The sequence below is a fragment of the Delphinus delphis genome, chromosome 19, assembly GCF_949987515.2.
Source record: "Delphinus delphis chromosome 19, mDelDel1.2, whole genome shotgun sequence".
Taxonomy (NCBI): domain Eukaryota; kingdom Metazoa; phylum Chordata; class Mammalia; order Artiodactyla; family Delphinidae; genus Delphinus; species Delphinus delphis.
Genome location: NC_082701.1, coordinates 298,807 through 433,475, shown reverse-complemented (window position 1 = coordinate 433,475; position 134,669 = coordinate 298,807).

Genomic DNA, 134,669 nt, shown 5'->3' with positions numbered 1-134,669 from the left:
GGGTTAGGGTTAGGGGACGGGGACGGTTTAGGGTCCAGGTGAGGGTACGGCAACGCTTTAGGGGGAGCGTGCGTGTGAGGGCGTGGGTTAGTGTTAGCGTACGGGTTAGGATTAGGGGACGGGTGAGGGTCAGGCTTCGGGGAAGGGTTAGGGTTAGGGTTCGGGCTAGGGTTAGGGTTAGGGGACGGGGAAGGCTTAGGGTCCAGGTGAGGGTACGGCAACGCTTTAGGGGGAGCGTGCGTGTGAGGGCGTGGGTTAGTGTTAGCGTACGGGTTAGGATTAGGGCACGGGTGAGGGTCAGGCTTCGGGGAAGGGTTAGGGTTAGGGTTCGGGCTAGGGTTAGGGTTAGGGGACGGGGACGGTTTAGGGTCCAGGTGAGGGTACGGCAACGCTTTAGGGGGAGCGTGCGTGTGAGGGCGCGGGTTAGTGTTAGCGTACGGGTTAGGATTAGGGGACGGGTGAGGGTCAGGCTTCGGGTAAGGGTTAGGGTTAGGGTTCGGGCTAGGGTTAGGGTTAGGGGACGGGGACGGTTTAGGGTCCAGGTGAGGGTACGGCAACGCTTTAGGGGGAGCGTGCGTGTGAGGGCGCGGGTTAGTGTTAGCGTACGGGTTAGGATTAGGGCACGGGTGAGGGTCAGCTTCGGGGAAGGGTTAGTGTTAGGGGTTGGGCTAGGGTTAGGGTTAGGGGACGGGGACGGTTTAGGGTCCAGGTGAGGGTACGGCAACGCTTTAGGGGGAGCGTGCGTGTGAGGGCGCGGGTTAGTGTTAGCGTACGGGTTAGGATTAGGGCACGGGTGAGGGTCAGCCTTCGGGGAAGGGTTAGGGTTAGGTTTCGGGCTAGGGTTAGGGTTAGGGGACGGGGACGGTTTAGGGTCCAGGTGAGGGTACGGCAACGCTTTAGGGGGAGCGTGCGTGTGAGGGCGCGGGTTAGTGTTAGCGTACGGGTTAGGATTAGGGCACGGGTGAGGGTCAGGCTTCGGGGAAGGGTTAGGGTTTGGCTTCGGGCTAGGGTTAGGGTTAGGGGACGGGGACGGTTTAGGGTCCAGGTGAGGGTACGGCAACGCTTTACGGGGAGCGTGCATGTGATTGCGTGGGTTAGTGTTAGCGTACGGGTTAGGATTAGGGCACGGCTGAGGGTCAGGCTTCGGGGAAGGGTTAGGGTTAGGGTTCGGGCTAGGGTTAGGGTTAGGGGACGGGGACAGTTTAGGGTCCAGGTGAGGGTACGGCAACGCTTTAGGGGGAGCATGCGTGTGAGGGCGCGGGTTAGTGTTAGCGTACGGGTTAGGATTAGGGCACGGGTGAGGGTCAGGCTTCGGGGAAGGGTTAGGGTTAGGGTTCGGGCTAGGGTTAGGGTTAGGGGACGGGGACGGTTTAGGGTCCAGGTGAGGGTACGGCAACGCTTTAGGGGGAGCGTGCGTGTGAGGGCGCGGGTTAGTGTTAGCGTACGGGTTAGGATTAGGGCACGGGTGAGGGTCAGGCTTCGGGGAAGGGTTAGGGTTAGGGTTCGGGCTAGGGTTAGGGTTAGGGGACGGGGACGGTTTAGGGTCCAGGTGAGGGTACGGCAACGCTTTAGGGGGAGCGTGCGTAGAGGGCGCGGGTTAGTGTTAGCGTACGGGTTAGGATTAGGGCACGGTTGAGGGTCAGCTTCGGGGAAGGGTTAGGGTTAGGGTTCGGGCTAGGGTTAGGGTTAGGGGACGGGGACGGTTTAGGGTCCAGGTGAGGGTACGACAACGCTTTAGGGGGAGCGTGCGTGTGAGGGCGCGGGTTAGTGTTAGCGTAAGGGTTAGGATTAGGGCACGGGTGAGGGTCAGGCTTCGGGGAAGGGTTAGGGTTAGGGTTCGGGCTAGGGTTAGGGTTAGGGGACGGGGACGATTTAGGGTCCAGGTGAGGGTACGGCAACGCTTTAGGGGGAGCGTGCCTGTGAGGGCGCGGGTTAGTGTTAGCGTACGGGTTAGGATTAGGGCACGGGTGAGGGTCAGGCTTCGGGGAAGGGTTAGGGTTTGGGTTCGGGCTAGGGTTAGGGTTAGGGGACGGGGACGGTTTAGGGTCCAGGTGAGGGTACGGCAACGCTTTACGGGGAGCGTGCATGTGAGTGCGCGGGTTAGTGTTAGCGTACGGGTTAGGATTAGGGCACGGCTGAGGGTCAGGCTTCGGGGAAGGGTTAGGGTTAGGGTTCGGGCTAGGGTTAGGGTTAGGGGACGGGGACAGTATAGGGTCCAGGTGAGGGTACGGCAACGCTTTAGGGGGAGCATGCGTGTGAGGGCGCGGGTTAGTGTTAGCGTACGGGTTAGGATTAGGGCACGGGTGAGGGTCAGGCTTCGGGGAAGGGTTAGGGTTAGGGTTCGGGCTAGGGTTAGGGTTAGGGGACGGGGACGGTTTAGGGTCCAGGTGAGGGTACGGCAACGCTTTAGGGGGAGCGTGCGTGTGAGGGCCCGGGTTAGTGTTAGCGTACGGGTTAGGATTAGGGGACGGGTGAGGGTCAGGCTTCGGGGAAGGGTTAGGGTTAGGGTTCGGGCTAGGGTTAGGGTTAGGGGACTGGAACGGTTTAGGGTCCAGGTGAGGGTACGGCAACGCTTTAGGGGGAGCGTGCGTGTGAGGGCGCGGGTTAGTGTTAGCGTACGGGTTAGGATTAGGGGACGGGTGAGGGTCAGGCTTCGGGGAAGGGTTAGGGTTAGGGTTCGGGCTAGGGTTAGGGTTAGGGGACGGGGACGGTTTAGGGTCCAGGTGAGGGTACGGCAACGCTTTAGGGGGAGCGTGCGTGTGAGGGTGCGGGTTAGTGTTAGCGTACGGGTTAGGATTAGGGCACGGGTGAGGGTCAGGCTTCGGGGAAGTGTTAGGGTTAGGGTTCGGGCTAGGGTTAGGGTTAGGGGACGGGGACGGTTTAGGGTCCAGGTGAGGGTACAGCAACGCTTTAGGGGTTTCGTGCGTGTGAGGGCGCGGGTTAGTGTTAGCGTACGGGTTAGGATTAGGGGACGGGTGAGGGTCAGGCTTCGGGGAAGGGTTAGGGTTAGGGTTCGGGCTAGGGTTAGGGTTAGGGGACGGGGACGGTTTAGGGTCCAGGTGAGGGTACGGCAACGCTTTAGGGGGAGCGTGCGTGTGAGGGTGCGGGTTAGTGTTAGCGTACGGTTTAGGATTAGGGCACGGGTGAGGGTCAGGCTTCGGGGAAGTGTTCGGGATAGGGTTCGGGCTAGGGTTAGGGTTAGGGGATGGGGACGGTTTAGGGTCCAGGTGAGGGTACGGCAACGCTTTAGGGGGAGCGTGCGTGTGAGGGCGCGGGTTAGTGTTAGCGTACGGGTTAGGATTAGGGCACGGGTGAGGGTCAGGCTTCGGGGAAGGGTTAGGGTTAGGGTTCGGGCTAGGGTTAGGGTTAGGGGATGGGGACGGTTTAGGGTCCAGGTGAGGGTACGGCAACGCTTTAGGGGGAGCGTGCGTGTGAGGGCGCGGGATAGTGTTAGCGTACGGGTTAGGATTAGGGGACGGGTGAGGGTCAGGCTTCGGGGAAGGGTTAGGGTTAGGGTTCGGGCTAGGGTTAGGGTTAGGGTTCGGGGACAATTTAGGGTCCAGGTGAGGGTACGGCAACGCTTTAGGGGGAGCGTGCGTGTGAGGGCGCGGGTTAGTGTTAGCGTACGGGTTAGGATTAGGGCACGGGTGAGGGTCAGGCTTCGGGGAAGGGTTAGGGTTTGGGTTCAGACTATGGTTAGGGTTAGGGGACGGGGACGGTTTAGGGTCCAGGTGAGGGTACGGCAATGCTTTAGCGGGAGCGTGCGTGTGAGGGCACGGGTTAGTGTTAGCGTACGGGTTAGGATTAGGGGACGGGTGAGGGTCAGGCTTCGGGGAAGTGTTAGGGTGAGGGTTCGGGCTAGGGTTAGGGTAGGGGACGGGGACGGTTTAGGGTCCAGGTGAGGGTACGGCAACGCTTTAGGGGGAGCGTGCGTGTGAGGGTGCGGGTTAGTGTTAGCGTACGGGTTAGGATTAGGGCACGGGTGAGGGTCAGGCTTCGGGGAAGGGTTAGGGTTAGGGTTCGGGCTAGGGTTAGGGTTAGGGGACGGGGACGGTTTTGGGTCCAGGTGAGAGTACGGCAATGCTTTAGGGGGAGCGTGCGTGTGAGGGCGCGGGTTAGTGTTAGCGTACGGGTTAGGATTAGGGGACGGGTGAGGGTCAGGCTTCGGGGAAGGGTTAGGGTTAGGGTTCGGGCTAGGGTTAGGGTTAGGGGACGGGGACGGTTTAGGGTCCAGGTGAGGGTACGGCAACGCTTTAGGGGGAGCGTGCGTGTGAGGGAGTGGGTTAGTGTTGGCGTACGGGTTAGGATTAGGGGACGGGTGAGGGTCAGGCTTCGGGGAAGGGTTAGGGTTAGGGTTCGAGCTAGGGTTAGGGTTAGGGGACGGGAACGGTTTAGGGTCCAGGTGAGGGTACGGCAACGCTTTAGGGGGAGCGTGCGTGTGAGGGCGCGGGTTAGTGTTAGCGTACGGGTTAGGATTAGGGGACGGGTGAGGGTCAGGCTTCGGGGAAGTGTTAGGGTTAGGGTTCGGGCTAGGGTTAGGGTTAGGGGACGGGGACGGTTTAGTGTCCAGGTGAGGGTACGGCAACGCTTTAGGGGGAGCGTGCGTGTGAGGGCGCGGGTTAGTGTTAGCGTACGGGTTAGGATTAGGGGACGGGTGAGGGTCAGGCTTCGGGGAAGGGTTAGGGTTAGGGTTCGGGCTAGGGTTAGGGTTAAGGGACGGGGACGGTTTAGGGTCTAGGTGAGGGTACGGTAACGCTTCAGGGGGAGCGTGCGTGTGAGGGTGCGGGTTAGTGTTAGCGTACGGGTTAGGATTAGGGGACGGGTGAGGGTCAGGCTTCGGGGAAGGGTTCGTGTTAGGGTTCGGGCTAGGGTTAGGGTTAGGGGACGGGGACGGTTTAGGGTCCAGGTGAGGGTACGGCAACGCTTTAGGGGGAGCGTGCGTGTGAGGGCGCGGGTTAGTGTTAGCGTACGGGTTAGGATTAGGGGACGGGTGAGGGTCAGGCTTCGGGGAAGGGTTAGGGTTAGGGTTCGGGCTAGGGTTAGGGTTAGGGGATGGGGACGGTTTAGGGTCCAGGTGAGGGTACGGCAACGCTTTAGGAGGAGCGTGCCTGTGAGGGCGCGGGTTAGTGTTAGCGTACGGGTTAGGATTAGGGCACGGGTGAGGGTCAGGCTTCGGGGAAGGGTTAGGGTTAGGGTTCGGGCTAGGGTTAGGGTTAGGGGATGGGGACGGTTTAGGGCCCAGGTGAGGGTACGGCAACGCTTTAGGGGGAGCGTGCGTGTGAGGGCGCGGGTTAGTGTTAGCGTACGGGTTAGGATTAGGGGACGGGTGAGGGTCAGGCTTCGGGGAAGGGTTAGGGTTAGGGTTCGGGCTAGGGTTAGGGTTAGGGGACGGGGACGGTTTAGGGTCCAGGTGAGGGTACGGCAACGCTTTAGGGGGAGCGTGCGTGTGAGGGCGCGGGTTAGTGTTAGCGTACGGGTTAGGATTAGGGGACGGGTGAGGGTCAGGCTTCGGGGAAGGTTGAGGGTTAGGGTTCGGGCTAGGGTTAGGGTTAGGGGACGGGAACGGTTTAGGGTCCAGGTGAGGGTACGGCAACGCTTTAGGGGGAGCGTGCGTGTGAGGGCGCGGGTTAGTGTTAGCGTACGGGTTAGGATTAGGGGACGGGTGAGGGTCAGGATTCGGGGAAGGGCTAGGGTTAGGGTTCGGGCTAGGGTTAGGGTTAGGGGACGGGGACGATTTAGGGTCCAGGTGAGGGTACGGCAACGCTTTAGGGGGAGCGTGCGTGTGAGGGTGCGGGTTAGTGTTAGCGTACGGTTTAGGATTAGGGGACGGGTGAGGGTCAGGCTTCGGGGAAGTGTTCGGGATAGGGTTCGGGCTAGGGTTAGGGTTAGGGGATGGGGACGGTTTAGGGTCAAGGTGAGGGTACGGCAACGCTTTAGGGGGAGCGTGCCTGTGAGGGCGCGGGTTAGTGTTAGCGTACGGGTTAGGATTAGGGGACGGGTGAGGGTCAGGCTTCAGGGAAGGGTTAGGGTTAGGGTTCGGGCTAGGGTTAGGGTTAGGGACGGGGACAATTTAGGGTCCAGGTGAGGGTACGGCAACGATTTAGGGGGAGCGTGCGTGTGAGGGCGCGGGTTAGTGTTAGCGTACGGGTTAGGATTAGGGCACGGGTGAGGGTCAGGCTTCGGGGAAGGGTTAGGGTTTGGGTTCGGACTAGGGTTAGGGTTAGGGGACGGGGACGGTTTAGGGTCCAGGTGAGGGTACGGCAACGCTTTAGGGGGAGCGTGCGTGTGAGGGCACGGGTTAGTGTTAGCGTACGGGTTAGGATTAGGGGACGGGTGAGGGTCAGGCTTCGGGGAAGGGTTAGGGTTAGGGTTCGGGCTAGGGTTAGGGTTAGGGGACGGGGACGGTTTAGGGTCCAGGTGAGGGTACGGCAACGCTTTAGGGGGAGCGTGCGTGTGAGGGCGTGGGTTAGTGTTAGCGTACGGGTTAGGATTAGGGGACGGGTGAGGGTCAGGCTTCGGGGAAGGGTTAGGGTTAGGGTTCGAGCTAGGGTTAGGGTTAGGGGACGGGAACGGTTTAGGGTCCAGGTGAGGGTACGGCAACGCTTTAGGGGGAGGGTGCGTGTGAGGGCGCGGGTTAGTGTTAGCGTACGGGTTAGGATTAGGGGACGGGTGAGGGTCAGGCTTCGGGGAAGGGTTAGGGTTAGGGTTTGGGCTAGGGTTAGGGTTAGGGGACGGGGACGGTTTAGTGTCCAGGTGAGGGTACGGCAACGCTTTAGGGGGAGCGTGCGTGTGAGGGCGCGGGTTAGTGTTAGCGTACGGGTTAGGATTAGGGGACGGGTGAGGGTCAGGCTTCGGGGAAGGGTTAGGGTTAGGGTTCGGGCTAGGGTTAGGGTTAGGGGACGGGGACGGTTTAGGGTCTAGGTGAGGGTACGGTAACGCTTCAGGGGGAGCGTGCGTGTGAGGGTGCGGGTTAGTGTTAGCGTACGGGTTAGGATTAGGGGACGGGTGAGGGTCAGGCTTCGGGGAAGGGTTAGGGTTAGGGTTCGGGCTAGGGTTAGGGTTAGGGGATGGGGAAGGTTTAGGGTCCAGGTGAGGGTACGGCAACGCTTTAGGGGGAGCGTGCGTAGAGGGCGCGGGTTAGTGTTAGCGTACGGGTTAGGATTAGGGCACGGTTGAGGGTAAGCTTCGGGGAAGGGTTAGGGTTAGGGTTCGGGCTAGGGTTAGGGTTAGGGGACGGGGACGGTTTAGGGTCCAGGTGAGGGTACGACAACGCTTTAGGGGGAGCGTGCGTGTGAGGGCGCGGGTTAGTGTTAGCGTAAGGGTTAGGATTAGGGCACGGGTGAGGGTCAGGCTTCGGGGAAGGGTTAGGGTTAGGGTTCGGGCTAGGGTTAGGGTTAGGGGACGGGGACGATTTAGGGTCCAGGTGAGGGTACGGCAACGCTTTAGGGGGAGCGTGCCTGTGAGGGCGCGGGTTAGTGTTAGCGTACGGGTTACGATTAGGGCACGGGTGAGGGTCAGGCTTCGGGGAAGGGTTAGGGTTTGGGTTCGGGCTAGGGTTAGGGTTAGGGGACGGGGACGGTTTAGGGTCCAGGTGAGGGTACGGCAACGCTTTACGGGGAGCGTGCGTGTGAGGGCGCGTGTTAGTGTTAGCGTACGGGTTAGGATTAGGGCACGGGTGAGGGTCAGGCTTCGGGGAAGGGTTAGGGTTAGGGTTCGGGCTAGGGTTAGGGTTAGGGGACGGGAACGGTTTAGGGTCCAGGTGAGGGTACGGCAACGCTTTAGGGGGAGCGTGCGTGTGAGGGCGCGGGTTAGTGTTAGCGTACGGGTTAGGATTAGGGGACGGGTGAGGGTCAGGCTTCGGGGAAGGGTTAGGGTTAGGGTTCGGGCTAGGGTTAGGGTTAGGGGACGGGGACGGTTTAGGGTCCAGGTGAGGGTACGGCAACGCTTTAGGGGGAGCGTGCGTGTGAGGGTGCGGGTTAGTGTTAGCGAACGGGTTAGGATTAGGGCACGGGTGAGGGTCAGGCTTCGGGGAAGTGTTAGGGTTAGAGTTCGGGCTCGGGTTAGGGTTAGGGGACGGGGACGGTTTAGGGTCCAGGTGAGGGTACGGCAACGCTTTAGGGGGAGCGTGCGTGTGAGGGCGCGGGTTAGTGTTAGCGTACGGGTTAGGATTAGGGGACGGGTGAGGGTCAGGCTTCGGGGAAGGGTTAGGGTTAGGGTTCGGGCTAGGGTTAGGGTTAGGGGACGGGAACGGTTTAGGGTCCAGGTGAGGGTACGGCAACGCTTTAGGGGGAGCGTGTGTGTGAGGGCGCGGGTTAGTGTTAGCGTACGGGTTAGGATTAGGGGACGGGTGAGGGTCAGGCTTCGGGGAAGGGTTAGGGTTAGGGTTCGGGCTAGGGTTAGGGTTAGGGGACGGGGACGGTTTAGGGTCCAGGTGAGGGTACGGCAACGCTTTAGGGGGAGCGTGCGAGTGAGGGTGCGGGTTAGTGTTAGCGTACGGTTTAGGATTAGTGCACGGGTGAGGGTCAGGCTTCGGGGAAGTGTTCGGGATAGGGTTCGGGCTAGGGTTAGGGTTAGGGGACGGTGACGGTTTAGGGTCCAGGTGAGGGTACGGCAACGCTTTAGGGGGAGCGTGCGTGTGAGGGTGCGGGTTAGTGTTAGCGTACGGGTTAGGATTAGGGCACGGGTGAGTGTCAGGCTTCGGGGAAGGGTTAGGGTTAGGGTTCGGGCTTGGGTTAGGGTTAGGGGATGGGGACGGTTTAGGGTCCAGGTGAGGGTACGGCAACGCTTTAGGGGGAGCGTGCGTGTGAGGGCGCGGGTTAGTGTTAGCGTACGGGTTAGGATTAGGGGACGGGTGAGGGTCAGGCTTCGGGGAAGGGTTAGGGTTAGGGTTCGGGCTAGGGTTAGGGTTAGGGGACGGGGACGATTTAGGGTCCAGGTGAGGGTACGGCAACGCTTTAGGGGGAGCGTGCGTGTGAGGGCGCGGGTTAGTGTTAGCGTACGGGTTAGGATTAGGGCACAGGTGAGGGTCAGGCTTCGGGGAAGGGTTAGGGTTTGGGTTCGGACTAGGGTTAGGGTTAGGGGACGGGGACGGTTTAGGGTCCAGGTGAGGGTACGGCAACGCTTTAGGGGGAGCGTGCGTGTGAGGGCACGGGTTAGTGTTAGCGTACGGGTTAGGATTAGGGGACGGCTGAGTGTCAGGCTTCGGGGAAGGGTTAGGGTTAGGGTTCGGGCTAGGGTTAGGGTTAGGGGACGGGGACGGTTTAGGGTCCAGGTGAGGGTACGGCAACGCTTTACGGGGAGCGTGTGTGTGAGGGCGCGGGTTAGTGTTACCGTACGGGTTAGGATTAGGGGACGGGTGAGGGTCAGGCTTCGGGGAAGCTTTAGGGTTAGGTTTCGGGCTAGGGTTAGGGTTAGGGGACGGGGACGGTTTAGGGTCAAGGTGAGGGTACGGCAACGCTTTAGGGGGAGCGTGCGTGTGAGGGTGCGGGTTAGTGTTAGCGTAGGGGTTAGGATTAGGGCACGGGTGAGGGTCAGGATTAAGGGAAGGGTTAGGGTTAGGGTTCGTGCTAGGGTTAGGGTTAGGGGACGGGGACGGTTTAGGGTCCAGGTGAGGGTACGGCAACGCTTTAGGGGGAGCGTGTGTGTGAGGGCGCGGGTTAGTGTTAGCGTACGGGTTAGGATTAGGGGACGGGTGAGGGTCAGGCTTCGGGGAAGGGTTAGGGTTAGGGTTCGGGCTAGGGTTGGGGTTAGGGGACGGGGACGGTTTAGGGTCCAGGTGAGGGTACGGCAACGCTTTAGGGGGAGCGTGCGTGTGAGAGTGCGGGTTAGTGTTAGCGTACGGGTTAGGATTAGGGCACGGGTGAGGGTCAGGCTTCGGGGAAGGGTTAGGGTTAGGGTTCGGGCTAGGGTTAGGGTTAGGGGACGGGGACGGTTTAGGGTCCAGGTGAGGGTACGGCAACGCTTTAGGGGGAGCGTGCGTGTGAGGGCGCGGGTTAGTGTTAGCGTACGGGTTAGGATTAGGGGACGGGTGAGGGTCAGGCTTCGGGGAAGGGTTAGGGTTAGGGTTCGGGCTAGGGTTAGGGTTAGGGGACGGGGACGGTTTAGGGTCTAGGTGAGGGTACGGTAACGCTTCAGGGGGAGCGTGCGTGTGAGGGTGCGGGTTAGTGTTAGCGTACGGGTTAGGATTAGGGGACGGGTGAGGGTCAGGCTTCGGGGAAGGGTTAGGGTTAGGGTTCGGGCTAGGGTTAGGGTTAGGGGACGGGGACGGTTTAGGGTCCAGGTGAGGGTACGGCAACGCTTTAGGGGGAGGGTGCGTAGAGGGCGCGGGTTAGTGTTAGCGTACGGGTTAGGATTAGGGCACGGTTGAGGGTCAGCTTCGGGGAAGGGTTAGGGTTAGTGTTCGGGCTAGGGTTAGGGTTAGGGGACGGGGACGGTTTAGGGTCCAGGTGAGGGTACGACAACGCTTTAGGGGGAGCGTGCGTGTGAGGGCGCGGGTTAGTGTTAGCGTAAGGGTTAGGATTAGGGCACGGGTGAGGGTCAGGCTTCGGGGAAGGGTTAGGGTTAGGGTTCGGGCTAGGGTTAGGGTTAGGGGACGGGGACGATTTAGGTCCAGGTGAGGGTACGGCAACGCTTTAGGGGGAGCGTGCCTGTGAGGGCGCGGGTTAGTGTTAGCGTACGGGTTAGGATTAGGGCACGGGTGAGGGTCAGGCTTCGGGGAAGGGTTAGGGTTTGGGTTCGGGCTAGGGTTAGGGTTAGGGGACGGGGACGGTTTAGGGTCCAGGTGAGGGTACGGCAACGCTTTACGGGGAGCGTGCGTGTGAGGGCGCGGGTTAGTGTTAGCGTACGGGTTAGGATTAGGGCACGGGTGAGGGTCAGGCTTCGGGGAAGGGTTAGGGTTAGGGTTCGGGCTAGGGTTAGGGTTAGGGGACGGGGACAGTTTAGGGTCCAGGTGAGGGTACGGCAACGCTTTAGGGGGAGCGTGCGTGTGAGGGCGCGGGTTAGTGTTAGCGTACGGGTTAGGATTAGGGCACGGGTGAGGGTCAGGCTTCGGGGAAGGGTTAGGGTTAGGGTTCGGGCTAGGGTTAGGGTTAGGGGACGGGGACGGTTTAGGGTCCAGGTGAGGGTACGGCAACGCTTTAGGGGGAGCGTGCGTGTGAGGGCGCCGGGTTCGTGTTAGCGTACGGGTTAGGATTAGGGGACGGGTGAGGGTCAGGCTTCGGGGAAGGGTTAGGGTTAGGGTTCGGGCTAGGGTTAGGGTTAGGGGACGGGAACGGTTTAGGGTCCAGGTTAGGGTACGGCAACGCTTTAGGGGGAGCGTGCGTGTGAGGGCGCGGGTTAGTGTTAGCGTACGGGTTAGGATTAGGGCACGGGTGAGGGTCAGGCTTCGGGGAAGGGTTAGGGTTAGGGTTCGGGCTAGGGTTAGGGTTAGGGGACGGGGACGGTTTAGGGTCCAGGTGAGGGTACGGCAACGCTTTAGGGGGAGCGTGCGTGTGAGGGTGCGGGTTAGTGTTAGCGTACGGGTTAGGATTAGGGCACGGGTGAGGGTCAGGCTTCGGGGATGTGTTAGGGTTAGGGTTCGGGCTAGGGTTAGGGTTAGGGGACGGGGACGGTTTAGGGTCCAGGTGAGGGTATGGCAACGCTTTAGGGGGAGCGTGCGTGTGAGGGCGCGGGTTAGTGTTAGCGTACGGGTTAGGATTAGGGGACAGGTGAGGGTCAGGCTTCGGGGAAGGGTTAGGGTTAGGGTTCGGGCTAGGGTTAGGGTTAGGGGACGGGAACGGTTTAGGGTCCAGGTGAGGGTATGGCAACGCTTTAGGGGGAGCGTGTGTGTGAGGGCGCGGGTTAGTGTTAGCGTACGGGTTAGGATTAGGGGACGGGTGAGGGTCAGGCTTCGGGGAAGGGTTAGGGTTAGGGTTCGGGCTAGGGTTAGGGTTAGGGGACGGGGACGGTTTAGGGTCCAGGTGAGGGTACGGCAACGCTTTAGGGGGAGCGTGCGTGTGAGGGTGCGGGTTAGTGTTAGCGTACGGTTTAGGATTAGTGCACGGGTGAGGGTCAGTCTTCGGGGAAGTGTTCGGGATAGGGTTCGGGCTAGGGTTAGGGTTAGGGGACGGGGACGGTTTAGGGTGCAGGTGAGGGTACGGCAACGCTTTAGGGGGAGCGTGCGTGTGAGGGCGCGGGTTAGTGTTAGCGTACGGGTTAGGATTAGGGCACGGGTGAGGGTCAGGCTTCGGGGAAGGGTTAGGGTTAGGGTTCGGGCTAGGGTTAGGGTTAGGGGATGGGGACGGTTTAGGGTCCAGGTGAGGGTACGGCAACGCTTTAGGGGGAGCGTGCCTGTGAGGGCGCGGGTTAGTGTTAGCGTACGGGTTAGGATTAGGGCACAGGTGAGTGTCAGGCTTCGGGGAAGGGTTAGGGTTAGGGTTCGGGCTAGGGTTAGGGTTAGGGGACGGTGACGGTTTAGGGTCCAGGTGAGGGTACGGCAACGCTTTAGGGGGAGCGTGCGTGTGAGGGTGCGGGTTAGTGTTAGCGTACGGGTTAGGATTAGGGCACGGGTGAGGGTCAGGCTTCGGGGAAGGGTTAGGGTTAGTGTTCGGGCTAGGGTTAGGGTTAGGGGATGGGGACGGTTTAGGGTCCAGGTGAGGGTACGGCAACGCTTTAGGGGGAGGGTGCGTGTGAGGGCGCGGGTTAGTGTTAGCGTACGGGTTAGGATTAGGGGACGGGTGAGGTTCAGGCTTCGGGGAAGGGTTAGGGTTAGGGTTCGGGATAGGGTTAGGGTTAGGGGACGGGGACGGTTTAGGGTCCAGGTGAGGGTACGGCAACGCTTTAGGGGGAGCGTGTGTGTGAGGGCGCGGGTTAGTGTTACCGTACGGGTTAGGATTAGGGCACGGGTGAGGGTCAGGCTTCGGGGAAGGTTTAGGGTTAGGGTTCGGGCTAGGGTTAGGGTTAGGGGACGGGGACGGTTTAGGGTCAAGGTGAGGGTACGGCAACGCTTTAGGGGGAGCGTGTGTGTGAGGGTGCGGGTTAGTGTTAGCGTAGGGGTTAGGATTAGTGCACGGGTGAGGGTCAGGATTCGGGGAAGGGTTAGGGTTAGGGTTCGGGCTAGGGTTAGGGTTAGGGGACGGGGACGGTTTAGGGTCCAGGTGAGGGTACGGCAACGCTTTAGGGGGAGCGTGCGTGTGAGGGCGCGGGTTAGTGTTAGCGTACGGGTTAGGATTAGGGGACGGGTGAGGGTCAGGCTTCGGGGAAGGGTTAGGGTTAGGGTTCGGGCTAGGGTTAGGGTTAGGGGACGGGAACGGTTTAGGGTCCAGGTGAGGGTATGGCAACGCTTTAGGGGGAGCGTGCGTGTGAGGGCGCGGGTTAGTGTTAGCGTACGGGTTAGGATTAGGGGACGGGTGAGGGTCAGGCTTCGGGGAAGGGTTAGGGTTAGGGTTCGGGCTAGGGTTAGGGTTAGGGGACAGGGACGGTTTAGTGTCCAGGTGAGGGTACGGCAACGCTTTAGGGGGAGCGTGCGTGTGAGGGCGCGGGTTAGTGTTAGCGTACGGGTTAGGATTAGGGGACGGGTGAGGGTCAGGCTTCGGGGAACTGTTAGGGTTAGGGTTTGGGCTAGGGTTAGGGTTAGGGGACGGGGACGGTTTAGGGTCTAGGTGAGGGTACGGCAACGCTTCAGGGGGAGCGTGCGTGTGAGGGTGCGGGTTAGTGTTAGCGTACGTGTTAGGATTAGGGGACGGGTGAGGGTCAGGCTTCGGGGAAGTGTTCGGGTTAGGGTTCGGGCTAGGGTTAGGGTTAGGGGACGGGGACGGTTTAGGGTCCAGGTGAGGGTACGGCAACGCTTTAGGGGGAGCGTGCGTGTGAGGGCGCGGGTTAGTGTTAGCGTACGTGTTAGGATTAGGGGACGGGTGAGGGTCAGGCTTCGGGGAAGGGTTAGGGTTAGGGTTCGGGCTAGGGTTAGGGTTAGGGGATGGGGACGGTTTAGGGTCCAGGTGAGGGTATGGCAACGCTTTAGGAGGAGCGTGCCTGTGAGGGCGCGGGTTAGTGTTAGCGTACGGGTTAGGATTAGGGCACGGGTGAGGGTCAGGCTTCGGGGAAGGGTTAGGGTTAGGGTTCGGGCTAGGGTTAGGGTTAGGGGATGGGGACGGTTTAGGGTCCAGGTGAGGGTACGGCAACGCTTTAGGAGGAGCGTGCGTGTGAGGGCGCGGGTTAGTGTTAGCGTACGGGTTAGGATTAGGGGACGGGTGAGGGTCAGGCTTCGGGGAAGGGTTAGGGTTAGGGTTCGGGCTAGGGTTAGGGTTAGGGGACGGGGACGGTTTAGGGTCCAGGTGAGGGTACGGCAACGCTTTAGGGGGAGCGTGTGTGTGAGGGTGCGGGTTAGTGTTAGCGTACGGTTTAGGATTAGTGCACGGGTGAGGGTCAGGCTTCGGGGAAGTGTTCGGGATAGGGTTCGGGCTAGGGTTAGGGTTAGGGGACGGTGACGGTTTAGGGTCCAGGTGAGGGTACGGCAACGCTTTAGGGGGAGCGTGCGTGTGAGGGCGCGGGTTAGTGTTAGCGTACGGGTTAGGATTAGGGGACGGGTGAGGGTCAGGCTTTGGGGAAGGGTTAGGGTTAGGGTTCGGGCTAGGGTTAGGGTTAGGGGATGGGGACGGTTTAGGGTCCAGGTGAGGGTACGGCAACGCTTTAGGAGGAGCGTGCCTGTGAGGGCGCGGGTTAGTGTTAGCGTACGGGTTAGGATTAGGGCACGGGTGAGGGTCAGGCTTCGGGGAAGGGTTAGGGTTAGGGTTCGGGCTAGGGTTAGGGTTAGGGGATGGGGACGGTTTAGGGCCCAGGTGAGGGTACGGCAACGCTTTAGGGGGAGCGTGCGTGTGAGGGCGCGGGTTAGTGTTAGCGTACGGGTTAGGATTAGGGGACGGGTGAGGGTCAGGCTTCGGGGAAGGGTTAGGGTTAGGGTTCGGGCTAGGGTTAGGGTTAGGGGACGGGGACGGTTTAGGGTCCAGGTGAGGGTACGGCAACGCTTTAGGGGGAGCGTGCGTGTGAGGGCGCGGGTTAGTGTTAGCGTACGGGTTAGGATTAGGGGACGGGTGAGGGTCAGGCTTCGGGGAAGGTTGAGGGTTAGGGTTCGGGCTAGGGTTAGGGTTAGGGGACGGGAACGGTTTAGGGTCCAGGTGAGGGTACGGCAACGCTTTAGGGGGAGCGTGCGTGTGAGGGCGCGGGTTAGTGTTAGCGTACGGGTTAGGATTAGGGGACGGGTGAGGGTCAGGCTTCGGGGAAGGGCTAGGGTTAGGGTTCGGGCTAGGGTTAGGGTTAGGGGACGGGGACGATTTAGGGTCCAGGTGAGGGTACGGCAACGCTTTAGGGGGAGCGTGCGTGTGAGGGTGCGGGTTAGTGTTAGCGTACGGTTTAGGATTAGGGGACGGGTGAGGGTCAGGCTTCGGGGAAGTGTTCGGGATAGGGTTCGGGCTAGGGTTAGGGTTAGGGGATGGGGACGGTTTAGGGTCAAGGTGAGGGTACGGCAACGCTTTAGGGGGAGCGTGCGTGTGAGGGCGCGGGTTAGTGTTAGCGTACGGGTTAGGATTAGGGGACGGGTGAGGGTCAGGCTTCGGGGAAGGGTTAGGGTTAGGGTTCGGGCTAGGGTTAGGGTTAGGGACGGGGACAATTTAGGGTCCAGGTGAGGGTACGGCAACGATTTAGGGGGAGCGTGCGTGTGAGGGCGCGGGTTAGTGTTAGCGTACGGGTTAGGATTAGGGCACGGGTGAGGGTCAGGCTTCGGGGAAGGGTTAGGGTTTGGGTTCGGACTAGGGTTAGGGTTAGGGGACGGGGACGGTTTAGGGTCCAGGTGAGGGTACGGCAACGCTTTAGGGGGAGCGTGCGTGTGAGGGCACGGGTTAGTGTTAGCGTACGGGTTAGGATTAGGGGACGGGTGAGGGTCAGGCTTCGGGGAAGGGTTAGGGTTAGGGTTCGGGCTAGGGTTAGGGTTAGGGGACGGGGACGGTTTAGGGTCCAGGTGAGGGTACGGCAACGCTTTAGGGGGAGCGTGCGTGTGAGGGCGTGGGTTAGTGTTAGCGTACGGGTTAGGATTAGGGGACGGGTGAGGGTCAGGCTTCGGGGAAGGGTTAGGGTTAGGGTTCGAGCTAGGGTTAGGGTTAGGGGACGGGAACGGTTTAGGGTCCAGGTGAGGGTACGGCAACGCTTTAGGGGGAGGGTGCGTGTGAGGGCGCGGGTTAGTGTTAGCGTACGGGTTAGGATTAGGGGACGGGTGAGGGTCAGGCTTCGGGGAAGGGTTAGGGTTAGGGTTTGGGCTAGGGTTAGGGTTAGGGGACGGGGACGGTTTAGTGTCCAGGTGAGGGTACGGCAACGCTTTAGGGGGAGCGTGCGTGTGAGGGCGCGGGTTAGTGTTAGCGTACGGGTTAGGATTAGGGGACGGGTGAGGGTCAGGCTTCGGGGAAGGGTTAGGGTTAGGGTTCGGGCTAGGGTTAGGGTTAGGGGACGGGGACGGTTTAGGGTCTAGGTGAGGGTACGGTAACGCTTCAGGGGGAGCGTGCGTGTGAGGGCGTGAGTTAGTGTTAGCGTGCGGGTTAGGATTAGGGGACGGGTGAGGGTCAGGCTTCGGGGAAGGGTTAGGGTTAGGGTTCGAGCTAGGGTTAGGGTTAGGGGACGGGAACGGTTTAGGGTCCAGGTGAGGGTATGGCAACGCTTTAAGGGGAGCGTGCGTGTGAGGGCGCGGGTTAGTGTTAGCGTACGGGTTAGGATTAGGGGACGGGTGAGGGTCAGGCTTCGGGGAAGGGTTAGGGTTAGGGTTCGGGCTAGGGTTAGGGTTAGGGGACGGGGACGGTTTAGGGTCCAGGTGAGGGTACGGCAACGCTTCAGGGGGAGCGTGCGTGTGAGGGTGCGGGTTAGTGTTAGCGTACGGTTTAGGATTAGTGCACGGGTGAGGGTCAGGCTTCGGGGAAGTGTTCGGGATAGGGTTCGGGCTAGGGTTAGGGTTAGGGGACGGTGACGGTTTAGGGTCCAGGTGAGGGTACGGCAACGCTTTAGGGGGAGCGTGCGTGTGAGGGTGCGGGTTAGTGTTAGCGTACGGGTTAGGATTAGGGCACGGGTGAGGGTCAGGCTTCGGGGAAGGGTTAGGGTTAGGGTTCGGGCTTGGGTTAGGGTTAGGGGATGGGGACGGTTTAGGGTCCAGGTGAGGGTACGGCAACGCTTTAGGGGGAGCGTGCGTGTGAGGGCGCGGGTTAGTGTTAGCGTACGGGTTAGGATTAGGGGACGGGTGAGGGTCAGGCTTCGGGGAAGGGTTAGGGTTAGGGTTCGGGCTAGGGTTAGGGTTAGGGGATGGGGACGATTTAGGGTCCAGGTGAGGGTACGGCAACGCTTTAGGGGGAGCGTGCGTGTGAGGGCGCGGGTTAGTGTTAGCGTACGGGTTAGGATTAGGGCACAGGTGAGGGTCAGGCTTCGGGGAAGGGTTAGGGTTTGGGTTCGGACTAGGGTTAGGGTTAGGGGACGGGGACGGTTTAGGGTCCAGGTGAGGGTACGGCAACGCTTTAGGGGGAGCGTGCGTGTGAGGGCACGGGTTAGTGTTAGCGTACGGGTTAGCATTAGGGGACGGGTGAGTGTCAGGCTTCGGGGAAGGGTTAGGGTTAGGGTTCGGGCTAGGGTTAGGGTTAGGGGACGGGGATGGTTTAGGGTCCAGGTGAGGGTATGGCAACGCTTTAGGGGGAGCGTGCGTGTGAGGGCGCGGGTTAGTGTTAGCGTACGGGTTAGGATTAGGGGACGGGTGAGGGTCAGGCTTCGGGGAAGGGTTAGGGTTAGGGTTCGGGCTAGGGTTAGGGTTAGGGGACGGGAACGGTTTAGGGTCCAGGTGAGGGTATGGCAACGCTTTAGGGGGAGCGTGCGAGTGAGGGCGCGGGTTAGTGTTAGCGTACGGGTTAGGATTAGGGGACGGGTGAGGGTCAGGCTTCGGGGAAGGGTTAGGGTTAGGGTTCGGGCTAGGGTTAGGGTTAGGGGACGGGGACGGTTTAGGGTCCAGGTGAGGGTACGGCAACGCTTTAGGGGGAGCGTGCGTGTGAGGGTGCGGGTTAGTGTTAGCGTACGGTTTAGGATTAGTGCACGGGTGAGGGTCAGGCTTCGGGGAAGTGTTCGGGATAGGGTTCGGGCTAGGGTTAGGGTTAGGGGACGTGGACGGTTTAGGGTGCAGGTGAGGGTACGGCAACGCTTTAGGGGGAGCGTGCGTGTGAGGGCGCGGGTTAGTGTTAGCGTACGGGTTAGGATTAGGGCACGGGTGAGGGTCAGGCTTCGGGGAAGGGTTAGGGTTAGGGTTCGGGCTAGGGTTAGGGTTAGGGGATGGGGACGGTTTAGGGTCCAGGTGAGGGTACGGCAACGCTTTAGGGGGAGCGTGCCTGTGAGGGCGCGGGTTAGTGTTAGCGTACGGGTTAGGATTAGGGCACGGGTGAGTGTCAGGCTTCGGGGAAGGGTTAGGGTTAGGGTTCGGGCTAGGGTTGGGGTTAGGGGACGGGGACGGTTTAGGGTCCAGGTGAGGGTACGGCAACGCTTTAGGGGGAGCGTGCATGTGAGGGTGCGGGTTAGTGTTAGCGTACGGGTTAGGATTAGGGCACGGGTGAGGGTCAGGCTTCGGGGAAGGGTTAGGGTTAGGGTTCGGGCTAGGGTTAGGGTTAGGGGATGGGGACGGTTTAGGGTCCAGATGAGGGTACGGCAACGCTTTAGGGGGAGGGTGCGTGTGAGGGCGCGGGTTAGTGTTAGCGTACGGGTTAGGATTAGGGGACGGGTGAGGGTCAGGCTTCGGGGAAGGGTTAGGGTTAGGGTTTGGGCTAGGGTTAGGGTTAGGGGACGGGGACGGTTTAGGGTCCAGGTGAGGGTACGGCAACGCTTTAGGGGGAGCGTGTGTGTGAGGGCGCGGGTTAGTGTTACCGTACGGGTTAGGATTAGGGCACGGGTGAGGGTCAGGCTTCGGGGAAGGTTTAGGGTTAGGGTTCGGGCTAGGGTTAGGGTTAGTGGACGGGGACGGTTTAGGGTCAAGGTGAGGGTACGGCAACGCTTTAGGGCGAGCGTGTGTGTGAGGGTGCGGGTTAGTGTTAGCGTAGGGGTTAGGATTAGGGCACGGGTGAGGGTCAGGATTCGGGGAAGGGTTAGGGTTAGGGTTCGGGCTAGGGTTAGGGTTAGGGGACGGGGACGGTTTAGGGTCCAGGTGAGGGTACGGCAACGCTTTAGGGGGAGCGTGCGTGTGAGGGCGCGGGTTAGTGTTAGCGTACGGGTTAGGATTAGGGGACGGGTGAGTGTCAGGCTTCGGGGAAGGGTTAGGGTTAGGGTTCGGGCTAGGGTTGGGGTTAGGGGACGGGGACGGTTTAGGGTCCAGGTGAGGGTACGGCAACGCTTTAGGGGGAGCGTGCGTGTGAGAGTGCGGGTTAGTGTTAGCGTACGGGTTAGGATTAGGGCACGGGTGAGGGTCAGGCTTCGGGGAAGGGTTAGGGTTAGGGTTCGGGCTAGGGTTAGGGTTAGGGGACGGGGACGGTTTAGGGTCCAGGTGAGGGTACGGCAACGCTTTAGGGGGAGCGTGCGTGTGAGGGCGCGGGTTAGTGTTAGCGTACGGGTTAGGATTAGGGGACGGGTGAGGGTCAGGCTTCGGGGAAGGGTTAGGGTTAGGGTTCGGGCTAGGGTTAGGGTTAGGGGATGGGGACGGTTTAGGGTCCAGGTGAGGGTACGGCAACGCTTTAGGGGGAGCGTGCCTGTGAGGGCGCGGGTTAGTGTTAGCGTACGGGTTAGGATTAGGGCACGGGTGAGTGTCAGGCTTCGGGGAAGGGTTAGGGTTAGGGTTCGGGCTAGGGTTAGGGTTAGGGGACGGTGACGGTTTAGGGTCCAGGTGAGGGTACGGCAACGCTTTAGGGGGAGCGTGCGTGTGAGGGTGCGGGTTAGTGTTAGCGTACGGGTTAGGATTAGGGCACGGGTGAGGGTCAGGCTTCGGGGAAGGGTTAGGGTTAGTGTTCGGGCTAGGGTTAGGGTTAGGGGATGGGGACGGTTTAGGGTCCAGGTGAGGGTACGGCAACGCTTTAGGGGGAGGGTGCGTGTGAGGGCGCGGGTTAGTGTTAGCGTACGGGTTAGGATTAGGGGACGGGTGAGGTTCAGGCTTCGGGGAAGGGTTAGGGTTAGGGTTCGGGATAGGGTTAGGGTTAGGGGACGGGGACGGTTTAGGGTCCAGGTGAGGGTACGGCAACGCTTTAGGGGGAGCGTGTGTGTGAGGGCGCGGGTTAGTGTTACCGTACGGGTTAGGATTAGGGCACGGGTGAGGGTCAGGCTTCGGGGAAGGTTTAGGGTTAGGGTTCGGGCTAGGGTTAGGGTTAGGGGACGGGGACGGTTTAGGGTCAAGGTGAGGGTACGGCAACGCTTTAGGGGGAGCGTGTGTGTGAGGGTGCGGGTTAGTGTTAGCGTAGGGGTTAGGATTAGGGCACGGGTGAGGGTCAGGATTCGGGGAAGGGTTAGGGTTAGGGTTCGGGCTAGGGTTAGGGTTAGGGGACGGGGACGGTTTAGGGTCCAGGTGAGGGTACGGCAACGCTTTAGGGGGAGCGTGCGTGTGAGGGCGCGGGTTAGTGTTAGCGTACGGGTTAGGATTAGGGGACGGGTGAGTGTCAGGCTTCGGGGAAGGGTTAGGGTTAGGGTTCGGGCTAGGGTTGGGGTTAGGGGACGGGGACGGTTTAGGGTCCAGGTGAGGGTACGGCAATGCTTTAGGGGGAGCGTGCGTGTGAGAGTGCGGGTTAGTGTTAGCGTACGGGTTAGGATTAGGGCACGGGTGAGGGTCAGGCTTCGGGGAAGGGTTAGGGTTAGGGTTCGGGCTAGGGTTAGGGTTAGGGGACGGGGACGGTTTAGGGTCCAGGTGAGGGTACGGCAACGCTTTAGGGGGAGCGTGCGTGTGAGGGCGCGGGTTAGTGTTAGCGTACGGGTTAGGATTAGGGGACGGGTGAGGGTCAGGCTTCGGGGAAGGGTTAGGGTTAGGGTTCGGGCTAGGGTTAGGGTTAGGGGACGGGAACGGTTTAGGGTCCAGGTGAGGGTATGGCAACGCTTTAGGGGGAGCGTGCGTGTGAGGGCGCGGGTTAGTGTTAGCGTACGGGTTAGGATTAGGGGACGGGTGAGGGTCAGGCTTCGGGGAAGGGTTAGGGTTAGGGTTCGGCCTAGGGTTAGGGTTAGGGGACAGGGACGGTTTAGTGTCCAGGTGAGGGTACGGCAACGCTTCAGGGGGAGCGTGCGTGTGAGGGTGCGGGTTAGTGTTAGCGAACGTGTTAGGATTAGGGGACGGGTGAGGGTCAGGCTTCGGGGAAGTGTTCGCGTTAGGGTTCGGGCTAGGGTTAGGGTTAGGGGACGGGGACGGTTTAGGGTCCAGGTGAGGGTACGGCAACGCTTTAGGGGGAGCGTGCGTGTGAGGGCGCGGGTTAGTGTTAGCGTACGTGTTAGGATTAGGGGACGGGTGAGGGTCAGGCTTCGGGGAAGGGTTAGGGTTAGGGTTCGGGCTAGGGTTACGGTTAGGGGATGGGGACGGTTTAGGGTCCAGGTGAGGGTATGGCAACGCTTTAGGAGGAGCGTGCCTGTGAGGGCGCGGGTTAGTGTTAGCGTACGGGTTAGGATTAGGGCACGGGTGAGGGTCAGGCTTCGGGGAAGGGTTAGGGTTAGGGTTCGGGCTAGGGTTAGGGTTAGGGGATGGGGACGGTTTAGGGTCCAGGTGAGGGTACGGCAACGCTTTAGGAGGAGCGTGCGTGTGAGGGCGCGGGTTAGTGTTAGCGTACGGGTTAGGATTAGGGGACGGGTGAGGGTCAGGCTTCGGGGAAGGGTTAGGGTTAGGGTTCGGGCTAGGGTTAGGGTTAGGGGACGGGGACGGTTTAGGGTCCAGGTGAGGGTACGGCAACGCTTTAGGGGGAGCGTGCGTGTGAGGGTGCGGGTTAGTGTTAGCGTACGGTTTAGGATTAGTGCACGGGTGAGGGTCAGGCTTCGGGGAAGTGTTCGGGATAGGGTTCGGGCTAGGGTTAGGGTTAGGGGACGGTGACGGTTTAGGGTCCAGGTGAGGGTACGGCAACGCTTTAGGGGGAGCGTGCGTGTGAGGGTGCGGGTTAGTGTTAGCGTACGGGTTAGGATTAGGGCACGGGTGAGGGTCAGGCTTCGGGGAAGGGTTAGGGTTAGGGTTCGGGCTTGGGTTAGGGTTAGGGGATGGGGACGGTTTAGGGTCCAGGTGAGGGTACGGCAACGCTTTAGGGGGAGCGTGCGTGTGAGGGCGCGGGTTAGTGTTAGCGTACGGGTTAGGATTAGGGGACGGGTGAGGGTCAGGCTTCGGGGAATGGTTAGGGTTAGGGTTCGGGCTAGGGTTAGGGTTAGGGGACGGGGACGATTTAGGGTCCAGGTGAGGGTACGGCAACGCTTTAGGGGGAGCGTGCGTGTGAGGGCGCGGGTTAGTGTTAGCGTACGGGTTAGGATTAGGGCACAGGTGAGGGTCAGGCTTCGGGGAAGGGTTAGGGTTTGGGTTCGGACTAGGGTTAGGGTTAGGGGACGGGGACGGTTTAGGGTCCAGGTGAGGGTACGGCAACGCTTTAGGGGGAGCGTGCGTGTGAGGGCACGGGTTAGTGTTAGCGTACGGGTTAGGATTAGGGGACGGGTGAGTGTCAGGCTTCGGGGAAGGGTTAGGGTTAGGGTTCGGGCTAGTGTTAGGGTTAGGGGACGGGGACGGTTTAGGGTCCAGGTGAGGGTACGGCAACGCTTTAGGGGGAGCGTGCGTGTGAGAGTGCGGGTTAGTGTTAGCGTACGGGTTAGGATTAGGGCACGGGTGAGGGTCAGGCTTCGGGGAAGGGTTAGGGTTAGGGTTCGGGCTAGGGTTAGGGTTAGGGGACGGGGACGGTTTAGGGTCCAGGTGAGGGTACGGCAACGCTTTAGGGGGAGCGTGCGTGTGAGGGCGCGGGTTAGTGTTAGCGTACGGGTTAGGATTAGGGGACGGGTGAGGGTCAGGCTTCGGGGAAGGGTTAGGGTTAGGGTTCGGGCTAGGGTTAGGGTTAGGGGATGGGGACGGTTTAGGGTCCAGGTGAGGGTACGGCAACGCTTTAGGGGGAGCGTGCGTGTGAGGGCGTGAGTTAGTGTTAGCGTGCGGGTTAGGATTAGGGGACGGGTGAGGGTCAGGCTTCGGGGAAGGGTTAGGGTTAGGGTTCGAGCTAGGGTTAGGGTTAGGGGACGGGAACGGTTTAGGGTCCAGGTGAGGGTATGGCAACGCTTTAAGGGGAGCGTGCGTGTGAGGGCGCGGGTTAGTGTTAGCGTACGGGTTAGGATTAGGGGACGGGTGAGGGTCAGGCTTCGGGGAAGGGTTAGGGTTAGGGTTCGGGCTAGGGTTAGGGTTAGGGGACGGGGACGGTTTAGTGTCCAGGTGAGGGTACGGCAACGCTTTAGGGGGAGCGTGCGTGTGAGGGCGCGGGTTAGTGTTAGCGTACGGGTTAGGATTAGGGGACGGGTGAGGGTCAGGCTTCGGGGAAGGGTTAGGGTTAGGGTTCGGGCTAGGGTTAGGGTTAGGGGACGGGGACGGTTTAGGGTCCAGGTGAGGGTACGGCAACGCTTTAGGGGGAGCGTGCGTGTGAGGGTGCGGGTTAGTGTTAGCGTACGGGTTAGGATTAGGGCACGGGTGAGGGTCAGGCTTCGGGGAAGGGTTAGGGTTAGGGTTCGGGCTTGGGTTAGGGTTAGGGGATGGGGACGGTTTAGGGTCCAGGTGAGGGTACGGCAACGCTTTAGGGGGAGCGTGCGTGTGAGGGCGCGGGTTAGTGTTAGCGTACGGGTTAGGATTAGGGGACGGGTGAGGGTCAGGCTTCGGGGAAGGGTTAGGGTTAGGGTTCGGGCTAGGGTTAGGGTTAGGGGATGGGGACGATTTAGGGTCCAGGTGAGGGTACGGCAACGCTTTAGGGGGAGCGTGCGTGTGAGGGCGCGGGTTAGTGTTAGCGTACGGGTTAGGATTAGGGCACAGGTGAGGGTCAGGCTTCGGGGAAGGGTTAGGGTTTGGGTTCGGACTAGGGTTAGGGTTAGGGGACGGGGACGGTTTAGGGTCCAGGTGAGGGTACGGCAACGCTTTAGGGGGAGCGTGCGTGTGAGGGCACGGGTTAGTGTTAGCGTACGGGTTAGGATTAGGGGACGGGTGAGTGTCAGGCTTCGGGGAAGGGTTAGGGTTAGGGTTCGGGCTAGGGTTAGGGTTAGGGGACGGGGACGGTTTAGGGTCCAGGTGAGGGTATGGCAACGCTTTAGGGGGAGCGTGCGTGTGAGGGCGCGGGTTAGTGTTAGCGTACGGGTTAGGATTAGGGGACGGGTGAGGGTCAGGCTTCGGGGAAGGGTTAGGGTTAGGGTTCGGGCTAGGGTTAGGGTTAGGGGACGGGAACGGTTTAGGGTCCAGGTGAGGGTATGGCAACGCTTTAGGGGGAGCGTGCGTGTGAGGGCGCGGGTTAGTGTTAGCGTACGGGTTAGGATTAGGGGACGGGTGAGGGTCAGGCTTCGGGGAAGGGTTAGGGTTAGGGTTCGGGCTAGGGTTAGGGTTAGGGGACGGGGACGGTTTAGGGTCCAGGTGAGGGTACGGCAACGCTTTAGGGGGAGCGTGCGTGTGAGGGTGCGGGTTAGTGTTAGCGTACGGTTTAGGATTAGTGCACGGGTGAGGGTCAGGCTTCGGGGAAGTGTTCGGGATAGGGTTCGGGCTAGGGTTAGGGTTAGGGGACGTGGACGGTTTAGGGTGCAGGTGAGGGTACGGCAACGCTTTAGGGGGAGCGTGCGTGTGAGGGCGCGGGTTAGTGTTAGCGTACGGGTTAGGATTAGGGCACGGGTGAGGGTCAGGCTTCGGGGAAGGGTTAGGGTTAGGGTTCGGGCTAGGGTTAGGGTTAGGGAATGGGGACGGTTTAGGGTCCAGGTGAGGGTACGGCAACGCTTTAGGGGGAGCGTGCCTGTGAGGGCGCGGGTTAGTGTTAGCGTACGGGTTAGGATTAGGGCACGGGTGAGTGTCAGGCTTCGGGGAAGGGTTAGGGTTAGGGTTCGGGCTAGGGTTGGGGTTAGGGGACGGGGACGGTTTAGGGTCCAGGTGAGGGTACGGCAACGCTTTAGGGGGAGCGTGCATGTGAGGGTGCGGGTTAGTGTTAGCGTACGGGTTAGGATTAGGGCACGGGTGAGGGTCAGGCTTCGGGGAAGGGTTAGGGTTAGGGTTCGGGCTAGGGTTAGGGTTAGGGGATGGGGACGGTTTAGGGTCCAGGTGAGGGTACGGCAACGCTTTAGGGGGAGGGTGCGTGTGAGGGCGCGGGTTAGTGTTAGCGTACGGGTTAGGATTAGGGGACGGGTGAGGGTCAGGCTTCGGGGAAGGGTTAGGGTTAGGGTTTGGGCTAGGGTTAGGGTTAGGGGACGGGGACGGTTTAGGGTCCAGGTGAGGGTACGGCAACGCTTTAGGGGGAGCGTGTGTGTGAGGGCGCGGGTTAGTGTTACCGTACGGGTTAGGATTAGGGCACGGGTGAGGGTCAGGCTTCGGGGAAGGTTTAGGGTTAGGGTTCGGGCTAGGGTTAGGGTTAGGGGACGGGGACGGTTTAGGGTCAAGGTGAGGGTACGGCAACGCTTTAGGGGGAGCGTGTGTGTGAGGGTGCGGGTAAGTGTTAGCGTAGGGGTTAGGATTAGGGCACGGGTGAGGGTCAGGATTCGGGGAAGGGTTAGGGTTAGGGTTCGGGCTAGGGTTAGGGTTAGGGGACGGGGACGGTTTAGGGTCCAGGTGACGGTACGGCAACGCTTTAGGGGGAGCGTGCGTGTGAGGGCGTGGGTTAGTGTTAGCGTACGGGTTAGGATTAGGGGACGGGTGAGTGTCAGGCTTCGGGGAAGGGTTAGGGTTAGGGTTCGGGCTAGGGTTGGGGTTAGGGGACGGGGACGGTTTAGGGTCCAGGTGAGGGTACGGCAACGCTTTAGGGGGAGCGTGCGTGTGAGAGTGCGGGTTAGTGTTAGCGTACGGGTTAGGATTAGGGCACGGGTGAGGGTCAGGCTTCGGGGAAGGGTTAGGGTTCGGGCTAGGGTTAGGGTTAGGGGACGGGGACGGTTTAGGGTCCAGGTGAGGGTACGGCAACGCTTTAGGGGGAGCGTGCGTGTGAGGGCGCGGGTTAGTGTTAGCGTACGGGTTAGGATTAGGGGACGGGTGAGGGTCAGGCTTCGGGGAAGGGTTAGGGTTAGGGTTCGGGCTAGGGTTAGGGTTAGGGGATGGGGACGGTTTAGGGTCCAGGTGAGGGTACGGCAACGCTTTAGGGGGAGCGTGCGTGTGAGGGCGTGAGTTAGTGTTAGCGTGCGGGTTAGGATTAGGGGACGGGTGAGGGTCAGGCTTCGGCGAAGGGTTAGGGTTAGGGTTCGAGCTAGGGTTAGGGTTAGGGGACGGGAACGGTTTAGGGTCCAGGTGAGGGTATGGCAACGCTTTAGGGGGAGCGTGCGTGTGAGGGCGCGGGTTAGTGTTAGCGTACGGGTTAGGATTAGGGGACGGGTGAGGGTCAGGCTTCGGGGAAGGGTTAGGGTTAGGGTTCGGGCTAGGGTTAGGGTTAGGGGACGGGGACGGTTTAGTGTCCAGGTGAGGGTACGGCAACGCTTTAGGGGGAGCGTGCGTGTGAGGGCGCGGGTTAGTGTTAGCGTACGGGTTAGGATTAGGGGACGGGTGAGGGTCAGGCTTCGGGGAAGTGTTAGGGTTAGGGTTTGGGCTAGGGTTAGGGTTAGGGGACGGGGACGGTTTAGGGTCCAGGTGAGGGTACGGCAACGCTTCAGGGGGAGCGTGCGTGTGAGGGCGCGGGTTAGTGTTAGCGTACGTGTTAGGATTAGGGGACGGGTGAGGGTCAGGCTTCGGGGAAGTGTTCGGGTTAGGGTTCGGGCTAGGGTTAGGGTTAGGGGACGGGGACGGTTTAGGGTCCAGGTGAGGGTACGGCAACGCTTTAGGGGGAGCGTGCGTGTGAGGGCGCGGGTTAGTGTTAGCGTACGTGTTAGGATTAGGGGACGGGTGAGGGTCAGGCTTCGGGGAAGGGTTAGGGTTAGGGTTCGGGCTAGGGTTAGGGTTAGGGGATGGGGACGGTTTAGGGTCCAGGTGAGGGTATGGCAACGCTTTAGGAGGAGCGTGCCTGTGAGGGCGCGGGTTAGTGTTAGCGTACGGGTTAGGATTGGGGCACGGGTGAGGGTCAGGCTTCGGGGAAGGGTTAGGGTTAGGGTTCGGGCTAGGGTTAGGGTTAGGGGATGGGGACGGTTCAGGGTCCAGGTGAGGGTACGGCAACGCTTTAGGAGGAGCGTGCCTGTGAGGGCGCGGGTTAGTGTTAGCGTACGGGTTAGGATTAGGGGACGGGTGAGGGTCAGGCTTCGGGGAAGGGTTAGGGTTAGGGTTCGGGCTAGGGTTAGGGTTAGGGGACGGGGACGGTTTAGGGTCCAGGTGAGGGTACGGCAACGCTTTAGGGGGAGCGTGCGTGTGAGGGTGCGGGTTAGTGTTAGCGTACGGTTTAGGATTAGTGCACGGGTGAGGGTCAGGCTTCGGGGAAGTGTTCGGGATAGGGTTCGGGCTAGGGTTAGGGTTAGGGGACGGTGACGGTTTAGGGTCCAGGTGAGGGTACGGCAACGCTTTAGGGGGAGCGTGCGTGTGAGGGTGCGGGTTAGTGTTAGCGTACGGGTTAGGATTAGGGGACGGGTGAGGGTCAGGCTTCGGGGAAGGGTTAGGGTTAGGGTTCGGGCTTGGGTTAGGGTTAGGGGATGGGGACGGTTTAGGGTCCAGGTGAGGGTACGGCAACGCTTTAGGGGGAGCGTGCGTGTGAGGGCGCGGGTTAGTGTTAGCGTACGGGTTAGGATTAGGGGACGGGTGAGGGTCAGGCTTCGGGGAAGGGTTAGGGTTAGGGTTCGGGCTAGGGTTAGGGTTAGGGGACGGGGACGATTTAGGGTCCAGGTGAGGGTACGGCAACGCTTTAGGGGGAGCGTGCGTGTGAGGGCGCGGGTTATTATTAGCGTACGGGTTAGGATTAGGGCACAGGTGAGGGTCAGGCTTCGGGGAAGGGTTAGGGTTTGGGTTCGGACTAGGGTTAGGGTTAGGGGACGGGGACGGTTTAGGGTCCAGGTGAGGGTACGGCAACGCTTTAGGGGGAGCGTGCGTGTGAGGGCGCGGGTTAGTGTTAGCGTACGGGTTAGGATTAGGGGACGGGTGAGGGTCAGGCTTCGGGGAAGGGTTAGGGTTAGGGTTCGGGCTAGGGTTAGGGTTAGGGGACGGGGACGGTTTAGGGTCCAGGTGAGGGTACGGCAACGCTTTAGGGGGAGCGTGTGTGTGAGGGCGCGGGTTAGTGTTACCGTACGGGTTAGGATTAGGGGACGGGTGAGGGTCAGGCTTCGGGGAAGGTTTAGGGTTAGGGTTCGGGCTAGGGTTAGGGTTAGGGGACGGGGACGGTTTAGGGACAAGGTGAGGGTACGGCAACGCTTTAGGGGGAGCGTGCGTGTGAGGGTGCGGGTTAGTGTTAGCGTAGGGGTTAGGATTAGGGCACGGGTGAGGGTCAGGATTCGGGGAAGAGTTAGGGTTAGGGTTCGGGCTAGGGTTAGGGTTAGGGGACGGGGACGGTTTAGGGTCCAGGTGAGGGTACGGCAACGCTTTAGGGGGAGGGTGCGTGTGAGGGCGTGGGTTAGTGTTAGCGTACGGGTTAGGATTAGGGGACGGGTGAGGGTCAGGCTTCGGGGAATGGTTAGGGTTAGGGTTCGGGCTAGGGTTGGGGTTAGGGGACGGGGACGGTTTAGGGTCCAGGTGAGGGTACGGCAACGCTTTAGGGGGAGCGTGCGTGTGAGAGTGCGGGTTAGTGTTAGCGTACGGGTTAGGATTAGGGCACGGGTGAGTGTCAGGCTTCGGGGAAGGGTTAGGGTTAGGGTTCGGGCTAGGGTTAGGGTTAGGGGACGGGGACGGTTTAGGGTCCAGGTGAGGGTACGGCAACGCTTTAGGGGGAGCGTGCGTGTGAGGGCGCGGGTTAGTGTTAGCGTACGGGTTAGGATTAGGGGACGGGTGAGGGTCAGGCTTCGGGTAAGGGTTAGGGTTAGGGTTCGGGCTAGGGTTAGGGTTAGGGGACGGGGACGGTTTAGGGTCTAGGTGAGGGTACGGTAACGCTTCAGGGGGAGCGTGCGTGTGAGGGTGCGGGTTAGTGTTAGCGTACGGGTTAGGATTAGGGGACGGGTGAGGGTCAGGCTTCGGGGAAGGGTTAGGGTTAGGGTTCGGGCTAGGGTTAGGGTTAGGGGACGGGGACGGTTTAGGGTCCAGGTGAGGGTACGGCAACGCTTTAGGGGGAGGGTGCGTAGAGGGCGCGGGTTAGTGTTAGCGTACGGGTTAGGATTAGGGCACGGTTGAGGGTCAGCTTCGGGGAAGGGTTAGGGTTAGTGTTCGGGCTAGGGTTAGGGTTAGGGGACGGGGACGGTTTAGGGTCCAGGTGAGGGTACGACAACGCTTTAGGGGGAGCGTGCGTGTGAGGGCGCGGGTTAGTGTTAGCGTAAGGGTTAGGATTAGGGCACGGGTGAGGGTCAGGCTTCGGGGAAGGGTTAGGGTTAGGGTTCGGGCTAGGGTTAGGGTTAGGGGACGGGGACGATTTAGGGTCCAGGTGAGGGTACGGCAACGCTTTAGGGGGAGCGTGCCTGTGAGGGCGCGGGTTAGTGTTAGCGTACGGGTTAGGATTAGGGCACGGGTGAGGGTCAGGCTTCGGGGAAGGGTTAGGGTTTCGGTTCGGGCTAGGGTTAGGGTTAGGGGACGGGGACGGTTTAGGGTCCAGGTGAGGGTACGGCAACGCTTTACGGGGAGCGTGCGTGTGAGGGCGCGGGTTAGTGTTAGCGTACGGGTTAGGATTAGGGCACGGGTGAGGGTCAGGCTTCGGGGAAGGGTTAGGGTTAGGGTTCGGGCTAGGGTTAGGGTTAGGGGACGGGGACAGTTTAGGGTCCAGGTGAGGGTACGGCAACGCTTTAGGTGGAGCGTGCGTGTGAGGGCGCGGGTTAGTGTTAGCGTACGGGTTAGGATTAGGGCACGGGTGAGGGTCAGGCTTCGGGGAAGGGTTAGGGTTAGGGTTCGGGCTAGGGTTAGGGTTAGGGGACGGGGACGGTTTAGGGTCCAGGTGAGGGTACGGCAACGCTTTAGGGGGAGGGTGCGTGTGAGGGCGCCGGGTTAGTGTTAGCGTACGGGTTAGGATTAGGGGACGGGTGAGGGTCAGGCTTCGGGGAAGGGTTAGGGTTAGGGTTCGGGCTAGGGTTAGGGTTAGGGGACGGGAACGGTTTAGGGTCCAGGTGAGGGTACGGCAACGCTTTAGGGGGAGCGTGCGTGTGAGGGCGCGGGTTAGTGTTAGCGTACGGGTTAGGATTAGGGCACGGGTGAGGGTCAGGCTTCGGGGAAGGGTTAGGGTTAGGGTTCGGGCTAGGGTTAGGGTTAGGGGACGGGAACGGTTTAGGGTCCAGGTGAGGGTATGGCAACGCTTTAGGGGGAGCGTGCGTGTGAGGGCGCGGGTTAGTGTTAGCGTACGGGTTAGGATTAGGGGACGGGTGAGGGTCAGGCTTCGGGGAAGGGTTAGGGTTAGGGTTCGGGCTAGGGTTAGGGTTAGGGGACGGGGACGGTTTAGGGTCCAGGTGAGGGTACGGCAACGCTTTAGGGGGAGCGTGCGTGTGAGGGTGCGGGTTAGTGTTAGCGTACGGTTTAGGATTAGTGCACGGGTGAGGGTCAGGCTTCGGGGAAGTGTTCGGGATAGGGTTCGGGCTAGGGTTAGGGTTAGGGGACGTGGACGGTTTAGGGTGCAGGTGAGGGTACGGCAACGCTTTAGGGGGAGCGTGCGTGTGAGGGCGCGGGTTAGTGTTAGCGTACGGGTTAGGATTAGGGCACGGGTGAGGGTCAGGCTTCGGGGAAGGGTTAGGGTTAGGGTTCGGGCTAGGGTTAGGGTTAGGGAATGGGGACGGTTTAGGGTCCAGGTGAGGGTACGGCAACGCTTTAGGGGGAGCGTGCCTGTGAGGGCGCGGGTTAGTGTTAGCGTACGGGTTAGGATTAGGGCACGGGTGAGTGTCAGGCTTCGGGGAAGGGTTAGGGTTAGGGTTCGGGCTAGGGTTGGGGTTAGGGGACGGGGACGGTTTAGGGTCCAGGTGAGGGTACGGCAACGCTTTAGGGGGAGCGTGCATGTGAGGGTGCGGGTTAGTGTTAGCGTACGGGTTAGGATTAGGGCACGGGTGAGGGTCAGGCTTCGGGGAAGGGTTAGGGTTAGGGTTCGGGCTAGGGTTAGGGTTAGGGGATGGGGACGGTTTAGGGTCCAGGTGAGGGTACGGCAACGCTTTAGGGGGAGGGTGCGTGTGAGGGCGCGGGTTAGTGTTAGCGTACGGGTTAGGATTAGGGGACGGGTGAGGGTCAGGCTTCGGGGAAGGGTTAGGGTTAGGGTTTGGGCTAGGGTTAGGGTTAGGGGACGGGGACGGTTTAGGGTCCAGGTGAGGGTACGGCAACGCTTTAGGGGGAGCGTGTGTGTGAGGGCGCGGGTTAGTGTTACCGTACGGGTTAGGATTAGGGCACGGGTGAGGGTCAGGCTTCGGGGAAGGTTTAGGGTTAGGGTTCGGGCTAGGGTTAGGGTTAGGGGACGGGGACGGTTTAGGGTCAAGGTGAGGGTACGGCAACGCTTTAGGGGGAGCGTGTGTGTGAGGGTGCGGGTAAGTGTTAGCGTAGGGGTTAGGATTAGGGCACGGGTGAGGGTCAGGATTCGGGGAAGGGTTAGGGTTAGGGTTCGGGCTAGGGTTAGGGTTAGGGGACGGGGACGGTTTAGGGTCCAGGTGAGGGTACGGCAACGCTTTAGGGGGAGCGTGCGTGTGAGGGCGTGGGTTAGTGTTAGCGTACGGGTTAGGATTAGGGGACGGGTGAGTGTCAGGCTTCGGGGAAGGGTTAGGGTTAGGGTTCGGGCTAGGGTTGGGGTTAGGGGACGGGGACGGTTTAGGGTCCAGGTGAGGGTACGGCAACGCTTTAGGGGGAGCGTGCGTGTGAGAGTGCGGGTTAGTGTTAGCGTACGGGTTAGGATTAGGGCACGGGTGAGGGTCAGGCTTCGGGGAAGGGTTAGGGTTAGGGTTCGGGCTAGGGTTAGGGTTAGGGGACGGGGACGGTTTAGGGTCCAGGTGAGGGTACGGCAACGCTTTAGGGGGAGCGTGCGTGTGAGGGCGCGGGTTAGTGTTAGCGTACGGGTTAGGATTAGGGGACGGGTGAGGGTCAGGCTTCGGGGAAGGGTTAGGGTTAGGGTTCGGGCTAGGGTTAGGGTTAGGGGATGGGGACGGTTTAGGGTCCAGGTGAGGGTACGGCAACGCTTTAGGGGGAGCGTGCGTGTGAGGGCGTGAGTTAGTGTTAGCGGGCGGGTTAGGATTAGGGGACGGGTGAGGGTCAGGCTTCGGCGAAGGGTTAGGGTTAGGGTTCGAGCTAGGGTTAGGGTTAGGGGACGGGAACGGTTTAGGGTCCAGGTGAGGGTATGGCAACGCTTTAGGGGGAGCGTGCGTGTGAGGGCGCGGGTTAGTGTTAGCGTACGGGTTAGGATTAGGGGACGGGTGAGGGTCAGGCTTCGGGGAAGGGTTAGGGTTAGGGTTCGGGCTAGGGTTAGGGTTAGGGGACGGGGACGGTTTAGTGTCCAGGTGAGGGTACGGCAACGCTTTAGGGGGAGCGTGCGTGTGAGGGCGCGGGTTAGTGTTAGCGTACGGGTTAGGATTAGGGGACGGGTGAGGGTCAGGCTTCGGGGAAGTGTTAGGGTTAGGGTTTGGGCTAGGGTTAGGGTTAGGGGACGGGGACGGTTTAGGGTCTAGGTGAGGGTACGGCAACGCTTCAGGGGGAGCGTGCGTGTGAGAGTGCGGGTTAGTGTTAGCGTACGTGTTAGGATTAGGGGACGGGTGAGGGTCAGGCTTCGGGGAAGTGTTCGGGTTAGGGTTCGGGCTAGGGTTAGGGTTAGGGGACGGGGACGGTTTAGGGTCCAGGTGAGGGTACGGCAACGCTTTAGGGGGAGCGTGCGTGTGAGGGCGCGGGTTAGTGTTAGCGTAGGTGTTAGGATCAGGGGACGGGTGAGGGTCAGGCTTCGGGGAAGGGTTAGGGTTAGGGTTCGGGCTAGGGTTAGGGTTAGGGGATGGGGACGGTTTAGGGTCCAGGTGAGGGTATGGCAACGCTTTAGGAGGAGCGTGCCTGTGAGGGCGCGGGTTAGTGTTAGCGTACGGGTTAGGATTGGGGCACGGGTGAGGGTCAGGCTTCGGGGAAGGGTTAGGGTTAGGGTTCGGGCTAGGGTTAGGGTTAGGGGATGGGGACGGTTCAGGGTCCAGGTGAGGGTACGGCAACGCTTTAGGAGGAGCGTGCCTGTGAGGGCGCGGGTTAGTGTTAGCGTACGGGTTAGGATTAGGGGACGGGTGAGGGTCAGGCTTCGGGGAAGGGTTAGGGTTAGGGTTCGGGCTAGGGTTAGGGTTAGGGGACGGGGACGGTTTAGGGTCCAGGTGAGGGTACGGCAACGCTTTAGGGGGAGCGTGCGTGTGAGGGTGCGGGTTAGTGTTAGCGTACGGTTTAGGATTAGTGCACGGGTGAGGGTCAGGCTTCGGGGAAGTGTTCGGGATAGGGTTCGGGCTAGGGTTAGGGTTAGGGGACGGTGACGGTTTAGGGTCCAGGTGAGGGTACGGCAACGCTTTAGGGGGAGCGTGCGTGTGAGGGTGCGGGTTAGTGTTAGCGTACGGGTTAGGATTAGGGGACGGGTGAGGGTCAGGCTTCGGGGAAGGGTTAGGGTTAGGGTTCGGGCTTGGGTTAGGGTTAGGGGATGGGGACGGTTTAGGGTCCAGGTGAGGGTACGGCAACGCTTTAGGGGGAGCGTGCGTGTGAGGGCGCGGGTTAGTGTTAGCGTACGGGTTAGGATTAGGGGACGGGTGAGGGTCAGGCTTCGGGGAAGGGTTAGGGTTAGGGTTCGGGCTAGGGTTAGGGTTAGGGGACGGGGACGATTTAGGGTCCAGGTGAGGGTACGGCAACGCTTTAGGGGGAGCGTGCGTGTGAGGGCGCGGGTTATTATTAGCGTACGGGTTAGGATTAGGGCACAGGTGAGGGTCAGGCTTCGGGGAAGGGTTAGGGTTTGGGTTCGGACTAGGGTTAGGGTTAGGGGACGGGGACGGTTTAGGGTCCAGGTGAGGGTACGGCAACGCTTTAGGGGGAGCGTGCGTGTGAGGGCGCGGGTTAGTGTTAGCGTACGGGTTAGGATTAGGGGACGGGTGAGTGTCAGGCTTCGGGGAAGGGTTAGGGTTAGGGTTCGGGCTAGGGTTAGGGTTAGGGGACGGGGACGGTTTAGGGTCCAGGTGAGGGTACGGCAACGCTTTAGGGGGAGCGTGTGTGTGAGGGCGCGGGTTAGTGTTACCGTACGGGTTAGGATTAGGGGACGGGTGAGGGTCAGGCTTCGGGGAAGGTTTAGGGTTAGGGTTCGGGCTAGGGTTAGGGTTAGGGGACGGGGACGGTTTAGGGACAAGGTGAGGGTACGGCAACGCTTTAGGGGGAGCGTGCGTGTGAGGGTGCGGGTTAGTGTTAGCGTAGGGGTTAGGATTAGGGCACGGGTGAGGGTCAGGATTCGGGGAAGGGTTAGGGTTAGGGTTCGGGCTAGGGTTAGGGTTAGGGGACGGGGACGGTTTAGGGTCCAGGTGAGGGTACGGCAACGCTTTAGGGGGAGGGTGCGTGTGAGGGCGTGGGTTAGTGTTAGCGTACGGGTTAGGATTAGGGGACGGGTGAGGGTCAGGCTTCGGGGAATGGTTAGGGTTAGGGTTCGGGCTAGGGTTGGGGTTAGGGGACGGGGACGGTTTAGGGTCCAGGTGAGGGTACGGCAACGCTTTAGGGGGAGCGTGCGTGTGAGAGTGCGGGTTAGTGTTAGCGTACGGGTTAGGATTAGGGCACGGGTGAGTGTCAGGCTTCGGGGAAGGGTTAGGGTTAGGGTTCGGGCTAGGGTTAGGGTTAGGGGACGGGGACGGTTTAGGGTCCAGGTGAGGGTACGGCAACGCTTTAGGGGGAGCGTGCGTGTGAGGGCGCGGGTTAGTGTTAGCGTACGGGTTAGGATTAGGGGACGGGTGAGGGTCAGGCTTCGGGTAAGGGTTAGGGTTAGGGTTCGGGCTAGGGTTAGGGTTAGGGGACGGGGACGGTTTAGGGTCTAGGTGAGGGTACGGTAACGCTTCAGGGGGAGCGTGCGTGTGAGGGTGCGGGTTAGTGTTAGCGTACGGGTTAGGATTAGGGGACGGGTGAGGGTCAGGCTTCGGGGAAGGGTTAGGGTTAGGGTTCGGGCTAGGGTTAGGGTTAGGGGACGGGGACGGTTTAGGGTCCAGGTGAGGGTACGGCAACGCTTTAGGGGGAGGGTGCGTAGAGGGCGCGGGTTAGTGTTAGCGTACGGGTTAGGATTAGGGCACGGTTGAGGGTCAGCTTCGGGGAAGGGTTAGGGTTAGTGTTCGGGCTAGGGTTAGGGTTAGGGGACGGGGACGGTTTAGGGTCCAGGTGAGGGTACGACAACGCTTTAGGGGGAGCGTGCGTGTGAGGGCGCGGGTTAGTGTTAGCGTAAGGGTTAGGATTAGGGCACGGGTGAGGGTCAGGCTTCGGGGAAGGGTTAGGGTTAGGGTTCGGGCTAGGGTTAGGGTTAGGGGACGGGGACGATTTAGGGTCCAGGTGAGGGTACGGCAACGCTTTAGGGGGAGCGTGCCTGTGAGGGCGCAGGTTAGTGTTAGCGTACGGGTTAGGATTAGGGCACGGGTGAGGGTCAGGCTTCGGGGAAGGGTTAGGGTTTCGGTTCGGGCTAGGGTTAGGGTTAGGGGACGGGGACGGTTTAGGGTCCAGGTGAGGGTACGGCAACGCTTTACGGGGAGCGTGCGTGTGAGGGCGCGGGTTAGTGTTAGCGTACGGGTTAGGATTAGGGCACGGGTGAGGGTCAGGCTTCGGGGAAGGGTTAGGGTTAGGGTTCGGGCTAGGGTTAGGGTTAGGGGACGGGGACAGTTTAGGGTCCAGGTGAGGGTACGGCAACGCTTTAGGTGGAGCGTGCGTGTGAGGGCGCGGGTTAGTGTTAGCGTACGGGTTAGGATTAGGGCACGGGTGAGGGTCAGGCTTCGGGGAAGGGTTAGGGTTAGGGTTCGGGCTAGGGTTAGGGTTAGGGGACGGGGACGGTTTAGGGTCCAGGTGAGGGTACGGCAACGCTTTAGGGGGAGGGTGCGTGTGAGGGCGCCGGGTTAGTGTTAGCGTACGGGTTAGGATTAGGGGACGGGTGAGGGTCAGGCTTCGGGGAAGGGTTAGGGTTAGGGTTCGGGCTAGGGTTAGGGTTAGGGGACGGGAACGGTTTAGGGTCCAGGTGAGGGTACGGCAACGCTTTAGGGGGAGCGTGCGTGTGAGGGCGCGGGTTAGTGTTAGCGTACGGGTTAGGATTAGGGCACGGGTGAGGGTCAGGCTTCGGGGAAGGGTTAGGGTTAGGGTTCGGGCTAGGGTTAGGGTTAGGGGACGGGGACGGTTTAGGGTCCAGGTGAGGGTACGGCAACGCTTTAGGGGGAGCGTGCGTGTGAGGGTGCGGGTTAGTGTTAGCGTACGGGTTAGGATTAGGGCACGGGTGAGGGTCAGGCTTCGGGGAAGTGTTAGGGTTAGGGTTCGGGCTAGGGTTAGGGTTAGGGGACGGGGACGGTTTAGGGTCCAGGTGAGGGTATGGCAACGCTTTAGGGGGAGCGTGCGTGTGAGGGCGCGGGTTAGTGTTAGCGTACGGGTTAGGATTAGGGGACGGGTGAGGGTCAGGCTTCGGGGAAGGGTTAGGGTTAGGGTTCGGGCTAGGGTTAGGGTTAGGGGACGGGAACGGTTTAGGGTCCAGGTGAGGGTATGGCAACGCTTTAGGGGGAGCGTGCGTGTGAGGGCGCGGGTTAGTGTTAGCGTACGGGTTAGGATTAGGGGACGGGTGAGGGTCAGGCTTCGGGGAAGGGTTAGGGTTAGGGTTCGGGCTAGGGTTAGGGTTAGGGGACGGGGACGGTTTAGGGTCCAGGTGAGGGTACGGCAACGCTTTAGGGGGAGCGTGCCTGTGAGGGCGCGGGTTAGTGTTAGCGTACGGGTTAGGATTAGGGCACGGGTGAGTGTCAGGCTTCGGGGAAGTGTTAGGGTTAGGGTTCGGGCTAGGGTTAGGGTTAGGGGACGGTGATGGTTTAGGGTCCAGGTGAGGGTACAGCAACGCTTTAGGGGGAGCGTGCGTGTGAGGGTGCGGGTTAGTGTTAGCGTACGGGTTAGGATTAGGGCACGGGTGAGGGTCAGGCTTCGGGGAAGGGTTAGGGTTAGGGTTCGGGCTAGGGTTAGGGTTAGGGGATGGGGACGGTTTAGGGTCCAGGTGAGGGTACGGCAACGCTTTAGGGGGAGGGTGCGTGTGAGGGCGCGGGTTAGTGTTAGCGTACGGGTTAGGATTAGGGGACGGGTGAGGGTCAGGCTTCGGGGAAGGGTTAGGGTTAGGGTTCGGGCTAGGGTTAGGGTTAGGGGACGGGGACGGTTTAGGGTCCAGGTGAGGGTACGGCAACGCTTTAGGGGGAGCGTGTGTGTGAGGGCGCGGGTTAGTGTTACCGTACGGGTTAGGATTAGGGCACGGGTGAGGGTCAGGCTTCGGGGAAGGTTTAGGGTTAGGGTTCGGGCTAGGGTTAGGGTTAGGGGACGGGGACGGTTTAGGGTCAAGGTGAGGGTATGGCAACGCTTTAGGGGGAGCGTGTGTGTGAGGGTGCGGGTTAGTGTTAGCGTAGGGGTTAGGATTAGGGCACGGGTGAGGGTCAGGATTCGGGGAAGGGTTAGGGTTAGGGTTCGGGCTAGGGTTAGGGTTAGGGGACGGGGACGGTTTAGGGTCCAGGTGAGGGTACGGCAACGCTTTAGGGGGAGCGTGCGTGTGAGGGCGCGGGTTAGTGTTAGCGTACGGGTTAGGATTAGGGGACGGGTGAGTGTCAGGCTTCGGGGAAGGGTTAGGGTTAGGGTTCGGGCTAGGGTTGGGGTTAGGGGACGGGGACGGTTTAGGGTCCAGGTGAGGGTACGGCAACGCTTTAGGGGGAGCGTGCGTGTGAGAGTGCGGGTTAGTGTTAGCGTACGGGTTAGGATTAGGGCACGGGTGAGGGTCAGGCTTCGGGGAAGGGTTAGGGTTAGGGTTCGGGCTAGGGTTAGGGTTAGGGGACGGGGACGGTTTAGGGTCCAGGTGAGGGTACTGCAACGCTTTAGGGGGTGCGTGCGTGTGAGGGCGCGGGTTAGTGTTATCGTACGGGTTAGGATTAGGGGACGGGTGAGGGTCAGGCTTCGGGGAAGGGTTAGGGTTAGGGTTCGGGCTAGGGTTAGGGTTAGGGGACGGGGACGGTTTAGGGTCCAGGTGAGGGTACGGCAACGCTTTAGCGGGAGCGTGCGTGTGAGGGCGTGAGTTAGTGTTAGCGTGCGGGTTAGGATTAGGGGACGGGTGAGGGTCAGGCTTCGGGGAAGGGTTAGGGTTAGGGGTCGAGCTAGGGTTAGGGTTAGGGGACGGGAACGGTTTAGGGTCCAGGTGAGGGTACGGCAACGCTTTAGGGGGAGCGTGCATGTGAGGGCGCGGGTTAGTGTTAGCGTACGGGTTAGGATTAGGGCACGGGTGAGGGTCAGGCTTCGGGGAAGGGTTAGGGTTAGGGTTCGGGCTAGGGTTAGGGTTAGGGGACGGGGACGGTTTAGGGTCCAGGTGAGGGTACGGCAACGCTTTAGGGGGAGCGTGCGTGTGAGGGTGCGGGTTAGTGTTAGCGTACGGTTTAGGATTAGTGCACGGGTGAGGGTCAGGCTTCGGGGAAGTGTTCGGGATAGGGTTCGGGCTAGGGTTAGGGTTAGGGGACGTGGACGGTTTAGGGTGCAGGTGAGGGTACGGCAACGCTTTAGGGGGAGCGTGCGTGTGAGGGCGCGGGTTAGTGTTAGCGTACGGGTTAGGATTAGGGCACGGGTGAGGGTCAGGCTTCGGGGAAGGGTTAGGGTTAGGGTTCGGGCTAGGGTTAGGGTTAGGGGATGGGGACGGTTTAGGGTCCAGGTGAGGGTACGGCAACGCTTTAGGGGGAGCGTGCCTGTGAGGGCGCGGGTTAGTGTTAGCGTACGGGTTAGGATTAGGGCACGGGTGAGTGTCAGGCTTCGGGGAAGGGTTAGGGTTAGGGTTCGGGCTAGGGTTGGGGTTAGGGGACGGGGACGGTTTAGGGTCCAGGTGAGGGTACGGCAACGCTTTAGGGGGAGCGTGCATGTGAGGGTGCGGGTTAGTGTTAGCGTACGGGTTAGGATTAGGGCACGGGTGAGGGTCAGGCTTCGGGGAAGGGTTAGGGTTAGGGTTCGGGCTAGGGTTAGGGTTAGGGGATGGGGACGGTTTAGGGTCCAGGTGAGGGTACGGCAACGCTTTAGGGGGAGGATGCGTGTGAGGGCGCGGGTTAGTGTTAGCGTACGGGTTAGGATTAGGGGACGGGTGAGGGTCAGGCTTCGGGGAAGGGTTAGGGTTAGGGTTTGGGCTAGGGTTAGGGTTAGGGGACGGGGACGGTTTAGGGTCCAGGTGAGGGTACGGCAACGCTTTAGGGGGAGCGTGTGTGTGAGGGCGCGGGTTAGTGTTACCGTACGGGTTAGGATTAGGGCACGGGTGAGGGTCAGGCTTCGGGGAAGGTTTAGGGTTAGGGTTCGGGCTAGGGTTAGGGTTAGGGGACGGGGACGGTTTAGGGTCAAGGTGAGGGTACGGCAACGCTTTAGGGGGAGCGTGTGTGTGAGGGTGCGGGTTAGTGTTAGCGTAGGGGTTAGGATTAGGGCACGGGTGAGGGTCAGGATTCGGGGAAGGGTTAGGGTTAGGGTTCGGGCTAGGGTTAGGGTTAGGGGACGGGGACGGTTTAGGGTCCAGGTGAGGGTACGGCAACGCTTTAGGGGGAGCGTGCGTGTGAGGGCGCGGGTTAGTGTTAGCGTACGGGTTAGGATTAGGGGACGGGTGAGTGTCAGGCTTCGGGGAAGGGTTAGGGTTAGGGTTCGGGCTAGGGTTGGGGTTAGGGGACGGGGACGGTTTAGGGTCCAGGTGAGGGTACGGCAACGCTTTAGGGGGAGCGTGCGTGTGAGAGTGCGGGTTAGTGTTAGCGTACGGGTTAGGATTAGGGCACGGGTGAGGGTCAGGCTTCGGGGAAGGGTTAGGGTTAGGGTTCGGGCTAGGGTTAGGGTTAGGGGACGGGGACGGTTTAGGGTCCAGGTGAGGGTACGGCAACGCTTTAGGGGGAGCGTGCGTGTGAGGGCGCGGGTTAGTGTTAGCGTACGGGTTAGGATTAGGGGACGGGTGAGGGTCAGGCTTCGGGGAAGGGTTAGGGTTAGGGTTCGGGCTAGGGTTAGGGTTAGGGGACGGGGACAGTTTAGGGTCCAGGTGAGGGTACGGCAACGCTTTAGGTGGAGCGTGCGTGTGAGGGCGCGGGTTAGTGTTAGCGTACGGGTTAGGATTAGGGCACGGGTGAGGGTCAGGCTTCGGGGAAGGGTTAGGGTTAGGGTTCGGGCTAGGGTTAGGGTTAGGGGACGGGGACGGTTTAGGGTCCAGGTGAGGGTACGGCAACGCTTTAGGGGGAGGGTGCGTGTGAGGGCGCCGGGTTAGTGTTAGCGTACGGGTTAGGATTAGGGGACGGGTGAGGGTCAGGCTTCGGGGAAGGGTTAGGGTTAGGGTTCGGGCTAGGGTTAGGGTTAGGGGACGGGAACGGTTTAGGGTCCAGGTGAGGGTACGGCAACGCTTTAGGGGGAGCGTGCGTGTGAGGGCGCGGGTTAGTGTTAGCGTACGGGTTAGGATTAGGGCACGGGTGAGGGTCAGGCTTCGGGGAAGGGTTAGGGTTAGGGTTCGGGCTAGGGTTAGGGTTAGGGGACGGGGACGGTTTAGGGTCCAGGTGAGGGTACGGCAACGCTTTAGGGGGAGCGTGCGTGTGAGGGTGCGGGTTAGTGTTAGCGTACGGGTTAGGATTAGGGCACGGGTGAGGGTCAGGCTTCGGGGAAGTGTTAGGGTTAGGGTTCGGGCTAGGGTTAGGGTTAGGGGACGGGGACGGTTTAGGGTCCAGGTGAGGGTATGGCAACGCTTTAGGGGGAGCGTGCGTGTGAGGGCGCGGGTTAGTGTTAGCGTACGGGTTAGGATTAGGGGACGGGTGAGGGTCAGGCTTCGGGGAAGGGTTAGGGTTAGGGTTCGGGCTAGGGTTAGGGTTAGGGGACGGGAACGGTTTAGGGTCCAGGTGAGGGTATGGCAACGCTTTAGGGGGAGCGTGCGTGTGAGGGCGCGGGTTAGTGTTAGCGTACGGGTTAGGATTAGGGGACGGGTGAGGGTCAGGCTTCGGGGAAGGGTTAGTGTTAGGGTTCGGGCTAGGGTTAGGGTTAGGGGACGGGGACGGTTTAGGGTCCAGGTGAGGGTACGGCAACGCTTTAGGGGGAGCGTGCCTGTGAGGGCGCGGGTTAGTGTTAGCGTACGGGTTAGGATTAGGGCACGGGTGAGTGTCAGGCTTCGGGGAAGTGTTAGGGTTAGGGTTCGGGCTAGGGTTAGGGTTAGGGGACGGTGATGGTTTAGGGTCCAGGTGAGGGTACGGCAACGCTTTAGGGGGAGCGTGCGTGTGAGGGTGCGGGTTAGTGTTAGCGTACGGGTTAGGATTAGGGCACGGGTGAGGGTCAGGCTTCGGGGAAGGGTTAGGGTTAGGGTTCGGGCTAGGGTTAGGGTTAGGGGATGGGGACGGTTTAGGGTCCAGGTGAGGGTACGGCAACGCTTTAGGGGGAGGGTGCGTGTGAGGGCGCGGGTTAGTGTTAGCGTACGGGTTAGGATTAGGGGACGGGTGAGGGTCAGGCTTCGGGGAAGGGTTAGGGTTAGGGTTCGGGCTAGGGTTAGGGTTAGGGGACGGGGACGGTTTAGGGTCCAGGTGAGGGTACGGCAACGCTTTAGGGGGAGCGTGTGTGTGAGGGCGCGGGTTAGTGTTACCGTACGGGTTAGGATTAGGGCACGGGTGAGGGTCAGGCTTCGGGGAAGGTTTAGGGTTAGGGTTCGGGCTAGGGTTAGGGTTAGGGGACGGGGACGGTTTAGGGTCAAGGTGAGGGTATGGCAACGCTTTAGGGGGAGCGTGTGTGTGAGGGTGCGGGTTAGTGTTAGCGTAGGGGTTAGGATTAGGGCACGGGTGAGGGTCAGGATTCGGGGAAGGGTTAGGGTTAGGGTTCGGGCTAGGGTTAGGGTTAGGGGACGGGGACGGTTTAGGGTCCAGGTGAGGGTACGGCAACGCTTTAGGGGGAGCGTGCGTGTGAGGGCGCGGGTTAGTGTTAGCGTACGGGTTAGGATTAGGGGACGGGTGAGTGTCAGGCTTCGGGGAAGGGTTAGGGTTAGGGTTCGGGCTAGGGTTGGGGTTAGGGGACGGGGACGGTTTAGGGTCCAGGTGAGGGTACGGCAACGCTTTAGGGGGAGCGTGCGTGTGAGAGTGCGGGTTAGTGTTAGCGTACGGGTTAGGATTAGGGCACGGGTGAGGGTCAGGCTTCGGGGAAGGGTTAGGGTTAGGGTTCGGGCTAGGGTTAGGGTTAGGGGACGGGGACGGTTTAGGGTCCAGGTGAGGGTACTGCAACGCTTTAGGGGGTGCGTGCGTGTGAGGGCGCGGGTTAGTGTTATCGTACGGGTTAGGATTAGGGGACGGGTGAGGGTCAGGCTTCGGGGAAGGGTTAGGGTTAGGGTTCGGGCTAGGGTTAGGGTTAGGGGACGGGGACGGTTTAGGGTCCAGGTGAGGGTACGGCAACGCTTTAGCGGGAGCGTGCGTGTGAGGGCGTGAGTTAGTGTTAGCGTGCGGGTTAGGATTAGGGGACGGGTGAGGGTCAGGCTTCGGGGAAGGGTTAGGGTTAGGGTTCGAGCTAGGGTTAGGGTTAGGGGACGGGAACGGTTTAGGGTCCAGGTGAGGGTACGGCAACGCTTTAGGGGGAGCGTGCATGTGAGGGCGCGGGTTAGTGTTAGCGTACGGGTTAGGATTAGGGGACGGGTGAGGGTCAGGCTTCGGGGAAGGGTTAGGGTTAGGGTTCGGGCTAGGGTTAGGGTTAGGGGACGGGGACGGTTTAGGGTCCAGGTGAGGGTACGGCAACGCTTTAGGGGGAGCGTGCGTGTGAGGGTGCGGGTTAGTGTTAGCGTACGGTTTAGGATTAGTGCACGGGTGAGGGTCAGGTTTCGGGGAAGTGTTCGGGATAGGGTTCGGGCTAGGGTTAGGGTTAGGGGACGTGGACGGTTTAGGGTGCAGGTGAGGGTACGGCAACGCTTTAGGGGGAGCGTGCGTGTGAGGGCGCGGGTTAGTGTTAGCGTACGGGTTAGGATTAGGGCACGGGTGAGGGTCAGGCTTCGGGGAAGGGTTAGGGTTAGGGTTCGGGCTAGGGTTAGGGTTAGGGGATGGGGACGGTTTAGGGTCCAGGTGAGGGTACGGCAACGCTTTAGGGGGAGCGTGCCTGTGAGGGCGCGGGTTAGTGTTAGCGTACGGGTTAGGATTAGGGCACGGGTGAGTGTCAGGCTTCGGGGAAGGGTTAGGGTTAGGGTTCGGGCTAGGGTTGGGGTTAGGGGACGGGGACGGTTTAGGGTCCAGGTGAGGGTACGGCAACGCTTTAGGGGGAGCGTGCATGTGAGGGTGCGGGTTAGTGTTAGCGTACGGGTTAGGATTAGGGCACGGGTGAGGGTCAGGCTTCGGGGAAGGGTTAGGGTTAGGGTTCGGGCTAGGGTTAGGGTTAGGGGATGGGGACGGTTTAGGGTCCAGGTGAGGGTACGGCAACGCTTTAGGGGGAGGATGCGTGTGAGGGCGCGGGTTAGTGTTAGCGTACGGGTTAGGATTAGGGGACGGGTGAGGGTCAGGCTTCGGGGAAGGGTTAGGGTTAGGGTTTGGGCTAGGGTTAGGGTTAGGGGACGGGGACGGTTTAGGGTCCAGGTGAGGGTACGGCAACGCTTTAGGGGGAGCGTGTGTGTGAGGGCGCGGGTTAGTGTTACCGTACGGGTTAGGATTAGGGCACGGGTGAGGGTCAGGCTTCGGGGAAGGTTTAGGGTTAGGGTTCGGGCTAGGGTTAGGGTTAGGGGACGGGGACGGTTTAGGGTCAAGGTGAGGGTACGGCAACGCTTTAGGGGGAGCGTGTGTGTGAGGGTGCGGGTTAGTGTTAGCGTAGGGGTTAGGATTAGGGCACGGGTGAGGGTCAGGATTCGGGGAAGGGTTAGGGTTAGGGTTCGGGCTAGGGTTAGGGTTAGGGGACGGGGACGGTTTAGGGTCCAGGTGAGGGTACGGCAACGCTTTAGGGGGAGCGTGCGTGTGAGGGCGCGGGTTAGTGTTAGCGTACGGGTTAGGATTAGGGGACGGGTGAGTGTCAGGCTTCGGGGAAGGGTTAGGGTTAGGGTTCGGGCTAGGGTTGGGGTTAGGGGACGGGGACGGTTTAGGGTCCAGGTGAGGGTACGGCAACGCTTTAGGGGGAGCGTGCGTGTGAGAGTGCGGGTTAGTGTTAGCGTACGGGTTAGGATTAGGGCACGGGTGAGGGTCAGGCTTCGGGGAAGGGTTAGGGTTAGGGTTCGGGCTAGGGTTAGGGTTAGGGGACGGGGACGGTTTAGGGTCCAGGTGAGGGTACGGCAACGCTTTAGGGGGAGCGTGCGTGTGAGGGCGCGGGTTAGTGTTAGCGTACGGGTTAGGATTAGGGGACGGGTGAGGGTCAGGCTTCGGGGAAGGGTTAGGGTTAGGGTTCGGGCTAGGGTTAGGGTTAGGGGATGGGGACGGTTTAGGGTCCAGGTGAGGGTACGGCAACGCTTTAGGGGGAGCGTGCGTGTGAGGGCGTGAGTTAGTGTTAGCGTGCGGGTTAGGACTAGGGGACGGGTGAGGGTCAGGCTTCGGCGAAGGGTTAGGGTTAGGGTTCGAGCTAGAGTTAGGGTTAGGGGACGGAAACGGTTTAGGGTCCAGGTGAGGGTACGGCAACGCTTTAGGGGGAGCGTGCGTGTGAGGGCGCGGGTTAGTGTTAGCGTACGGGTTAGGATTAGGGGACGGGTGAGGGTCAGGCTTCGGGGAAGGGTTAGGGTTAGGGTTCGGGCTAGGGTTAGGGTTAGGGGACGGGGACGGTTTAGTGTCCAGGTGAGGGTACGGCAACGCTTTAGGGGGAGCGTGCGTGTGAGGGCGCGGGTTAGTGTTAGCGTACGGGTTAGGATTAGGGGACGGGTGAGGGTCAGGCTTCGGGGAAGTGTTAGGGTTAGGGTTTGGGCTAGGGTTAGGGTTAGGGGACGGGGACGGTTTAGGGTCTAGGTGAGGGTACGGCAACGCTTCAGGGGGAGCGTGCGTGTGAGGGTGCGGGTAAGTGTTAGCGTACGTGTTAGGATTAGGGGACGGGTGAGGGTCAGGCTTCGGGGAAGTGTTCGGGTTAGGGTTCGGGCTAGGGTTAGGGTTAGGGGACGGGGACGGTTTAGGGTCCAGGTGAGGGTACGGCAACGCTTTAGGGGGAGCGTGCGTGTGAGGGCGCGGGTTAGTGTTAGCGTACGTGTTAGGATTAGGGGACGGGTGAGGGTCAGGCTTCGGGGAAGGGTTAGGGTTAGGGTTCGGGCTAGGGTTAGGGTTAGGGGATTGGGACGATTTAGGGTCCAGGTGAGGGTATGGCAACGCTTTAGGAGGAGCGTGCCTGTGAGGGCGCGGGTTAGTGTTAGCGTACGGGTTAGGATTGGGGCACGGGTGAGGGTCAGGCTTCGGGGAAGGGTTAGGGTTAGGGTTCGGGCTAGGGTTAGGGTTAGGGGATGGGGACGGTTTAGGGTCCAGGTGAGGGTACGGCAACGCTTTAGGAGGAGCGTGCCTGTGAGGGCGCGGGTTAGTGTTAGCGTACGGGTTAGGATTAGGGGACGGGTGAGGGTCAGGCTTCGGGGAAGGGTTAGGGTTAGGGTTCGGGCTAGGGTTAGGGTTAGGGGACGGGGACGGTTTAGGGTCCAGGTGAGGGTACGGCAACGCTTTAGGGGGAGCGTGCGTGTGAGGGTGCGGGTTAGTGTTAGCGTACGGTTTAGGATTAGTGCACGGGTGAGGGTCAGGCTTCGGGGAAGTGTTCGGGATAGGGTTCGGGCTAGGGTTAGGGTTAGGGGACGGTGACGGTTTAGGGTCCAGGTGAGGGTACGGCAACGCTTTAGGGGGAGCGTGCGTGTGAGGGTGCGGGTTAGTGTTAGCGTACGGGTTAGGATTAGGGGACGGGTGAGGGTCAGGCTTCGGGGAAGGGTTAGGGTTAGGGTTCGGGCTTGGGTTAGGGTTAGGGGATGGGGACGGTTTAGGGTCCAGGTGAGGGTACGGCAACGCTTTAGGGGGAGCGTGCGTGTGAGGGCGCGGGTTAGTGTTAGCGTACGGGTTAGGATTAGGGGACGGGTGAGGGTCAGGCTTCGGGGAAGGGTTAGGGTTAGGGTTCGGGCTAGGGTTAGGGTTAGGGGACGGGGACGATTTAGGGTCCAGGTGAGGGTACGGCAACGCTTTAGGGGGAGCGTGCGTGTGAGGGCGCGGGTTAGTATTAGCGTACGGGTTACGATTAGGGCACAGGTGAGGGTCAGGCTTCGGGGAAGGGTTAGGGTTTGGGTTCGGACTAGGGTTAGGGTTAGGGGACGGGGACGGTTTAGGGTCCAGGTGAGGGTACGGCAACGCTTTAGGGGGAGCGTGCGTGTGAGGGCGCGGGTTAGTGTTAGCGTACGGGTTAGGATTAGGGGACGGGTGAGTGTCAGGCTTCGGGGAAGGGTTAGGGTTAGGGTTCGGGCTAGGGTTAGGGTTAGGGGACGGGGACGGTTTAGGGTCCAGGTGAGGGTACGGCAACGCTTTAGGGGGAGCGTGTGTGTGAGGGCGCGGGTTAGTGTTACCGTACGGGTTAGGATTAGGGGACGGGTGAGGGTCAGGCTTCGGGGAAGGTTTAGGGTTAGGGTTCGGGCTAGGGTTAGGGTTAGGGGACGGGGACGGTTTAGGGACAAGGTGAGGGTACGGCAACGCTTTAGGGGGAGCGTGCGTGTGAGGGTGCGGGTTAGTGTTAGCGTAGGGGTTAGGATTAGGGCACGGGTGAGGGTCAGGATTCGGGGAAGGGTTAGGGTTAGGGTTCGGGCTAGGGTTAGGGTTAGGGGACGGGGACGGTTTAGGGTCCAGGTGAGGGTACGGCAACGCTTTAGGGGGAGGGTGCGTGTGAGGGCGTGGGTTAGTGTTAGCGTACGGGTTAGGATTAGGGGACGGGTGAGGGTCAGGCTTCGGGGAATGGTTAGGGTTAGGGTTCGGGCTAGGGTTGGGGTTAGGGGACGGGGACGGTTTAGGGTCCAGGTGAGGGTACGGCAACGCTTTAGGGGGAGCGTGCGTGTGAGAGTGCGGGTTAGTGTTAGCGTACGGGTTAGGATTAGGGCACGGGTGAGGGTCAGGCTTCGGGGAAGGGTTAGGGTTAGGGTTCGGGCTAGGGTTAGGGTTAGGGGACGGGGACGGTTTAGGGTCCAGGTGAGGGTACGGCAACGCTTTAGGGGGAGCGTGCGTGTGAGGGCGCGGGTTAGTGTTAGCGTACGGGTTAGGATTAGGGGACGGGTGAGGGTCAGGCTTCGGGTAAGGGTTAGGGTTAGGGTTCGGGCTAGGGTTAGGGTTAGGGGACGGGGACGGTTTAGGGTCTAGGTGAGGGTACGGTAACGCTTCAGGGGGAGCGTGCGTGTGAGGGTGCGGGTTAGTGTTAGCGTACGGGTTAGGATTAGGGGACGGGTGAGGGTCAGGCTTCGGGGAAGGGTTAGGGTTAGGGTTCGGGCTAGGGTTAGGGTTAGGGGACGGGGACGGTTTAGGGTCCAGGTGAGGGTACGGCAACGCTTTAGGGGGAGGGTGCGTAGAGGGCGCGGGTTAGTGTTAGCGTACGGGTTAGGATTAGGGCACGGTTGAGGGTCAGCTTCGGGGAAGGGTTAGGGTTAGTGTTCGGGCTAGGGTTAGGGTTAGGGGACGGGGACGGTTTAGGGTCCAGGTGAGGGTACGACAACGCTTTAGGGGGAGCGTGCGTGTGAGGGCGCGGGTTAGTGTTAGCGTAAGGGTTAGGATTAGGGCACGGGTGAGGGTCAGGCTTCGGGGAAGGGTTAGGGTTAGGGTTCGGGCTAGGGTTAGGGTTAGGGGACGGGGACGATTTAGGGTCCAGGTGAGGGTACGGCAACGCTTTAGGGGGAGCGTGCCTGTGAGGGCGCGGGTTAGTGTTAGCGTACGGGTTAGGATTAGGGCACGGGTGAGGGTCAGGCTTCGGGGAAGGGTTAGGGTTTCGGTTCGGGCTAGGGTTAGGGTTAGGGGACGGGGACGGTTTAGGGTCCAGGTGAGGGTACGGCAACGCTTTACGGGGAGCGTGCGTGTGAGGGCGCGGGTTAGTGTTAGCGTAGGGGTTAGGATTAGGGCACGGGTGAGGGTCAGGCTTCGGGGAAGGGTTAGGGTTAGGGTTCGGGCTAGGGTTAGGGTTAGGGGACGGGGACAGTTTAGGGTCCAGGTGAGGGTACGGCAACGCTTTAGGTGGAGCGTGCGTGTGAGGGCGCGGGTTAGTGTTAGCGTACGGGTTAGGATTAGGGCACGGGTGAGGGTCAGGCTTCGGGGAAGGGTTAGGGTTAGGGTTAGGGGACGGGGACGGTTTAGGGTCCAGGTGAGGGTACGGCAACGCTTTAGGGGGAGCGTGCGTGTGAGGGCGCCGGGTTAGTGTTAGCGTACGGGTTAGGATTAGGGGACGGGTGAGGGTCAGGCTTCGGGGAAGGGTTAGGGTTAGGGTTCGGGCTAGGGTTAGGGTTAGGGGACGGGAACGGTTTAGGGTCCAGGTGAGGGTACGGCAACGCTTTAGGGGGAGCGTGCGTGTGAGGGCGCGGGTTAGTGTTAGCGTACGGGTTAGGATTAGGGCACGGGTGAGGGTCAGGCTTCGGGGAAGGGTTAGGGTTAGGGTTCGGGCTAGGGTTAGGGTTAGGGGACGGGGACGGTTTAGGGTCCAGGTGAGGGTACGGCAACGCTTTAGGGGGAGCGTGCGTGTGAGGGTGCGGGTTAGTGTTAGCGTACGGGTTAGGATTAGGGCACGGGTGAGGGTCAGGCTTCGGGGAAGTGTTAGGGTTAGGGTTCGGGCTAGGGTTAGGGTTAGGGGACGGGGACGGTTTAGGGTCCAGGTGAGGGTATGGCAACGCTTTAGGGGGAGCGTGCGTGTGAGGGCGCGGGTTAGTGTTAGCGTACGGGTTAGGATTAGGGGACGGGTGAGGGTCAGGCTTCGGGGAAGGGTTAGGGTTAGGGTTCGGGCTAGGGTTAGGGTTAGGGGACGGGAACGGTTTAGGGTCCAGGTGAGGGTATGGCAACGCTTTAGGGGGAGCGTGCGTGTGAGGGCGCGGGTTAGTGTTAGCGTACGGGTTAGGATTAGGGGACGGGTGAGGGTCAGGCTTCGGGGAAGGGTTAGGGTTAGGGTTCGGGCTAGGGTTAGGGTTAGGGGACGGGGACGGTTTAGGGTCCAGGTGAGGGTACGGCAACGCTTTAGGGGGAGCGTGCCTGTGAGGGCGCGGGTTAGTGTTAGCGTACGGGTTAGGATTAGGGCACGGGTGAGTGTCAGGCTTCGGGGAAGGGTTAGGGTTAGGGTTCGGGCTAGGGTTAGGGTTAGGGGACGGTGACGGTTTAGGGTCCAGGTGAGGGTACGGCAACGCTTTAGGGGGAGCGTGCGTGTGAGGGTGCGGGTTAGTGTTAGCGTACGGGTTAGGATTAGGGCACGGGTGAGGGTCAGGCTTCGGGGAAGGGTTAGGGTTAGGGTTCGGGCTAGGGTTAGGGTTAGGGGATGGGGACGGTTTAGGGTCCAGGTGAGGGTACGGCAACGCTTTAGGGGGAGGGTGCGTGTGAGGGCGCGGGTTAGTGTTAGCGTACGGGTTAGGATTAGGGGACGGGTGAGGGTCAGGCTTCGGGGAAGGGTTAGGGTTAGGGTTCGGGCTAGGGTTAGGGTTAGGGGACGGGGACGGTTTAGGGTCCAGGTGAGGGTACGGCAACGCTTTAGGGGGAGCGTGTGTGTGAGGGCGCGGGTTAGTGTTACCGTACGGGTTAGGATTAGGGCACGGGTGAGGGTCAGGCTTCGGGGAAGGTTTAGGGTTAGGGTTCGGGCTAGGGTTAGGGTTAGGGGACGGGGACGGTTTAGGGTCAAGGTGAGGGTACGGCAACGCTTTAGGGGGAGCGTGTGTGTGAGGGTGCGGGTTAGTGTTAGCGTAGGGGTTAGGATTAGGGCACGGGTGAGGGTCAGGATTCGGGGAAGGGTTAGGGTTAGGGTTCGGGCTAGGGTTAGGGTTAGGGGACGGGGACGGTTTAGGGTCCAGGTGAGGGTACGGCAACGCTTTAGGGGGAGCGTGCGTGTGAGGGCGCGGGTTAGTGTTAGCGTACGGGTTAGGATTAGGGGACGGGTGAGTGTCAGGCTTCGGGGAAGGGTTAGGGTTAGGGTTCGGGCTAGGGTTGGGGTTAGGGGACGGGGACGGTTTAGGGTCCAGGTGAGGGTACGGCAACGCTTTAGGGGGAGCGTGCGTGTGAGAGTGCGGGTTAGTGTTAGCGTACGGGTTAGGATTAGGGCACGGGTGAGGGTCAGGCTTCGGGGAAGGGTTAGGGTTAGGGTTCGGGCTAGGGTTAGGGTTAGGGGACGGGGACGGTTTAGGGTCCAGGTGAGGGTACTGCAACGCTTTAGGGGGTGCGTGCGTGTGAGGGCGCGGGTTAGTGTTATCGTACGGGTTAGGATTAGGGGACGGGTGAGGGTCAGGCTTCGGGGAAGGGTTAGGGTTAGGGTTCGGGCTAGGGTTAGGGTTAGGGGACGGGGACGGTTTAGGGTCCAGGTGAGGGTACGGCAACGCTTTAGCGGGAGCGTGCGTGTGAGGGCGTGAGTTAGTGTTAGCGTGCGGGTTAGGATTAGGGGACGGGTGAGGGTCAGGCTTCGGGGAAGGGTTAGGGTTAGGGTTCGAGCTAGGGTTAGGGTTAGGGGACGGGAACGGTTTAGGGTCCAGGTGAGGGTACGGCAACGCTTTAGGGGGAGCGTGCATGTGAGGGTGCGGGTTAGTGTTAGCGTAGGGGTTAGGATTAGGGCACGGGTGAGGGTCAGGATTCGGGGAAGGGTTAGGGTTAGGGTTCGGGCTAGGGTTAGGGTTAGGGGACGGGGACGGTTTAGGGTCCAGGTGAGGGTACGGCAACGCTTTAGGGGGAGCGTGAGTGTGAGGGCGCGGGTTACTGTTAGCGTACGGGTTAGGATTAGGGGACGGGTGAGGGTCAGGCTTCGGGGAAGGGTTAGGGTTAGGGTTCGGGCTAGGGTTGGGGTTAGGGGACGGGGACGGTTTAGGGTCCAGGTGAGGGTACGGCAACGCTTTAGGGGGAGCGTGCGTGTGAGGGCGCGGGTTAGTGTTAGCGTACGGGTTAGGATTAGGGGACGGGTGAGGGTCAGGCTTCGGGGAAGGGTTAGGGTTAGGGTTCGGGCTAGGGTTAGGGTTAGGGGACGGGGACGGTTTAGTGTCCAGGTGAGGGTACGGCAACGCTTTAGGGGGAGCGTGCGTGTGAGGGCGCGGGTTAGTGTTAGCGTACGGGTTAGGATTAGGGGACGGGTGAGGGTCAGGCTTCGGGGAAGTGTTAGGGTTAGGGTTCGGGCTAGGGTTAGGGTTAGGGGACGGGGACGGTTTAGGGTCTAGGTGAGGGTACAGCAACGCTTCAGGGGGAGCGTGCGTGTGAGGGTGCGGGTTAGTGTTAGCGTACGGGTTAGGATTAGGGGACGGGTGAGGGTCAGGCTTCGGGGAAGTGTTCGGGTTAGGGTTCGGGCTAGGGTTAGGGTTAGGGTTAGGGGACGGTTTAGGGTCCAGGTGAGGGTACGGCAACGCTTTAGGGGGAGCGTGCGTGTGAGGGCGCGGGTTAGTGTTAGCGTACGGGTTAGGATTAGGGCACGGGTGAGGGTCAGGCTTCGGGGAAGGGTTAGGGTTAGGGTTCGGGCTAGGGTTAGGGTTAGGGGATGGGGACGGTTTAGGGTCCAGGTGAGGGTACGGCAACGCTTTAGGAGGAGCGTGCTTGTGAGGGCGCGGGTTAGTGTTAGCGTACGGGTTAGGATTAGGGCACGGGTGAGGGTCAGGCTTCGGGGAAGGGTTAGGGTTAGGGTTCGGGCTAGGGTTAGGGTTAGGGGATGGGGAAGGTTTAGGGTCCAGGTGAGGGTACGGCAACGCTTTAGGGGGAGCATGCGTGTGAGGGCGCGGGTTAGTGTTAGCGTACGGGTTAGGATTAGGGCACGGGTAAGGGTCAGGCTTCGGGGAAGGGTTAGGGTTAGGGTTCGGGCTAGGGTTAGGGTTAGGGGATGGGGACGGTTTAGGGTCCAGGTGAGGGTACGGCAACGCTTTAGGGGGAGCGTGCGTGTGAGGGCACGGGTAAGTGTTAGCGTACGGGTTAGGATTAGGGCACGGGTGAGGGTCAGGCTTCGGGGAAGGGTTAGGGTTAGAGTTCGGGCTAGGGTTAGGGTTAGGGGACGGGGACGGTTTAGGGTCCAGGTTCGGGTACGGCAACGCTTTAGGGGTAGTCTGCGTGTGAGGGCGCGGGTTAGTGTTAGCGTACGGGTTAGGATTAGGGGACGGGTGAGGGTCAGGCTTCGGGGAACGGTTAGGGTTAGGGTTCGGGCTAGGGTTAATGTTAGGGGACGGGGACGGTTTAGGGTCCAGGTGAGGGTACGGCAACGCTTTAGGGGGAGCGTGCGTGTGAGGGCGCGGGTTATTGTTAGCGTACGGGTTAGGATTTGGGGACGGGTGAGGGTCAGGCTGCGGGGAAGGGTTAGGGTTAGGGTTCGGGCTAGGGTTAGGGTTAGGGGACGGGGACGGTTTAGGGTCCAGGTGAGGGTACGGCAACGCTTTAGGGGGAGCGTGCGTGTGAGGGCGCGGGTTAGTGTTAGCGTACGGGTTAGGATTAGGGGACGGGTGAGGGTCAGGCTTCGGGGAAGGGTTAGGGTTAGGGTTCGGGCTAGGGTTAGGATTAGGGGACGGGGACGGTTTAGGGTCCAGGTGAGGGTACGGCAACGCTTTAGGGGGAGCATGCGTGTGAGGGCGCGGGTTAATGTTAGCGTACGGGTTAGGATTAGGGCACGGGTGAGGGATAGCTTCTGGGAAGGGTTAGGGTTAGGGTTCGGGCTAGGGTTAGGGTTAGGGGACGGGGACGGTTTAGGGTCCAGGTGAGGGTACAGCAACGCTTTAGGGGGAGCGTGCGTGTGAGGTCGCGGGTTACTGTTAGCGTACGGGTTAGGATTAGGGGACGGGTGAGGGTCAGGCTTCGGGGAAGGTTTAGGGTTAGGGTTCGGGCTAGGGTTGGGGTTAGGGGACGGGGACGGTTTAGGGTCCAGGTGAGGGTACGGCAACGCTTTAGGGGGAGCGTGCGTGTGAGGGTGCGGGTTAGTGTTAGCGTACGGGTTAGGATTAGGGGACGGGTGAGGGTCAGGCTTCGGGGAAGGGTTAGGGTTAGGGTTCGGGCCAGGGTTAGGTTTAGGGGACGGGAACGGTTTAGGGTCCAGGTGAGGGTACGGCAACGCTTTAGGGGGAGCGTGCGTGTGAGGGCGCGGGTTAGTGTTAGCGTACGGGTTAGGATTAAGGGACGGTTGAGGGTCAGGCTTCGGGGAAGGGATAGGGTTAGGGTTCGGGCTAGGGTTAGGGTTAGGGGACGGGAACGGTTTAGGGTCCAGGTGAGGGTACGGCAACGCTTTAGGGGGAGCGTGCGTGTGAGGGCGCGGGTTAGTGTTAGCGTACGGGTTAGGATTAGGGGACGGGTGAGGGTCAGGCTTCGGGGAAGGGTTAGGGTTAGGGTTCGGGCTAGGGTTAGGGTTAGGGGACGGGGACGGTTTAGGGTCCAGGTGAGGGTACGGCAACGCTTTAGGGGGAGCGTGCGTGTGAGGGCGCGGGTTAGTGTTAGCGTACGGGTTAGGATTAGGGCACGGGTGAGGGTCAGGCTTCGGGGAAGGGTTAGGGTTAGGGTTCGGGCTAGGGTTAGGGTTAGGGGACGGGGACGGTTTAGGGTCCAGGTTAGGGTACGGCAACGCTTTAGGGGGAGCGTGCGTGTGAGGGCGCGGGTTAGTGTTAGCGTACGGGTTAGGATTAGGGGACGGGTGAGGGTCAGGCTTCGGGGAAGGGTTAGGGTTAGGGTTCGGGCTAGGGTTAAGGTTAGGGGACGGGGACGGTTTAGGGTCCAGGTGAGGGTACGGCAACGCTTTAGGGGGAGCGTGCGTGTGAGGGCGCGGGTTAGTGTTAGCGTACGGGTTAGGATTAAGGGACGGGTGAGGGTCAGGCTTCGGGGAAGGGTTAGGGTTAGGGTTCGGGCTAGGGTTAGGGTTAGGGGACGGGAACGGTTTAGGGTCCAGGTGAGGGTACGGCAACGCTTTAGGGGGAGCGTGCGTGTGAGGGCGCGGGTTAGTGTTAGCGTACGGGTTAGGATTAGGGGACGGGTGAGGGTCAGGCTTCGGGGAAGGGTTAGGGTTAGGGTTCGGGCTAGGGTTAGGGTTAGGGGACGGGGACGGTTTAGGGTCCAGGTGAGGGTACGGCAACGCTTTAGGGGGAGCGTGCGTGTGAGGGCGCGGGTTAGTGTTAGCGTACGGGTTAGGATTAGGGCACGGGTGAGGGTCAGGCTTCGGGGAAGGGTTAGGGTTAGGGTTCGGGCTAGGGTTAGGGTTAGGGGACGGGGACGGTTTAGGGTCCTGGTTAGGGTACGGCAACGCTTTAGGGGGAGCGTGCGTGTGAGGGCGCGGGTTAGTGTTAGCGTACGGGTTAGGATTAGGGGACGGGTGAGGGTCAGGCTTCGGGGAAGGGTTAGGTTTAGGGTTCGGGCTAGGGTTAAGGTTAGGGGACGGGGACGGTTTAGGGTCCAGGTGAGGGTACGGCAACGCTTTAGGGGGAGCGTGCGTGTGAGGGCGCGGGTTAGTGTTAGCGTACGGGTTAGGATTAGGGCACGGGTGAGGGTCAGCTTCGGGGAAGGGTTAGTGTTAGGGTTCGGGCTAGGGTTAGGGTTAGGGGACGGGGACGGTTTAGGGTCCAGGTGAGGGTATGGCAACGCTTTAGGGGGAGCGTGCGTGTGAGGGAGCGGGTTAGTGTTAGCGTACGGGTTAGGATAGGGGACGGGTGAGGGTCAGGCTTCGGGGAAGGGTTAGGGTTAGGGTTCGGGCTAGGGTTAGGGTTAGGGGACGGGGACGGTTTAGGGTCCAGGTGAGGGTACGGCAATGCTTTAGGGGGAGCGTGCGTGTGAGGGCGCGGGTTAGTGTTAGCGTACGGGTTAGGATTAGGGCACGGGTGAGGGTCAGCCTTCGGGGAAGGGTTAGGGTTAGGGTTCGGGCTAGGGTTAGAGTTAGGGGACGGGGACGGTTTAGGGTCCTTGTGAGGGTACGGCAACGCTTTAGGGGTAGCCTGCGTGTGAGGGCGCGGCTTAGTGTTAGCGTACGGGGTAGGATTAGGGGACGGGTGAGGGTCAGGCTTCGGGGAAGGGTTAGGGTTAGGGTTCGGGCTAGGGTTAGGGTTAGGGGACGGGGACGGTTTAGGGTCCAGGTGAGGGTATGGCAACGCTTTAGGGGGAGCGTGCGTGTGAGGGTGCGGGTTAGTGTAGCGTACGGGTTAGGATTAGGGCATGGGTGAGGGTCAGGCTTCGGGGAAGTGTTAGGGTTAGGATTCGGGCTAGGGTTAGGGTTAGGGGACGGGGACGGTTTAGGGTCCAGGTGAGGGTACGGCAACGCTTTTGGGGGAGCGTGCGTGTGAGGGCGCGGGTTAGTGTTAGCGTACGGGTTAGGATTAGGGGACGGTTGAGGGTCAGGCTTCGGGGAAGGGTTAGGGTTAGGGTTCGGTCTAGGGTTAGGGTTAGGGGATGGGGACGGTTTAGGGTCCAGGTGAGGGTACGGCAACGCTTTAGGGGGAGCGTGCGTGTGAGGGCGCAGGTTAGTGTTAGCGTACGGGTTAGGATTAGGGGACGGGTGAGGGTCAGCCTTCGGGGAAGGGTTAGGGTTAGGGTTCGGGCTAGGGTTAGGGTTAGGGGACGGGGACGGTTTAGGGTCCAGGTGAGGGTACGGCAACGCTTTAGGGGGAGCGTGCGTGTGAAGGTGCGGGTTAGTGTTAGCGTACGGGTTAGGATTAGGGCACGGGTGAGGGTCAGGCTTCGGGGAAGGGTTAGGGTTAGGGTTCGGGCTAGGGTTAGGGTTAGGGGACGGGGACGGTTTAGGTTCCAGGTGAGGGTACGGCAACGCTTTAGGGGGAGCGTGCGTGTGAGGGCGCGGGTTAGTGTTAGCGTACGGGTTAGGATTAGGGGACGGGTGAGGGTCAGGCTTCGGGGAAGGGTTAGGGTTAGGGTTCGGGCTAGGGTTAGGGTTAGGGGACGGGGACGGTTTAGGGTCCAGGTGAGGGTACGGCAATGCTTTAGGGGGAGCGTGCGTGTGAGGGCACGGGTTAGTGTTAGCGTACGGGTTAGGATTAGGGCACGGCTGAGGGTCAGGCTTCGGGGAAGGGTTAGGGTTAGGGTTCGGGCTAGGTCTAGGGTTAGGGGACGGGGACGGTTTAGGGTCCAGGTGAGGGTACGGCAACGCTTTAGGGGGAGCGTGCGTGTGAGGGTGCGGGTTAGTGTTAGCGTACGGGTTAGGATTAGGGGACGGGTGAGGGTCAGGCTTCGGGGAAGGGTTAGGGTTAGGGTTCGGGCTAGGGTTAGGGTTAGGGGACGGGGACGGTTTAGGGTCCAGGTGAGGGTACGGCAACGCTTTAGGGGGAGCGTGCGTGTGAGGGCGCGGGTTAGTGTTAGCGTACGGGTTAGGATTAGGGGACGGGTGAGGGTCAGGCTTCGGGGAAGGGTTAGGGTTAGGGTTCGGGCTAGGGTTAGGGTTAGGGGACGGGGACGGTTTAGGGTCCAGGTGAGGGTACGGCAATGCTTTAGGGGGAGCGTGCGTGTGAGGGCACGGTTTAGTGTTAGCGTACGGGTTAGGATTAGGGCACGGCTGAGGGTCAGGCTTCGGGGAAGGGTTAGGGTTAGGGTTCGGGCTAGGGCTAGGGTTAGGGGACGGGGACGGTTTAGGGTCCAGGTGAGGGTACGGCAACGCTTTAGGGGGAGCGTGCGTGTGAGGGCGCGGGTTAGTGTTAGCGTACGGGTTAGGATTAGGGGACGGGTGAGGGTCAGGCTTTGGAGAAAGGTTAGGGTTAGGGTTCGGGCTAGGGTTAGGGTTAGGGGACGGGGACGGTTTAGGGTCCAGGTGAGGGTACGGCAACGCTTTAGGGGGAGCGTGCGTGTGAGGGCGCGGGTTAGTGTTAGCGTACGAGTTAGGATTAGGGGACGGGTGAGGGTCAGGCTTTGGGGAAGGGTTAGGGTTAGGGTTCGGGCTAGGGTTAGGGTTAGGGGACGGGGACGGTTTAGGGTCCAGGTGAGGGTACGGCAACGCTTTAGGGGGAGCGTGCGTGTGAGGGCGCGGGTTAGTGTTAGCGTACGGGTTAGGATTAGGGCACGGGTGAGGGTCAGGCTTCGGGGAAGGGTTAGGGTTAGGGTTCGGGCTAGGGTTAGGGTTAGGGGACGGGGACGGTTTAGGGTCCAGGTGAGGGTACGGCAACGCTTTAGGGGGAGCGTGCGTGTGAGGGCACGGGTTAGTGTTAGCGTACGGGTTAGCATTAGGGGACAGGTGAGGGTCAGGCTTCGGGGAAGGGTTAGGGTTAGGGTTCGGGCTAGGGTTAGGGTTAGGGGACGGGGACGGTTTAGGGTCCAGGTGAGGGTACGGCAACGCTTTAGAGGGAGCGTGCGTGTGAGGGTGCGGGTTAGTGTTAGCGTAGGGGTTAGGATTAGGGCACGGGTGAGGGTCAGGCTTCGGGGAAGGGTTAGGGTTAGGGTTCGGGCTAGGGTTAGGGTTAGGGGACGGGGACGGTTTAGGGTCCAGGTGAGGGTACGGCAACGCTTTAGGGGGAGCGTGCGTGTGAGGGCGCGGGTTAGTGTTAGCGTACGGGTTAGGATTAGGGCACGGGTGAGGGTCAGGCTTCGGGGAAGGGTTAGGGTTAGGGTTCGGGCTAGGGTTAGGGTTAGGGGACGGGGATGGTTTAGGGTCCAGGTGAGGGTACGGCAACGCTTTAGGGGGAGCGTGCGTGTGAGGGTGCGGGTTAGTGTTAGCGTACGGGTTAGGATTAGGGCACGGGTGAGGGTCAGGCTTTGGAGAAGGGTTAGGGTTAGGGTTCGGGCTAGGGTTAGGGTTAGGGGACGGGGACGGTTTAGGGTCCAGGTGAGGGTACGGCAACGCTTTTGGGGGAGCGTGCGTGTCAGCGCGCAGGTTAGTGTTAGCGTACGGGTTAGGATTAGGGGACGGGTGAGGGTCAGGCTTCGGGGAAGGGTTAGGGTTAGGGTTCGGGCTAGGGTTAGGGTTAGGGGATGGGGACGGTTTAGGGTCCAGGTGAGGGTACGGTAACGCTTTAGGGGGAGCGTGCGTGTGAGGGCACGGGTAAGTGTTAGCGTACGGGTTAGGATTAGGGCACGGGTGAGGGTCAGGCTTCGGGGAAGGGTTAGGGTTAGAGTTCGGGCTAGGGTTAGGGTTAGGGGACGGGGACGGTTTAGGGTCCAGGTTCGGGTACGGCAACGCTTTAGGGGTAGTCTGCGTGTGAGGGCGCGGGTTAGTGTTAGCGTACGGGTTAGGATTAGGGGACGGGTGAGGGTCAGGCTTCGGGGAACGGTTAGGGTTAGGGTTCGGGCTAGGGTTAATGTTAGGGGACGGGGACGGTTTAGGGTCCAGGTGAGGGTACGGCAACGCTTTAGGGGGAGCGTGCGTGTGAGGGCGCGGGTTATTGTTAGCGTACGGGTTAGGATTTGGGGACGGGTGAGGGTCAGGCTGCGGGGAAGGGTTAGGGTTAGGGTTCGGGCTAGGGTTAGGGTTAGGGGACGGGGACGGTTTAGGGTCCAGGTGAGGGTACGGCAACGCTTTAAGGGGAGCGTGCGTGTGAGGGCGCGGGTTAGTGTTAGCGTACGGGTTAGGATTAGGGGACGGGTGAGGGTCAGGCTTCGGGGAAGGGTTAGGGTTAGGGTTCGGGCTAGGGTTAGGATTAGGGGACGGGGACGGTTTAGGGTCCAGGTGAGGGTACGGCAACGCTTTAGGGGGAGCATGCGTGTGAGGGCGCGGGTTAATGTTAGCGTACGGGTTAGGATTAGGGCACGGGTGAGGGATAGCTTCGGGGAAGGGTTAGGGTTAGGGTTCGGGCTAGGGTTAGGGTTAGGGGACGGGGACGGTTTAGGGTCCAGGTGAGGGTACAGCAACGCTTTAGGGGGAGCGTGCGTGTGAGGTCGCGGGTTACTGTTAGCGTACGGGTTAGGATTAGGGGACGGGTGAGGGTCAGGCTTCGGGGAAGGGTTAGGGTTAGGGTTCGGGCTAGGGTTGGGGTTAGGGGACGGGGACGGTTTAGGGTCCAGGTGAGGGTACGGCAACGCTTTAGGGGGAGCGTGCATGTGAGGGTGCGGGTTAGTGTTAGCGTACGGGTTAGGATTAGGGGACGGGTGAGGGTCAGGCTTCGGGGAAGGGTTAGGGTTAGGGTTCGGGCCAGGGTTAGGTTTAGGGGACGGGAACGGTTTAGGGTCCAGGTGAGGGTACGGCAACGCTTTAGGGGGAGCGTGCGTGTGAGGGCGCGGGTTAGTGTTAGCGTACGGGTTAGGATTAAGGGACGGTTGAGGGTCAGGCTTCGGGGAAGGGTTAGGGTTAGGGTTCGGGCTAGGGTTAGGGTTAGGGGACGGGAACGGTTTAGGGTCCAGGTGAGGGTACGGCAACGCTTTAGGGGGAGCGTGCGTGTGAGGGCGCGGGTTAGTGTTAGCGTACGGGTTAGGATTAGGGGACGGGTGAGGGTCAGGCTTCGGGGAAGGGTTAGGGTTAGGGTTCGGGCTAGGGTTAGGGTTAGGGGACGGGGACGGTTTAGGGTCCAGGTGAGGGTACGGCAACGCTTTAGGGGGAGCGTGCGTGTGAGGGCGCGGGTTATTGTTAGCGTACGGGTTAGGATTAGGGCACGGGTGAGGGTCAGGCTTCGGGGAAGGGTTAGGGTTAGGGTTCGGGCTAGGGTTAGGGTTAGGGGACGGGGACGGTTTAGGGTCCAGGTTAGGGTAGGCAACGCTTTAGGGGGAGCGTGCGTGTGAGGGCGCGGGTTAGTGTTAGCGTACGGGTTAGGATTAGGGGACGGGTGAGGGTCAGGCTTCGGGGAAGGGTTAGGGTTAGGGTTCGGGCTAGGGTTAAGGTTAGGGGACGGGGACGGTTTAGGGTCCAGGTGAGGGTACGGCAACGCTTTAGGGGGAGCGTGCGTGTGAGGGCGCGGGTTAGTGTTAGCGTACGGGTTAGGATTAAGGGACGGGTGAGGGTCAGGCTTCGGGGAAGGGTTAGGGTTAGGGTTCGGGCTAGGGTTAGGGTTAGGGGACGGGAACGGTTTAGGGTCCAGGTGAGGGTACGGCAACGCTTTAGGGGGAGCGTGCGTGTGAGGGCGCGGGTTAGTGTTAGCGTACGGGTTAGGATTAGGGGACGGGTGAGGGTCAGGCTTCGGGGAAGGGTTAGGGTTAGGGTTCGGGCTAGGGTTAGGGTTAGGGGACGGGGACGGTTTAGGGTCCAGGTGAGGGTACGGCAACGCTTTAGGGGGAGCGTGCGTGTGAGGGCGCGGGTTAGTGTTAGCGTACGGGTTAGGATTAGGGCACGGGTGAGGGTCAGGCTTCGGGGAAGGGTTAGGGTTAGGGTTCGGGCTAGGGTTAGGGTTAGGGGACGGGGACGGTTTAGGGTCCTGGTTAGGGTACGGCAACGCTTTAGGGGGAGCGTGCGTGTGAGGGCGCGGGTTAGTGTTAGCGTACGGGTTAGGATTAGGGGACGGGTGAGGGTCAGGCTTCGGGGAAGGGTTAGGGTTAGGGTTCGGGCTAGGGTTAAGGTTAGGGGACGGGGACGGTTTAGGGTCCAGGTGAGGGTACGGCAACGCTTTAGGGGGAGCGTGCGTGTGAGGGCGCGGGTTAGTGTTAGCGTACGGGTTAGGATTAGGGCACGGGTGAGGGTCAGCTTCGGGGAAGGGTTAGTGTTAGGGTTCGGGCTAGGGTTAGGGTTAGGGGACGGGGACGGTTTAGGGTCCAGGTGAGGGTATGGCAACGCTTTAGGGGGAGCGTGCGTGTGAGGGAGCGGGTTAGTGTTAGCGTACGGGTTAGGATAGGGGACGGGTGAGGGTCAGGCTTCGGGGAAGGGTTAGGGTTAGGGTTCGGGCTAGGGTTAGGGTTAGGGGACGGGGACGGTTTAGGGTCCAGGTGAGGGTACGGCAATGCTTTAGGGGGAGCGTGCGTGTGAGGGCGCGGGTTAGTGTTAGCGTACGGGTTAGGATTAGGGCACGGGTGAGGGTCAGCCTTCGGGGAAGGGTTAGGGTTAGGGTTCGGGCTAGGGTTAGAGTTAGGGGACGGGGACGGTTTAGGGTCCTTGTGAGGGTACGGCAACGCTTTAGGGGTAGCCTGCGTGTGAGGGCGCGGCTTAGTGTTAGCGTACGGGGTAGGATTAGGGGACGGGTGAGGGTCAGGCTTCGGGGAAGGGTTAGGGTTAGGGTTCGGGCTAGGGTTAGGGTTAGGGGACGGGGACGGTTTAGGGTCCAGGTGAGGGTACGGCAACGCTTTAGGTGGAGTGTGCGTGTGAGGGCGCGGGTTAGTGTTAGCGTACGAGTTAGGATTAGGGGACGGGTGAGGGTCAGGCTTTGGGGAAGGGTTAGGGTTAGGGTTCGGGCTAGGGTTAGGGTTAGGGGACGGGGACGGTTTAGGGTCCAGGTGAGGGTACGGCAACGCGTTAGGGGGAGCGTGCGTGTGAGGGCGCGGGTTAGTGTTAGCGTACGGGTTAGGATTAGGGCACGGGTGAGGGTCAGGCTTCGGGGAAGGGTTAGGGTTAGGGTTCGGGCTAGGGTTAGGGTTAGGGGACGGGGACGGTTTAGGGTCCAGGTGAGGGTACGGCAACGCTTTAGGGGGAGCGTGCGTGTGAGGGTGCGGGTTAGTGTTAGCGTACGGGTTAGGATAGGGCACGGGTGAGGGTCAGCTTCGGGGAAGGGTTAGGGTTAGGGTTCGGGCTAGGGTTAGGGTTAGGGGACGGGGACGGTTTAGGGTCCAGGTGAGGGTACGGCAACGCTTTCGGGGTAGCCTGCGTGTGAGGGCGCGGGTTAGTGTTAGCGTACGGGTTAGGATTAGGGGACGGGTGAGGGTCAGGCTTCGGGGAAGTGTTAGGGTTAGGGTTTGGTCTAGGGTTAGGGTTAGGGGACGGGGACGGTTTAGGGTCCACGTGAGGGTACGGCAACGCTTTAGGGGGAGGGTGCGTGTGAGGGCGTGGGTTAGTGTTAGCGTACGGGTTAGGATTAGGGGACGTGTGAGGGTCAGGCTTCGGGGAAGGGTTAGGGTTAGGGTTCGGGCTAGGGTTAGGGTTAGGGGACGGGGACGGTTTAGGGTCCAGGTGAGGGTACGGCAACGCTTTAGGGGGAGCGTGCGTGTGAGGGTGCGGGTTAGTGTTAGCATACGGGTTAGGATTAGGGCACGGGTGAGGGTCAGGCTTCGGGGAAGGGTTAGGGTTAGGGTTCGGGCTAGGGTTAGGGTTAGGGGACGGGGACGGTTTAGGGTCCAGGTGAGGGTACGGCAACGCTTTAGGGGGAGCGTGCGTGTGAGGGCGCGGGTTAGTCTTAGCGTATGGTTTAGGATTAGGGCACGGGTGAGGGTCAGCTTTGGGGAAGGGTTAGGCTTAGGGTTCGGGCTAGGGTTAGGGTTAGGGGACGGGGACGGTTTAGGGTCCAGGTGAGGGTACGGCAACGCTTTAGGGGGAGCGTGCGTGTGAGGGCGCGGGTTAGTGTTAGCGTACGGGTTAGGATTAGGGGACGGGTGAGGGTCAGGCTTCGGGGAAGGGTTAGGGTTAGGGTTCGGGCTAGGGTTAGGGTTAGGGGACGGGGACGGTTTAGGGTCCAGGTGAGGGTACGGCAACGCTTTAGGGGGAGCGTGCGTGTGAGGGCGCGGGTTAGTGTTAGCGTACGGGTTAGGATTAGGGGACGGGTGAGGGTCAGGCTTCGGGGAAGGGTTAGGGTTAGGGTTCGGGCTAGGGTTAGGGTTAGGGGACGGGGACGGTTTAGGGTCCAGGTGAGGGTACGGCAACGCTTTAGGGGGAGCGTGCGTGTGAGGGCGCGGGTTAGTGTTAGCGTACGGGTTAGGATTAGGGGACGGGTGAGGGTCAGGCTTCGGGGAAGGGTTAGGGTTAGGGTTCGGGCTAGGGTTAGGGTTAGGGGACGGGGACGGTTTAGGGTCCAGGTGAGGGTACGGCAACGCTTTAGGGGGAGCGTGCGTGTGAGGGCGCGGGTTAGTGTTAGCGTACGGGTTAGGATTAGGGCACGGGTGAGGGTCAGCCTTCGGGGAAGGGTTAGGGTTAGGGTTCGGGCTAGGGTTAGGGTTAGGGGATGGGGAAGGTTTAGGGTCCAGGTGAGGGTACGGCAACGCTTTAGGGGTAGCCTGCGTGTCAGGGCGCGGGTTAGTGTTAGCGTACGGGGTAGGATTAGGGGACGGGTGAGGGTCAGGCTTCGGGTAAGGGTTAGGGTTAGGGTTCGGGCTAGGGTTAGGGTTAGGGGACGGGGACGGTTTAGGGTCCAGGTGAGGGTACGGCAATGCTTTAGGGGGAGCGTGCGTAGAGGGCGCGGGTTAGTGTTAGCGTACGGGTTAGGATTAGGGCACGGGTGAGGGTCAGCTTCGGGGAAGGGTTAGGGTTAGGGTTCGGGCTAGGGTTAGGGTTAGGGGACGGGGACGGTTTAGGGTCCAGGTGAGGGTATGGCAACGCTTTAGGGGGAGCGTGCGTGTGAGGGTGCGGGTTAGTGTTAGCGTACGGGTTAGGATTAGGGCATGGGTGAGGGTCAGGCTTCGGGGAAGTGTTAGGGTTAGGGTTCGGGCTAGGGTTAGGGTTAGGGGACGGGGACGGTTTAGGGTCCAGGTGAGGGTACGGCAACGCTTTTGGGGGAGCGTGCGTGTGAGGGCGCGGGTTAGTGTTAGCGTACGGGTTAGGATTAGGGGACGGTTGAGGGTCAGGCTTCGGGGAAGGGTTAGGGTTAGGGTTCGGTCTAGGGTTAGGGTTAGGGGATGGGGACGGTTTAGGGTCCAGGTGAGGGTACGGCAACGCTTTAGGGGGAGCGTGCGTGTGAGGGCGCAGGTTAGTGTTAGCGTACGGGTTAGGATTAGGGGACGGGTGAGGGTCAGCCTTCGGGGAAGGGTTAGGGTTAGGGTTCGGGCTAGGGTTAGGGTTAGGGGACGGGGACGGTTTAGGGTCCAGGTGAGGGTACGGCAACGCTTTAGGGGGAGCGTGCGTGTGAGGGTGCGGGTTAGTGTTAGCGTACGGGTTAGGATTAGGGCACGGGTGAGGGTCAGGCTTCGGGGAAGGGTTAGGGTTAGGGTTCGGGCTAGGGTTAGGGTTAGGGGACGGGGACGGTTTAGGGTCCAGGTGAGGGTACGGCAACGCTTTAGGGGGAGCGTGCGTGTGAGGGCGCGGGTTAGTGTTAGCGTACGGGTTAGGATTAGGGGACGGGTGAGGGTCAGGCTTCGGGGAAGGGTTAGGGTTAGGGTTCGGGCTAGGGTTAGGGTTAGGGGACGGGGACGGTTTAGGGTCCAGGTGAGGGTACGGCAATGCTTTAGGGGGAGCGTGCGTGTGAGGGCACGGGTTAGTGTTACCGTACGGGTTAGGATTAGGGCACGGCTGAGGGTCAGGCTTCGGGGAAGGGTTAGGGTTAGGGTTCGGGCTAGGTCTAGGGTTAGGGGACGGGGACGGTTTAGGGTCCAGGTGAGGGTACGGCAACGCTTTAGGGGGAGCGTGCGTGTGAGGGTGCGGGTTAGTGTTAGCGTACGGGTTAGGATTAGGGGACGTGTGAGGGTCAGGCTTCGGGGAAGGGTTAGGGTTAGGGTTCGGGCTAGGGTTAGGGTTAGGGGACGGGGACGGTTTAGGGTCCAGGTGAGGGTACGGCAACGCTTTAGGGGGAGCGTGCGTGTGAGGGCGCGGGTTAGTGTTAGCGTACGGGTTAGGATTAGGGGACGGGTGAGGGTCAGGCTTCGGGGAAGGGTTAGGGTTAGGGATCGGGCTAGGGTTAGGGTTAGGGGACGGGGACGGTTTAGGGTCCAGGTGAGGGTACGGCAATGCTTTAGGGGGAGCGTGCGTGTGAGGGCACGGTTTAGTGTTAGCGTACGGGTTAGGATTAGGGCACGGCTGAGGGTCAGGCTTCGGGGAAGGGTTAGGGTTAGGGTTCGGGCTAGGGCTAGGGTTAGGGGACGGGGACGGTTTAGGGTCCAGGTGAGGGTACGGCAACGCTTTAGGGGGAGCGTGCGTGTGAGGGCGCGGGTTAGTGTTAGCGTACGGGTTAGGATTAGGGGACGGGTGAGGGTCAGGCTTTGGAGAAAGGTTAGGGTTAGGGTTCGGGCTAGGGTTAGGGTTAGGGGACGGGGACGGTTTAGGGTCCAGGTGAGGGTACGGCAACGCTTTAGGGGGAGCGTGCGTGTGAGGGCGCGGATTAGTGTTTGCGTACGAGTTAGGATTAGGGGACGGGTGAGGGTCAGGCTTTGGGGAAGGGTTAGGGTTAGGGTTCGGGCTAGGGTTAGGGTTAGGGGACGGGGACGGTTTAGGGTCCAGGTGAGGGTACGGCAACGCTTTAGGGGGAGCGTGCGTGTGAGGGCGCGGGTTAGTGTTAGCGTACGGGTTAGGATTAGGGGACGGGTGAGGGTCAGGCTTCGGGGAAGGGTTAGGGTTAGGGTTCGGGCTAGGGTTAGGGTTAGGGGACGGGGACGGTTTAGGGTCCAGGTGAGGGTACGGCAACGCTTTAGGGGGAGCGTGCGTGTGAGGGCGCGGGTTAGTGTTAGCGTACGGGTTAGGATTAGGGGACGGGTGAGGGTCAGGCTTCGGGGAAGGGTTAGGGTTAGGGTTCGGGCTAGGGTTAGGGTTAGGGGACGGGGACGGTTTAGGGTCCAGGTGAGGGTACGGCAACGCTTTAGGGGGAGCGTGCGTGTGAGGGCGCGGGTTAGTGTTAGCGTACGGGTTAGGATTAGGGGACGGGTGAGGGTCAGGCTTCGGGGAAGGGTTAGGGTTAGGGTTCGGGCTAGGGTTAGGGTTAGGGGACGGGGACGGTTTAGGGTCCAGGTGAGGGTACGGCAACGCTTTAGGGGGAGCGTGCGTGTGAGGGCGCGGGTTAGTGTTAGCGTACGGGTTAGGATTAGGGCACGGGTGAGGGTCAGCCTTCGGGGAAGGGTTAGGGTTAGGGTTCGGGCTAGGGTTAGGTTTAGGGGATGGGGAGGTTTAGGGTCCAGGTGAGGGTACGGCAACGCTTTAGGGGTAGCCTGCGTGTCAGGGCGCGGGTTAGTGTTAGCGTACGGGGTAGGATTAGAGACGGGTGAGGGTCAGGCTTCGGGTAAGGGTTAGGGTTAGGGTTCGGGCTAGGGTTAGGGTTAGGGGACGGGGACGGTTTAGGGTCCAGGTGAGGGTACGGCAATGCTTTAGGGGGAGCGTGCGTAGAGGGCGCGGGTTAGTGTTAGCGTACGGGTTAGGATTAGGGCACGGGTGAGGGTCAGCTTCGGGGAAGGGTTAGGGTTAGGGTTCGGGCTAGGGTTAGGGTTAGGGGACGGGGACGGTTTAGGGTCCAGGTGAGGGTACGGCAACGCTTTAGGGGGAGCGTGCGTGTGAGGGTGCGGGTTAGTGTTAGCGTACGGGTTAGGATTAGGGCACGGGTGAGGGTCAGGCTTCGGGGAAGGGTTAGGGTTAGGGTTCGGGCTAGGGTTAGGGTTAGGGGATGGGGACGGTTTAGGGTCCAGGTGAGGGTACGGCAACGCTTTAGGGGGAGGGTGCGTGTGAGGGCGCGGGTTAGTGTTAGCGTACGGGTTAGGATTAGGGGACGGGTGAGGGTCAGGCTTCGGGGAAGTGTTAGGGTTAGGGTTCGGGCTAGGGTTAGGGTTAGGGGACGGGGACGGTTTAGGGTCCAGGTGAGGGTACGGCAACGCTTTAGGGGGAGCGTGTGTGTGAGGGCGCGGGTTAGTGTTACCGTACGGGTTAGGATTAGGGCACGGGTGAGGGTCAGGCTTCGGGGAAGGTTTAGGGTTAGGGTTCGGGCTAGGGTTAGGGTTAGGGGACGGGGACGGTTTAGGGTCAAGGTGAGGGTACGGCAAAGCTTTAGGGGGAGCGTGCGTGTGAAGGTGCGGGTTAGTGTTAGCGTAGGGGTTAGGATTAGGGCTCGGGTGAGGGTCAGGATTCGGGGAAGGGTTAGGGTTAGGGTTCGGGCTAGGGTTAGGGTTAGGGGACGGGGACGGTTTAGGGTCCAGGTGAGGGTACGGCAACGCTTTAGGGGGAGCGTGCGTGTGAGGGCGCGGGTTAGTGTTAGGGTACGGGTTAGGATTAGGGGACGGGTGAGTGTCAGGCTTCGGGGAAGGGTTAGGGTTAGGGTTCGGGCTAGGGTTAGGGTTAGGGGACGGGGACGGTTTAGGGTCCAGGTGAGGGTACGGCAACGCTTTAGGGGGAGCGTGCGTGTGAGGGCGCGGGTTAGTGTTACCGTACGGGTTAGGATTAGGGGACGGGTGAGGGTCAGGCTTCGGGGAAGGGTTAGGGTTAGGGTTCGGGCTAGGGTTAGGGTTAGGGGACGGGGACGGTTTAGTGTCCAGGTGAGGGTACGGCAACGCTTTAGGGGGAGCGTGCGTGTGAGGGCGCGGGTTAGTGTCAGCGTACGGGTTAGGATTAGGGGACGGGTGAGGGTCAGGCTTCGGGGAAGTGTTAGGGTTAGGGTTTGGGCTAGGGTTAGGGTTAGGGGACGGGGACGGTTTAGGGTCTAGGTGAGGGTACGGCAACGCTTTAGGGGGAGCGTGCGTGTGAGGGCGCGGGTTAGTGTTAGCGTACGGGTTAGGATTAGGGGACGGGTGAGGGTCAGGCTTCGGGGAAGTGTTCGGGTTAGGGTTCGGGCTAGGGTTAGGGTTAGGGGACGGGGACGGTTTAGGGTCCAGGTGAGGGTACGGCAACGCTTTAGGGGGAGCGTGCGTGTGAGGGCGCGGGTTAGTGTTAGCGTACGTGTTAGGATTAGGGGACGGGTGAGGGTCAGGCTTCGGGGAAGGGTTAGGGTTAGGGTTCGGGCTAGGGTTAGGGTTAGGGGACGGGGACGGTTTAGGGTCCAGGTGAGGGTACGGCAACGCTTTAGGGGGAGCGTGCGTGTGAGGGCGCGGGTTAGTGTTAGCGTACGTGTTAGGATTAGGGGACGGGTGAGGGTCAGGCTTCGGGGAAGGGTTAGGGTTAGGGTTCGGGCTAGGGTTAGGGTTAGGGGATGGGGACGGTTTAGGGTCCAGGTGAGGGTATGGCAACGCTTTAGGAGGAGCGTGCCTGTGAGGGCGCGGGTTAGTGTTAGCGTACGGGTTAGGATTAGGGCACGGGTGAGGGTCAGGCTTCGGGGAAGGGTTAGGGCTAGGGTTCGGGCTAGGGTTAGGGTTAGGGGATGGGGACGGTTTAGGGTCCAGGTGAGGGTACGGCAACGCTTTAGGAGGAGCGTGCCTGTGAGGGCGCGGGTTAGTGTTAGCGTACGGGTTAGGATTAGGGCACGGGTGAGGGTCAGGCTTCGGGGAAGGGTTAGGGTTAGGGTTCGGGCTAGGGTTAGGGTTAGGGGATGGGGAAGGTTTAGGGTCCAGGTGAGGGTACGGCAACGCTTTAGGGGGAGCGTGCGTGTGAGGGCGCGGGTTAGTGTTAGCGTACGTGTTAGGATTAGGGGACGGGTGAGGGTCAGGCTTCGGGGAAGGTTTAGGGTTAGGGTTCGGGCTAGATCTAGGGTTAGGGGACGGGGACGGTTTAGGGTCCAGGTGAGGGTACGGCAACGCTTTAGGGGGAGCGTGCGTGTGAGGGTGCGGGTTAGTGTTAGCGTACGGGTTAGGATTAGGGGACGGGTGAGGGTCAGGCTTCGGGGAAGGGTTAGGGTTAGGGTTCGGGCTAGGGTTAGGGTTAGGGGACGGGGACGGTTTAGGGTCCAGGTGAGGGTACGGCAACGCTTTAGGGGGAGCGTGCGTGTGAGGGCGCGGGTTAGTGTTAGCGTACGGGTTAGGATTAGGGGACGGGTGAGGGTCAGGCTTCGGGGAAGGGTTAGGGTTAGGGTTCGGGCTAGGGTTAGGGTTAGGGGACGGGGACGGTTTAGGGTCCAGGTGAGGGTACGGCAATGCTTTAGGGGGAGCGTGCGTGTGAGGGCACGGTTTAGTGTTAGCGTACGGGTTAGGATTAGGGCACGGCTGAGGGTCAGGCTTCGGGGAAGGGTTAGGGTTAGGGTTCGGGCTAGGGCTAGGGTTAGGGGACGGGGACGGTTTAGGGTCCAGGTGAGGGTACGGCAACGCTTTAGGGGGAGCGTGCGTGTGAGGGCGCGGGTTAGTGTTAGCGTACGGGTTAGGATTAGGGGACGGGTGAGGGTCAGGCTTTGGAGAAAGGTTAGGGTTAGGGTTCGGGCTAGGGTTAGGGTTAGGGGACGGGGACGGTTTAGGGTCCAGGTGAGGGTACGGCAACGCTTTAGGGGGAGCGTGCGTGTGAGGGCACGGGTTAGTGTTAGCGTACGAGTTAGGATTAGGGGACGGGTGAGGGTCAGGCTTTGGGGAAGGGTTAGGGTTAGGGTTCGGGCTAGGGTTAGGGTTAGGGGACGGGGACGGTTTAGGGTCCAGGTGAGGGTACGGCAACGCTTTAGGGGGAGCGTGCGTGTGAGGGCGCGGGTTAGTGTTAGCGTACGGGTTAGGATTAGGGCACGGGTGAGGGTCAGGCTTCGGGGAAGGGTTAGGGTTAGGGTTCGGGCTAGGGTTAGGGTTAGGGGACGGGGACGGTTTAGGGTCCAGGTGAGGGTACGGCAACGCTTTAGGGGGAGCGTGCGTGTGAGGGTGCGGGTTAGTGTTAGCGTACGGGTTAGGATAGGGCACGGGTGAGGGTCAGCTTCGGGGAAGGGTTAGGGTTAGGGTTCGGGCTAGGGTTAGGGTTAGGGGACGGGGACGGTTTAGGGTCCAGGTGAGGGTACGGCAACGCTTTCGGGGTAGCCTGCGTGTGAGGGCGCGGGTTAGTGTTAGCGTACGGGTTAGGATTAGGGGACGGGTGAGGGTCAGGCTTCTGGGAAGTGTTAGGGTTAGGGTTCGGTCTAGGGTTAGGGTTAGGGGACGGGGACGGTTTAGGGTCCAGGTGAGGGTACGGCAACGCTTTAGGGGGAGGGTGCGTGTGAGGGCGTGGGTTAGTGTTAGCGTACGGGTTAGGATTAGGGGACGGGTGAGGGTCAGGCTTCGGGGAAGGGTTAGGGTTAGGGTTCGGGCTAGGGTTAGGGTTAGGGGACGGGGACGGTTTAGGGTCCAGGTGAGGGTACGGCAACGCTTTAGGGGGAGCGTGCGTGTGAGGGTGCGGGTTAGTGTTAGCATACGGGTTAGGATTAGGGCACGGGTGAGGGTCAGGCTTCGGGGAAGGGTTAGGGTTAGGGTTCGGGCTAGGGTTAGGGTTAGGGGACGGGGACGGTTTAGGGTCCAGGTGAGGGTACGGCAACGCTTTAGGGGGAGCGTGCGTGTGAGGGCGCGGGTTAGTCTTAGCGTACGGTTTAGGATTAGGGCACGGGTGAGGGTCAGCTTTGGGGAAGGGTTAGGCTCAGGGTTCGGGCTAGGGTTAGGGTTAGGGGACGGGGACGGTTTAGGGTCCAGGTGAGGGTACGGCAACGCTTTAGGGGGAGCGTGCGTGTGAGGGCGCGGGTTAGTGTTAGCGTACGGGTTAGGATTAGGGGACGGGTGAGGGTCAGGCTTCGGGGAAGGGTTAGGGTTAGGGTTCGGGCTAGGGTTAGGGTTAGGGGACGGGGACGGTTTAGGGTCCAGGTGAGGGTACGGCAACGCTTTAGGGGGAGCGTGCGTGTGAGGGCGCGGGTTAGTGTTAGCGTACGGGTTAGGATTAGGGCACGGGTGAGGGTCAGGCTTCGGGGAAGGGTTAGGGTTAGGGTTCGGGCTAGGGTTAGGGTTAGGGGACGGGGACGGTTTAGGGTCCAGGTGAGGGTACGGCAACGCTTTAGGGGGAGCGTGCGTGTGAGGGCGCGGGTTAGTGTTAGCGTACGGGTTAGGATTAGGGGACGGGTGAGGGTCAGGCTTCGGGGAAGGGTTAGGGTTAGGGTTCGGGCTAGGGTTAGGGTTAGGGGACGGGGACGGTTTAGGGTCCAGGTGAGGGTACGGCAACGCTTTAGGGGGAGCGTGCGTGTGAGGGCGCGGGTTAGTGTTAGCGTACGGGTTAGGATTAGGGCACGGGTGAGGGTCAGCCTTCGGGGAAGGGTTAGGGTTAGGGTTCGGGCTAGGGTTAGGGTTAGGGGATGGGGAAGGTTTAGGGTCCAGGTGAGGGTACGGCAACGCTTTAGGGGTAGCCTGCGTGTCAGGGCGCGGGTTAGTGTTAGCGTACCGGGTAGGATTAGGGGACGGGTGAGGGTCAGGCTTCGGGTAAGGGTTAGGGTTAGGGTTCGGGCTAGGGTTAGGGTTAGGGGACGGGGACGGTTTAGGGTCCAGGTGAGGGTACGGCAATGCTTTAGGGGGAGCGTGCGTAGAGGGCGCGGGTTAGTGTTAGCGTACGGGTTAGGATTAGGGCACGGGTGAGGGTCAGCTTCGGGGAAGGGTTAGGGTTAGGGTTCGGGCTAGGGTTAGGGTTAGGGGACGGGGACGGTTTAGGGTCCAGGTGAGGGTACGGCAACGCTTTAGGGGGAGCGTGCGTGTGAGGGTGCGGGTTAGTGTTAGCGTACGGGTTAGGATTAGGGCACGGGTGAGGGTCAGGCTTCGGGGAAGGGTTAGGGTTAGGGTTCGGGCTAGGGTTAGGGTTAGGGGATGGGGACGGTTTAGGGTCCAGGTGAGGGTACGGCAACGCTTTAGGGGGAGGGTGCGTGTGAGGGCGCGGGTTAGTGTTAGCGTACGGGTTAGGATTAGGGGACGGGTGAGGGTCAGGCTTCGGGGAAGTGTTAGGGTTAGGGTTCGGGCTAGGGTTAGGGTTAGGGGACGGGGACGGTTTAGGGTCCAGGTGAGGGTACGGCAACGCTTTAGGGGGAGCGTGTGTGTGAGGGCGCGGGTTAGTGTTACCGTACGGGTTAGGATTAGGGCACGGGTGAGGGTCAGGCTTCGGGGAAGGTTTAGGGTTAGGGTTCGGGCTAGGGTTAGGGTTAGGGGACGGGGACGGTTTAGGGTCAAGGTGAGGGTACGGCAAAGCTTTAGGGGGAGCGTGCGTGTGAGGGTGCGGGTTAGTGTTAGCGTAGGGGTTAGGATTAGGGCACGGGTGAGGGTCAGGATTCGGGGAAGGGTTAGGGTTAGGGTTCGGGCTAGGGTTAGGGTTAGGGGACGGGGACGGTTTAGGGTCCAGGTGAGGGTACGGCAACGCTTTAGGGGGAGCGTGCGTGTGAGGGCGCGGGTTAGTGTTAGCGTACGGGTTAGGATTAGGGGACGGGTGAGTGTCAGGCTTCGGGGAAGGGTTAGGGTTAGGGTTCGGGCTAGGGTTGGGGTTAGGGGACGGGGACGGTTTAGGGTCCAGGTGAGGGTACGGCAACGCTTTAGGGGGAGCGTGCGTGTGAGAGTGCGGGTTAGTGTTAGCGTACGGGTTAGGATTAGGGCACGGGTGAGGGTCAGGCTTCGGGGAAGGGTTAGGGTTAGGGTTCGGGCTAGGGTTAGGGTTAGGGGACGGGGACGGTTTAGGGTGCAGGTGAGGGTACGGCAACGCTTTAGGGGGAGCGTGCGTGTGAGGGCGCGGGTTAGTGTTAGCGTACGGGTTAGGATTAGGGGACGGGTGAGGGTCAGGCTTCGGGGAAGGGTTAGGGTTAGGGTTCGGTCTAGGGTTAGGGTTAGGGGATGGGGACGGTTTAGGGTCCAGGTGAGGGTACGGCAACGCTTTAGGGGGAGCGTGCGTGTGAGGGCGTGAGTTAGTGTTAGCGTGCGGGTTAGGATTAGGGGACGGGTGAGGGTCAGGCTTCAGGGAAGGGTTAGGGTTAGGGTTCGAGCTAGGGTTAGGGTTAGGGGACGGGAATGGTTTAGGGTCCAGGTGAGGGTATGGCAACGCTTTAGGGGGAGCGTGCGTGTGAGGGCGCGGGTTAGTGTTAGCGTACGGGTTAGGATTAGGGGACGGGTGAGGGTCAGGCTTCGGGGAAGGGTTAGGGTTAGGGTTCGGGCTAGGGTTAGGGTTAGGGGATGGGGACGATTTAGGGTCCAGGTGAGGGTACGGCAACGCTTTAGGGGGAGCGTGCGTGTGAGGGCGCGGGTTAGTGTTAGCGTACGGGTTAGGATTAGGGCACAGGTGAGGGTCAGGCTTCGGGGAAGGGTTAGGGTTTGGGTTCGGACTAGGGTTAGGGTTAGGGGACGGGGACGGTTTAGGGTCCAGGTGAGGGTACGGCAACGCTTTAGGGGGAGCGTGCGTGTGAGGGCACGGGTTAGTGTTAGGGTACGGGTTAGGATTAGGGGACGGGTGAGTGTCAGGCTTCGGGGAAGGGTTAGGGTTAGGGTTCGGGCTAGGGTTAGGGTTAGGGGACGGGGACGGTTTAGGGTCCAGGTGAGGGTACGGCAACGCTTTAGGGGGAGCGTGCGTGTGAGGGCGCGGGTTAGTGTTACCGTACGGGTTAGGATTAGGGGACGGGTGAGGGTCAGGCTTCGGGGAAGGGTTAGGGTTAGGGTTCGGGCTAGGGTTAGGGTTAGGGGACGGGGACGGTTTAGTGTCCAGGTGAGGGTACGGCAACGCTTTAGGGGGAGCGTGCGTGTGAGGGCGCGGGTTAGTGTCAGCGTACGGGTTAGGATTAGGGGACGGGTGAGGGTCAGGCTTCGGGGAAGTGTTAGGGTTAGGGTTTGGGCTAGGGTTAGGGTTAGGGGACGGGGACGGTTTAGGGTCTAGGTGAGGGTACGGCAACGCTTTAGGGGGAGCGTGCGTGTGAGGGCGCGGGTTAGTGTTAGCGTACGGGTTAGGATTAGGGGACGGGTGAGGGTCAGGCTTCGGGGAAGTGTTCGGGTTAGGGTTCGGGCTAGGGTTAGGGTTAGGGGACGGGGACGGTTTAGGGTCCAGGTGAGGGTACGGCAACGCTTTAGGGGGAGCGTGCGTGTGAGGGCGCGGGTTAGTGTTAGCGTACGTGTTAGGATTAGGGGACGGGTGAGGGTCAGGCTTCGGGGAAGGGTTAGGGTTAGGGTTCGGGCTAGGGTTAGGGTTAGGGGACGGGGACGGTTTAGGGTCCAGGTGAGGGTACGGCAACGCTTTAGGGGGAGCGTGCGTGTGAGGGCGCGGGTTAGTGTTAGCGTACGTGTTAGGATTAGGGGACGGGTGAGGGTCAGGCTTCGGGGAAGGGTTAGGGTTAGGGTTCGGGCTAGGGTTAGGGTTAGGGGATGGGGACGGTTTAGGGTCCAGGTGAGGGTATGGCAACGCTTTAGGAGGAGCGTGCCTGTGAGGGCGCGGGTTAGTGTTAGCGTACGGGTTAGGATTAGGGCACGGGTGAGGGTCAGGCTTCGGGGAAGGGTTAGGGCTAGGGTTCGGGCTAGGGTTAGGGTTAGGGGATGGGGACGGTTTAGGGTCCAGGTGAGGGTACGGCAACGCTTTAGGAGGAGCGTGCCTGTGAGGGCGCGGGTTAGTGTTAGCGTACGGGTTAGGATTAGGGCACGGGTGAGGGTCAGGCTTCGGGGAAGGGTTAGCGTTAGGGTTCGGGCTAGGGTTAGGGTTAGGGGATGGGGAAGGTTTAGGGTCCAGGTGAGGGTACGGCAACGCTTTAGGGGGAGCGTGCGTGTGAGGGCGCGGGTTAGTGTTAGCGTACGTGTTAGGATTAGGGGACGGGTGAGGGTCAGGCTTCGGGGAAGGGTTAGGGTTAGGGTTCGGGCTAGGGTTAGGGTTAGGGGATGGGGACGGTTTAGGGTCCAGGTGAGGGTATGGCAACGCTTTAGGAGGAGCGTGCCTGTGAGGGCGCGGGTTAGTGTTAGCGTACGGGTTAGGATTAGGGCACGGGTGAGGGTCAGGCTTCGGGGAAGGGTTAGGGCTAGGGTTCGGGCTAGGGTTAGGGTTAGGGGATGGGGAAGGTTTAGGGTCCAGGTGAGGGTACGGCAACGCTTTAGGAGGAGCGTGCCTGTGAGGGCGCGGGTTAGTGTTAGCGTACGGGTTAGGATTAGGGCACGGGTGAGGGTCAGGCTTCGGGGAAGGGTTAGGGTTAGGGTTCGGGCTAGGGTTAGGGTTAGGGGATGGGGAAGGTTTAGGGTCCAGGTGAGGGTACGGCAACGCTTTAGGGGGAGCGTGCGTGTGAGGGCGCGGGTTAGTGTTAGCGTACGGGTTAGTATTAGGGCACGGGTGAGGGTCAGGCTTCGGGGAAGGGTTAGGGTTAGGGTTCGGGCTAGGGTTAGGGTTAGGGGACGGGGACGGTTTAGGGTGCAGGTGAGGGTACGGCAACGCTTTAGGGGGAGCGTGCGTGTGAGGGCGCGGGTTAGTGTTAGCGTACGGGTTAGGATTAGGGTACGGGTGAGGGTCAGGCTTCGGGGAAGGTTTAGGGTTAGGGTTCGGGCTAGGGTTAGGGTTAGGGGACGGGGACGGTTTAGGGTCAAGGTGAGGGTACGGCAACGCTTTAGGGGGAGCGTGTGTGTGAGGGTGCGGGTTAGTGTTAGCGTAGGGGTTAGGATTAGGGCACGGGTGAGGGTCAGGATTCGGGGAAGGGTTAGGGTTAGGGTTTGGGCTAGGGTTAGGGTTAGGGGACGGGGACGGTTTAGGGTCCAGGTGAGGGTACGGCAACGCTTTAGGGGGAGCGTGCGTGTGAGGGCGCGGGTTACTGTTAGCGTACGGGTTAGGATTAGGGGACGGGTGAGGGTCAGGCTTCGGGGAAGGGTTAGGGTTAGGGTTCGGGCTAGGGTTGGGGTTAGGGGACGGGGACGGTTTAGGGTCCAGGTGAGGGTACGGCAACGCTTTAGGGGGAGCGTGCGTGTGAGGGCGCGGGTTAGTGTTAGCGTACGGGTTAGGATTAGGGGACGGGTGAGGGTCAGGCTTCGGGGAAGGGTTAGGGTTAGGGTTCGGGCTAGGGTTAGGGTTAGGGGACGGGGACGGTTTAGTGTCCAGGTGAGGGTACGGCAACGCTTTAGGGGGAGCGTGCGTGTGAGGGCGTGGGTTAGTGTTAGCGTACGGGTTAGGATTAGGGGACGGGTGAGGGTCAGGCTTCGGGGAAGTGTTCGGGTTAGGGTTCGGGCTAGGGTTAGGTTTAGGGGACGGGGACGGTTTAGGGTCCAGGTGAGGGTACGGCAACGCTTTAGGGGGAGCGTGCGTGTGAGGGCGCGGGTTAGTGTTAGCGTACGGGTTAGGATTAGGGCACGGGTGAGGGTCAGGCTTCGGGGAAGGGTTAGGGTTAGGGTTCGGGCTAGGGTTAGGGTTTGGGGATGGGGACGGTTTAGGGTCCAGGTGAGGGTACGGCAACGCTTTAGGAGGAGCGTGCCTGTGAGGGCGCGGGTTAGTGTTAGCGTACGGGTTAGGATTAGGGCACGGGTGAGGGTCAGGCTTCGGGGAAGGGTTAGGGTTAGGGTTCGGGCTAGGGTTAGGGTTAGGGGATGGGGAAGGTTTAGGGTCCAGGTGAGGGTACGGCAACGCTTTAGGGGGAGCATGCGTGTGAGGGCGCGGGTTAGTGTTAGCGTACGGGTTAGGATTAGGGCACGGGTGAGGGTCAGGCTTCGGGGAAGGGTTAGGGTTAGGGTTCGGGCTAGGGTTAGGGTTAGGGGACGGGGACGGTTTAGGGTGCAGGTGAGGGTACGGCAACGCTTTAGGGGGAGCGTGCGTGTGAGGGCGCGGGTTAGTGTTAGCGTACGGGTTAGGATTAGGGCACGGGTGAGGGTCAGGCTTCGGGGAAGTGTTAGGGTTAGGGTTCAGGCTAGGGTTAGGGTTAGGGGATGGGGACGGTTTAGGGTCCAGGTGAGGGTACGGCAACGCTTTAGGGGGAGCGTGCGTGTGAGGGCGCGGGTTACTGTTAGCGTACGGGTTAGGATTAGGGGACGGGTGAGGGTCAGGCTTCGGGGAAGGGTTAGGGTTAGGGTTCGGGCTAGGGTTGGGGTTAGGGGACGGGGACGGTTTAGGGTCCAGGTGAGGGTACGGCAACGCTTTAGGGGGAGCGTGCGTGTGAGGGCGCGGGTTAGTGTTAGCGTACGGGTTAGGATTAGGGGACGGGTGAGGGTCAGGCTTCGGGGAAGGGTTAGGGTTAGGGTTCGGGCTAGGGTTAGGGTTAGGGGACGGGGACGGTTTAGTGTCCAGGTGAGGGTACGGCAACGCTTTAGGGGGAGCGTGCGTGTGAGGGCACGGGTTAGTGTTAGCGTACGGGTTAGCATTAGGGGACAGGTGAGGGTCAGGCTTCGGGAAAGGGTTAGGGTTAGGGTTCGGGCTAGGGTTAGGGTTAGGGGACGGGGACGGTTTAGGGTCCAGGTGAGGGTACGGCAACGCTTTAGGGGGAGCGTGCGTGTGAGGGTGCGGGTTAGTGTTAGCGTAGGGGTTAGGATTAGGGCACGGGTGAGGGTCAGGCTTCGGGGAAGGGTTAGGGTTAGGGTTTGGGCTAGGGTTAGGGTTAGGGGATGGGGACGGTTTAGGGTCCAGGTGAGGGTACGGCAACGCTTTAGGGGGAGCGTGCGTGTGAGGGCGCGGGTTAGTGTTAGCGTACGGGTTAGGATTAGGGCACGGGTGAGGGTCAGGCTTTGGAGAAGGGTTAGGGTTAGGGTTCGGGCTAGGGTTAGGGTTAGGGGCCGGGGACGGTTTAGGGTCCAGGTGAGGGTACGGCAACGCTTTTGGGGGAGCGTGCGTGTCAGCGCGCAGGTTAGTGTTAGCGTACGGGTTAGGATTAGGGGACGGGTGAGGGTCAGGCTTCGGGGAAGGGTTAGGGTTAGGGTTCGGGCTAGGGTTAGGGTTAGGGGATGGGGACGGTTTAGGGTCCAGGTGAGGGTACGGCAACGCTTTAGGGGGAGCGTGCGTGTGAGGGCGCGGGTTACTGTTAGCGTACGGGTTAGGATTAGGGGACGGGTGAGGGTCAGGCTTCGGGGAAGGGTTAGGGTTAGGGTTCGGGCTAGGGTTGGGGTTAGGGGACGGGGACGGTTTAGGGTCCAGGTGAGGGTACGGCAACGCTTTAGGGGGAGCGTGCGTGTGAGGGCGCGGGTTAGTGTTAGCGTACGGGTTAGGATTAGGGGACGGGTGAGGGTCAGGCTTCGGGGAAGGGTTAGAGTTAGGGTTCGGGCTAGGGTTAGGGTTAGGGGACGGGGACGGTTTAGTGTCCAGGTGAGGGTACGGCAACGCTTTAGGGGGAGCGTGCGTGTGAGGGCGCGGGTTAGTGTTAGCGTACGGGTTAGGATTAGGGGACGGGTGAGGGTCAGGCTTCGGGGAAGTGTTAGGGTTAGGGTTCGGGCTAGGGTTAGGGTTAGGGGACGGGGACGGTTTAGGCTCTAATGAGGGTACAGCAACGCTTCAGGGGGAGCGTGCCTGTGAGGGCGCGGGTTAGTGTTAGCGTACGGGTTAGGATTAGGGGACGGGTGAGGGTCAGGCTTCGGGGAAGTGTTCGGGTTAGGGTTCGGGCTAGGGTTAGGGTTAGGGGACGGGGACGGTTTAGGGTCCAGGTGAGGGTACGGCAACGCTTTAGGGGGAGCGTGCGTGTGAGGGCGCGGGTTAGTGTTAGCGTACGGGTTAGGATTAGGGGACGGGTGAGGGTCAGGCTTCGGGGAAGGGTTAGGGTTAGGGTTCGGGCTAGGGTTAGGGTTAGGGGATGGGGACGGTTTAGGGTCCAGGTGAGGGTACGGCAACGCTTTAGGAGGAGCGTGCCTGTGAGGGCGCGGGTTAGTGTTAGCGTACGGGTTAGGATTAGGGCACGGGTGAGGGTCAGGCTTCGGGGAAGGGTTAGGGTTAGGGTTCGGGCTAGGGTTAGGGTTAGGGGATGGGGAAGGTTTAGGGTCCAGGTGAGGGTACGGCAACGCTTTAGGGGGAGCGTGTGTGTGAGGGTGCGGGTTAGTGTTAGCGTAGGGGTTAGGATTAGGGCACGGGTGAGGGTCAGGATTCGGGGAAGGGTTAGGGTTAGGGTTCGGGCTAGGGTTAGGGTTAGGGGACGGCGACGGTTTAGGGTCCAGGTGAGGGTACGGCAACGCTTTAGGGGGAGCGTGCGTGTGAGGGCGCGGGTTACTGTTAGCGTACGGGTTAGGATTAGGGGACGGGTGAGGGTCAGGCTTCGGGGAAGGGTTAGGGTTAGGGTTCGGGCTAGGGTTGGGGTTAGGGGACGGGGACGGTTTAGGGTCCAGGTGAGGGTACGGCAACGCTTTAGGGGGAGCGTGCGTGTGAGGGCGCGGGTTAGTGTTAGCGTACGGGTTAGGATTAGGGGACGGGTGAGGGTCAGGCTTCGGGGAAGGGTTAGGGTTAGGGTTCGGGCTAGGGTTAGGGTTAGGGGACGGGGACGGTTTAGTGTCCAGGTGAGGGTACGGCAACGCTTTAGGGGGAGCGTGCGTGTGAGGGCGAGGGTTAGTGTTAGCGTACGGGTTAGGATTAGGGGACGGGTGAGGGTCAGGCTTCGGGGAAGTGTTAGGGTTAGGGTTCGGGCTAGGGTTAGGGTTAGGGGACGGGGACGGTTTAGGGTCTAGGTGAGGGTACAGCAACGCTTCAGGGGGAGCGTGCGTGTGAGGGTGCGGGTTAGTGTTAGCGTACGGGTTAGGATTAGGGGACGGGTGAGGGTCAGGCTTCGGGGAAGTGTTCGGGTTAGGGTTCGGGCTAGGGTTAGGGTTAGGGGACGGGGACGGTTTAGGGTCCAGGTGAGGGTACGGCAACGCTTTAGGGGGAGCGTGCGTGTGAGGGCGCGGGTTAGTGTTAGCGTACGGGTTAGGATTAGGGCACGGGTGAGGGTCAGGCTTCGGGGAAGGGTTAGGGTTAGGGTTCGGGCTAGGGTTAGGGTTAGGGGATGGGGACGGTTTAGGGTCCAGGTGAGGGTACGGCAACGCTTTAGGAGGAGCGTGCCTGTGAGGGCGCGGGTTAGTGTTAGCGTACGGGTTAGGATTAGGGCACGGGTGAGGGTCAGGCTTCGGGGAAGGGTTAGGGTTAGGGTTCGGGCTAGGGTTAGGGTTAGGGGATGGGGAAGGTTTAGGGTCCAGGTGAGGGTACGGCAACGCTTTAGGGGGAGCATGCGTGTGAGGGCGCGGGTTAGTGTTAGCGTACGGGTTAGGATTAGGGCACGGGTGAGGGTCAGGCTTCGGGGAAGGGTTAGGGTTAGGGTTCGGGCTAGGGTTAGGGTTAGGGGACGGGGACGGTTTAGGGTGCAGGTGAGGGTACGGCAACGCTTTAGGGGGAGCGTGCGTGTGAGGGCGCGGGTTAGTGTTAGCGTACGGGTTAGGATTAGGGCACGGGTGAGGGTCAGGCTTCGGGGAAGTGTTAGGGTTAGGGTTCGGGCTAGGGTTAGGGTTAGGGGACGGGGACGGTTTAGGGTCCAGGTGAGGGTACGGCAACGCTTTAGGTGGAGCGTGCGTGTGAGGGCGCGGGTTAGTGTTAGCGTACGGGTTAGCATTAGGGGACAGGTGAGGGTCAGGCTTCGGGGAAGGGTTAGGGTTAGGGTTCGGGCTAGGGTTAGGGTTAGGGGACGGGGACGGTTTAGGGTCCAGGTGAGGGTACGGCAACGCTTTAGGGGGAGCGTGCGTGTGAGGGTGCGGGTTAGTGTTAGCGTAGGGGTTAGGATTAGGGCACGGGTGAGGGTCAGGCTTCGGGGAAGGGTTAGGGTTAGGGTTTGGGCTAGGGTTAGGGTTAGGGGACGGGGACGGTTTAGGGTCCAGGTGAGGGTACGGCAACGCTTTAGGGGGAGCGTGCGTGTGAGGGCGCGGGTTAGTGTTAGCGTACGGGTTAGGATTAGGGCACGGGTGAGGGTCAGGCTTTGGAGAAGTGTTAGGGTTAGGGTTCGGGCTAGGGTTAGGGTTAGGGGCCGGGGACGGTTTAGGGTCCAGGTGAGGGTACGGCAACGCTTTTGGGGGAGCGTGCGTGTCAGCGCGCAGGTTAGTGTTAGCGTACGGGTTAGGATTAGGGGACGGGTGAGGGTCAGGCTTCGGGGAAGGGTTAGGGTTAGGGTTCGGGCTAGGGTTAGGGTTAGGGGATGGGGACGGTTTAGGGTCCAGGTGAGGGTACGGCAACGCTTTAGGGGGAGCGTGCGTGTGAGGGCGCGGGTTACTGTTAGCGTACGGGTTAGGATTAGGGGACGGGTGAGGGTCAGGCTTCGGGGAAGGGTTAGGGTTAGGGTTCGGGCTAGGGTTGGGGTTAGGGGACGGGGACGGTTTAGGGTCCAGGTGAGGGTACGGCAACGCTTTAGGGGGAGCGTGCGTGTGAGGGCGCGGGTTAGTGTTAGCGTTCGGGTTAGGATTAGGGGACGGGTGAGGGTCAGGCTTCGGGGAAGGGTTAGGGTTAGGGTTCGGGCTAGGGTTAGGGTTAGGGGACGGGGACGGTTTAGTGTTCAGGTGAGGGTACGGCAACGCTTTAGGGGGAGCGTGCGTGTGAGGGCGCGGGTTAGTGTTAGCGTACGGGTTAGCATTAGGGGACGGGTGAGGGTCAGGCTTCGGGGAAGGGTTAGGGTTAGGGTTCGGGCTAGGGTTAGGGTTAGGGGACGGGGACGGTTTAGGGTCCAGGTGAGGGTACGGCAACGCTTTAGGGGGAGCGTGCGTGTGAGGGTGCGGGTTAGTGTTAGCGTAGGGGTTAGGATTAGGGCACGGGTGAGGGTCAGGCTTCGGGGAAGGGTTAGGGTTAGGGTTTGGGCTAGGGTTAGGGTTAGGGGATGGGGACGGTTTAGGGTCCAGGTGAGGGTACGGCAACGCTTTAGGGGGCGCGTGCGTGTGAGGGCGCGGGTTAGTGTTAGCGTACGGGTTAGGATTAGGGCACGGGTGAGGGTCAGGCTTTGGAGAAGGGTTAGGGTTAGGGTTCGGGCTAGGGTTAGGGTTAGGGGCCGGGGACGGTTTAGGGTCCAGGTGAGGGTACGGCAACGCTTTTGGGGGAGCGTGCGTGTCAGCGCGCAGGTTAGTGTTAGCGTACGGGTTAGGATTAGGGGACGGGTGAGGGTCAGGCTTCGGGGAAGGGTTAGGGTTAGGGTTCGGGCTAGGGTTAGGGTTAGGGGATGGGGACGGTTTAGGGTCCAGGTGAGGGTACGGCAACGCTTTAGGGGGAGCGTGCGTGTGAGGGCGCGGGTTACTGTTAGCGTACGGGTTAGGATTAGGGGACGGGTGAGGGTCAGGCTTCGGGGAAGGGTTAGGGTTAGGGTTCGGGCTAGGGTTGGGGTTAGGGGACGGGGACGGTTTAGGGTCCAGGTGAGGGTACGGCAACGCTTTAGGGGGAGCGTGCGTGTGAGGGCGCGGGTTAGTGTTAGCGTACGGGTTAGGATTAGGGGACGGGTGAGGGTCAGGCTTCGGGGAAGGGTTAGGGTTAGGGTTCGGGCTAGGGTTAGGGTTAGGGGACGGGGACGGTTTAGTGTCCAGGTGAGGGTACGGCAACGCTTTAGGGGGAGCGTGCGTGTGAGGGCGCGGGTTAGTGTTAGCGTACGGGTTAGGATTAGGGGACGGGTGAGGGTCAGGCTTCGGGGAAGTGTTAGGGTTAGGGTTCGGGCTAGGGTTAGGGTTAGGGGACGGGGACGGTTTAGGCTCTAATGAGGGTACAGCAACGCTTCAGGGGGAGCGTGCGTGTGAGGGTGCGGGTTAGTGTTAGCGTACGGGTTAGGATTAGGGGACGGGTGAGGGTCAGGCTTCGGGGAAGTGTTCGGGTTAGGGTTCGGGCTAGGGTTAGGGTTAGGGGACGGGGACGGTTTAGGGTCCAGGTGAGGGTACGGCAACGCTTTAGGGGGAGCGTGCGTGTGAGGGCGCGGGTTAGTGTTAGCGTACGGGTTAGGATTAGGGGATGGGTGAGGGTCAGGCTTCGGGGAAGGGTTAGGGTTAGGGTTCGGGCTAGGGTTAGGGTTAGGGGATGGGGACGGTTTAGGGTCCAGGTGAGGGTACGGCAACGCTTTAGGAGGAGCGTGCCTGTGAGGGCGCGGGTTAGTGTTAGGGTACGGGTTAGGATTAGGGCACGGGTGAGGGTCAGGCTTCGGGGAAGGGTTAGGGTTAGGGTTCGGGCTAGGGTTAGGGTTAGGGGATGGGGAAGGTTTAGGGTCCAGGTGAGGGTACGGCAACGCTTTAGGGGGAGCATGCGTGTGAGGGCGCGGGTTAGTGTTAGCGTACGGGTTAGGATTAGGGCACGGGTGAGGGTCAGGCTTCGGGGAAGGGTTAGGGTTAGGGTTCGGGCTAGGGTTAGGGTTAGGGGACGGGGACGGTTTAGGGTGCAGGTGAGGGTACGGCAACGCTTTAGGGGGAGCGTGCGTGTGAGGGCGCGGGTTAGTGTTAGCGTACGGGTTAGGATTAGGGCACGGGTGAGGGTCAGGCTTCGGGGAAGTGTTAGGGTTAGGGTTCGGGCTAGGGTTAGGGTTAGGGGACGGGGACGGTTTAGGGTCCAGGTGAGGGTACGGCAACGCTTTAGGTGGAGCGTGCGTGTGAGGGCGCGGGTTAGTGTTAGCGTACGGGTTAGCATTAGGGGACAGGTGAGGGTCAGGCTTCGGGGAAGGGTTAGGTTTAGGGTTCGGGCTAGGGTTAGGGTTAGGGGACGGGGACGGTTTAGGGTCCAGGTGAGGGTACGGCAACGTTTTAGGGGGAGCGTGCGTGTGAGGGTGCGGGTTAGTGTTAGCGTAGGGGTTAGGATTAGGGCACGGGTGAGGGTCAGGCTTCGGGGAAGGGTTAGGGTTAGGGTTCGGGCTACGGTTAGGGTTAGGGGACGGGGACGGTTTAGGGTCCAGGTGAGGGTATGGCAACGCTTTAGGGGGAGCGTGCGTGTGAGGGCGCGGGTTAGTGTTAGCGTACGGGTTAGGATTAGGGCACGGGTGAGGGTCAGGCTTTGGAGAAGGGTTAGGGTTAGGGTTCGGGCTAGGGTTAGGGTTAGGGGCCGGGGACGGTTTAGGGTCCAGGTGAGGGTACGGCAACGCTTTTGGGGGAGCGTGCGTGTCAGCGCGCAGGTTAGTGTTAGCGTACGGGTTAGGATTAGGGGACGGGTGAGGGTCAGGCTTCGGGGAAGGGTTAGGGTTAGGGTTCGGGCTAGGGTTAGGGTTAGGGGATGGGGACGGTTTAGGGTCCAGGTGAGGGTACGGCAACGCTTTAGGGGGAGCATGCGTGTGAGGGCACGGGTAAGTGTTAGCGTACGGGTTAGGATTAGGGCACGGGTGAGGGTCAGGCTTCGGGGAAGGGTTAGGGTTAGAGTTCGGGCTAGGGTTAGGGTTAGGGGACGGGGACGGTTTAGGGTCCAGTTTCGGGTACGGCAACGCTTTAGGGGTAGTCTGCGTGTGAGGGCGCGGGTTAGTGTTAGCGTACGGGTTAGGATTAGGGGACGGGTGAGGATCAGGCTTCGGGGAACGGTTAGGGTTAGGGTTCGGGCTAGGGTTAATGTTAGGGGACGGGGACGGTTTAGGGTCCAGGTGAGGGTACGGCAACGCTTTAGGGGGAGCGTGCATGTGAGGGCGCGGGTTATTGTTAGCGTACGGGTTAGGATTAGGGGACGGGTGAGGGTCAGGCTGCGGGGAAGGGTTAGGGTTAGGGTTCGGGCTAGGGTTAGGGTTAGGGGATGGGGACGGTTTAGGGTCCAGGTGAGGGTACGGCAACGCTTTAGGGGGAGCGTGCGTGTGAGGGCGCGGGTTAGTGTTAGCGTACGGGTTAGGATTAGGGGACGGGTGAGGGTCAGGCTTCGGGGAAGGGTTAGGGTTAGGGTTCGGGCTAGGGTTAGGATTAGGGGACGGGGACGGTTTAGGGTCCAGGTGAGGGTACGGCAACGCTTTAGGGGGAGCATGCGTGTGAGGGCGCGGGTTAATGTTAGCGTACGGGTTAGGATTAGGGCACGGGTGAGGGATAGCTTCGGGGAAGGGTTAGGGTTACGGTTCGGGCTAGGGTTAGGGTTAGGGGACGGGGACGGTTTAGGGTCCAGGTGAGGGTACGGCAACGCTTTAGGGGGAGCGTGCGTGTGAGGTCGCGGGTTAATGTTAGCGTACGGGTTAGGATTAGGGGACGGGTGAGGGTCAGGCTTCGGGGAAGGGTTAGGGTTAGGGTTCGGGCTGGGGTTGGGGTTAGGGGACGGGGACGGTTTAGGGTCCAGGTGAGGGTACGGCAACGCCTTAGGGGGAGCGTGCATGTGAGGGTGCGGGTTAGTGTTAGCGTACGGGTTAGGATTAGGGGACGGGTGAGGGTCAGGTTTCGGGGAAGGGTTAGGGTTAGGGTTCGGGCCAGGGTTAGGTTTAGGGGACGGGAACGGTTTAGGGTCCAGGTGAGGGTACGGCAACGCTTTAGGGGGAGCGTGCGTGTGAGGGCGCGGGTTAGTGTTAGCGTACGGGTTAGGATTAAGGGACGGGTGAGGGTCAGGCTTCGGGGAAGGGTTAGGGTTAGGGTTCGGGCTAGGGTTAGGGTTAGGAGACGGGAACGGTTTAGGGTCCAGGTGAGGGTACGGCAACGCTTTAGGGGGAGCGTGCGTGTGAGGGCGCGGGTTAGTGTTAGCGTACGGGTTAGGATTAGGGGACGGGTGAGGGTCAGGCTTCGGGGAAGGGTTAGGGTTAGGGTTCGGGCTAGGGTTAGGGTTAGGGGACGGGGACGGTTTAGGGTCCAGGTGAGGGTACGGCAACGCTTTAGGGGGAGCGTGCGTGTGAGGGCGCGGGTTAGTGTTAGCGTACGGGTTAGGATTAGGGCACGGGTGAGGGTCAGGCTTCGGGGAAGGGTTACGGTTAGGGTTCGGGCTAGGGTTAGGGTTAGGGGACGGGGACGGTTTAGGGTCCAGGTTAGGGTACGGCAACGCTTTAGGGGGAGCGTGCGTGTGAGGGCGCGGGTTAGTGTTAGCGTACGGGTTAGGATTAGGGGACGGGTGAGGGTCAGGCTTCGGGGAAGGGTTAGGGTTAGGGTTCGGGCTAGGGTTAAGGTTAGGGGACGGGGACGGTTTAGGGTCCAGGTGAGGGTACAGCAACGCTTTAGGGGGAGCGTGCGTGTGAGGGCGCGGGTTAGTGATAGCGTACGGGTTAGGATTAGGGCACGGGTGAGGGTCAGCTTCGGGGAAGTGTTAGTGTTAGGGTTCGGGCTAGGGTTAGGGTTAGGGGACGGGGACGGTTTAGGGTCCAGGTGAGGGTATGGCAACGCTTTAGGGGGAGCGTGCGTGTGAGGGAGCGGGTTAGTGTTAGCGTACGGGTTAGGATTAGGGGACGGGTGAGGGTCAGGCTTCGGGGAAGGGTTAGGGTTAGGGTTCGGGGTAGGGTTAGGGTTAGGGGACGGGGACGGTTTAGGGTCCAGGTGAGGGTACGGCAATGCTTTAGGGGGAGCGTGCGTGTGAGGGCGCGGGTTAGTGTTAGCGTACGGGTTAGGATTAGGGCACGGGTGAGGGTCAGCCTTCGGGGAAGGGTTAGGGTTAGGGTTCGGGCTAGGGTTAGAGTTAGGGGACGGGGACGGTTTAGGGTCCAGGTGAGGGTACGGCAACGCTTTAGGGGTAGCCTGCGTGTGAGGGCGCGGCTTAGTGTTAGCGTACGGGGTAGGATTAGGGGACGGGTGAGGGTCAGGCTTCGGGGAAGGGTTAGGGTTAGGGTTCGGGCTAGGGTTAGGGTTAGGGGACGGGGACGGTTTAGGGTCCAGGTGAGGGTACGGCAACGCTTTAGGGGGAGCGTTCGTGTGAGGGTGCGGGTTAGTGTTAGCGTACGTGTTAGGATTAGGGCATGGGTGAGGGTCAGGCTTCGGGGAAGGGTTAGGGTTAGGGTTCGGGCTAGGGTTAGGGTTAGGGGACGGGGACGGTTTAGGGTCCAGGTGAGGGTACGGCAACGCTTTAGGGGGAGCGTGCGTGTGAGGGCGCGGGTTAGTGTTAGCGTACGGGTTAGGATTAGGGGACGGGTGAGGGTCAGGCTTCGGGGAAGGGTTAGGGTTAGGGTTCGGGCTAGGGTTAGGGTTAGGGGACGGGGACGGTTTAGGGTCCAGGTGAGGGTACGGCAACGCTTTAGGGGGAGCGTGCGTGTGAGGGTGCGGGTTAGTGTTAGCGTAGGGGTTAGGATTAGGGCACGGGTGAGGGTCAGGCTTCGGGGAAGGGTTAGGGTTAGGGTTTGGGCTAGGGTTAGGGTTAGGGGATGGGGACGGTTTAGGGTCCAGGTGAGGGTACGGCAACGCTTTAGGGGGCGCGTGCGTGTGAGGGCGCGGGTTAGTGTTAGCGTACGGGTTAGGATTAGGGCACGGGTGAGGGTCAGGCTTTGGAGAAGGGTTAGGGTTAGGGTTCGGGCTAGGGTTAGGGTTAGGGGCCGGGGACGGTTTAGGGTCCAGGTGAGGGTACGGCAACGCTTTTGGGGGAGCGTGCGTGTCAGCGCGCAGGTTAGTGTTAGCGTACGGGTTAGGATTAGGGGACGGGTGAGGGTCAGGCTTCGGGGAAGGGTTAGGGTTAGGGTTCGGGCTAGGGTTAGGGTTAGGGGATGGGGACGGTTTAGGGTCCAGGTGAGGGTACGGCAACGCTTTAGGGGGAGCGTGCGTGTGAGGGCGCGGGTTACTGTTAGCGTACGGGTTAGGATTAGGGGACGGGTGAGGGTCAGGCTTCGGGGAAGGGTTAGGGTTAGGGTTCGGGCTAGGGTTGGGGTTAGGGGACGGGGACGGTTTAGGGTCCAGGTGAGGGTACGGCAACGCTTTAGGGGGAGCGTGCGTGTGAGGGCGCGGGTTAGTGTTAGCGTACGGGTTAGGATTAGGGGACGGGTGAGGGTCAGGCTTCGGGGAAGTGTTAGGGTTAGGGTTCGGGCTAGGGTTAGGGTTAGGGGACGGGGACGGTTTAGGCTCTAATGAGGGTACAGCAACGCTTCAGGGGGAGCGTGCGTGTGAGGGTGCGGGTTAGTGTTAGCGTACGGGTTAGGATTAGGGGACGGGTGAGGGTCAGGCTTCGGGGAAGTGTTCGGGTTAGGGTTCGGGCTAGGGTTAGGGTTAGGGGACGGGGACGGTTTAGGGTCCAGGTGAGGGTACGGCAACGCTTTAGGGGGAGCGTGCGTGTGAGGGCGCGGGTTAGTGTTAGCGTACGGGTTAGGATTAGGGGATGGGTGAGGGTCAGGCTTCGGGGAAGGGTTAGGGTTAGGGTTCGGGCTAGGGTTAGGGTTAGGGGATGGGGACGGTTTAGGGTCCAGGTGAGGGTACGGCAACGCTTTAGGAGGAGCGTGCCTGTGAGGGCGCGGGTTAGTGTTAGCGTACGGGTTAGGATTAGGGCACGGGTGAGGGTCAGGCTTCGGGGAAGGGTTAGGGTTAGAGTTCGGGCTAGGGTTAGGGTTAGGGGATGGGGAAGGTTTAGGGTCCAGGTGAGGGTACGGCAACGCTTTAGGGGGAGCATGCGTGTGAGGGCGCGGGTTAGTGTTAGCGTACGGGTTAGGATTAGGGCACGGGTGAGGGTCAGGCTTCGGGGAAGGGTTAGGGTTAGGGTTCGGGCTAGGGTTAGGGTTAGGGGACGGGGACGGTTTAGGGTGCAGGTGAGGGTACGGCAACGCTTTAGGGGGAGCGTGCGTGTGAGGGCGCGGGTTAGTGTTAGCGTACGGGTTAGGATTAGGGCACGGGTGAGGGTCAGGCTTCGGGGAAGTGTTAGGGTTAGGGTTCGGGCTAGGGTTAGGGTTAGGGGACGGGGACGGTTTAGGGTCCAGGTGAGGGTACGGCAACGCTTTTGGGGGAGCGTGCGTGTCAGCGCGCAGGTTAGTGTTAGCGTACGGGTTAGGATTAGGGGACGGGTGAGGGTCAGGCTTCGGGGAAGGGTTAGGGTTAGGGTTCGGGCTAGGGTTAGGGTTAGGGGATGGGGACGGTTTAGGGTCCAGGTGAGGGTACGGCAACGCTTTAGGGGGAGCATGCGTGTGAGGGCACGGGTAAGTGTTAGCGTACGGGTTAGGATTAGGGCACGGGTGAGGGTCAGGCTTCGGGGAAGGGTTAGGGTTAGAGTTCGGGCTAGGGTTAGGGTTAGGGGACGGGGACGGTTTAGGGTCCAGTTTCGGGTACGGCAACGCTTTAGGGGTAGTCTGCGTGTGAGGGCGCGGGTTAGTGTTAGCGTACGGGTTAGGATTAGGGGACGGGTGAGGATCAGGCTTCGGGGAACGGTTAGGGTTAGGGTTCGGGCTAGGGTTAATGTTAGGGGACGGGGACGGTTTAGGGTCCAGGTGAGGGTACGGCAACGCTTTAGGGGGAGCGTGCATGTGAGGGCGCGGGTTATTGTTAGCGTACGGGTTAGGATTAGGGGACGGGTGAGGGTCAGGCTGCGGGGAAGGGTTAGGGTTAGGGTTCGGGCTAGGGTTAGGGTTAGGGGATGGGGACGGTTTAGGGTCCAGGTGAGGGTACGGCAACGCTTTAGGGGGAGCGTGCGTGTGAGGGCGCGGGTTAGTGTTAGCGTACGGGTTAGGATTAGGGGACGGGTGAGGGTCAGGCTTCGGGGAAGGGTTAGGGTTAGGGTTCGGGCTAGGGTTAGGATTAGGGGACGGGGACGGTTTAGGGTCCAGGTGAGTGTACGGCAACGCTTTAGGGGGAGCATGCGTGTGAGGGCGCGGGTTAATGTTAGCGTACGGGTTAGGATTAGGGCACGGGTGAGGGATAGCTTCGGGGAAGGGTTAGGGTTACGGTTCGGGCTAGGGTTAGGGTTAGGGGACGGGGACGGTTTAGGGTCCAGGTGAGGGTACGGCAACGCTTTAGGGGGAGCGTGCGTGTGAGGTCGCGGGTTACTGTTAGCGTACGGGTTAGGATTAGGGGACGGGTGAGGGTCAGGCTTCGGGGAAGGGTTAGGGTTAGGGTTCGGGCTAGGGTTGGGGTTAGGGGACGGGGACGGTTTAGGGTCCAGGTGAGGGTACGGCAACGCCTTAGGGGGAGCGTGCATGTGAGGGTGCGGGTTAGTGTTAGCGTACGGGTTAGGATTAGGGGACGGGTGAGGGTCAGGTTTCGGGGAAGGGTTAGGGTTAGGGTTCGGGCCAGGGTTAGGTTTAGGGGACGGGAACGGTTTAGGGTCCAGGTGAGGGTACGGCAACGCTTTAGGGGGAGCGTGCGTGTGAGGGCGCGGGTTAGTGTTAGCGTACGGGTTAGGATTAAGGGACGGGTGAGGGTCAGGCTTCGGGGAAGGGTTAGGGTTAGGGTTCGGGCTAGGGTTAGGGTTAGGAGACGGGAACGGTTTAGGGTCCAGGTGAGGGTACGGCAACGCTTTAGGGGGAGCGTGCGTGTGAGGGCGCGGGTTAGTGTTAGCGTACGGGTTAGGATTAGGGGACGGGTGAGGGTCAGGCTTCGGGGAAGGGTTAGGGTTAGGGTTCGGGCTAGGGTTAGGGTTAGGGGACGGGGACGGTTTAGGGTCCAGGTGAGGGTACGGCAACGCTTTAGGAGGAGCGTGCGTGTGAGGGCGTGGGTTAGTGTTAGCGTACGGGTTAGGATTAGGGCACGGGTGAGGGTCAGGCTTCGGGGAAGGGTTACGGTTAGGGTTCGGGCTAGGGTTAGGGTTAGGGGACGGGGACGGTTTAGGGTCCAGGTTAGGGTACGGCAACGCTTTAGGGGGAGCGTGCGTGTGAGGGCGCGGGTTAGTGTTAGCGTACGGGTTAGGATTAGGGGACGGGTGAGGGTCAGGCTTCGGGGAAGGGTTAGGGTTAGGGTTCGGGCTAGGGTTAAGGTTAGGGGACGGGGACGGTTTAGGGTCCAGGTGAGGGTACAGCAACGCTTTAGGGGGAGCGTGCGTGTGAGGGCGCGGGTTAGTGATAGCGTACGGGTTAGGATTAGGGCACGGGTGAGGGTCAGCTTCGGGGAAGGGTTAGTGTTAGGGTTCGGGCTAGGGTTAGGGTTAGGGGACGGGGACGGTTTAGGGTCCAGGTGAGGGTATGGCAACGCTTTAGGGGGAGCGTGCGTGTGAGGGAGCGGGTTAGTGTTAGCGTACGGGTTAGGATTAGGGGACGGGTGAGGGTCAGGCTTCGGGGAAGGGTTAGGGTTAGGGTTCGGGCTAGGGTTAGGGTTAGGGGACGGGGACGGTTTAGGGTCCAGGTGAGGGTACGGCAATGCTTTAGGGGGAGCGTGCGTGTGAGGGCGCGGGTTAGTGTTAGCGTACGGGTTAGGATTAGGGCACGGGTGAGGGTCAGCCTTCGGGGAAGGGTTAGGGTTAGGGTTCGGGCTAGGGTTAGAGTTAGGGGACGGGGACGGTTTAGGGTCCAGGTGAGGGTACGGCAACGCTTTAGGGGTAGCCTGCGTGTGAGGGCGCGGCTTAGTGTTAGCGTACGGGGTAGGATTAGGGGACGGGTGAGGGTCAGGCTTCGGGGAAGGGTTAGGGTAAGGGTTCGGGCTAGGGTTAGGGTTAGGGGACGGGGACGGTTTAGGGTCCAGGTGAGGGTACGGCAACGCTTTAGGGGGAGCGTGCGTGTGAGGGTGCGGGTTAGTGTTAGCGTACGTGTTAGGATTAGGGCATGGGTGAGGGTCAGGCTTCGGGGAAGGGTTAGGGTTAGGGTTCGGGCTAGGGTTAGGGTTAGGGGACGGGGACGGTTTAGGGTCCAGGTGAGGGTACGGCAACGCTTTAGGGGGAGCGTGCGTGTGAGGGCGCGGGTTAGTGTTAGCGTACGGGTTAGGATTAGGGGACGGTTGAGGGTCAGGCTTCGGGGAAGGGTTAGGGTTAGGGTTCGGTCTAGGGTTAGGGTTAGGGGATGGGGACGGTTTAGGGTCCAGGTGAGGGTACGGCAACGCTTTAGGGGGAGCGTGCGTGTGAGGGCGCAGGTTAGTGTTAGCGTACGGGTTAGGATTAGGGGACGGGTGAGGGTCAGGCTTCGGGGAAGGGTTAGGGTTAGGGTTCGGGCTAGGGTTAGGGTTAGGGGACGGGGACGGTTTAGGGTCCAGGTGAGGGTACGGCAACGCTTTAGGGGGAGCGTGCGTGTGAGGGTGCGGGTTAGTGTTAGCGTACGGGTTAGGATTAGGGCACGGGTGAGGGTCAGGCTTCGGGGAAGGGTTAGGGTTAGGGTTCGGGCTAGGGTTAGGGTTAGGGGACGGGGACGGTTTAGGGTCCAGGTGAGGGTACGGCAACGCTTTAGGGGGAGCGTGCGTGTGAGGGCGCGGGTTAGTGTTAGCGTACGGGTTAGGATTAGGGGACGGGTGAGGGTCAGGCTTCGGGGAAGGGTTAGGGTTAGGGTTCGGGCTAGGGTTAGGGTTAGGGGACGGGGACGGTTTAGGGTCCAGGTGAGGGTACGGCAATGCTTTAGGGGGAGCGTGCGTGTGAGGGCACGGGTTAGTGTTAGCGTACGGGTTAGGATTAGGGCACGGCTGAGGGTCAGGCTTCGGGGAAGGGTTAGGGTTAGGGTTCGGGCTAGGGCTAGGGTTAGGGGACGGGGACGGTTTAGGGTCCAGGTGAGGGTACGGCAACGCTTTAGGGGGAGCGTGCGTGTGAGGGTGCGGGTTAGTGTTAGCGTACGGGTTAGGATTAGGGGACGGGTGAGGGTCAGGCTTCGGGGAAGGGTTAGGGTTAGGGTTCGGGCTAGGGTTAGGGTTAGGGGACGGGGACGGTTTAGGGTCCAGGTGAGGGTACGGCAACGCTTTAGGGGGAGAGTGCGTGTGAGGGCGCGGGTTAGTGTTAGCGTACGGGTTAGGATTAGGGGACGGGTGAGGGTCAGGCTTCGGGGAAGGGTTAGGGTTAGGGTTCGGGCTAGGGTTAGGGTTAGGGGACGGGGACGGTTTAGGGTCCAGGTGAGGGTACGGCAATGCTTTAGGGGGAGCGTGCGTGTGAGGGCACGGTTTAGTGTTAGCGTACGGGTTAGGATTAGGGCACGGCTGAGGGTCAGGCTTCGGGGAAGGGTTAGGGTTAGGGTTCGGGCTAGGGTTAGGGTTAGGGGACGGGGACGGTTTAGGGTCCAGGTGAGGGTACGGCAACGCTTTAGGGGGAGGGTGCGTAGAGGGCGCGGGTTAGTGTTAGCGTACGGGTTAGGATTAGGGCACGGTTGAGGGTCAGCTTCGGGGAAGGGTTAGGGTTAGTGTTCGGGCTAGGGTTAGGGTTAGGGGACGGGGACGGTTTAGGGTCCAGGTGAGGGTACGACAACGCTTTAGGGGGAGCGTGCGTGTGAGGGCGCGGGTTAGTGTTAGCGTAAGGGTTAGGATTAGGGCACGGGTGAGGGTCAGGCTTCGGGGAAGGGTTAGGGTTAGGGTTCGGGCTAGGGTTAGGGTTAGGGGACGGGGACGATTTAGGGTCCAGGTGAGGGTACGGCAACGCTTTAGGGGGAGCGTGCCTGTGAGGGCGCGGGTTAGTGTTAGCGTACGGGTTAGGATTAGGGCACGGGTGAGGGTCAGGCTTCGGGGAACGGTTAGGGTTTGGGTTCGGGCTAGGGTTAGGGTTAGGGGACGGGGACGGTTTAGGGTCCAGGTGAGGGTACGGCAACGCTTTACGGGGAGCGTGCGTGTGAGGGCGCGGGTTCGTGTTAGCGTACGGGTTAGGATTAGGGCACGGGTGAGGGTCAGGCTTCGGGGAAGGGTTAGGGTTAGGGTTCGGGCTAGGGTTAGGGTTAGGGGACGGGGACGGTTTAGGGTCCAGGTGAGGGTACGGCAACGCTTTAGGGGGAGCGTGCGTGTGAGGGCGCGGGTTAGTGTTAGCGTACGGGTTAGGATTAGGGCACGGGTGAGGGTCAGGCTTCGGGGAAGGGTTAGGGTTAGGGTTCGGGCTAGGGTTAGGGTTAGGGGACGGGGACGGTTTAGGATCCAGGTGAGGGTACGGCAACGCTTTAGGGGGAGCGTCCGTGTAGGGCGCCGGGTTAGTGTTAGCGTACGGGTTAGGATTAGGGGACGGGTGAGGGTCAGGCTTCGGGGAAGGGTTAGGGTTAGGGTTCGGGCTAGGGTTAGGGTTAGGGGACGGGAACGGTTTAGGGTCCAGGTGAGGGTACGGCAACGCTTTAGGGGGAGCGTGCGTGTGAGGGCGCGGGTTAGTGTTAGCGTACGGGTTAGGATTAGGGGACGGGTGAGGGTCAGGCTTCGGGGAAGGGTTAGGGTTAGGGTTCGGTCTAGGGTTAGGGTTAGGGGACGGGGACGGTTTAGGGTCCAGGTGAGGGTACGGCAACGCTTTAGGGGGAGCGTGCGTGTGAGGGTGCGGGTTAGTGTTAGCGTACGGGTTAGGATTAGGGCACGGGTGAGGGTCAGGCTTCGGGGAAGTGTTAGGGTTAGGGTTCGGGCTAGGGTTAGGGTTAGGGTTAGGGGACGGTTTAGGGTCCAGGTGAGGGTATGGCAACGCTTTAGGGGGAGCGTGCGTGTGAGGGCGCGGGTTAGTGTTAGCGTACGGGTTAGGATTAGGGGACGGGTGAGGGTCAGGCTTCGGGGAAGGGTTAGGGTTAGGGTTCGGGCTAGGGTTAGGGTTAGGGGACGGGAACGGTTTAGGGTCCAGGTGAGGGTATGGCAACGCTTTAGGGGGAGCGTGCGTGTGAGGGCGCGGGTTAGTGTTAGCGTACGGGTTAGGATTAGGGGACGGGTGAGGGTCAGGCTTCGGGGAAGGGTTAGGGTTAGGGTTCGGGCTAGGGTTAGGGTTAGGGGACGGGGACGGTTTAGGGTCCAGGTGAGGGTACGGCAACGCTTTAGGGGGAGCGTGCGTGTGAGGGTGCGGGTTAGTGTTAGCGTACGGTTTAGGATTAGTGCACGGGTGAGGGTCAGGCTTCGGGGAAGTGTTCGGGATAGGGTTCGGGCTAGGGTTAGGGTTAGGGGACGGGGACGGTTTAGGGTGCAGGTGAGGGTACGGCAATGCTTTAGGGGGAGCGTGCGTGTGAGGGCGCGGGTTAGTGTTAGCGTACGGGTTAGGATTAGGGCACGGGTGAGGGTCAGGCTTCGGGGAAGGGTTAGGGTTAGGGTTCGGGCTAGGGTTAGGGTTAGGGGATGGGGACGGTTTAGGGTCCAGGTGAGGGTACGGCAACGCTTTAGGGGGAGCGTGCCTGTGAGGGCGCGGGTTAGTGTTAGCGTACGGGTTAGGATTAGGGCACGGGTGAGTGTCAGGCTTCGGGGAAGGGTTAGGGTTAGGGTTCGGGCTAGGGTTAGGGTTAGGGGACGGGGACGGTTTAGGGTCCAGGTGAGGGTACGGCAACGCTTTAGGGGGAGCGTGCGTGTGAGGGTGCGGGTTAGTGTTAGCGTACGGGTTAGGATTAGGGCACGGGTGAGGGTCAGGCTTCGGGGAAGGGTTAGGGTTAGGGTTCGGGCTAGGGTTAGGGTTAGGGGATGGGGACAGTTTAGGGTCCAGGTGAGGGTACGGCAACGCTTTAGGGGGAGGGTGCGTGTGAGGGCGCGGGTTAGTGTTAGCGTACGGGTTAGGATTAGGGGACGGGTGAGGGTCAGGCTTCGGGGAAGGGTTAGGGTTAGGGTTCGGGCTAGGGTTAGTGTTAGGGGATGGGGACGGTTTAGGGTCCAGGTGAGGGTACGGCAACGCTTTAGGGGGAGCGTGTGTGTGAGGGCGCGGGTTAGTGTTAGCGTACGGGTTAGGATTAGGGCACGGGTGAGGGTCAGCCTTCGGGGAAGGGTTAGGGTTAGGGTTCGGGCTAGGGTTAGAGTTAGGGGACGGGGACGGTTTAGGGTCCAGGTGAGGGTACGGCAACGCTTTAGGGGGAGCGTGCGTGTGAGGGTGCGGGTTAGTGTTAGCGTACGTGTTAGGATTAGGGCATGGGTGAGGGTCAGGCTTCGGGGAAGGGTTAGGGTTAGGGTTCGGGCTAGGGTTAGGGTTAGGGGACGGGGACGGTTTAGGGTCCAGGTGAGGGTACGGCAACGCTTTTGGGGGAGCGTGCGTGTGAGGGCGCGGGTTAGTGTTAGCGTACGGGTTAGGATTAGGGGACGGTTGAGGGTCAGGCTTCGGGGAAGGGTTAGGGTTAGGGTTCGGTCTAGGGTTAGGGTTAGGGGATGGGGACGGTTTAGGGTCCAGGTGAGGGTACGGCAACGCTTTAGGGGGAGCGTGCGTGTGAGGGCGCAGGTTAGTGTTAGCGTACGGGTTAGGATTAGGGGACGGGTGAGGGTCAGGCTTCGGGGAAGGGTTAGGGTTAGGGTTCGGGCTAGGGTTAGGGTTAGGGGACGGGGACGGTTTAGGGTCCAGGTGAGGGTACGGCAACGCTTTAGGGGGAGCGTGCGTGTGAGGGTGCGGGTTAGTGTTAGCGTACGGGTTAGGATTAGGGCACGGGTGAGGGTCAGCCTTCGGGGAAGGGTTAGGGTTAGGGTTCGGGCTAGGGTTAGGGTTAGGGGACGGGGACGGTTTAGGGTCCAGGTGAGGGTACGGCAACGCTTTAGGGGGAGCGTGCGTGTGAGGGCGCGGGTTAGTGTTAGCGTACGGGTTAGGATTAGGGGACGGGTGAGGGTCAGGCTTCGGGGAAGGGTTAGGGTTAGGGTTCGGGCTAGGGTTAGGGTTAGGGGACGGGGACGGTTTAGGGTCCAGGTGAGGGTACGGCAATGCTTTAGGGGGAGCGTGCGTGTGAGGGCACGGGTTAGTGTTAGCGTACGGGTTAGGATTAGGGCACGGCTGAGGGTCAGGCTTCGGGGAAGGGTTAGGGTTAGGGTTCGGGCTAGGGCTAGGGTTAGGGGACGGGGACGGTTTAGGGTCCAGGTGAGGGTACGGCAACGCTTTAGGGGGAGCGTGCGTGTGAGGGTGCGGGTTAGTGTTAGCGTACGGGTTAGGATTAGGGGACGGGTGAGGGTCAGGCTTCGGGGAAGGGTTAGGGTTAGGGTTCGGGCTAGGGTTAGGGTTAGGGGACGGGGACGGTTTAGGGTCCAGGTGAGGGTACGGCAACGCTTTAGGGGGAGTGTGCGTGTGAGGGCGCGGGTTAGTGTTAGCGTACGGGTTAGGATTAGGGGACGGGTGAGGGTCAGGCTTCGGGGAAGGGTTAGGGTTAGGGTTCGGGCTAGGGTTAGGGTTAGGGGACGGGGACGGTTTAGGGTCCAGGTGAGGGTACGGCAATGCTTTAGGGGGAGCGTGCGTGTGAGGGCACGGTTTAGTGTTAGCGTACGGGTTAGGATTAGGGCACGGCTGAGGGTCAGGCTTCGGGGAAGGGTTAGGGTTAGGGTTCGGGCTAGGGTTAGGGTTAGGGGACGGGGACGGTTTAGGGTCCAGGTGAGGGTACGGCAACGCTTTAGGGGGAGGGTGCGTAGAGGGCGCGGGTTAGTGTTAGCGTACGGGTTAGGATTAGGGCACGGTTGAGGGTCAGCTTCGGGGAAGGGTTAGGGTTAGTGTTCGGGCTAGGGTTAGGGTTAGGGGACGGGGACGGTTTAGGGTCCAGGTGAGGGTACGACAACGCTTTAGGGGGAGCGTGCGTGTGAGGGCGCGGGTTAGTGTTAGCGTAAGGGTTAGGATTAGGGCACGGGTGAGGGTCAGGCTTCGGGGAAGGGTTAGGGTTAGGGTTCGGGCTAGGGTTAGGGTTAGGGGACGGGGACGATTTAGGGTCCAGGTGAGGGTACGGCAACGCTTTAGGGGGAGCGTGCCAATGAGGGCGCGGGTTAGTGTTAGCGTACGGGTTAGGATTAGGGCACGGGTGAGGGTCAGGCTTCGGGGAACGGTTAGGGTTTGGGTTCGGGCTAGGGTTAGGGTTAGGGGACGGGGACGGTTTAGGGTCCAGGTGAGGGTACGGCAACGCTTTACGGGGAGCGTGCGTGTGAGGGCGCGGGTTCGTGTTAGCGTACGGGTTAGGATTAGGGCACGGGTGAGGGTCAGGCTTCGGGGAAGGGTTAGGGTTAGGGTTCGGGCTAGGGTTAGGGTTAGGGGACGGGGACAGTTTAGGGTCCAGGTGAGGGTACGGCAACGCTTTAGGGGGAGCGTGCGTGTGAGGGCGCGGGTTAGTGTTAGCGTACGGGTTAGGATTAGGGCACGGGTGAGGGTCAGGCTTCGGGGAAGGGTTAGGGTTAGGGTTCGGGCTAGGGTTAGGGTTAGGGGACGGGGACGGTTTAGGATCCAGGTGAGGGTACGGCAACGCTTTAGGGGGAGCGTGCGTGTGAGGGCGCCGGGTTAGTGTTAGCGTACGGGTTAGGATTAGGGGACGGGTGAGGGTCAGGCTTCGGGGAAGGGTTAGGGTTAGGGTTCGGGCTAGGGTTAGGGTTAGGGGACGGGAACGGTTTAGGGTCCAGGTGAGGGTACGGCAACGCTTTAGGGGGAGCGTGCGTGTGAGGGCGCGGGTTAGTGTTAGCGTACGGGTTAGGATTAGGGGACGGGTGAGGGTCAGGCTTCGGGGAAGGGTTAGGGTTAGGGTTCGGGCTAGGGTTAGGGTTAGGGGACGGGGACGGTTTAGGGTGCAGGTGAGGGTACGGCAATGCTTTAGGGGGAGCGTGCGTGTGAGGGCGCGGGTTAGTGTTAGCGTACGGGTTAGGATTAGGGCACGGGTGAGGGTCAGGCTTCGGGGAAGGGTTAGGGTTAGGGTTCGGGCTAGGGTTAGGGTTAGGGGATGGGGACAATTTAGGGTCCAGGTGAGGGTACGGCAACGCTTTAGGGGGAGCGTGCCTGTGAGGGCGCGGGTTAGTGTTAGCGTACGGGTTAGGATTAGGGCACGGGTGAGTGTCAGGCTTCGGGGAAGGGTTAGGGTTAGGGTTCGGGCTAGGGTTAGGGTTAGGGGACGGGGACGGTTTAGGGTCCAGGTGAGGGTACGGCAACGCTTTAGGGGGAGCGTGCGTGTGAGGGTGCGGGTTAGTGTTAGCGTACGGGTTAGGATTAGGGCACGGGTGAGGGTCAGGCTTCGGGGAAGGGTTAGGGTTAGGGTTCGGGCTAGGGTTAGGGTTAGGGGATGGGGACGGTTTAGGGTCCAGGTGAGGGTACGGCAACGCTTTAGGGGGAGGGTGCGTGTGAGGGCGCGGGTTAGTGTTAGCGTACGGGTTAGGATTAGGGGACGGGTGAGGGTCAGGCTTCGGGGAAGGGTTAGGGTTAGGGTTCGGGCTAGGGTTAGTGTTAGGGGACGGGGACGGTTTAGGGTCCAGGTGAGGGTACGGCAACGCTTTAGGGGGAGCGTGTGTGTGAGGGCGCGGGTTAGTGTTACCGTACGGCTTAGGATTAGGGCACGGGTGAGGGTCAGGCTTCGGGGAAGGTTTAGGGTTAGGGTTCGGGCTAGGGTTAGGGTTAGGGGACGGGGACGGTTTAGGGTCAAGGTGAGGGTATGGCAACGCTTTAGGGGGAGCGTGTGTGTGAGGGTGCGGGTTAGTGTTAGCGTAGGGGTTAGGATTAGGGCACGGGTGAGGGTCAGGATTCGGGGAAGGGTTAGGGTTAGGGTTCGGGCTAGGGTTAGGGTTAGGGGACGGGGACGGTTTAGGGTCCAGGTGAGGGTACGGCAACGCTTTAGGGGGAGCGTGCGTGTGAGGGCGCGGGTTAGTGTTAGCGTACGGGTTAGGATTAGGGGACGGGTGAGTGTCAGGCTTCGGGGAAGGGTTAGGGTTAGGGTTCGGGCTAGGGTTGGGGTTAGGGGACGGGGACGGTTTAGGGTCCAGGTGAGGGTACGGTAACGCTTTAGGGGGAGCGTGCGTGTGAGAGTGCGGGTTAGTGTTAGCGTACGGGTTAGGATTAGGGCACGGGTGAGGGTCAGGCTTCGGGGAAGGGTTAGGGTTAGGGTTCGGGCTAGGGTTAGGGTTAGGGGACGGGGACGGTTTAGGGTCCAGGTGAGGGTACGGCAACGCTTTAGGGGGAGCGTGCGTGTGAGGGCGCGGGTTAGTGTTAGCGTACGGGTTAGGATTAGGGGACGGGTGAGGGTCAGGCTTCGGGGAAGGGTTAGGGTTAGGGTTCGGGCTAGGGTTAGGGTTAGGGGACGGGAACGGTTTAGGGTCCAGGTGAGGGTATGGCAACGCTTTAGGGGGAGCGTGCGTGTGAGGGCGCGGGTTAGTGTTAGCGTACGGGTTAGGATTAGGGGACGGGTGAGGGTCAGGCTTCGGGGAAGGGTTAGGGTTAGGGTTCGGGCTAGGGTTAGGGTTAGGGGACGGGGACGGTTTAGGGTCCAGGTGAGGGTACGGCAACGCTTTAGGGGGAGCGTGCGTGTGAGGGTGCGGGTTAGTGTTAGCGTACGGGTTAGGATTAGGGCACGGGTGAGGGTCAGGCTTCGGGGAAGGGTTAGGGTTAGGGTTCGGGCTAGGGTTAGGGTTAGGGGATGGGGACGGTTTAGGGTCCAGGTGAGGGTACGGCAACGCTTTAGGGGGAGGGTGCGTGTGAGGGCGCGGGTTAGTGTTAGCGTACGGGTTAGGATTAGGGGACGGGTGAGGGTCAGGCTTCGGGGAAGGGTTAGGGTTAGGGTTCGGGCTAGGGTTAGTGTTAGGGGACGGGGACGGTTTAGGGTCCAGGTGAGGGTACGGCAACGCTTTAGGGGGAGCGTGTGTGTGAGGGCGCGGGTTAGTGTTACCGTACGGCTTAGGATTAGGGCACGGGTGAGGGTCAGGCTTCGGGGAAGGTTTAGGGTTAGGGTTCGGGCTAGGGTTAGGGTTAGGGGACGGGGACGGTTTAGGGTCAAGGTGAGGGTATGGCAACGCTTTAGGGGGAGTGTGTGTGTGAGGGTGCGGGTTAGTGTTAGCGTAGGGGTTAGGATTAGGGCACGGGTGAGGGTCAGGATTCGGGGAAGGGTTAGGGTTAGGGTTCGGGCTAGGGTTAGGGTTAGGGGACGGGGACGGTTTAGGGTCCAGGTGATGGTACGGCAACGCTTTAGGGGGAGCGTGCGTGTGAGGGCGCGGGTTAGTGTTAGCGTACGGGTTAGGATTAGGGGACGGGTGAGTGTCAGGCTTCGGGGAAGGGTTAGGGTTAGGGTTCGGGCTAGGGTTGGGGTTAGGGGACGGGGACGGTTTAGGGTCCAGGTGAGGGTACGGCAACGCTTTAGGGGGAGCGTGCGTGTGAGAGTGCGGGTTAGTGTTAGCGTACGGGTTAGGATTAGGGCACGGGTGAGGGTCAGGCTTCGGGGAAGGGTTAGGGTTAGGGTTCGGGCTAGGGTTAGGGTTAGGGGACGGGGACGGTTTAGGGTCCAGGTGAGGGTACGGCAACGCTTTAGGGGGAGCGTGCGTGTGAGGGCGCGGGTTAGTGTTAGCGTACGGGTTAGGATTAGGGGACGGGTGAGGGTCAGGCTTCGGGGAAGGGTTAGGGTTAGGGTTCGGGCTAGGGTTAGGGTTAGGGGATGGGGACGGTTTAGGGTCCAGGTGAGGGTACGGCAACGCTTTAGGGGGAGCGTGCGTGTGAGGGCGTGAGTTAGTGTTAGCGTGCGGGTTAGGATTAGGGGACGGGTGAGGGTCAGGCTTCGGGGAAGGGTTAGGGTTAGGGTTCGAGCTAGGGTTAGGGTTAGGGGACGGGAACGGTTTAGGGTCCAGGTGAGGGTACGGCAACGCTTTAGGGGGAGCGTGCGTGTGAGGGCGCGGGTTAGTGTTAGCGTACGGGTTAGGATTAGGGGACGGGTGAGGGTCAGGCTTCGGGGAAGGGTTAGGGTTAGGGTTCGGGCTAGGGTTAGGGTTAGGGGACGGGGACGGTTTAGTGTCCAGGTGAGGGTACGGCAACGCTTTAGGGGGAGCGTGCGTGTGAGGGCGCGGGTTAGTGTTAGCGTACGGGTTAGGATTAGGGGACGGGTGAGGGTCAGGCTTCGGGGAAGTGTTAGGGTTAGGGTTTGGGCTAGGGTTAGGGTTAGGGGACGGGGACGGTTTAGGGTCTAGGTGAGGGTACGGCAACGCTTCAGGGGGAGCGTGCGTGTGAGGGTGCGGGTTAGTGTTAGCGTACGTGTTAGGATTAGGGGACGGGTGAGGGTCAGGCTTCGGGGAAGTGTTCGGGTTAGGGTTCGGGCTAGGGTTAGGGTTAGGGGACGGGGACGGTTTAGGGTCCAGGTGAGGGTACGGCAACGCTTTAGGGGGAGCGTGCGTGTGAGGGCGCGGGTTAGTGTTAGCGTACGTGTTAGGATTAGGGGACGGGTGAGGGTCAGGCTTCGGGGAAGGGTTAGGGTTAGGGTTCGGGCTAGGGTTAGGGTTAGGGGATGGGGACGGTTTAGGGTCCAGGTGAGGGTATGGCAACGCTTTAGGAGGAGCGTGCCTGTGAGGGCGCGGGTTAGTGTTAGCGTACGGGTTAGGATTAGGGCACGGGTGAGGGTCAGGCTTCGGGGAAGGGTTAGGGTTAGGGTTCGGGCTAGGGTTAGGGTTAGGGGATGGGGACGGTTTAGGGTCCAGGTGAGGGTACGGCAACGCTTTAGGAGGAGCGTGCCTGTGAGGGCGTGGGTTAGTGTTAGCGTACGGGTTAGGATTAGGGCACGGGTGAGGGTCAGGCTTCGGGGAAGGGTTAGGGTTAGGGTTCGGGCTAGGGTTAGGGTTAGGGGATGGGGAAGGTTTAGGGTCCAGGTGAGGGTACGGCAACGCTTTAGGGGGAGCGTGCGTGTGAGGGCGCGGGTTAGTGTTAGCGTACGGGTTAGGATTAGGGGACGGGTGAGTGTCAGGCTTCGGGGAAGGGTTAGGGTTAGGGTTCGGGCTAGGGTTGGGGTTAGGGGACGGGGACGGTTTAGGGTCCAGGTGAGGGTACGGCAACGCTTTAGGGGGAGCGTGCGTGTGAGAGTGCGGGTTAGTGTTAGCGTACGGGTTAGGATTAGGGCACGGGTGAGGGTCAGGCTTCGGGGAAGGGTTAGGGTTAGGGTTCGGGCTAGGGTTAGGGTTAGGGGACGGGGACGGTTTAGGGTCCAGGTGAGGGTACGGCAACGCTTTAGGGGGAGCGTGCGTGTGAGGGCGCGGGTTAGTGTTAGCGTACGGGTTAGGATTAGGGGACGGGTGAGGGTCAGGCTTCGGGGAAGGGTTAGGGTTAGGGTTCGGGCTAGGGTTAGGGTTAGGGGACGGGAACGGTTTAGGGTCCAGGTGAGGGTATGGCAACGCTTTAGGGGGAGCGTGCGTGTGAGGGCGCGGGTTAGTGTTAGCGTACGGGTTAGGATTAGGGGACGGGTGAGGGTCAGGCTTCGGGGAAGGGTTAGGGTTAGGGTTCGGGCTAGGGTTAGGGTTAGGGGACGGGGACGGTTTAGGGTCCAGGTGAGGGTACGGCAACGCTTTAGGGGGAGCGTGCGTGTGAGGGTGCGGGTTAGTGTTAGCGTACGGGTTAGGATTAGGGCACGGGTGAGGGTCAGGCTTCGGGGAAGGGTTAGGGTTAGGGTTCGGGCTAGGGTTAGGGTTAGGGGATGGGGACGGTTTAGGGTCCAGGTGAGGGTACGGCAACGCTTTAGGGGGAGGGTGCGTGTGAGGGCGCGGGTTAGTGTTAGCGTACGGGTTAGGATTAGGGGACGGGTGAGGGTCAGGCTTCGGGGAAGGGTTAGGGTTAGGGTTCGGGCTAGGGTTAGTGTTAGGGGACGGGGACGGTTTAGGGTCCAGGTGAGGGTATGGCAACGCTTTAGGGGGAGCGTGTGTGTGAGGGCGCGGGTTAGTGTTACCGTATGCTTAGGATTAGGGCACGGGTGAGGGTCAGGCTTCGGGGAAGGTTTAGGGTTAGGGTTCGGGCTAGGGTTAGGGTTAGGGGACGGGGACGGTTTAGGGTCAAGGTGAGGGTATGGCAACGCTTTAGGGGGAGCGTGTGTGTGAGGGTGCGGGTTAGTGTTAGCGTAGGGGTTAGGATTAGGGCACGGGTGAGGGTCAGGATTCGGGGAAGGGTTAGGGTTAGGGTTCGGGCTAGGGTTAGGGTTAGGGGACGGGGACGGTTTAGGGTCCAGGTGAGGGTACGGCAACGCTTTAGGGGGAGCGTGCGTGTGAGGGCGCGGGTTAGTGTTAGCGTACGGGTTAGGATTAGGGGACGGGTGAGTGTCAGGCTTCGGGGAAGGTTTAGGGTTAGGGTTCGGGCTAGGGTTGGGGTTAGGGGACGGGGACGGTTTAGGGTCCAGGTGAGGGTACGGCAACGCTTTAGGGGGAGCGTGCGTGTGAGAGTGCGGGTTAGTGTTAGCGTACGGGTTAGGATTAGGGCACGGGTGAGGGTCAGGCTTCGGGGAAGGGTTAGGGTTAGGGTTCGGGCTAGGGTTAGGGTTAGGGGACGGGGACGGTTTAGGGTCCAGGTGAGGGTACGGCAACGCTTTAGGGGGAGCGTGCGTGTGAGGGCGCGGGTTAGTGTTAGCGTACGGGTTAGGATTAGGGGACGGGTGAGGGTCAGGCTTCGGGGAAGGGTTAGGGTTAGGGTTCGGGCTAGGGTTAGGGTTAGGGGATGGGGACGGTTTAGGGTCCAGGTGAGGGTACGGCAACGCTTTAGGGGGAGCGTGCGTGTGAGGGCGTGAGTTAGTGTTAGCGTGCGGGTTAGGATTAGGGGACGGGTGAGGGTCAGGCTTCGGGGAAGGGTTAGGGTTAGGGTTCGAGCTAGGGTTAGGGTTAGGGGACGGGAACGGTTTAGGGTCCAGGTGAGGGTACGGCAACGCTTTAGGGGGAGCGTGCGTGTGAGGGCGCGGGTTAGTGTTAGCGTACGGGTTAGGATTAGGGGACGGGTGAGGGTCAGGCTTCGGGGAAGGGTTAGGGTTAGGGTTCGGGCTAGGGTTAGGGTTAGGGGACGGGGACGGTTTAGTGTCCAGGTGAGGGTACGGCAACGCTTTAGGGGGAGCGTGCGTGTGAGGGCGCGGGTTAGTGTTAGCGTACGGGTTAGGATTAGGGGACGGGTGAGGGTCAGGCTTCGGGGAAGTGTTAGGGTTAGGGTTTGGGCTAGGGTTAGGGTTAGGGGACGGGGACGGTTTAGGGTCTAGGTGAGGGTACGGCAACGCTTCAGGGGGAGCGTGCGTGTGAGGGTGCGGATTAGTGTTAGCGTACGTGTTAGGATTAGGGGACGGGTGAGGGTCAGGCTTCGGGGAAGTGTTCGGGTTAGGGTTCGGGCTAGGGTTAGGGTTAGGGGACGGGGACGGTTTAGGGTCCAGGTGAGGGTACGGCAACGCTTTAGGGGGAGCGTGCGTGTGAGGGCGCGGGTTAGTGTTAGCGTACGTGTTAGGATTAGGGGACGGGTGAGGGTCAGGCTTCGGGGAAGGGTTAGGGTTAGGGTTCGGGCTAGGGTTAGGGTTAGGGGATGGGGACGGTTTAGGGTCCAGGTGAGGGTATGGCAACGCTTTAGGAGGAGCGTGCCTGTGAGGGCGCGGGTTAGTGTTAGCGTACGGGTTGGGATTAGGGGACGGGTGAGGGTCAGGCTTCGGGGAAGGGTTAGGGTTAGGGTTCGGGCTAGGGTTAGGGTTAGGGGATGGGGACGGTTTAGGGTCCAGGTGAGGGTACGGCAACGCTTTAGGAGGAGCGTGCCTGTGAGGGCGCGGGTTAGTGTTAGCGTACGGGTTAGGATTAGGGCACGGGTGAGGGTCAGGCTTCGGGGAAGGGTTAGGGTTAGGGTTCGGGCTAGGGTTAGGGTTAGGGGATGGGGAAGGTTTAGGGTCCAGGTGAGGGTACGGCAACGCTTTAGGGGGAGCGTGCGTGTGAGGGCGCGGGTTAGTGTTAGCGTACGGGTTAGGATTAGGGCACGGGTGAGGGTCAGGCTTCGGGGAAGGGTTAGGGTTAGGGTTCGGGCTAGGGTTAGGTTTAGGGGACGGGGACGGTTTAGGGTGCAGGTGAGGGTACGGCAACGCTTTAGGGGGAGCGTGCGTGTGAGGGCGCGGGTTAGTGTTAGCGTACGGGTTAGGATTAGGGGACGGGTGAGGGTCAGGCTTCGGGGAAGGTTTAGGGTTAGGGTTCGGGCTAGGGTTAGGGTTAGGGGACGGGGACGGTTTAGGGTCAAGGTGAGGGTACGGCAACGCTTTAGGGGGAGCGTGTGTGTGAGGGTGCGGGTTAGTGTTAGCGTAGGGGTTAGGATTAGGGCACGGGTGAGGGTCAGAATTCGGGGAAGGGTTAGGGTTAGGGTTCGGGCTAGGGTTAGGGTTAGGGGACGGGGACGGTTTAGGGTCCAGGTGAGGGTACGGCAACGCTTTAGGGGGAGCGTGCGTGTGAGGGCGCGGGTTACTGTTAGCGTACGGGTTAGGATTAGGGGACGGGTGAGGGTCAGGCTTCGGGGAAGGGTTAGGGTTAGGGTTCGGGCTAGGGTTGGGGTTAGGGGACGGGGACGGTTTAGGGTCCAGGTGAGGGTACGGCAACGCTTTAGGGGGAGCGTGCGTGTGAGGGTGCGGGTTAGTGTTAGCGTACGGGTTAGGATTAGGGGACGGGTGAGGGTCAGGCTTCGGGGAAGGGTTAGGGTTAGGGTTCGGGCTAGGGTTAGGGTTAGGGGACGGGGACGGTTTAGGGTCCAGGTGAGGGTACGGCAACGCTTTAGGGGGAGCGTGCGTGTGAGGGCGCGGGTTAGTGTTAGCGTACGGGTTAGGATTAGGGCACGGGTGAGGGTCAGGCTTCGGGGAAGGGTTAGGGTTAGGGTTCGGGCTAGGGTTAGGGTTAGGGGATGGGGACGGTTTAGGGTCCAGGTGAGGGTACGGCAACGCTTTAGGAGGAGCGTGCCTGTGAGGGCGCGGGTTAGTGTTAGCGTACGGGTTAGGATTAGGGCACGGGTGAGGGTCAGGCTTCGGAGAAGGGTTAGGGTTAGGGTTCGGGCTAGGGTTAGGGTTAGGGGATGGGGAAGGTTTAGGGTCCAGGTGAGGGTACGGCAACGCTTTAGGGGGAGCATGCGTGTGAGGGCGCGGGTTAGTGTTAGCGTACGGGTTAGGATTAGGGCACGGGTGAGGGTCAGGCTTCGGGGAAGTGTTAGGGTTAGGGTTCGGGCTAGGGTTAGGGTTAGGGGACGGGGACGGTTTAGGGTGCAGGTGAGGGTACGGCAACGCTTTAGGGGGAGCGTGCGTGTGAGGGCGCGGGTTAGTGTTAGCGTACGGGTTAGGATTAGGGCACGGGTGAGGGTCAGGCTTCGGGGAAGTGTTAGGGTTAGGGTTCGGGCTAGGGTTAGGGTTAGGGGACGGGGACGGTTTAGGGTCCAGGTGAGGGTACGGCAACGCTTTAGGTGGAGCGTGCGTGTGAGGGCGCGGGTTAGTGTTAGCGTACGGGTTAGCATTAGGGGACAGGTGAGGGTCAGGCTTCGGGGAAGGGTTAGGGTTAGGGTTCGGGCTAGGGTTAGGGTTAGGGGACGGGGACGGTTTAGGGTCCAGGTGAGGGTACGGCAACGCTTTAGGGGGAGCGTGCGTGTGAGGGCGCGGGTTAGTGTTAGCGTACGGGTTAGGATTAGGGGACGGGTGAGGGTCAGGCTTCGGGGAAGGGTTAGGGTTAGGGTTCGGGCTAGGGTTAGGGTTAGGGGACGGGGACGGTTTAGGGTCCAGGTGAGGGTACGGCAACGCTTTAGGGGGAGCGTGCGTGTGAGGGCGCGGGTTAGTGTTAGCGTACGGGTTAGGATTAGGGCACGGGTGAGGGTCAGGCTTCGGGGAAGGGTTAGGGTTAGGGTTCGGGCTAGGGTTAGGGTTAGGGGACGGGGATGGTTTAGGGTCCAGGTGAGGGTACGGCAACGCTTTAGGGGGAGCGTGCGTGTGAGGGTGCGGGTTAGTGTTAGCGTACGGGTTAGGATTAGGGCACGGGTGAGGGTCAGGCTTTGGAGAAGGGTTAGGGTTAGGGTTCGGGCTAGGGTTAGGGTTAGGGGCCGGGGACGGATTAGGGTCCAGGTGAGGGTACGGCAACGCTTTTGGGGGAGCGTGCGTGTCAGCGCGCAGGTTAGTGTTAGCGTACGGGTTAGGATTAGGGGACGGGTTAGGGTCAGGCTTCGGGGAAGGGTTAGGGTTAGGGTTCGGGCTAGGGTTAGGGTTAGGGGATGGGGACGGTTTAGGGTCCAGGTGAGGGTACGGCAACGCTTTAGGGGGAGCGTGCGTGTGAGGGCACGGGTAAGTGTTAGCGTACGGGTTAGGATTAGGGCACGGGTGAGGGTCAGGCTTCGGGGAAGGGTTAGGGTTAGAGTTCGGGCTAGGGTTAGGGTTAGGGGACGGGGACGGTTTAGGGTCCAGGTTCGGGTACGGCAACGCTTTAGGGGTAGTCTGCGTGTGAGGGCGCGGGTTAGTGTTAGCGTATGGGTTAGGATTAGGGGACGGGTGAGGGTCAGGCTTCGGGGAACGGTTAGGGTTAGGGTTCGGGCTAGGGTTAATGTTAGGGGACGGGGACGGTTTAGGGTCCAGGTGAGGGTACGGCAACGCTTTAGGGGGAGCGTGCGTGTGAGGGCGCGGGTTATTGTTAGCGTACGGGTTAGGATTAGGGGACGGGTGAGGGTCAGGCTGCGGGGAAGGGTTAGGGTTAGGGTTCGGGCTAGGGTTAGGGTTAGGGGACGGGGACGGTTTAGGGTCCAGGTGAGGGTACGGCAACGCTTTGGGGGAGCGTGCGTGTGAGGGCGCGGGTTAGTGTTAGCGTACGGGTTAGGATTAGGGGACGGGTGAGGGTCAGGCTTCGGGGAAGGGTTAGGGTTAGGGTTCGGGCTAGGGTTAGGATTAGGGGACGGGGACGGTTTAGGGTCCAGGTGAGGGTACGGCAACGCTTTAGGGGGAGCATGCGTGTGAGGGCGCGGGTTAATGTTAGCGTACGGGTTAGGATTAGGGCACGGGTGAGGGATAGCTTCGGGGAAGGGTTAGGGTTAGGGTTCGGGCTAGGGTTAGGGTTAGGGGACGGGGACGGTTTAGGGTCCAGGTGAGGGTACGGCAACGCTTTAGGGGGAGCGTGCGTGTGAGGTCGCGGGTTACTGTTAGCGTACGGGTTAGGATTAGGGGACGGGTGAGGGTCAGGCTTCGGGGAAGGGTTAGGGTTAGGGTTCGGGCTCGGGTTGGGGTTAGGGGACGGGGACGGTTTAGGGTCCAGGTGAGGGTACGGCAACGCTTTAGGGGGAGCGTGCATGTGAGGGTGCGGGTTAGTGTTAGCGTACGGGTTAGGATTAGGGGACGGGTGAGGGTCAGGTTTCGGGGAAGGGTTAGGGTTAGGGTTCGGGCCAGGGTTAGGTTTAGGGGACGGGAACGGTTTAGGGTCCAGGTGAGGGTACGGCAACGCTTTAGGGGGAGCGTGCGTGTGAGGGCGCGGGTTAGTGTTAGCGTACGGGTTAGGATTAAGGGACGGGTGAGGGTCAGGCTTCGGGGAAGGGTTAGGGTTAGGGTTCGGGCTAGGGTTAGGGTTAGGGGATGGGAACGGTTTAGGGTCCAGGTGAGGGTACGGCAACGCTTTAGGGGGAGCGTGCGTGTGAGGGCGCGGGTTAGTGTTAGCGTACGGGTTAGGATTAGGGGACGGGTGAGGGTCAGGCTTCGGGGAAGGGTTAGGGTTAGGGTTCGGGCTAGGGTTAGGGTTAGGGGACGGGGACGGTTTAGGGTCCAGGTGAGGGTACGGCAACGCTTTAGGGGGAGCGTGCGTGTGAGGGCGCGGGTTAGTGTTAGCGTACGGGTTAGGATTAGGGCACGGGTGAGGGTCAGGCTTCGGGGAAGGGTTAGGGTTAGGGTTCGGGCTAGGGTTAGGGTTAGGGGACGGGGACGGTTTAGGGTCCAGGTTAGGGTACGGCAACGCTTTAGGGGGAGCGTGCGTGTGAGGGCGCGGGTTAGTGTTAGCGTACGGGTTAGGATTAGGGGACGGGTGAGGGTCAGGCTTCGGGGAAGGGTTAGGGTTAGGGTTCGGGCTAGGGTTAAGGTTAGGGGACGGGGACGGTTTAGGGTCCAGGTGAGGGTACGGCAACGCTTTAGGGGGAGCGTGCGTGTGAGGGCGCGGGTTAGTGTTAGCGTACGGGTTAGGATTAGGGCACGGGTGAGGGTCAGCTTCGGGGAAGGGTTAGTGTTAGGGTTCGGGCTAGGGTTAGGGTTAGGGGACGGGGACGGTTTAGGGTCCAGGTGAGGGTATGGCAACGCTTTAGGGGGAGCGTGCGTGTGAGGGAGCGGGTTAGTGTTAGCGTACGGGTTAGGATTAGGGGACGGGTGAGGGTCAGGCTTCGGGGAAGGGTTAGGGTTAGGGTTCGGGCTAGGGTTAGGGTTAGGGGACGGGGACGGTTTAGGGTCCAGGTGAGGGTACGGCAATGCTTTAGGGGGAGCGTGCGTGTGAGGGCGCGGGTTAGTGTTAGCGTACGGGTTAGGATTAGGGCACGGGTGAGGGTCAGCCTTCGGGGAAGGGTTAGGGTTAGGGTTCGGGCTAGGGTTAGAGTTAGGGGACGGGGACGGTTTAGGGTCCAGGTGAGGGTACGGCAACGCTTTAGGGGTAGCCTGCGTGTGAGGGCGCGGCTTAGTGTTAGTGTACGGGGTAGGATTAGGGGACGGGTGAGGGTCAGGCTTCGGGGAAGGGTTAGGGTTAGGGTTCGGGCTAGGGTTAGGGTTAGGGGACGGGGACGGTTTAGGGTCCAGGTGAGGGTACGGCAACGCTTTAGGGGGAGCGTGCGTGTGAGGGTGCGGGTTAGTGTTAGCGTACGGGTTAGGATTAGGGCATGGGTGAGGGTCAGGCTTCGGGGAAGGGTTAGGGTTAGGGTTCGGGCTAGGCTTAGGGTTAGGGGACGGGAACGGTTTAGGGTCCAGGTGAGGGTACGGCAACGCTTTTGGGGGAGCGTGCGTGTGAGGGCGCGGGTTAGTGTTAGCGTACGGGTTAGGATTAGGGGACGGTTGAGGGTCAGGCTTCGGGGAAGGGTTAGGGTTAGGGTTCGGTCTAGGGTTAGGGTTAGGGGATGGGGACGGTTTAGGGTCCAGGTGAGGGTACGGCAACGCTTTAGGGGGAGCGTGCGTGTGAGGGCGCAGGTTAGTGTTAGCGTACGGGTTAGGATTAGGGGACGGGTGAGGGTCAGGCTTCGGGGAAGGGTTAGGGTTAGGGTTCGGGCTAGGGTTAGGGTTAGGGGACGGGGACGGTTTAGGGTCCAGGTGAGGGTACGGCAACGCTTTAGGGGGAGCGTGCGTGTGAGGGTGCGGGTTAGTGTTAGCGTACGGGTTAGGATTAGGGGACGGGTGAGGGTCAGGCTTCGGGGAAGGGTTAGGGTTAGGGTTCGGGCTAGGGTTAGGGTTAGGGGACGGGGACGGTTTTGGGTCCAGGTGAGGGTACGGCAACGCTTTAGGGGGAGCGTGCGTGTGAGGGCGCGGGTTAGTGTTAGCGTACGGGTTAGGATTAGGGGACGGGTGAGGGTCAGGCTTCGGGGAAGGGTTAGGGTTAGGGTTCGGGCTAGGGTTAGGGTTAGGGGACGGGGACGGTTTAGGGTCCAGGTGAGGGTACGGCAATGCTTTAGGGGGAGCGTGCGTGTGAGGGCACGGGTTAGTGTTAGCGTACGGGTTAGGATTAGGGCACGGCTGAGGGTCAGGCTTCGGGGAAGGGTTAGGGTTAGGGTTCGGGCTAGGGCTAGGGTTAGGGGACGGGGACGGTTTAGGGTCCAGGTGAGGGTACGGCAACGCTTTAGGGGGAGCGTGCGTGTGAGGGTGCGGGTTAGTGTTAGCGTACGGGTTAGGATTAGGGGACGGGTGAGGGTCAGGCTTCGGGGAAGGGTTAGGGTTAGGGTTCGGGCTAGGGTTAGGGTTAGGGGACGGGGACGGTTTAGGGTCCAGGTGAGGGTACGACAACGCTTTAGGGGGAGCGTGCGTGTGAGGGCGCGGGTTAGCGTTAGCGTACGGGTTAGGATTAGGGGACGGGTGAGGGTCAGGCTTCGGGGAAGGGTTAGGGTTAGGGTTCGGGCTAGGGTTAGGGTTAGGGGACGGGGACGGTTTAGGGTCCAGGTGAGGGTACGGCAATGCTTTAGGGGGAGCGTGCGTGTGAGGGCACGGTTTAGTGTTAGCGTACGGGTTAGGATTAGGGCACGGCTGAGGGTCAGGCTTCGGGGAAGGGTTAGGGTTAGGGTTCGGGCTAGGGCTAGTGTTAGGGGACGGGGACGGTTTAGGGTCCAGGTGAGGGTACGGCAACGCTTTAGGGGGAGCGTGCGTGTGAGGGCGCGGGTTAGTGTTAGCGTACGGGTTAGGATTAGGGGACGGGTGAGGGTCAGGCTTTGGAGAAAGGTTAGGGTTAGGGTTCGGGCTAGGGTTAGGGTTAGGGGACGGGGACGGTTTAGGGTCCAAGTGAGGGTACGGCAACGCTTTAGGGGAGCGTGCGTGTGAGGGCGCGGGTTAGTGTTAGCGTACGAGTTAGGATTAGGGGACGGGTGAGGGTCAGGCTTTGGGGAAGGGTTAGGGTTAGGGTTCGGGCTAGGGTTAGGGTTAGGGGACGGGGACGGTTTAGGGTCCAGGTGAGGGTACGGCAACGCTTTAGGGGGAGCGTGCGTGTGAGGGCGCGGGTTAGTGTTAGCGTACGGGTTAGGATTAGGGCACGGGTGAGGGTCAGGCTTCGGGGAAGGGTTAGGGTTAGGGTTCGGGCTAGGGTTAGGGTTAGGGGACGGGGACGGTTTAGGGTCCAGGTGAGGGTACGGCAACGCTTTAGGGGGAGCGTGCGTGTGAGGGTGCGGGTTAGTGTTAGCGTACGGGTTAGGATAGGGAACGGGTGAGGGTCAGCTTCGGGGATGGGTTAGGGTTAGGGTTCGGGCTAGGGTTAGGGTTAGGGGACGGGGACGGTTTAGGTTCCAGGTGAGGGTACGGCAACGCTTTCGGGGTAGCCTGCGTGTGAGGGCGCGGGTTAATGTTAGCGTACGGGTTAGGATTAGGGGACGGGTGAGGGTCAGGCTTCGGGGAAGTGTTAGGGTTAGGGTTCGGTCTAGGGTTAGGGTTAGGGGACGGGGACGGTTTAGGGTCCAGGTGAGGGTACGGCAACGCTTTAGGGGGAGGGTGCGTGTGAGGGCGTGGGTTAGTGTTAGCGTACGGGTTAGGATTAGGGGACCGGTGAGGGTCAGGCTTCGGGGAAGGGTTAGGGTTAGGGTTCGGGCTAGGGTTAGGGTTAGGGGACGGGGACGGTTTAGGGTCCAGGTGAGGGTACGGCAACGCTTTAGGGGGAGCGTGCGTGTGAGGGTGCGGGTTAGTGTTAGCGTACGGGTTAGGATTAGGGCACGGGTGAGGGTCAGGCTTCGGGGAAGGGTTAGGGTTAGGGTTCGGGCTAGGGTTAGGGTTAGGGGACGGGGACGGTTTAGGGTCCAGGTGAGGGTACGGCAACGCTTTAGGGGGAGCGTGCGTGTGAGGGCGCGGGTTAGTGTTAGCGTACGGGTTAGGATTAGGGCACGGGTGAGGGTCAGCTTTGGGGAAGGGTTAGGCTTAGGGTTTGGGCTAGGGTTAGGGTTAGGGGACGGGGACGGTTTAGGGTCCAGGTGAGGGTACGGCAACGCTTTAGGGGCAGCGTGCGTGTGAGGGCGCGGGTTAGTATTAGCGTACGGGTTAGGATTAGGGGACGGGTGAGGGTCAGGCTTCGGGGAAGGTTTAGGGTTAGGGTTCGGGCTAGGGTTAGGGTTAGGGGACGGGGACGGTTTAGGGTCCAGGTGAGGGTACGGCAACGCTTTAGGGGGAGCGTGCGTGTGAGGGCGCGGGTTAGTGTTAGCGTACGGGTTAGGATTAGGGGACGGGTGAGGGTCAGGCTTCGGGGAAGGGTTAGGGTTAGGGTTCGGTCTAGGGTTAGGGTTAGGGGACGGGGACGGTTTAGGGTCCAGGTGAGGGTACGGCAACGCTTTAGGGGGAGCGTGCGTGTGAGGGCGCGGGTTAGTGTTAGCGTACGGGTTAGGATTAGGGGACGGGTGAGGGTCAGGCTTCGGGGAAGGGTTAGGGTTAGGGTTCGGGCTAGGGTTAGGGTTAGGGGACGGGGACGGTTTAGGGTCCAGGTGAGGGTACGGCAACGCTTTAGGGGGAGCGTGCGTGTGAGGGCGCGGGTTAGTGTTAGCGTACGGGTTAGGATTAGGGCACGGGTGAGGGTCAGCTTCGGGGAAGGGTTAGTGTTAGGGGTTGGGCTAGGGTTAGGGTTAGGGGACGGGGACGGTTTAGGGTCCAGGTGAGGGTACGGCAACGCTTTAGGGGGAGCTTGCGTGTGAGGGCGCGGGTTAGTGTTAGCGTACGGGTTAGGATTAGGGGACGGGTGAGGGTCAGGCTTTGGGGAAGGGTTAGGGTTAGGGTTCGGGCTAGGGTTAGGGTTAGGGGACGGGGACGGTTTAGGGTCCAGGTGAGGGTACGGCAACGCTTTAGGGGGAGCGTGCGTGTGAGGGCGCGGGTTAGTGTTAGCGTACGGGTTAGGATTAGGGCACGGGTGAGGGTCAGGCTTCGGGGAAGGGTTAGGGTTAGGGTTCGGGCTAGGGTTAGGGTTAGGGGACGGGGACGGTTTAGGGTCCAGGTGAGGGTACGGCAACGCTTTAGGGGGAGCGTGCGTGTGAGGGTGCGGGTTAGTGTTAGCGTACGGGTTAGGATAGGGAACGGGTGAGGGTCAGCTTCGGGGATGGGTTAGGGTTAGGGTTCGGGCTAGGGTTAGGGTTAGGGGACGGGGACGGTTTAGGGTCCAGGTGAGGGTACGGCAACGCTTTCGGGGTAGCCTGCGTGTGAGGGCGCGGGTTAATGTTAGCGTACGGGTTAGGATTAGGGGACGGGTGAGGGTCAGGCTTCGGGGAAGTGTTAGGGTTAGGGTTCGGTCTAGGGTTAGGGTTAGGGGACGGGGACGGTTTAGGGTCCAGGTGAGGGTACGGCAACGCTTTAGGGGGAGCGTGCGTGTGAGGGTGCGGGTTAGTGTTAGCGTACGGGTTAGGATTAGGGCACGGGTGAGGGTCAGGCTTCGGGGAAGGGTTAGGGTTAGGGTTCGGGCTAGGGTTAGGGTTAGGGGACGGGGACGGTTTAGGGTCCAGGTGAGGGTACGGCAACGCTTTAGGGGGAGCGTGCGTGTGAGGGCGCGGGTTAGTGTTAGCGTACGGGTTAGGATTAGGGCACGGGTGAGGGTCAGCTTTGGGGAAGGGTTAGGCTTAGGGTTTGGGCTAGGGTTAGGGTTAGGGGACGGGGACGGTTTAGGGTCCAGGTGAGGGTACGGCAACGCTTTAGGGGGAGCGTGCGTGTGAGGGCGCGGGTTAGTGTTAGCGTACGGGTTAGGATTAGGGGACGGGTGAGGGTCAGGCTTCGGGGAAGGGTTAGGGTTAGGGTTCGGGCTAGGGTTAGGGTTAGGGGACGGGGACGGTTTAGGGTCCAGGTGAGGGTACGGCAACGCTTTAGGGGGAGCGTGCGTGTGAGGGCGCAGGTTAGTGTTAGCGTACGGGTTAGGATTAGGGGACGGGTGAGGGTCAGGCTTCGGGGAAGGGTTAGGGTTAGGGTTCGGGCTAGGGTTAGGGTTAGGGGACGGGGACGGTTTAGGGTCCAGGTGAGGGTACGGCAACGCTTTAGGGGGAGCGTGCGTGTGAGGGCGCGGGTTAGTGTTAGCGTACGGGTTAGGATTAGGGGACGGGTGAGGGTCAGGCTTCGGGGAAGGGTTAGGGTTAGGGTTCGGGCTAGGGTTAGGGTTAGGGGACGGGGACGGTTTAGGGTCCAGGTGAGGGTACGGCAACGCTTTAGGGGGAGCGTGCGTGTGAGGGCGCGGGTTAGTGTTAGCGTACGGGTTAGGATTAGGGCACGGGTGAGGGTCAGCTTCGGGGAAGGGTTAGTGTTAGGGGTTGGGCTAGGGTTAGGGTTAGGGGACGGGGACGGTTTAGGGTCCAGGTGAGGGTACGGCAACGCTTTAGGGGGAGCTTGCGTGTGAGGGCGCGGGTTAGTGTTAGCGTACGGGTTAGGATTAGGGGACGGGTGAGGGTCAGGCTTCGGGGAAGGGTTAGGGTTAGGTTTCGGGCTAGGGTTAGGGTTAGGGGACGGGGACGGTTTAGGGTCCAGGTGAGGGTACGGCAACGCTTTAGGGGGAGCGTGCGTGTGAGGGCGCGGGTTAGTGTTAGCGTACGGGTTAGGATTAGGGCACGGGTGAGGGTCAGCCTTCGGGGAAGGGTTAGGGTTAGGGTTCGGGCTAGGGTTAGGGTTAGGGGATGGGGAAGGTTTAGGGTCCAGGTGAGGGTACGGCAACGCTTTAGGGGTAGCCTGCGTGTCAGGGCGCGGGTTAGTGTTAGCGTACGGGGTAGGATTAGGGGACGGGTGAGGGTCAGGCTTCGGGTAAGGGTTAGGGTTAGGGTTCGGGCTAGGGTTAGGGTTAGGGGACGGGGACGGTTTAGGGTCCAGGTGAGGGTACGGCAATGCTTTAGGGGGAGCGTGCGTAGAGGGCGCGGGTTAGTGTTAGCGTACGGGTTAGGATTAGGGCACGGGTGAGGGTCAGCTTCGGGGAAGGGTTAGGGTTAGGGTTCGGGCTAGGGTTAGGGTTAGGGGACGGGGACGGTTTAGGGTCCAGGTGAGGGTACGGCAACGCTTTAGGGGGAGCGTGCGTAGAGGGCGCGGGTTAGTGTTAGCGTACGGGTTAGGATTAGGGCACGGTTGAGGGTCAGCTTCGGGGAAGGGTTAGGGTTAGGGTTCGGGCTAGGGTTAGGGTTAGGGGACGGGGACGGTTTAGGGTCCAGGTGAGGGTACGACAACGCTTTAGGGGGAGCGTGCATGTGAGGGCGCGGGTTAGTGTTAGCGTAAGGGTTAGGATTAGGGCACGGGTGAGGGTCAGGCTTCGGGGACGGGTTAGGGTTAGGGTTCGGGCTAGGGTTAGGGTTAGGGGACGGGGACGATTTAGGGTCCAGGTGAGGGTACGGCAACGCTTTAGGGGGAGCGTGCCTGTGAGGGAGCGGGTTAGTGTTAGCGTACGGGTTAGGATTAGGGCACGGGTGAGGGTCAGGCTTCGGGGAAGGGTTAGGGTTTGGGTTCGGGCTAGGGTTAGGGTTAGGGGACGGGGACGGTTTAGGGTCCAGGTGAGGGTACGGCAACGCTTTACGGGGAGCGTGCATGTGAGTGCGCGGGTTAGTGTTAGCGTACGGGTTAGGATTAGGGCACGGCTGAGGGCAGGCTTCGGGGAAGGGTTAGGGTTAGGGTTCGGGCTAGGGTTAGGGTTAGGGGACGGGGACAGTTTAGGGTCCAGGTGAGGGTACGGCAACGCTTTAGGGGGAGCGTGCGTGTGAGGGCGCGGGTTAGTGTTAGCGTACGGGTTAGGATTAGGGCACGGGTGAGGGTCAGGCTTCGGGGAAGGGTTAGGGTTAGGGTTCGGGCTAGGGTTAGGGTTAGGGGACGGGGACGGTTTAGGGTCCAGGTGAGGGTACGGCAACGCTTTAGGGGGAGCGTGCGTGTGAGGGCCCGGGTTAGTGTTAGCGTACGGGTTAGGATTAGGGGACGGGTGAGGGTCAGGCTTCGGGGAAGGGTTAGGGTTAGGGTTCGGGCTAGGGTTAGGGTTAGGGGACGGGAACGGTTTAGCGTCCATGTGAGGGTACGGCAACGCTTTAGGGGGAGCGTGCGTGTGAGGGCGCGGGTTAGTGTTAGCGTACGGGTTAGGATTAGGGGACGGGTGAGGGTCAGGCTTCGGGGAAGGGTTAGGGTTAGGGTTCGGGCTAGGGTTAGGGTTAGGGGATTGGAACGGTTTAGGGTCCAGGTGAGGGTACGGCAACGCTTTAGGGGGAGCATGCGTGTGAGGGCGCGGGTTAGTGTTAGCGTACGGGTTAGGATTAGGGGACGGGTGAGGGTCAGGCTTCGGGGAAGGGTTAGGGTTAGGGTTCGGGCTAGGGTTAGGGTTAGGGGACGGGGACGGTTTAGGGTCCAGGTGAGGGTACGGCAACGCTTTAGGGGGAGCGTGCGTGTGAGGGTGCGGGTTAGTGTTAGCGTACGGTTTAGGATTAGGGCACGGGTGAGGGTCAGGCTTCGGGGAAGTGTTCGGGATAGGGTTCGGGCTAGGGTTAGGGTTAGGGGATGGGGACGGTTTAGGGTCCAGGTGAGGGTACGGCAACGCTTTAGGGGGAGTGTGCGTGTGAGGGCGCGGGTTAGTGTTAGCGTACGGGTTAGGATTAGGGCACAGGTGAGGGTCAGGCTTCGGGGAAGGGTTAGCGTTAGGGTTCGGGCTAGAGTTAGGGTTAGGGGATGGGGACGGTTTAGGGTCCAGGTGAGGGTACGGCAACGCTTTAGGGGGTGCGTGCGTGTGAGGGCGCGGATTAGTGTTAGCGTACGGGTTAGGATTAGGGGACGGGTGAGGGTCAGGCTTCGGGGAAGGGTTAGGGTTAGGGTTCGGGCTAGGGTTAGGGTTAGGGGACGGGGACAATTTAGGGTCCAGGTGAGGGTACGGCAACGCTTTAGGGGGAGCGTGCGTGTGAGGGCGCGGGTTAGTGTTAGCGTACGGGTTAGGATTAGGGCACGGGTGAGGGTCAGGCTTCGGGGAAGGGTTAGGGTTAGGGTTCGGACTAGGGTTAGGGTTAGGGGACGGGGACGGATTAGGGTCCAGGTGAGGGTACGGCAACGCTTTAGGGGGAGCGTGCGTGTGAGGGTGCGGGTTAGTGTTAGCGTACGGGTTAGGATTAGGGGACTTGTGAGGGTCAGGCTTCGGGGAAGTATTCGTGTTAGGGTTCGGGCTAGGGTTAGGGTTAGGGGACGGGGACGGTTTAGGGTCCAGGTGAAGGTACGGCAACGCTTTAGGGGGAGCGTGCGTGTGAGGGCGCGGGTTAGTGTTAGCGTACGGGTTAGGATTAGGGGACGGGTGAGGGTCAGGCTTCGGGGAAGGGTTAGGGTTAGGGTTCGGGCTAGGGTTAGGGTTAGGGGATGGGGACGGTTTAGGGTGCAGGTGAGGGTACGGCAACGCTTTAGGAGGAGCGTGCCTGTGAGGGCGCGGGTTAGTGTTAGCGTACGGGTTAGGATTAGGGCACGGGTGAGGGTCAGGCTTCGGGGAAGGGTTAGGGTTAGGGTTCGGGCTAGGGTTAGTGTTAGGGGATGGGGACGGTTTAGGGCCCAGGTGAGGGTACGGCAACGCTTTAGGGGGAGCGTGCGTGTGAGGGCGCGGGTTAGTGTTAGCGTACGGGTTAGGATTAGGGCACGGGTGAGGGTCAGCCTTCGGGGAAGGGTTAGGGTTAGGGTTCGGGCTAGGGTTAGGGTTAGGGGATGGGGAAGGTTTAGGGTCCAGGTGAGGGTACGGCAACGCTTTAGGGGTAGCCTGCGTGTCAGGGCGCGGGTTAGTGTTAGCGTACGGGGTAGGATTAGGGGACGGGTGAGGGTCAGGCTTCGGGTAAGGGTTAGGGTTAGGGTTCGGGCTAGGGTTAGGGTTAGGGGACGGGGACGGTTTAGGGTCCAGGTGAGGGTACGGCAATGCTTTAGGGGGAGCGTGCGTAGAGGGCGCGGGTTAGTGTTAGCGTACGGGTTAGGATTAGGGCACGGGTGAGGGTCAGCTTCGGGGAAGGGTTAGGGTTAGGGTTCGGGCTAGGGTTAGGGTTAGGGGACGGGGACGGTTTAGGGTCCAGGTGAGGGTACGGCAACGCTTTAGGGGGAGCGTGCGTAGAGGGCGCGGGTTAGTGTTAGCGTACGTGTTAGGATTAGGGGACGGGTGAGGGTCAGGCTTCGGGGAAGGGTTAGGGTTAGAGTTCGGGCTAGGGTTAGGGTTAGGGGATGGGGACGGTTTAGGGTCCAGGTGAGGGTACGGCAACGCTTTAGGGGGAGCGTGCGTGTGAGGGCGCGGGTTAGTGTTAGTGTACGGGTTAGGATTAGGGCACGGGTGAGGGTCAGGCTTCGGGGAAGGGTTAGGGTTAGGGTTCGGGCTAGGGTTAGGGTTAGGGGACGGGGACGGTTTAGGGTCCAGGTGAGGGTACGGCAACGCTTTAGGGGGAGCGTGCGTAGAGGGCGCGGGTTAGTGTTAGCGTACGGGTTAGGATTAGGGCACGGTTGAGGGTCAGCTTCGGGGAAGGGTTAGGGTTAGGGTTCTGGCTAGGGTTAGGGTTAGGGGACGGGGACGGTTTAGGGTCCAGGTGAGGGTACGACAACGCTTTAGGGGGAGCGTGCGTGTGAGGGCGCGGGTTAGTGTTAGCGTAAGGGTTAGGATTAGGGCACGGGTGAGGGTCAGGCTTCGGGGACGGGTTAGGGTTAGGGTTCGGGCTAGGGTTAGGGTTAGGGGACGGGGACGATTTAGGGTCCAGGTGAGGGTACGGCAACGCTTTAGGGGGAGCGTGCCTGTGAGGGAGCGGGTTAGTGTTAGCGTACGGGTTAGGATTAGGGCACGGGTGAGGGTCAGGCTTCGGGGAAGGGTTAGGATTTGGGTTCGGGCTAGGGTTAGGGTTAGGGGACGGGGACGGTTTAGGGTCCAGGTGAGGGTACGGCAACGCTTTACGGGGAGCGTGCATGTGAGTGCGCGGGTTAGTGTTAGCGTACGGGTTAGGATTAGGGCACGGCTGAGGGCAGGCTTCGGGGAAGGGTTAGGGTTAGGGTTCGGGCTAGGGTTAGGGTTAGGGGACGGGGACAGTTTAGGGTCCAGGTGAGGGTACGGCAACGCTTTAGGGGGAGCGTGCGTGTGAGGGCGCGGGTTAGTGTTAGCGTACGGGTTAGGATTAGGGCACGGGTGAGGGTCAGGCTTCGGGGAAGGGTTAGGGTTAGGGTTCGGGCTAGGGTTAGGGTTAGGGGACGGGGACGGTTTAGGGTCCAGGTGAGGGTACGGCAACGCTTTAGGGGGAGCGTGCGTGTGAGGGCCCGGGTTAGTGTTAGCGTACGGGTTAGGATTAGGGGACGGGTGAGGGTCAGGCTTCGGGGAAGGGTTAGGGTTAGGGTTCGGGCTAGGGTTAGGGTTAGGGGACGGGAACGGTTTAGCGTCCATGTGAGGGTACGGCAACGCTTTAGGGGGAGCGTGCGTGTGAGGGCGCGGGTTAGTGTTAGCGTACGGGTTAGGATTAGGGGACGGGTGAGGGTTAGGCTTCGGGGAAGGGTTAGGGTTAGGGTTCGGGCTAGGGTTAGGGTTAGGGGATGGGAACGGTTTAGGGTCCAGGTGAGGGTACGGCAACGCTTTAGGGGGAGCATGCGTGTGAGGGCGCGGGTTAGTGTTAGCGTACGGGTTAGGATTAGGGGACGGGTGAGGGTCAGGCTTCGGGGAAGGGTTAGGGTTAGGGTTCGGGCTAGGGTTAGGGTTAGGGGACGGGGACGGTTTAGGGTCCAGGTGAGGGTACGGCAACGCTTTAGGGGGAGCGTGCGTGTGAGGGTGCGGGTTAGTGTTAGCGTACGGTTTAGGATTAGGGCACGGGTGAGGGTCAGGCTTCGGGGAAGTGTTCGGGATAGGGTTCGAGCTAGGGTTAGGGTTAGGGGATGGGGACGGTTTAGGGTCCAGGTGAGGGTACGGCAACGCTTTAGGGGGAGTGTGCGTGTGAGGGCGCGGGTTAGTGTTAGCGTACGGGTTAGGATTAGGGCACAGGTGAGGGTCAGGCTTCGGGGAAGGGTTAGCGTTAGGGTTCGGGCTAGGGTTAGGGTTAGGGGATGGGGACGGTTTAGGGTCCAGGTGAGGGTACGGCAACGCTTTAGGGGGTGCGTGCGTGTGAGGGCACGGGTTAGTGTTAGCGTACGGGTTAGGATTAGGGGACGGGTGAGGGTCAGGCTTCGGGGAAGGGTTAGGGTTAGGGTTCGGGCTAGGGTTAGGGTTAGGGGACGGGGACAATTTAGGGTCCAGGTGAGGGTACGGCAACGCTTTAGGGGGAGCGTGCGTGTGAGGGCGCGGGTTAGTGTTAGCGTACGGGTTAGGATTAGGGCACGGGTGAGGGTCAGGCTTCGGGGAAGGGTTAGGGTTAGGGTTCGGACTAGGGTTAGGGTTAGGGGACGGGGACGGTTTAGGGTCCAGGTGAGGGTACGGCAACGCTTTAGGGGGAGCGTGCGTGTGAGGGCACGGGTTAGTGTTAGCGTACGGGTTAGGATTAGGGGACGGGTGAGGGTCAGGCTTCGGGGAAGGGTTAGGGTTACGGTTCGGGCTAGGGTTAGGGTTAGGGGACGGGGACGGTTTAGGGTCCAGGTGAGGGTACGGCAACGCTTTAGGGGGAGCGTGCGTGTGAGGGTGCGGGTTAGTGTTAGCGTACGGGTTAGGATTAGGGCACGGGTGAGGGTCAGGCTTCGGGGAAGGGTTAGGGTTCGGGCTAGGGTTAGGGTTAGGGGACGGGGACGGTTTAGGGTCCAGGTGAGGGTACGGCAACGCTTTAGGGGGAGCGTGCGTGTGAGGGCGCGGGTTAGTGTTAGCGTACGGGTTAGGATTAGGGGACGGGTGAGTGTCAGGCTTCGGGGAAGGGTTAGGGTTAGGGTTCGGGCTAGGGTTAGGGTTAGGGGACGGGGACGGTTTAGGGTCCAGGTGAGGGTATGGCAACGCTTTAGGGGGAGCGTGCGTGTGAGGGCGTGGGTTAGTGTTAGCGTACGGGTTAGGATTAGGGGACGGGTGAGGGTCAGGCTTCGGGGAAGGGTTAGGGTTAGGGTTCGAGCTAGGGTTAGGGTTAGGGGACGGGAACGGTTTAGGGTCCAGGTGAGGGTACGGCAACGCTTTAGGGGGAGCGTGCGTGTGAGGGCGCGGGTTAGTGTTAGCGTACGGGTTAGGATTAGGGGACGGGTGAGGGTCAGGCTTCGGGGAAGGGTTAGGGTTAGGGTTCGGACTAGGGTTAGGGTTAGGGGACGGGGACGGTTTAGTGTCCAGGTGAGGGTACGGCAACGCTTTAGGGGGAGCATGCGTGTGAGGGCGCGGGTTAGTGTTAGCGTACGGGTTAGGATTAGGGGACGGGTGAGGGTCAGGCTTCGGGGAAGGGTTAGGGTTAGGTTTCGGGCTAGGGTTAGGGTTAAGGGACGGGGACGGTTTAGGGTCTAGGTGAGGGTTCGGTAACGCTTCAGGGGGAGCGTGCGTGTGAGGGTGCGGGTTAGTGTTAGCGTACGGGTTAGGATTAGGGGACGGGTGAGGGTCAGGCTTCGGGGAAGTATTCGTGTTAGGGTTCGGGCTAGGGTTAGGGTTAGGGGACGGGGACGGTTTAGGGTCCAGGTGAAGGTACGGCAACGCTTTAGGGGGAGCGTGCGTGTGAGGGCGCGGGTTAGTGTTAGCGTACGGGTTAGGATTAGGGGACGGGTGAGGGTCAGGCTTCGGGGAAGGGTTAGGGTTAGGGTTCGGGCTAGGGTTAGGGTTAGGGGATGGGGACGGTTTAGGGTGCAGGTGAGGGTACGGCAACGCTTTAGGAGGAGCGTGCCTGTGAGGGCGCGGGTTAGTGTTAGCGTACGGGTTAGGATTAGGGCACGGGTGAGGGTCAGGCTTCGGGGAAGGGTTAGGGTTAGGGTTCGGGCTAGGGTTAGGGTTAGGGGATGGGGACGGTTTAGGGCCCAGGTGAGGGTACGGCAACGCTTTAGGGGGAGCGTGCGTGTGAGGGCGCGGGTTAGTGTTAGCGTACGGGTTAGGATTAGGGGACGGGTGAGGGTCAGGCTTCGGGGAAGGGTTAGGGTTAGGGTTCGGGCTAGGGTTAGGGTTAGGGGACGGGGACGGTTTAGGGTCCAGGTGAGGGTACGGCAACGCTTTAGGGGGAGCGTGCGTGTGAGGGCGCGGGTTAGTGTTAGCGTACGGGTTAGGATTAGGGGACGGGTTAGGGTCAGGCTTCGGGGAAGGGTGAGGGTTAGGGTTCGGGCTAGGGTTAGGGTTAGGGGACGGGAACGGTTTAGGGTCCAGGTGAGGGTACGGCAACGCTTTAGGGGGAGCGTGCGTGTGAGGGCGCGGGTTAGTGTTAGCGTACGGGTTAGGATTAGGGGACGGGTGAGGGTCAGGCTTCGGGGAAGGGTTAGGGTTAGGGTTCGGGCTAGGGTTAGGGTTAGGGGACGGGGACGGTTTAGGGTCCAGGTGAGGGTACGGCAACGCTTTAGGGGGAGCGTGCGTGTGAGGGCGCGGGTTAGTGTTAGCGTACGGGTTAGGATTAGGGGACGGGTGAGGGTCAGGCTTCGTGGAAGGGTGAGGGTTAGGGTTCGGGCTAAGGTTAGGGTTAGGGGACGGGAACGGTTTAGGGTCCAGGTGAGGGTACGGCAACGCTTTAGGGGGAGCGTGCGTCTGAGGGCGCGGGTTAGTGTTAGCGTACGGGTTAGGAGTAGGGGACGGGTGAGGGTCAGGCTTCGGGGAAGGGTTAGGGTTAGGGTTCGGGCTAGGGTTAGGGTTAGGGGACGGGGACGGTTTAGGGTCCAGGTGAGGGTACGGCAACGCTTTAGGGGGAGCGTGCGTGTGAGGGCGCGGGTTAGTGTTAGCGTACGGGTTAGGATTAGGGGACGGGTGAGGGTCAGGCTTCGGGGAAGGGTTAGGGTTAGGGTTCGGGCTAGGGTTAGGGTTAGGGGACGGGGACGGTTTAGGGTCCAGGTGAGGGTACGGCAACGCTTTAGGGGGAGCGTGCGTGTGAGAGCGTGGGTTAGTGTTAGCGTACGGGTTAGGATTAGGGGACGGGTGAGGGTCAGGCTTCGGGGAAGGGTTAGGGTTAGGGTTCGAGCTAGGGTTAGGGTTAGGGGACGGGAACGGTTTAGGGTCCAGGTGAGGGTACGGCAACGCTTTAGGGGGAGCGTGCGTGTGAGGGCGCGGGTTAGTGTTAGCGTACGGGTTAGGATTAGGGGACGGGTGAGGGTCAGGCTTCGGGGAAGGGTTAGGGTTAGGGTTCGGGCTAGGGTTAGGGTTAGGGGACGGGGACGGTTTAGGGTCCAGGTGAGGGTACGGCAACGCTTTAGGGTGAGCGTGCGTGTGAGGGCGCGGGTTAGTGTTAGCGTACGGGTTAGGATTAGGGGACGGGTGAGGGTCAGGCTTCGGGGAAGGGTTAGGGTTAGGGTTCGGGCTAGGGTTAGGGTTAGGGGACGGGGACGGTTTAGGGTCCAGGTGAGGGTACGGCAACGCTTTAGGGGGAGCGTGCGTGTGAGGGCGCGGGTTAGTGTTAGCGTACGGGTTAGGATTAGGGGACGGGTGAGGGTCAGGCTTCGGGGAAGGGTTAGGGTTAGGGTTCGGGCTAGGGTTAGGGTTAGGGGACGGGGACGGTTTAGGGTCCAGGTGAGGGTACGGCAACGCTTTAGGGGGAGCGTGCGTGTGAGGGCGCGGGTTAGTGCTAGCGTACGGGTTAGGATTAGGGGACGGGTGAGGGTCAGGCTTCGGGGAAGGGTTAGGGTTAGGGTTCGGGCTAGGGTTAGGGTTAAGGGACGGGGACGGTTTAGGGTCTAGGTGAGGGTACGGTAACGCTTCAGGGGGAGCGTGCGTGTGAGGGTGCGGGTTAGTGTTAGCGTACGGGTTAGGATTAGGGGACGGGTGAGGGTCAGGCTTCGGGGAAGTGTTCGTGTTAGGGTTCGGGCTAGGGTTAGGGTTAGGGGACGGGGACGGTTTAGGGTCCAGGTGAGGGTACGGCAACGCTTTAGGGGGAGCGTGCGTGTGAGGGCGCGGGTTAGTGTTAGCGTACGGGTTAGGATTAGGGGACGGGTGAGGGTCAGGCTTCGGGGAAGGGTTAGGGTTAGGGTTCGGGCTAGGGTTAGGGTTAGGGGATGGGGACGGTTTAGGGTCCAGGTGAGGGTACGGCAACGCTTTAGGGGGAGCGTGCGTGTGAGGGCGCGGGTTAGTGTTAGCGTACGGGTTAGGATTAGGGCACGGGTGAGGGTCAGGCTTCGGGGAAGGGTTAGGGTTAGGGTTCGGGCTAGGGTTAGGGTTAGGGGATGGGAACGGTTTAGGGTCCAGGTGAGGGTACGGCAACGCTTTAGGGGGAGCATGCCTGTGAGGGCGCGGGTTAGTGTTAGCGTACTGGTTAGGATTAGGGCACGGGTGAGTGTCAGGCTTCGGGGAAGGGTTAGGGTTAGGGTTCGGGCTAGGGTTAGGGTTAGGGGACGGTGACGGTTTAGGGTCCAGGTGAGGGTACGGCAACGCTTTAGGGGGAGCGTGCGTGTGAGGGTGCGGGTTAGTGTTAGCGTACGGGTTAGGATTAGGGCACGGGTGAGGGTCAGGCTTCGGGGAAGGGTTAGGGTTAGGGTTCGGGCTAGGGTTAGGGTTAGGGGATGGGGACGGTTTAGGGTCCAGGTGAGGGTACGGCAACGCTTTAGGGGGAGCGTGCGTGTGAGGGCGCAGGTTAGTGTTAGCGTACGGGTTAGGATTAGGGGACGGGTGAGGGTCAGGCTTTGGGGAAGGGTTAGGGTTAGGGTTCGGGCTAGGGTTAGGGTTAGGGGACGGGGACGATTTAGGGTCCAGGTGAGGGTACGGCAACGCTTTAGGGGGAGCGTGCGTGTGAGGGCGCGGGTTAGTGTTAGCGTACGGGTTAGGATTAGGGCACAGGTGAGGGTCAGGCTTCGGGGAAGGGTTAGGGTTTGGGTTCGGACTAGGGTTAGGGTTAGGGGACGGGGACGGTTTAGGGTCCAGGTGAGGGTACGGCAACGCTTTAGGGGGAGCGTGCGTGTGAGGGCGCGGGTTAGTGTTAGCGTACGGGTTAGGATTAGGGGACGGGTGAGGGTCAGGCTTCGGGGAAGGGTTAGGGTTAGGGTTCGGGCTAGGGTTAGGGTTAGGGGACGGGGACGGTTTAGGGTCCAGGTGAGGGTACGGCAACGCTTTAGGGGGAGCGTGCGTGTGAGGGCGTGAGTTAGTGTTAGCGTACGGGTTAGGATTAGGGGACGGGTGAGGGTCAGGCTTCGGGGAAGGGTTAGGGTTAGGGTTCGAGCTAGGGTTAGGGTTAGGGGACGGGAACGGTTTAGGGTCCAGGTGAGGGTACGGCAACGCTTTAGGGGGAGCGTGCGTGTGAGGGCGCGGGTTAGTGTTAGCGTACGGGTTAGGATTAGGGGACGGGTGAGGGTCAGGCTTCGGGGAAGGGTTAGGGTTAGGGTTCGGGCTAGGGTTAGGGTTAGGGGACGGGGACGGTTTAGGGTCCAGGTGAGGGTACGGCAACGCTTTAGGGGGAGCGTGCGTGTGAGGGCGTGGGTTAGTGTTAGCGTACGGGTTAGGATTAGGGGACGGGTGAGGGTCAGTCTTCGGGGAAGTGTTACGGTTAGGGTTCGGGCTAGGGTTAGGGTTAGGGGACGGGGACGGTTTAGGGTCTAGGTGAGGGTACGGCAACGCTTCAGGGGGAGCGTGCGTGTGAGGGTGCGGGTTAGTGTTAGCGTACGTGTTAGGATTAGGGGACGGGTGAGGGTCAGGCTTCGGGGAAGTGTTCGGGTTAGGGTTCGGGCTAGGGTTAGGGTTAGGGGACGGGGACGGTTTAGGGTCCAGGTGAGGGTACGGCAACGCTTTAGGGGGAGCGTGCGTGTGAGGGCGCGGGTTAGTGTTAGCGTACGTGTTAGGATTAGGGGACGGGTGAGGGTCAGGCTTCGGGGAAGGGTTAGGGTTAGGGTTCGGGCTAGGGTTAGGGTTAGGGGATGGGGACGGTTTAGGGTCCAGGTGAGGGTACGGCAACGCTTTAGGAGGAGCGTGCCTGTGAGGGTGCGGGTTAGTGTTAGCGTACGGGTTAGGATTAGGGCACGGGTGAGGGTCAGGCTTCGGGGAAGGGTTAGGGTTAGGGTTCGGGCTAGGGTTAGGGTTAGGGGATGGGGACGGTTTAGGGTCCAGGTGAGGGTACGGCAACGCTTTAGGAGGAGCGTGCCTGTGAGGGCGCGGGTTAGTGTTAGTGTACGGGTTAGGATTAGGGGACGGGTGAGGGTCAGGCTTCGGGGAAGGGTTAGGGTTAGGGTTCGGGCTAGGGTTAGGGTTAGGGGATGGGGAAGGTTTAGGGTCCAGGTGAGGGTACGGCAACGCTTTAGGGGGAGCGTGCGTGTGAGGGCGCGGGTTAGTGTTAGCGTACAGGTTAGGATTAGGGCACGGGTGAGGGTCAGGCTTCGGGGAAGGGTTAGGGTTAGGGTTCGGGCTAGGGTTAGGGTTAGGGGACGGGGACGGTTTAGGGTGCAGGTGAGGGTACGGCAACGCTTTAGGGGGAGCGTGCGTGTGAGGGCGCGGGTTAGTGTTAGCGTACGGGTTAGGATTAGGGCACGGGTGAGGGTCAGGCTTCGGGGAAGGTTTAGGGTTAGGGTTCGGGCTAGGGTTAGGGTTAGGGGATGGGGACGGTTTAGGGTCAAGGTGAGGGTACGGCAACGCTTTAGGGGGAGCTTGTGTGTGAGGGTGCGGGTTAGTGTTAGCGTAGGGGTTAGGATTAGGGCACGGGTGAGGGTCAGGATTCGGGGAAGGGTTAGGGTTAGGGTTCGGGCTAGGGTTAGGGTTAGGGGACGGGGACGGTTTAGGGTCCAGGTGAGGGTACGGCAACGCTTTAGGGGGAGCGTGCGTGTGAGGACGCGGGTTAGTGTTAGCGTACGGGTTAGGATTAGGGCACGGGTGAGGGTCAGGCTTCGGGGAAGGGTTAGGGTTAGGGTTCGGGCTAGGGTTGGGGTTAGGGGACGGGGACGGTTTAGGGTCCAGGTGAGGGTACGGCAACGCTTTAGGGGGAGCGTGCGTGTGAGGGTGCGGGTTAGTGTTAGCGTACGGGTTAGGATTAGGGCACGGGTGAGGGTCAGGCTTCGGGGAAGGGTTAGGGTTACGGTTCGGGCTAGGGTTAGGGTTAGGGGACGGGGACGGTTTAGGGTCCAGGTGAGGGTACGGCAACGCTTTAGGGGGAGCGTGCGTGTGAGGGCGCGGGTTAGTGTTAGCGTACGGGTTAGGATTAGGGGACGGGTGAGGGTCAGGCTTCGGGGAAGTGTTCGGGTTAGGGTTCGGGCTAGGGTTAGGGTTAGGGGACGGGGACGGTTTAGGGTCCAGGTGAGGGTACGGCAACGCTTTAGGGGGAGCGTGCGTGTGAGGGCGTGGGTTAGTGTTAGCGTACGGGTTAGGATTAGGGCACGGGTGAGGGTCAGGCTTCGGGGAAGGGTTAGGGTTAGGGTTTGGGCTAGGGTTAGGGTTAGGGGACGGGGACGGTTTAGGGTCCAGGTGAGGGTACGGCAACGCTTTAGGTGGAGCGTGCGTGTGAGGGCGCGGGTTAGTGTTAGCGTACGGGTTAGCATTAGGGGACAGGTGAGGGTCAGGCTTCGGGGAAGGGTTAGGGTTAGGGTTCGGGCTAGGGTTAGGGTTAGGGGACGGGGACGGTTTAGGGTCCAGGTGAGGGTACGGCAACGCTTTAGTGGGAGCGTGCGTGTGAGGGTGCGGGTTAGTGTTAGCGTAGGGGTTAGGATTAGGGCACGGGTGAGGGTCAGGCTTCGGGGAAGGGTTAGGGTTAGGGTTCGGGCTAGGGTTAGGGTTAGGGGACGGGGACGGTTTAGGGTCCAGGTGAGGGTACGGCAACGCTTTAGGGGGAGCGTGCGTGTGAGGGCGCGGGTTAGTGTTAGCGTACGGGTTAGGATTAGGGGACGGGTGAGTGTCAGGCTTCGGGGAAGGGTTAGGGTTAGGGTTCGGGCTAGGGTTAGGGTTAGGGGACGGGGACGGTTTAGGGTCCAGGTGAGGGTACGGCAACGCTTTAGGGGGAGCTTGCGTGTGAGGGCGTGGGTTAGTGTTAGCGTACGGGTTAGGATTAGGGGACGGGTGAGGGTCAGGCTTCGGGGAAGGGTTAGGGTTAGGGTTCGAGCTAGGGTTAGGGTTAGGGGACGGGAACGGTTTAGGGTCCAGGTGAGTGTACGGCAACACTTTAGGGGGAGCGTGCGTGTGAGGGCGCGGGTTAGTGTTAGCGTACGGGTTAGGATTAGGGGACGGGTGAGGGTCAGGCTTCGGGGAAGGGTTAGGGTTAGGGTTCGGACTAGGGTTAGGGTTAGGGGACAGGGACGGTTTAGTGTCCAGGTGAGGGTACGGCAACGCTTTAGGGGGAGCATGCGTGTGAGGGCGCGGGTTAGTGTTAGCGTACGGGTTAGGATTAGGGGACGGGTGAGGGTCAGGCTTCGGGGAAGGGTTAGGGTTAGGGTTCGGGCTAGGGTTAGGGTTAAGGGACGGGGACGGTTTAGGGTCTAGGTGAGGGTACGGTAACGCTTCAGGGGGAGCTTGCGTGTGAGGGTGCGGGTTAGTGTTAGCGTACGGGTTAGGATTAGGGGACGGGTGAGGGTCAGGCTTCGGGGAAGTATTCGTGTTAGGGTTCGGGCTAGGGTTAGGGTTAGGGGACGGGGACGGTTTAGGGTCCAGGTGAAGGTACGGCAACGCTTTAGGAGGAGCGTGCGTGTGAGGGCGCGGGTTAGTGTTAGCGTACGGGTTAGGATTAGGGGACGGGTGAGGGTCAGGCTTCGGGGAAGTGTTAGGGTTAGGGTTCGGGCTAGGGTTAGGGTTAGGGGATGGGGACGGTTTAGGGTGCAGGTGAGGGTACGGCAACGCTTTAGGAGGAGCGTGCCTGTGAGGGCGCGGGTTAGTGTTAGCGAACGGGTTAGGATTAGGGCACGGGTGAGGGTCAGGCTTCGGGGAAGGGTTAGGGTTAGGGTTCGGGCTAGGGTTAGGGTTAGGGGATGGGGACGGTTTAGGGCCCAGGTGAGGGTACGGCAACGCTTTAGGGGGAGCGTGCGTGTGAGGGCGCGGGTTAGTGTTAGCGTACGGGTTAGGATTAAGGCACGGGTGAGGGTCAGCCTTCGGGGAAGGGTTAGGGTTAGGGTTCGGGCTAGGGTTAGGGTTAGGGGATGGGGAAGGTTTAGGGTCCAGGTGAGGGTACGGCAACGCTTTAGGGGTAGCCTGCGTGTCAGGGCGCGGGTTAGTGTTAGCGTACGGGGTAGGATTAGGGGACGGGTGAGGGTCAGGCTTCGGGTAAGGGTTAGGGTTAGGGTTCGGGCTAGGGTTAGGGTTAGGGGACGGGGACGGTTTAGGGTCCAGGTGAGGGTACGGCAATGCTTTAGGGGGAGCGTGCGTAGAGGGCGCGGGTTAGTGTTAGCGTACGGGTTAGGATTAGGGCACGGGTGAGGGTCAGCTTCGGGGAAGGGTTAGGGTTAGGGTTCGGGCTAGGGTTAGGGTTAGGGGACGGGGACGGTTTAGGGTCCAGGTGAGGGTACGGCAACGCTTTAGGGGGAGCGTGCGTAGAGGGCGCGGGTTAGTGTTAGCGTACGTGTTAGGATTAGGGGACGGGTGAGGGTCAGGCTTCGGGGAAGGGTTAGGGTTAGAGTTCGGGCTAGGGTTAGGGTTAGGGGATGGGGACGGTTTAGGGTCCAGGTGAGGGTACGGCAACGCTTTAGGGGGAGCGTGCGTGTGAGGGCGCGGGTTAGTGTTAGTGTACGGGTTAGGATTAGGGCACGGGTGAGGGTCAGGCTTCGGGGAAGGGTTAGGGTTAGGGTTCGGGCTAGGGTTAGGGTTAGGGGACGGGGACGGTTTAGGGTCCAGGTGAGGGTACGGCAACGCTTTAGGGGGAGCGTGCGTAGAGGGCGCGGGTTAGTGTTAGCGTACGGGTTAGGATTAGGGCACGGTTGAGGGTCAGCTTCGGGGAAGGGTTAGGGTTAGGGTTCGGGCTAGGGTTAGGGTTAGGGGACGGGGACGGTTTAGGGTCCAGGTGAGGGTACGACAACGCTTTAGGGGGAGCGTGCGTGTGAGGGCGCGGGTTAGTGTTAGCGTAAGGGTTAGGATTAGGGCACGGGTGAGGGTCAGGCTTCGGGGACGGGTTAGGGTTAGGGTTCGGGCTAGGGTTAGGGTTAGGGGACGGGGACGATTTAGGGTCCAGGTGAGGGTACGGCAACGCTTTAGGGGGAGCGTGCCTGTGAGGGAGCGGGTTAGTGTTAGCGTACGGGTTAGGATTAGGGCACGGGTGAGGGTCAGGCTTCGGGGAAGGGTTAGGGTTTGGGTTCGGGCTAGGGTTAGGGTTAGGGGACGGGGACGGTTTAGGGTCCAGGTGAGGGTACGGCAACGCTTTACGGGGAGCGTGCATGTGAGTGCGCGGGTTAGTGTTAGCGTACGGGTTAGGATTAGGGCACGGCTGAGGGCAGGCTTCGGGGAAGGGTTAGGGTTAGGGTTCGGGCTAGGGTTAGGGTTAGGGGACGGGGACAGTTTAGGGTCCAGGTGAGGGTACGGCAACGCTTTAGGGGGAGCGTGCGTGTGAGGGCGCGGGTTAGTGTTAGCGTACGGGTTAGGATTAGGGCACGGGTGAGGGTCAGGCTTCGGGGAAGGGTTAGGGTTAGGGTTCGGGCTAGGGTTAGGGTTAGGGGACGGGGACGGTTTAGGGTCCAGGTGAGGGTACGGCAACGCTTTAGGGGGAGCGTGCGTGTGAGGGCCCGGGTTAGTGTTAGCGTACGGGTTAGGATTAGGGGACGGGTGAGGGTCAGGCTTCGGGGAAGGGTTAGGGTTAGGGTTCGGGCTAGGGTTAGGGTTAGGGGACGGGAACGGTTTAGCGTCCATGTGAGGGTACGGCAACGCTTTAGGGGGAGCGTGCGTGTGAGGGCGCGGGTTAGTGTTAGCGTACGGGTTAGGATTAGGGGACGGGTGAGGGTCAGGCTTCGGGGAAGGGTTAGGGTTAGGGTTCGGGCTAGGGTTAGGGTTAGGGGATGGGAACGGTTTAGGGTCCAGGTGAGGGTACGGCAACGCTTTAGGGGGAGCATGCGTGTGAGGGCGCGGGTTAGTGTTAGCGTACGGGTTAGGATTAGGGGACGGGTGAGGGTCAGGCTTCGGGGAAGGGTTAGGGTTAGGGTTCGGGCTAGGGTTAGGGTTAGGGGACGGGGACGGTTTAGGGTCCAGGTGAGGGTACGGCAACGCTTTAGGGGGAGCGTGCGTGTGAGGGCGCGGGTTAGTGTTAGCGTACGGGTTAGGATTAGGGGACGGGTGAGGGTCAGGCTTCGGGGAAGTGTTCGGGATAGGGTTCGGGCTAGGGTTAGGGTTAGGGGATGGGGACGGTTTAGGGTCCAGGTGAGGGTACGGCAACGCTTTAGGGGGAGTGTGCGTGTGAGGGCGCGGGTTAGTGTTAGCGTACGGGTTAGGATTAGGGCACAGGTGAGGGTCAGGCTTCGGGGAAGGGTTAGCGTTAGGGTTCGGGCTAGGGTTAGGGTTAGGGGATGGGGACGGTTTAGGGTCCAGGTGAGGGTACGGCAACGCTTTAGGGGGTGCGTGCGTGTGAGTGCGCGGGTTAGTGTTAGCGTACGGGTTAGGATTAGGGGACGGGTGAGGGTCAGGCTTCGGGGAAGGGTTAGGGTTAGGGTTCGGGCTAGGGTTAGGGTTAGGGGACGGGGACAATTTAGGGTCCAGGTGAGGGTACGGCAACGCTTTAGGGGGAGCGTGCGTGTGAGGGCGCGGGTTAGTGTTAGCGTACGGGTTAGGATTAGGGCACGGGTGAGGGTCAGGCTTCGGGGAAGGGTTAGGGTTAGGGTTCGGACTAGGGTTAGGGTTAGGGGACGGGGACGGTTTAGGGTCCAGGTGAGGGTACGGCAACGCTTTAGGGGGAGCGTGCGTGTGAGGGCACGGGTTAGTGTTAGCGTACGGGTTAGGATTAGGGGACGGGTGAGGGTCAGGCTTCGGGGAAGGGTTAGGGTTACGGTTCGGGCTAGGGTTAGGGTTAGGGGACGGGGACGGTTTAGTGTCCAGGTGAGGGTACGGCAACGCTTTAGGGGGAGCATGCGTGTGAGGGCGCGGGTTAGTGTTAGCGTACGGGTTAGGATTAGGGGACGGGTGAGGGTCAGGCTTCGGGGAAGGGTTAGGGTTAGGGTTCGGACTAGGGTTAGGGTTAGGGGACGGGGACGGTTTAGTGTCCAGGTGAGGGTACGGCAACGCTTTAGGGGGAGCATGCGTGTGAGGGCGCGGGTTAGTGTTAGCGTACGGGTTAGGATTAGGGGACGGGTGAGGGTCAGGCTTCGGGGAAGGGTTAGGGTTAGGGTTCGGGCTAGGGTTAGGGTTAAGGGACGGGGACGGTTTAGGGTCTAGGTGAGGGTACGGTAACGCTTCAGGGGGAGCTTGCGTGTGAGGGTGCGGGTTAGTGTTAGCGTACGGGTTAGGATTAGGGGACGGGTGAGGGTCAGGCTTCGGGGAAGTATTCGTGTTAGGGTTCGGGCTAGGGTTAGGGTTAGGGGACGGGGACGGTTTAGGGTCCAGGTGAAGGTACGGCAACGCTTTAGGAGGAGCGTGCGTGTGAGGGCGCGGGTTAGTGTTAGCGTACGGGTTAGGATTAGGGGACGGGTGAGGGTCAGGCTTCGGGGAAGTGTTAGGGTTAGGGTTCGGGCTAGGGTTAGGGTTAGGGGATGGGGACGGTTTAGGGTGCAGGTGAGGGTACGGCAACGCTTTAGGAGGAGCGTGCCTGTGAGGGCGCGGGTTAGTGTTAGCGAACGGGTTAGGATTAGGGCACGGGTGAGGGTCAGGCTTCGGGGAAGGGTTAGGGTTAGGGTTCGGGCTAGGGTTAGGGTTAGGGGATGGGGACGGTTTAGGGCCCAGGTGAGGGTACGGCAACGCTTTAGGGGGAGCGTGCGTGTGAGGGCGCGGGTTAGTGTTAGCGTACGGGTTAGGATTAAGGCACGGGTGAGGGTCAGCCTTCGGGGAAGGGTTAGGGTTAGGGTTCGGGCTAGGGTTAGGGTTAGGGGATGGGGAAGGTTTAGGGTCCAGGTGAGGGTACGGCAACGCTTTAGGGGTAGCCTGCGTGTCAGGGCGCGGGTTAGTGTTAGCGTACGGGGTAGGATTAGGGGACGGGTGAGGGTCAGGCTTCGGGTAAGGGTTAGGGTTAGGGTTCGGGCTAGGGTTAGGGTTAGGGGACGGGGACGGTTTAGGGTCCAGGTGAGGGTACGGCAATGCTTTAGGGGGAGTGTGCGTAGAGGGCGCGGGTTAGTGTTAGCGTACGGGTTAGGATTAGGGCACGGGTGAGGGTCAGCTTCGGGGAAGGGTTAGGGTTAGGGTTCGGGCTAGGGTTAGGGTTAGGGGACGGGGACGGTTTAGGGTCCAGGTGAGGGTACGGCAACGCTTTAGGGGGAGCGTGCGTAGAGGGCGCGGGTTAGTGTTAGCGTACGTGTTAGGATTAGGGGACGGGTGAGGGTCAGGCTTCGGGGAAGGGTTAGGGTTAGAGTTCGGGCTAGGGTTAGGGTTAGGGGATGGGGACGGTTTAGGGTCCAGGTGAGGGTACGGCAACGCTTTAGGGGGAGCGTGCGTGTGAGGGCGCGGGTTAGTGTTAGTGTACGGGTTAGGATTAGGGCACGGGTGAGGGTCAGGCTTCGGGGAAGGGTTAGGGTTAGGGTTCGGGCTAGGGTTAGGGTTAGGGGACGGGGACGGTTTAGGGTCCAGGTGAGGGTACGGCAACGCTTTAGGGGGAGCGTGCGTAGAGGGCGCGGGTTAGTGTTAGCGTACGGGTTAGGATTAGGGCACGGTTGAGGGTCAGCTTCGGGGAAGGGTTAGGGTTAGGGTTCGGGCTAGGGTTAGGGTTAGGGGACGGGGACGGTTTAGGGTCCAGGTGA